Here is a 140,499-nt window from a genome sequence, read left to right as displayed (position 1 = left end):
GAGACCGTTTCTGGGATAAGCACCGATCTTATGGGGACCGGCGGCCCTGAGGACTTTCTTTTTTTTTTTTTTTCTTTGGTGTTAGGCCCATGGTACATGTGCGCGTCCCCGTGCACGTGATGCACGGGAAAACGAAAAGACGAGCCAAGGTCGCTCCGCCCGGCGACCTTGAGCTCTCCGCTTTGCAATTGGCCACGTCGAAGTGCGGCGATGAAATATAGTGACCCGTCGTGTCTTCGCCGCGATCGCTTCTTCTTTGCACCGCGACTGAAGTCACTTTCTGTATCTCAAAAAAAAAAAAAAAAACATCACGTGACGAAGACGGCTCGGTGATTACCCCGAGCCGACTCTCCCCTCAGATTATAATATTCCCTGTGACATAAAGCCGACTGCTTCCCGTAGCATCGACCCCCCCAGTCCAGCCCGAGCGGCTGCTGGAGGATGTTCTCTCCCCGTTCCCGATTGCGACGGACCGACGGCTCTGCCTCCGGGGCGTTCTTCGCGTTCGACCTCTCCAGCGCAGAGCCCCCGGTGGTTGTCGCGTCCTCGGAAGGCTAACGGCCTCCCGCATCGATTTGTCCACGTTCCCGTGCGCGCATTGGCCAGGAGGAAGTGTGGCGGCGCATGGATTGGTTGCCAGCAGCATGCTTCTCTTGCTCGAAAGACCCAACTATGACAAGTATTGTTGATGGAGGAATGCATGCGTAGCTGGCAGTGAGAATGACGCCCACAGATCCTGCAGACCCCAGATGAAATCCTGCCCCCACCCCGTCCTGTTGACCCTTGTGCATGCGCCTTAGCCCTCTACTGTACCAACTCAGACTGTTACTTTATGTGAGATTTATTCTTTTAAACAACTATACATTATATTATAAAAGGAATTGAGATATCTCTAATGTTAGTTTGTTGTTAGCAATAACGTAAATACATCCTGAGAGGAATATATTTGATATCCGACTGCAGTGGGAAAAATATGATGTGCTAAAACGACAGCGATGATGGATAGAGGTTGTGTTTTTAAAGCAATATTATTCCAAGTATAAACTAAAAATGAGTGCCATAAATCTGTTTTCCTCGTTTGTTTTTTTGTTTTGTTTTGTTTTACTTCTAGCCTTTGTTTGACATATGCCTCATTGCTGTTCTGGTCACTTGTCTGTCTGTGTTGAAGCTTCTGTAGCTCCAAGTTATCTCTGTATATCTGGAATGCTGACTTGGTTAAACTCAAACAACAAAAATAAAGACACCCAGCTGCTTCAATCTCATTGCGTGTCAAGGTCTTACTTAGTCTATGATTCAGCGCTATGCAAATTTAGAATTTATAAAAGGTCTGGTCAGCAATCCTGCCTCAGAGCAGGAGGGTTGGAGCCCCAAATTTCTCCAAACATGCGAATGAGAAGGTGAATGTCGGTACGTCTTTATAACAAAGAGAGTGAATGGCTGTTTGTCTCTATATATGTACATGAGAGAGCGAATGGTAATCTATAATCGGTGAATGAGTGACTGAATGAGATAGCAAGTGGTTGTATGTCTCCAAATGTGGTACTATTATCAGCTGGCAACCTGTCCAGGGTAAATCCCACCTCTCACCCAGTGACCCGATGAGCTGGGAAAGGCTCCAACCACTCCAGCGTGCGATCCTGACTGCAGGATAAGCTGTATTGATAATGAATGCATGAATGAAAATCAGTGGCAGCTCCAGACAAAATGATCAGAATGCCCCATTTAACACATAAATTATCAGGTGATTAAACAATTTTCACAATTTACTTTTGTCTTGTCCGTATGAGGCCCCAGGTTCATTCCCTGGTTAGAGCAGGGGTGTCAAACTCGCCTCAAAGGGCCACATGTAACGGTAACAGTGTAAATGTAACCAAATGTAATGTAAAATAAATAACTACTCCTTAATGTTAAATAACTGAATTTATTACTCATTCAAATCCAAAATGATACAAATGCATTCCCATCTTTCTTGAAACAGCCTTCCATCTGCATCAACTTTTCTCTTCCTGGACATTTAGGGATCGTTTGTATTTTCCATTTCCACTTGAAAATTGCGTCGATGTGGATTCACTGCAATCTAATGGCGGGATGCCGTCACTTCGCGGGTAACATGAATTGTGGGAAATATAGTTTATGGTTATCCACATGTTTGACTTATTTATTCTAACACAATCAGACCTTTTAAGGCGTTCTCGCGGGCCACATAAAATGATATGGCGGGCCACATTTGGCCCGCGGGCCTTGAGTTTGGCACAAGTGTGTTAGAGGGATCGTCATTGGAACCGAACTTTCCCGGCTCCTCCTAGTGAGTCTAACATGGAACCCCTAACTGCTCCCCAGGCGCTGCTATATTGCTGCCAACTGCTCATGGTTCATCCATGATTGGTTAAACAGGGAGAAATTTTCTGCAAGAGATGAATAAAGTACAATAAATTACAATAACACATAGCAATACAACTTGTAACCAATAGGTGGTGAGCAAAACACAAAGATGTTCCCACTTGCTTCATGAGCTACAAGGAAGGTGAATCTAAGATTGTTTGCGAGTGAAATTATCTACATCGACCATTTATTCATAGAAGTAATCTTACCTTCAAATATCTCTGAATATGAAGAGAGATGCCTGTTTGACCTGTCTGAGCAGGTTACGTTATAATGAAAGCATGAATGTAAAGCCCCTCCAGAACCCAAAGGGAATGCAGTGTTGTGCCTTTTAATTGAAAAGGAAAAAAAGGATTTTACATGAGAGTCTATGAGAAATCCCACCAAAAAGGGGCTGATTGGATGTAACATTCAGGATCAACTACATAGATTAGGATTTTAAATATTTTCTCCTATGATGAGTTGAAATGTACTTTAATGATCCCATGCTTGGGAAATTGTTTAGGAGGAGCAGCAAGACATAAAAGGACAAGACAGCGACAAGCTAAAAATACAAGTAAAAAATAAACAAAATAAATAAACTCTGAAATGTAAAAGTTTAAGATATAACCTAAAATAAATCCATCCATGTTTAGGTTTAATATAGGGTTATGGAATGAGGTAGGAAAGATTTAATGTTTTAATGTGATTTGTCTCTTTTTAATAATATCTTTGACTTTCTTGCTGTGTTTCCAATCAGCTTCTTGCAAACCTTCAGGTAATGTGATACCCTGCTCAGTAATTACAAATATTTGGAAAATTACTTGTCTAATTTTTCTCCTGGTATTTCTGGCAGATACAAATGACTGTTATAATTTTCCAATTCATGCACGGAATAGGATCAAGTGTTAAAAACATCGAGGCAGATTCTCTGCAAAATTCGGCATGTTGATTTTAGCAATTATGAATTTAGAGATTGGCAAAGGCATTACAGACAAATACATGTTGTAATTATTCAACGTGCAAAGCTCAGATATTATTATATTCCAAGAAATAATATCTTATTTCTCGAGAGAAGAGAGAGAGAATACATGTGTGTGAATGAGAGGGAACAACGCTGGGAGCAGTGGAAAAGAATAGTAGACCATCTCCAACCTCTACATTCATGCATGTTTCATTACACATCACTCAAGAACAAATCTTGAGTTTACATGAAATGTAAATGTAAATAAACTCAGTGTGATTTTATTTCTTATTATAATGACTAATTGACCAGTGAATGCTTGAATAGGAAAAACCTCATAATTAGATTAATTGATCATCCTGCCACTTCATTGCAGGTAGAGCTTAACAATTGTTTTACGTTCTCAAATAACAATTATCTGGATCAATTAAGTGACATCACACAATTGTGTGCTGTGGAAAATCACCAATCTAAAAGACAGGGTAGGAATGGATGGGGGGGAGAAGCCAGTTAAATCTTGGTTTTTGGATCCATATCGCCATCAAGTGATGAATACAACACACTACAATTGCAGATACAAATCCAGTTTAAATCACACAATAGTGATGTCAGCTGGTGATGTCCTCTTCTTTTCCTCCCTTCAAAGATCACCATGACCGATCATCTACCTCCATCTAGCCTTCTCCACCAACTAACCAACTCACCAACTAACTTCCTGACTTGACACTCAGTACTTGAAGTCCTCCAATTTTTTGATTTCCACTTCCTGTAGCCTCACCGTTCCACCCGGGTTCCTCTCATTCTCAAACATATATTCTGTCTTGCTGCGACTAACCTTCATTCCTCTCCTTTTCATGGCATATTTAATTCATGACGAATTAAATACGGTGGTCACATTTCATTGACGCTTCGCTCCATGCATAACTGAATGGGACAGCAAAGATATTCTTCTTCTTCTTCTTCTTCTTCTTCTTCTTCTTCTTCTCTTTGGAAGCTTTAGACAGGCCAGGCAGATGTTACATATTGAGAGTTATAGGCTTTTAGGTGGAGTGTTTGCTGAGCTAAACGCATTCTGTTTCTTAGTTTTTGCATTTGTGCAGGGGAATAACTCATAGGTTCAAGTTTGGCATCAAGCAGCGTCAGATGTTTGGGCGGAGCCCTGAGTGCAAAGTCATGATGTGTGGCATGAGAGGCCGCAGCTCTTACAAAAGTCAATGAACTTTTCCTCGACAACTGTCCAGAAACAGAAACGCAATCGAGATCTGCTTTATTGGTTAATTCTGTTCACACAATTGTTCACACATATAAGGGAGCTGGCTCAAGTTCAGAGTTTCACCTCGTACTGACATGAGGGTAAACAAGGACTGGACAAAAGACATGAGATGGTAAAATCTCTACATTTTGATAAAAATGTAATCTGTGTTTGAGGAAGTGGTGATCAGGTACAGATGCTGTTTTTGGTGTATGACATGCTGTGAAGGTCTTGTGGGATTTATGTGCTCAGCAGAGTGATGACTTGTGGGAAAAGGGTTTTCTCGTGTCTGGTAGCGCCGCCGCACATTGACCCGTACCTCATACCACAGAGGGGAGAAGGGATGGTTGCGTCAAGGATGTTATGGGTCTGCAGTGATATTTGGAACGACTCTGGAAGTTTACAGGCTCTGGATTTTCGTTTCCAATCTGACCCTGTTCTGTTTGGTGGATGAAACAAAGCGAGACAATCGCAGATTATCAGAGAACAGACTGAATGACCGAAAAGTCGATCTGGATCGGCAGCTACCTGGGCAGGTTGAACTTCCTGTGCTGCTACAGAAAGTATATCCTCTTATGTGCGTTTCTTGAACACACTATGAATCTTAGACAACCACTTTAACAACAACACATTTACTAAAGATCCTAATTGTCCAAATGTTGAATGTAAACTTTGCCGTTCCTCTGTCTTGGGTCTTCCTTCAGGCCTCCTGCCAGGTAGTTCCAATCTCAACATTCACTATCCCTCCTCTGTCCATGTCCAAATCATTTCAGTTTGACTTTATCTCCAGAGCATCTAACATGTGCTGTTCTACTGATGGACTCATTTCTGATCCTGTCCATCTTGATTACACCCAATCCGAACCTCGACATCTTCATCTTGGCTACTTCCACCTCTGCTTCCTGTCTTTTCCTCAATGCCACTGTCCCTAAACCTTACAGCAGGGGTGGGCAAACTTTTTGGCTCAGGGGCCGCATTGACTTTTAAAATTTGACAGACGGGCCTGGTCAGCACAAGATACGGTATACAGATATAAAAAAAAAGTATTTGTTAATAGTACATATCAGACTCGTCTGACATTTGTCTGAACGTTGTCTGACATTTGCTTTGAAAATAAAACCAGCTTGGTTTTGAAGGCTCTGACGTTTGCTTGCATTTCATGCACGGACAGTTTTTTCCCCTTGTAGCTTCACATCTAGCTCATTCATGTATGTTAGAATGTCCACAGTAAAGGGTAAATCAAAAAGTCAATCTGTGTCATTCAGCTCAGGAAAATTCTCAAATTTTCTCAAGTAGCTCCAAAAATGAAATAATCTGTTTGGGCTCCCACATTCATTGATCCAATCATTCAATCATTCACATGAAGTATGAATTCTGTACCAATCTATGGCGGGCCGGATTAAAAGGACCAACGGGCCAGATGTGGCCCCCGGGCCGTAGTTTGCCCACCTCTGCCTTACAGCAACACTGGTCTCACCACTGACTTCTACATCTTACTTCTCATTCTAGCTGATACGCTTGTCTCACATCCCCCCAACACTTTTCTCCGCTCATTCAAACCTGCTTGTACATCTTTCTCCATACTCTCCATTGTTCTGGACTGTTGACCCTGAGTACATAAAATCCTGCACTTTCTTCATCCCCATTCCCCTGTAGCCTCACCGTTCCACACGGGTTCCTCTCATTAACACACAAATTCTGTCTTGATGCGGCAAAGTCTCCTTCTACTTCCTTCAGGGGCGTAACTCTACCTGCTCCCTTATAACTCTACAGATCATAGTGTCATCTGCAAACATCATAATCCAATAAGCAAACTATAACAGCCTCACAATCTCTCACATACATGTCGTGCACCCATCTGACCTACTTCTCTGCCACTCCAGACAGACTTCCTCATACAGTACCTTAGTTCCTCATCCTGTCTCGTGCTTTTTTTAAGATCAACAAAGGTACAAAGCAGCTCCCTCTGACCTTTTCTATCAACATTCTTAAAGCAAATATTGTGTCTGTTTTATTCTTTCTTGGCATGAAACCATACAGATGCTTATTTCTGCACCATCTAGTTTGTATTACTCTTCCCGTAACTTCATTATACGGCTCATCAACTTTACTCCTCTGTCTACCAAAATTATGAAAATCTCCCTTGATCTTAAAAATCAGCACCAGCACACTTCCTGTCCATTCTTCAGGAATCCTTTCAGTTTCTAAGATCCTGTTGACTGACTTAGTAGCACACGCTGAGGCTTCCTCTCCTAGACACTTCCATACTCTCACAGAAACATCATCAGTTTTTGAGTCCCAGAGAAATATTGTCTGATTTTGCCTGCACTACTTGGTAAGTATAGCAAAGTCACAATAAATCTGTTGATTCTTGATTTTTGATTTGATTCTTGATCAGGACCAACTGTCTTTCTACTCTCCCGTACCCTCCTCACATCTTTAACTACCTCGTACAACCCTGTCATAACTCGCTGTTGTCTGTGATATTATTTATAATTCCTTGGACTTTTACAACGTGAGTATGAGAGAAACACTATTTCACTTATGACTTTGACTTATCTCTGCTACTTTTAAGTTTGCATTCATTCTGTACATTCTTCTCTCTCTCATTTTCCTCATTCATCAGCTCTTGAAATACTGTCCATCTTCTGGGACCTGTCGAGACATTTTCATCAATTCTTTCTCTTTATACACTCCTGCACTTCCTCAGTCCACCAGCCTGTCTCCTTATCTACTTTCCTTCAAGATGACACACAAAATACTCTCCAACCTGTCTCCCTGATCACATTAGCTTCTGTTGTCCAGTCATCTGAAAGCTCTTTCTGACCGCCCAGTCTGTCTAAACTCCTTGAAAACCATACAACACAGTTTCCACCACCTTGTTTCTTTTTATTGTCCTTGTCACCAGAGTTAACCTGCAAACCACCATCCTATACTGTCTGTCTACATCATACCTCGGCAGGGGCGCCACAAAGGGCCGGATGAGATTTAGTCATTTATAACTTATTCATTTAAATATTCATTTATTCATTCGAACATTTATAAAAACATGTATACAACTGGGTTGCTAAAAACAGTGCTGTTTTGTTTTTTTCACATTGGGACAGACACCTGTACATCAACAAGACATGCACTGCTAAATATTTATTTATAGAAGCCATGTGCAAGGATTACAATTTGAATCTTCACCACATGATCAAACATGGAGAAGGATACAAAGACCGTATGATGAAGGTAGTCAAATTTTATACTCGCAAAACCAACACGGATATTTTGATAAAGCTTTGCACAAGAAATAATGCAGCTTTAAAAAGCAACTTACTCCTTATCCCACAAAATCGTCAGAAAAATTATGCTGTTTTAAGATGGACAGTTCACTAATGACTGTTTGTTGAACTCTGCAGCAGTAATTTGCTATCATATAACACTAATAAAAAGCACTTTTTGCTTTTTGCATGAAGTTGATCAATGTCTTCTCTTTAGCATACAGCTAAACAGCTTGTTATCGTTTGTGAAGGTCAATAGGTTAGACCTCCTGAGAACACTAACGTAAGAATTGATTTTGTATGTATTGTTTTATTATTCTGATAACCATAAGCAGCTAATCATGATATATAATGTACTGCCTTTTACATTGGGCCATAGTTAGTCTCGTGCAGAAATAAGTTGTCATCGGTTTGCCCCTGGTCTACACTCACTCTCTCTACCAATACTTTTCAGTCACTGATCTCCTTTGGATTACATCATCTATAAAAGATGTAGTCTACCCGTGTTCTCCCACTGCCACTCTTTTAAGTTACCCTATGTTCCTGTCTCTTCTGGAAACAAGAATTCACTACAACCATTTTCATCCTTTATTCCAGTCTGCAACCAACTGTCCCTTGCCATTCCTCTCCTGGACACCATCATCACCCCATTCCATCTGGGGAGGTTCTGTATCTTTTCACCTGGTCTCCTAGACACACGGTAGGTCCTCCTTCCCTCTCTGCATCACGTCAAACAATTCTCCTTCTCAACTCTTTGTCTCACATAATTACCAGTCTTCTTCTCACTCTTTCTACGAACAAGCCTACCTCCTCTGTGTTGAACCACAGAAGCCCAATTTCCGCTGGTGCCTTGTAGGTTATCAGCACCGATGGCGGCCGTTATTAACCTGGGCCCCAACCCTAATTTGGTATGATTGTCAGGTTTTGTTGAGTTCACCTATTAAGTTTTGGCAAAGTCCTTCCTGATGCAACTCTGCATTTATCTTGGCCTGGGAAAAGCTCAAGACAAACACTGGCTTGTGCCCTCTTGAGGCCACATTATTTTTCCCAGTCTGTTGATCCTGTGAAACTCTACTGATCTCACATCCTTGTCCAAATGAAATTGTTTTCTAGCAGCTCTACATCAGAGCATCCCTGTAATTTCCTTATCTGGGGCTATTTGGGACTCAATTTCCAAAGCACAGGTGGAAATGATGGTGACAGTGGTCTCATCCACTATGCATAAGAAAGAACTGTGGTTTGTAAAATCCACCACATAATAACTCAGACCAAATTCTTATCTGTAAACAAAATATCAACTTCTATAGGGAGGTCTGCTAATTCCTCTAATTCTTCTCCCTTCAGCAGCAGGGAATCTCAAAATCTTAAACCATAAAAAAAAAAAACCTCACCCACTTACTGTAAATTGTAATAATTTATCGGTATGTATTCATAACTGTGCAATATTTAATTTCATAAAAGCTGCATGTGCTATATTTTTTCATACTCTTGTGCACTCCTTATCTTTCACCTGGTACTTAAGACCTTAAGACACTTTATAGCCTTGACTTGTTACTTAGACACTTTATAGTTTTATTTGTATTTCCTATTCTCCCCCCTTATTTATACTGTTTATACAATTTCCTACTATTATTTATTATTGTTATGTTTTACTTGAAACTCTGGCACAACATTTCCCTCAGGATAAATAAAGTTGTTCTTATTCTTATTTTTATTTTTATTCTTATTCTTATTCTTATTCTTATTCTTATTCTTATTCTTATTCTTATTCTTATTCTTATTCTTATTCTTATTCTTATTCTTATTCTTATTCTTATTCTTATTCTTATTCTTATTCTTATTCTTATTCTTATTCTTATTCTTATTCTTATTCTTATTCTTATTCTTATTCTTATTCTTAATCCCTTCATCTTGTCCATACATACATAACATAGGGCCAACCAGTATGGTACTTTAGTCACTTGAAAGCAATTTGTCAAGTATACACCAAATTGTCTGCATCATCAAATTGTGTCCGATATAAATTCAGTTCTGGCTTCATTGCCAGGAAATTTGTATTTTACACAGTTGAGTATTATGTGCTTTCAGCTCCATTTATTGCTCAGAGGGTCAATTTTTATTTTTGCAGACACAACTCAGAGTTTTTGCAAGTCATCCTTTGTTTACGTGTAGCATGTGAGTCATCAACGGCCTGTGGAATCTTAACCTGGAATTTTATTATGAATAAAGCTTGTTTATTTTTACTTTTCCCTTAAAATACTTGTGGTTTGCAAAGGATACAGTATCAGCCGGCAGCAGCTGTGCATCCAGGTAGACCAAAACAACTGACAAGGTGGAACCACCGGAAAAAGCACCAATGCAACCGAGGCACGTTTTATGCTGGGATCAAAATTAGCGATTAGCCATGTTTCCAAACCTCTGGAAGATGGCAAAAATAAGATGACATTCAACCAGACATTCAGCATCATGAAAACCAACAAAACCTGTCACAGATCAGGTCAAGTTCACTGACAAGCATCTCAAATCCATCTCTGAGAATCACTGCAACAAAACTAACTCAACACTTTGCTGCACTGGCAAGAAAGGAAGATCATCGACTCTGTTCCCACTGAAAGTGAACCTGAGTTTCACAATGCATTCGGAAAACAACTTGTACAATGAGCAATGAGCCTAGCATGTTCATGCTTTGCAGAAAGTGCAAATCCTTTCATGTAAATGCTTTTAGATGTACTTCTATTTTATTCTGTCATTTATAATAGTCGACACAAACACTCCATCCACTTGATCCTTGGAACCCATTGTGGCACGTTAGTCAAAAGGTTTGCCCTCCCCTTGGTTTATGCACTGGCACGAAAGTAGGGTTGCGGGGCTCCCTGGTGGTAGCACACTCCCCCAGTGCACGGATGATGAGCTGCCAGTCTCAATCTCGAAGAAGTTTGCAAGAGACTTTCATCCTTCCGCAGAGTTTGGTTGATCAATGTCGCTTTTCTAAGATGTACTTCAATCGGTTTACAAGATTTATTGGTGTGAAATCTTGGAAAATGGATGATATCTGGTCTCCAAAAAGTTTTTAAAGTGGTTCTCAAAGCACTGAGGTTTAAACTGCATTCACTTGGGATGACTACTTACAGCAGGCCCTGGATTATGACCATACAACTGGAATAAGTTGTGAGCCCTTCTTTTGAACCATGCAAAATGACAAATGCATTCGGTTGCGAAAGCTTCTGGTGCAGATTGCCAGCTTCACTTTGGTCTTTTGGTTCGCATGAAGACTCTTAATACATCCACCACACGAAACCCGGCAGCAGCGCAGAGATCAATTTCATCTTGTTCAAACGTATCTGTTTCAAGAGCTCAGCCCTTGAACCAACACACACTGGTTCTTTTGGTTGATCGGGATGATGAACGGACCACACACCATTATCATGTTGAGAAACGCAACAAGTTTTTTTTTTTTTTCAGATTAGGAGCGCTATCTGTCAAAATATTGTTTCCACAGCATTGAGCTTTTACCTAATGAACAGGATTTCGTTGTACGCAACTCCTTATTTCTTAACCCTTTCAAAATAAATGTTTGAGAGCCAGATCTCTCCTCTCCATTTGCTGGTGAATCGCTGCAAATTCATGGGTGTTTCCACGGCTAAATACATACCTGCATCAAATCTGTAAGAGTTTTCATCGTTCCAGCTATTCACCTCATGAACTTACTTAATATCATCCCAAAAGATACTCTGTAACTCATTTTTTAATTTTGTTTTTTGTTTTGAATTTTATTCTCGAGGAGGCCAGCAAACTCTGGCGTACTGGACTCGTTGCACCAACATTGTCAACGTTTTCATTCATGTTCTTTCAATAGGCTTGTAATTTATGTCGTCTCTCTTTCACTTGTATTTGTGGATATCAAATCAAAGAGTTTTCCTGGTTAGTTCTTTGATTATTTACTGGAAACTATATTTTGCATGGTTTTTGCTTGCTGCCTTTTGTCCAACAAATTTATATTCTAGTCTCCTAGAAATACTTTGACAGTTGCAATTTGGAGACACAATGTTAATGTAAATTACCCGATATGGCAATCATGTGGTGGGAAATTACTATTTAGCCATGATTCACCTCCCACAAGGGGACCTGACTTCATTTCATTGGTAGATCAGATTCTCCTGGGCGAAGTGTCGAGTCAAAGGGGAGTTGAGAATCAGGCAGCAATTTCAAATGGAGCCCGTCTGTTGGTTCCCGCCAAGCAAGCAACGATTCCACTTGGAACTTGTCCACCGACACAGTCCCTCCTGTGCAGCCTTGCCAAACTGGCACTGTTTCTGCTGTGCAACCTGACCGAGGGGGGGGGGGGTTCCCTCCGCCAGTGGACCAGGGGGTTCAGTTGTGCTTCTCCACTAAATAGCAGCAAAAACAGTTCTGTAAACATATGTTTCCTGCTCTTGGTTATTCGTTTACTGTCTTTCATTGTGGTAATCTTTCTGCCAGAGGACTGAATAAGTAACTAAATATCCATGTCCGGTGTGAGTTGGTCTCGGTGTGTTATTCAGAAGAGTAAAGAGTCCAAAAGTAGATGATTGATCACTTGCCAGACAAAGACCTTGAACGAGGGACACAATCAGAAGCCACGGGCAACTTGACGGAGTCCAAAAGCATCCATTTTCCTTGTACCTGTTGGAGACTTGACTTGGATTCAGGCGTTTCTCTTCAGTTTTTTTAATTAAAAACACTATCTGAAACTGAAAACTAACAGAGAAAAAAAATATTATAATTAAGGGAAGGTGGGGTGGTGTAAACTGTATCAGTCCAGCTCAGGACCCCCCCACTGAGATCTCTTTTTCAAGGGTGTCCTTGCCAAGAGAGGCAGCAACACACTAAAGCAAAATAAAATGAATGGTATAATTTTACAAGACGGTATAAGACAGTGGTCCCCCAACCCCCGGTCTCCGGACCAGTACCGGTCCACGGATCATTTGCTACCGGTCTGCAAAGAAAATCTTTCTTGGTACAAATTATAGTTTTTTCATTAAACTTTCCGGAACTTTCCGCCTTACTGCCACACTTGATATCATAATCACCTAATACAAAGTGTAATCATTGCATTCAGATTAAGTACTGTGATCTGACAAAAGTGTTTATTATTTGAACCCCCACATCTCCAACCGGTCCACAGAAACATAAAAATCGTCTCCGCTTGGTGACCGCTGGTATAAAATATAGGGGACTTTTGTGGAACTTGCTTTCCAGTCTCCATATAGCCAGCAGGGAGTGCAGAATGAACTGCAACTCTTATCCAGGTCAGGACCAGAAAGAAAAACACCGTGCATACACTTTACAATTATTGATGGGGAAGCAGGTAACCGGTGCCAACGGTTAGGAGACACCCAGCAGGGCGTTCAGACCGTGGGACCGTGGATGCCCTCTTGCATGTGCTTGGCCGAAGGTAAAGCTATGCAAATGAGGCAAGGAGGAGGTAGACCAGGGGTCCCCAAACTTTTTCCTGCTAGGGCAAATAACTTTTCTCTTCTCTGACGGAGGGCCAGGCTGGTTTGCAACAAAAAGTGTGACGATCGCAGAGGTGTCTAAACGTAAAAAATTACTGTTTTCCAGAAAGCCACACGGGACCAAAAATTAACCCTTTTCGAGATCTTGACTGAAAAAAAAAACCAGAAAATAAATAATAACATTAATAATGGACTGCAGAAAGGTGGAGATGAATGTTACGTTCTATGCATGTAAAAGTCTCGATTACGTGGCCAGAATGAAAAAAAACAAACATAATGCATCTCTGGCATTGTTCAGGGGCCGGGCAAAATGTGGAGGCGGGCCATATTCGGCCCCCGGGCCGTAGTTTTGGGACTGTCACAAATGTTGAAAGAGGGTTTGTTCAGTTGTGTTGTATTAATGTTGGTCAGTTAAAACAGTGTGCCAAGTAAATTGCCGGTTGAACGGGGAACTAGCATTTTTCTTTGTGTGATTCCAAAATAAAAGACTGACCGAGCGCCGCTCCTGCTTCGCCATTTCCCAAACACAAAACACAAATTTCGCTGGAATATAAATTAGATATCCGCAGTCCGACACAAACATACAGATCGTTAAAAGTTAAAAGTGAAAAAAATTGACATTTTCGATTGCAAGCCTTTAATTTTGAAATCTAAAACCGGAAGTCGCTCGTTGCTTCACAATCGCAACTTGATGTGAAATTCCTCAGATGATCGTCCCCGTGTGTGCGCGTTTGGAGGTTCTGCCCGTAGAAACTGAAGTGAAACTAAGAAGAAGGTTTGTTCCAGCTTCCAGAGGTCCGTTTTCTTTGTTTTTTGGGGTTTCTTCTGTTTTTTTTCTCCCGAGTTTGGTCCAACCTCACGGAGGAGTTTGGAGGCCGAGATCCAGGGAGGGAATGTGGAAGAGGAGGGAAGGAGAGGAAGGAAACTAGGAGGAGCACAACTATGTGGCAAAGTGGCCTCACGGACAGTTCCGACATGGACTCGGTGGTAAGTTCCTGCCCGAAACTTGAGTTTCAAACAAATCAGTGGCCTTTCTGTTTTTATTTTTATTTTTCCCCATCTTTACCTTCATATTGAGGGGGAAATAAAGGAGCGGATTCTTGACTCTGTGTATCCGGATACCAGCCTGAAGAAGAAGTCTTCTCTGTCGTGCATTAAACTTTCCCAAAACAATCGAACGGGAAATAATATTTGGTTGCTCTTTTTCGATAAATTATACCTGTTGACCGTTGCAGTCATAACAAGCATCCCTGTGATTATTATTATTATGATTATTGGGGGGTCGGGAAATATATGCCTTTTTTTTTGTGATTTTTTGCAGGATGTTTTTCAAAAATCACCTCATTTGCTGGGAGAACAAAGAATATCTCCCTTCCAAGCTGATACTTATTTTCACTTGAACATTGTGCATGTTTGTGAGGAAGCCAGTGAATGCGAAGCCTTACCTGGACCAGATCGTCACACACACATTCAGTCATTCATTCATTCATTTATTATCAGCACTTCCCATCCCAGCTGTATTTTGGCTAGAGGTGGGGGTCCCACCTGGATCGATCCCAGGACATACAACCATTGAACCTCTTAACTCACACGTCTGGGCGATTTAGGGTCTCCAATTAACCTGTATGTTTTTGTACTGTGGGAGGAACCCCACGCAGACACGGGGAACATGGAGACTCCATGTGGGAATCCACATGGGACTTATATACATGTAGGGCCACATATAGAGCGCAGAGCTCATTCATACATCTGGATATCCTCTCCCGTGACAAAGGAATTTCCCTTATGGGGATCAATAAAGTTCATCTTATCTTGTCCTCACCTCCCCTCCATCCTCTCCGCTCTTCCTCTGGACCTCCTGCCTGGCAGCTCCAACGTCAACATCCTTCCATCCAGATCTTCACTATCTTCTCTCTGTCCGTGTTCAAGCCATCTGGGTTTATCTCCAGAACATCTAAGATGTCGTCCCTCTGATGGACTTCTTCTTCTCATTCTCCTCACTCCCAAAGAGGAACCTGCACGTCTTCACCTCTGCTCCAGATCGGACAGCACGACCGCTCTCACCCCGACTTTTCTACCTTTCCCTTCAGTCTGGCTTATTCTCGTTTATCACATCTGACACTTTACTTCACCCACATTTGCCAGGATTTTATGAGTAGTAACTCTTTATGAATATCGAACAACAGATCAATTATCACTGGTAAAATCCCATCCCTTCTCTGTCCATGTCCAAACCATTTCAGTCTGTTTTTTATCTCCAAAACATGCACCGATTCTCTCCATCCTCCAAAGAGGAACCTCCAACATCCACAAAGTTATTGACAGAATTGAAATTGTGTTCCTCGAGCCCGGGGTCGGCAACCTTTACCACTTTACCACCATTTGGACCCATTTCCCCACAGTAAAGGAAATACCAGCAGCCACACAATCATTTTGAAATTTAAAATGAATTAACACTGCATATAACGTTTTTTTTTTGTTTTTGTTTTTTTTTGCCTTTATGCTGTGTGTAAACAAAATATGTGTTGCATTATTTGAAATCAATGAACAACTGCGGAGAAAACGAAATTACATTTTTGCATGCAACAAAATATTTTAACTCCAAATAAGAGATGTTGGGTTGAAGGTTACTTTTAAGCAAAATACTCAATGTCTATTTGAGTCCTTGTTGTATTTATGAAAAAAAGGCCGAACTTAAATTATCCACCGGAAGCAAACCAAAATGTTTTTACTGGCGCGTGCAGTCGCTTATTGACAGGGACAAAAATATTTAAACACATTTTATTTAGATGTTACAAGATCGCCATAATCTTCAAATTGAAAATTACATTTTAAAAATGACCAAACTTAAATGAAAGTCATTTTAATTAAATACTCGTTAATTATTTTCAAAAAACTCAGGGAGCTGCATTAGAGGTTGCCAACCACCAGGAATGAAGTGGAACCAAGAAAACATACTGTGTTTTTATTTCTTTGAATGAATGGCAGCTGCTCGGTGCAGCGACATTATTGATATATTGATCGGTACTCAACCTAGGGTTATTTGCTATTTGCCGTCCACTTAACCGGTCAGGTCGAGCTGGAGAACGAAGGTGAGAAGGAGCATCAGCAGGAGGAGAAGGAGAGCAACGAGGCGGAGGATGACCTGAGGGACAGCGGAGGCGACGCCGACGACGAGGAGGAGGAAAAAGACGACGCAGCACTGGACTGGCAGCAGGGCTACACCAGCGACGGCCTGGGGCTGCCCATCATGCAGTGGGAGGCACTGAGCCTTCGCATCGCAGAGCTGGAGAAGCAAGAAGAAGAGAAGAAGGAAAAGAGAGCCCATGTAATGGTCTAATTTTTCAGAAAAAAAGGAAACTGCGAAATCAAACTGAACAATAATAAGCAGATTAATTAAATATGCACGGACCTAGTTAGTTGCAGAATGGAGGCTGTAGGTTTCAGCTATGTTTTCATGCTTAAGAAATTAGTTGATTAGCTCTTCGAGTGAGAAATTTAGCTGCTCAAGATGCTTTACACTGACCAGAGAGTTGAATTTGAAGAGATTAACCCTTCTGTCTTGATCAGATTGAACCTTTTTGGATCAGGTCTTTACAATTTAACAGACAGTCTTTCTGTTGTTTGTCCCAAAATCTTTGTTTACCCTGAAGTCAGAGACCAGTTTTGATGCCAAGTCCGTGTCGCCCTTCCAGGCCAGACCCTCCCTGGAGCGGGGCAGAGCCCCGGTGAGCCGGGCGGAGGTGCGAGGGCGGAGGGCGGAGAGCTGGGACGACGGAGAGGACGCTTACATCAGCCACGTGTCTGCACTCACCTCACGGTACAAACAAACACCATCAGAAATGTCTTTATCGTTCACTATATATACAATACTTTCTTCTCTGGTCAGAAAAATCGGTTTGCTGTTTTTGTTCTAACTACATTGCATCAGTGACGTGCAGTCAGGGGAGGCAGGAGAGGCCGTGCCTCACTTGCAAATCATGGAAAGAAAAATAAGAATGAAATGCTTATATTTATCAGTAATTTGCACTATAAAGGTATTTTCCATTTAATTTCACCAGTTTTAGATTGTTTTTTATTCAGAATAGCAAGATTTTCACATTTACTATTCAGATATTGAGAAGAGGTTGCGGACTGTTGAGCCGCAACGTAGATTGGGCAAATACGGCTGACTTCTGGCATGCTCTGCATATACAGACAGACCATATTGCTGGCTCTCTATATGTAGCTATTAAAATGTCAAAAAACTTTTGCTATATGAACCACATTTCCAATGTACAGTGTTTTTTGTAAACAACTGTATGTGTGTTTCTAGTTCCTTGTCCTGAGCAATCATTAAACAGCTGCAAAGAGCCACTAAGTGAGGCACGCAGTTCTCCTGCCTCATGGTAGTCATGAACCTCACCGCACGTCACTGAAGTGCATCAACTTCCAAGTTTTCCAAGCTACAAGCCGTGGCTTATTGGATTTTTTTTGACTCCTGTTATGAGCCAAGATCTGAGTTTGTAGTGTGGCCGGCGCTGTCTGTCAAGTGGTGTTTAAAAACAGTGTGACTTGCCGCCCACAAGTGAGGTATGTGTGTTGTGGACTCGTCCATGAAGAGATGGAGAAGTTGTTGTTGGTGAGGTACCTTGACTGAGAGAGTCTATGAAAAGACTGGATTTATGGGCAGGAAAATTAATGGATGAGGCATTGGAAGAGTCATTCAAAGCCTGTCAGGATGATTTGATCATTTAAAAAGATGAGCAGCATTCATTCTGTCATCAAATGAATTTTAGTTTTAAAGCATAGAAAGTCTGCAAGTTACATTTAGCGACACATTGTAGCCTCAAGTGTGTAGCCAGTAAAAGAAGTTAAGCGATAGTGCAACCAAAATGAAAAAACTCCCCCATCCTCCTCCTCTGTTCAAGGTAAATACACTTAATATTTATATTATTTTTTATTATTTCTTATTATTTACTATTTGTTATTATTTCTTATAAATGATTAATTTAGAAAGTACATCTTTCTTATTTTAAAACACTTGACAAAACTGAGGGTCTGGATTGGATTAATTGCGTTTAAATTAAAATTAATGGGGAAATTAGTAAATAGAGTTACAAGCTCAGTCACGGGATGAATTTAACTTGTCGGTCAAGGTTCCGCTGTATGGGAATTATGTTCATTAGCAAAAGAATCTGAAGAAACCTGCAAGCCTCCAACTGAAAGGGTTTTTTCGGAAAGCTGTTACTTACATTGGAGTTCTCGGCCGTGCGTTTGTATCGACTCGTCAGTCATTTGACTTGGATGGATCTTCCTTGAAGGATTTATTTTGTTGAATAAAGGTTGTTATTATCAGTAGCAGTGGAAACACAAAGTACTCTTTTTCTTGACTTTTTTCTTTCGGAAATTTTCAAAAAATGCTGTTTTCACTTTTGATATATTTTGATGGAAAACCTTTGAAAGTAACACTCGAAAAATTATTTGGATCTGTTTCCGGCAGCAAAGAAAACAACGGTAGCCATAAAATCTAAAATGGAGATTATAATGCATAGATTGTTTTTTAGCTTTATGCTATACATAGAAATTAAAGTATATTGTGTTACATTCATTAAATCAATGAGCTGCTGCAAAGAACTTAAATATCCGCCTGCAGCAAAGACAAAATGCCATCTGCCTCCATGTACTAGAGCATGCGGTCAGCTGCCAACCTCAATAAAAAAAACAACTATTTCACTAAACAATCAAATACAAAATAACAGCCAGTTAAGTCCTTATTTTACTTGGTCACTGTGATTTTTCTGCACGTCACGGCTGTAAAAGCTCAGTAAATGGCGTGCCGGTGGTTGTGACGGCGACAAAAAGAATGAAACATTTTTTATTATAATGTGACACGATCGCCATAATTTCAAATTTATAAATTCATTTTAAAAAAACAACCAAACCAAATTTAAATGAAAGGGGCTTTTTTTTATTTTCCAAAGCCACGGTAAGTTCATTTGCCAATTGCCACAGTAAGAATCAATTGCCAGATGTTTGGAAAAGACCTGTGTGTGTGTGTGTGTGTGTGTGTGTGTGTGTGTGTGTGTGTGTGTGTGTGTGTGTGTGTGTGTGTGTGTGTGTGTGTGTGTGTGTGTGTGTGCGTGCATGCACGTGCACGCGATTAGAGCAGGAATTGCAGTCAGGACGAGGTGTCTCTTAATACAAGTGTCCCCCTTCCAGCCTGCAGACCCAGATGAATCTCCAGCTCTGCTTCATCAACAACAGCGAGAGTGAAGAGGAGAAGGAAGAGACTGAAGAAGGACCAAAGGTCCACAGCGGTACACAGGTAAATATTCTCCTGTTTGCTGTAATTCCATTTATAGTAGAGGCCCCGAAACACAGGGCCAAGTTGTTTAAAATGAAATGTATTTGTTTTCATTGCCATCATTTCCAGACTAAAAGCCGTTCCTCTTTTTCACACTCTCTGAACACTGCGGCTTAAACAATGATGCAGCTGACTTATGGATTTTTTTAGAGCTAACAAGCTTCATGCCATTTCTGTAATAAAATTATTAATTTTTTATTATCCGTGTTACAGTCACTGTTCAGATTTTTTTTTTATTTAATTAACATTTTTAAAAAATCTTTCAGTGTAAATATCCCATATCACAACCTGGACACCTGCAGCTTATGCAGTGTGGCCTACACATATGTTTTTTTTGTTATTTTTAGTTGGTGTGGCTTATATTCAGGTGTGCTCAATAGTCCAGAAATTACAATCTTCCAGGTATTGTATTTTGAAAAATTCCCACTTCTGCCAGCACCTGACTCCTGCACTTGACACAGTCAAAGGTTTTTTTTGGAAAGTAAGTCGGCAAGCTAACCCTCGCTAAAATTTCAAAAAAAAAAATGTCGCCAGAGCTTAGTTGAAAAGAGCATCCTCTCCCCACCCCGTTCTCTCCAAAAGCTGATAATTCATATCAATTTCTGGATATCGAGGGTTCAACATGTTCACATTCTGAGTTTATTGAAATTCTTCATTGTCCCTGTTCTCCTCTGTGTTCACATTTTGCAATATTATTCCCACACACTGGTTTTCGCCAGGGAATTGGGCGGTAGGGATAACCTTACTGTGTCATTTTTCTTTTTTTTTTTTTTTTTTTTTTTATACTCGTCTTTGCCAAAGTGCGACCGTGTTAAGTCGTCCACACTGTCTTTTTTTTTTTCTTCTGCATCTTTGTCCGTCAACTGGTCCTCCCGCTTAAAGAAAGGATCCCCTCAGCCTCCATCCAAACAAGACAAGCCAAAGTCCCGGGGCTTCAGGAACACCCTGAGGAATCTGCGAGACCGACTCTGGACGGATCATAAAACCCTTGTGAGTCGAGTCTGTTTCCGTACAACGTGTGTGTGTTTTTCCACCCTGAACGCTTGTGTGTACGTGTCGTCTTCTTCCCCAGAGTCCGGCCGCCCCGGCCATCAAGAGGAAACATCTCAACTCCAGTGATCTTGAGAGCTTCAGTGTCAAAGAACTGAAATCTCTCCGCAAAGCCCTCAGTCAGGCTATACAAGGTATATTTAAATTTATTTTTAACCTCCTCACCTCCCTTTTCAGGCAGTTCTTACTGCGGGTCGAAATCTGATATCACTAGTTAGCAACATCATAAAATAACACATCGGAATCTCAAGAAATGCAGATAAAGAATGACCTCGATTTAGGAGTTTAATTGAACTGGTTCCGTGATCGAGCTCATAACTCAATTTGCCCGTATATCACATCAAATTTCCCCATTGAAATGAACTGAAACTGTATTAATCAGTTTTGTTATGGGTTTTAAATAAGTAAAACATGAATAACAAATAATGTTATTTATTAAGTGTATTTATCATGTAGACCAGACAGAGATGCTGGTGGTGGCGAAGAAGGTTGGGGCAGTTTTTCATGTGGTGTGTTATTGCTTAACTGGCTACACGTGCATTGCTACGATGAGATGAGATATACTTTAATAATACCATGCTTTGGAAATTGTTCAGCTTAAGCAAGACATACAAGGACAAGACAGTGACAAGCTTGCTAAATATACAAGTAAAAAAGTAAATAAAATCAATAAACTCTGAAGTGTAGAAGTATAAATTATAATCTATAAAAAAAAGTCTCCATATTTACCAATACACAAAAATAAATGTGTTGCTAAATGTAACTTGCACATTTTGCTACGCTTTATCACTAAACTTCAGTAAACCGCTCCTCTTTATAAAACGATCAAACCATCCCCGTCGGGCTTTTAATGACTCTTCCGATGCCTTGCCCGTCGACGTTCCCGCCATCTGCTACACCAAATTCCCGTAAATGTCAGCAGCCTTCTCACAGATGAGTATCTCAGTGTATCACCAACAACTTCTGCATCGCGTCCAAAGCATGCACACCTCACTCATTTTTTTCCACTCTTACCGCCGGGCTATGTAGCCGCAGGCGACACGTCCGACTTTTTAAACGTCAAATTGTAAGACGGCGCAGTCAGAAGTCAAGGTCCCAATGCAGTTTGTTTTTATCTTTTAGCAATTGGTAAATTGGTCATTAAGTGAATGACAGACAGGGGGACACCCGTATCTTCTCTGCTCTTCCTCAGACCTCAGTTCGGATCTGGTGGGCCGGCTGCAGATCCGGGACCAGCTGAGGACGGAGCAGGATGCCATGCTGCTGGAGGTCCAGGACCTGACCTCGCTGTGACCTCTGCCGGCGACTCCAGGTCAATGTTTAGACTGCGAACGTTTTGACAGACACCTCCGCCAAACCCGCTGGGCCGAACCCCCTCCGTGAAGGTTAACTTGGTTTCTAGCGGTAGCGTGGTGCGTCAGGGAGCGTTTTGTCAAGTAGGAGGTGCTTTTACCGCGTCTGGATGGTTCTCAAGAAAACGAACTGGACTGAATAGCAAAGATGCGCAAGTGACTGGAAATATTCGATCAGTCGGATCTCAGCGTAGACACATCGAACAAAAAAAAAAAAAAAACAACAGCTAAGGTTTGCAAGAATGTCTGAGGATCCTTAGTTTTGCTTTTAGTTAGTACAAAAAGTGCGCGTACAGTAAATGTACCCTTCTATACAAACCCTCTCCGGGGGATTCTGCCTCATTTTAAGTGCAATTGGATTTTCTTTATTTTTTATTTTTTTGAAACAAAAATGGCTCTCACTAGGAATTGGCTCGCGCGACAGCAGTTACTGTCGCCACGGGAATCGGGATTGCGGGGTCATGGAGCTGCGCCTACACCTCAGTGCATCGCCCAGTGCTTTGCGATTTAAAAAAAAAAAAGGAAAAAGATGAACATGTTTGTGTGCTTTTTAAGGTTAAAATAAACTTTTCAAGCAGGTACTTCAGATACAGATTTTTTTAAGAAAGATACCAATTCGAGTGAATTACTTTGGGGCCGACGCTGGAAACATTCCTTTTACGGCAGGAAATGTGATTTCTGTTGATGTCTTGAGGAAGCTCATTCATATCCTTCGCCAAAATGCTTTTTTCTGGGTGATGCTTTTGAAATAATGAGGGAATGATTGATTCTTAGTTCATGTCAGCTTCCTGTTCAGCGGTGCTTCTGCATCCACTCACAGTGCATTTATTGATTTCCTATTAACTATAACTAGCAGTCAGAAAATGACACGCTACGTTATTATTTCATGTAGCCTTTCACACACCATGTCATAATGCCGGCGCTTCGTTTCCTGCACGTTGAACAAAAATTGCTCCTCAACTGCTTTTTTATTGTTATATTAATATTTTCCATTTTTATAGCAGATCCTGATTTAAACCTCAGCCCTCGCGGTTGTTTATTTTTTTACAATCAATTTGAAACGTTTTTAAATTCATGTCAAGTTGCTGCAGGACACCCCACAGTAACACAGCGAGATGTAGCTGAATCCCAGAAACCCCTGATCGGTTCATTTCAGGGTTTCTGAACGTCATCTTCGGAGGAATGCCGGTGAATTCCTCACATTTATAAAAACTCTGATGTAGTGACTTCATCGGCTTTGTTATTTTTGGTAAGTTTGTAATCTCAAAACACACAACACTCAAAATAAGTAAAATCATCTCATTAATCTGGAATCAGATTCTGATCCAAATAGAGGAAGTGAAATTTTCCTTATTTCCGGTGAATGATTTATAAAATTTTACAAAAAAAAACTAATAGATCCCAAACACTCCGACCTCATGTTTGTGTTTTGTCTTTGTTTTCTCGAATTTGAATATCGGCCCGTGACTAACCGTTAGCCGGTTTGCGAATGTCGTGAACTTTCACCTTCAAGGCCTCAGATGGACCAAATACACATATCTGAAACACAAGTCACTTAAACTTTGACACTGGTCACTGTTACTAAACAACCTCCCGCAGCCAACTTTGGAAGTCCCTTACATAGAAAGAGTAGCTTTTAATTTGGATAAACTCATATTATTATGTTGTTTTTTAAGGGACTTCTTTCTAACTCTTTGTTTACATGGAACTGAAATATTATTCCTTTCAAGGCAGAAACCTGATTGTTGGATTGACCCATCGATTGTTAATCTATATTTTAAGTGAATTTGTTCCAGAATGCTCATGTGTTTTACATCCTATATTCTTGATATCTTTTCTTTGTTAAGAATGTGCCTTCAAAGTTAAGAATGTTTTTTTTTTCCTCAGATTAAAGGAATAAACTGTTACCTGTCTGTCATTTCATTCACTCTCGTTTCATCTTACTCGTATAAGATTAAGATGTCTTACATCGTGAAGACTTGTTAATTGTCCAGGCTGTGGTACTTCAATCGGTGTCAAGTCAGATTTTTATTATGCAGCACCAAATTACAACAACAGTTGGTGCAGACACTTAATATCTCAAGCCGGTTTGCAGCGCACTCTTTAACCCTCATATTATGTTAAGGGTCAATTTGACCCATTGGGTCAATGGGTGAAACGGGTCAAATTGACCCTTAACATAATATGAGGGTTAAAAGCAAAAACTCAACATTCCCCCACTTCCTTTTACCAGTGCAGAAACCTTGGGATGGATCCTGGCTCAATGTGGGCGGCCTTCTGCCTCTACCAATATACTCATAACCAAAATAACAATTGTGGACACCTGGGATGACGCTGTAGTAGAAAAAGTCATATCCCTTAGGAACCGGCAAAATACCAGAACCAAGAGTTTCCAGAAGTCCTTACGAGGGGACTTTCGGAATTTGGTCCGGCTAATTTCCACAAACAGTTTGGTTTCATCAATGTTTGACAGCTTGAGTGTGCCATACAGCTTTTGGGTTACCAAAAGTTCAAGACTAAACTTCTGCCTGCGGGCTTTCCTGCATTAATAGCTGCTGCAATGTTGCCTGCAAGAAATATATAAAGATGTAACTTAAACATAGCATATAGTTCTCCTTCACAACTGCAAATTAAATGCCTGGACTCCACACTCACCATATACTCATGTTTTCATAAACAGGGTTACCTGACGCCCCATGCCATGCCAAATTCACTGATTGGGTCAGATTTAACACAGCGGGCTGAATTTGGTCCGAGGCAAATGGCGCTAAACATCTAGTGTTTTCCTCTAGAGGCGGGAGAGCAAGCCAGTGGTTCTGAGAGTGGCGGTGAACCGTTCCCAGACACGGAGTTCGGTGGACCATCACACCAAGCTGCGTTTTGCCAACTTTTCTGATATTGTACTGGAAATTTCACATGATTCATAAGATTGTGCACACTTGAGCATGTTGCTCCATCCATTTCTGTGCAGGTAAGGGTACTGTAGAGGTTGCCATATCTGAAAGCTGTATGTGATCTGATTTTTCCAAATCCGTGTATGTGTGTTTGTGTGTGTGTAAACATTAGCCAAGGTTCTGATCATTCCGATCAGCCATATTTATATCTCATTTTCTTTGCAGATCATCTGTACAGAAGTGGTGCCTGAATTAGGCGCCATCCAGAATCTCTACATCAGAGCATCTTAACGTACAAATGACTCCTGGACACTCAAAGACACACACACACACACACACATGAACGCACAGGTACTCAGGTGAAGTGGGGAGGAAGGAATGGATGACACACACACAGAGGGAGGGACTGCATTGCCATAGAAACCGCTGGTGCTGTTCGGAAGAGAAGGAATAAGGGTTGAAGTTGAAGTTAAACTGTCAAGGTCACTGGTTAAATCTTGTATCTCTGAGCTTTTCTAAGCCAGTTGTCGGATTACTGGAGTTGCTGACATGCATTTTTGCTGTGGTTGCAGTACTGTGGACGATGGTCTTTTTCCTGGTGATTATTCAAATGGGGGAAGACAGAAGAGAAGCCATATGGAGCTGAAGTCAGTGAGTCCTCCAGCAGCAGATTGCAGAGAGGCAGGTATTTATGACTTCTATTCTTGGTCTATTTAGACTTGATATTGTTTTGTTGTTTGCTAACTTGTGACTTCTCTGTGGCGATTTTCGGCACAGAAAAAAAATGTTACTTTGTTGGTTTATTAGCGACTTGAATTCAATTAAAAATGTCTTCTTGTGGATCATCTGAATATGGAAATGGCTCATCTTTGAGAAAGATGGGTTTTCTAAGAACTGCAAAGAAAACAATGACTTATAATTGATCCCTCAGTCCAGCTTTGTCATATTTATGGGGATTTGAAATGAAAGTTTGTGTAAATAAATCAAAGTGCTTTAATGACGCAGAAATACAAACAAACTCTCCCCAAGAATATTTCATAAATAAACGTAAAAATACATATTGGGTTTTCCAGTTTTGTGGAAATGAATGGAAGCCAGTTGGAAATAAAGATGCTCAAGTGAGTTTCGAGTCCTCTCTTTACATGCAGATGCATAAAATGTATGCAATCAGACATCCCATCCAGCAAAGCAACAGAAACATGTGAGTTTACGCTCTTTTTCTTTTTTTTGTCTGTACAAGGACACGCCAAAAACTTGAGTGTGCCATTTAGCGATTGAACATGAATGCTGACATTTGTCTATGATGAATGGACAGAATATTAGACAATGCTTTCAGGAGTTGTTATGCACTTAATGTGTGTCCATGTCATGTTTGCCAAGCGGCTAGTGCAGTGGATGCAGAGGTTACTCCAGTGGTTCACTTTCATTTACCATCAACAATTAACACCAGATGTCGGCTCCTAAATGTCAGGGTTATTTTTAGCTTGAGGCAGAAAAACAAGCATATTGATGAAAGTGCTGCAGTTTGACACATCATGTTTAGGCTGAAGGCCTCAGTGCCTTGATACATGTTATACACGTATTGTGCTGAACGATTTAATACGTTTTTGTTACAGGTCGACATTTTACCATTGTTTGAGTGAGACACATTGGTTGCCAAAGCTCCGCCATGGTGATGAGGAGCCATTTATCCTGTCACTTGAACAAACAGGCTGCTTTAGATTTAGATCTAGATTCACTTTCATTGATTCTATGTGCAAAATTCTGAGATTTGTTATTACCTGATGATTGTTTTACAGATTCCAGTTTTTCTGCTGCGCTTCCCTGAATTTTTTTGTTAATCTTCTAATAGTTTTCTTTAATATTTTCACCAAATATTTATATCAATAAGTTGTATTCCAACTACTGCCTCTAGGGTTGCAGTGAGCACAGAGCCGATGTAGACACCGCCTGCTCTACTACGTAGACTTGAAATGTGAAAGAAGTCAGTCATGACGCAAAACATGTGTACATCACGAGTAATATATCTTTAACAACACTTGGACCAGCTAATTTGATGAATATCTATCGATTTCATTAGAGCTGTTTTTTCACTAAATGAGTGAGACCTGTAGTATAAATTTTTAAAGTTTTTGTTTTGTTTTTTGACATAGCTATTTCACCAGGCAGCCACGGCTAGCAGAATTCAATGTGAATACTTTGACATGCTAATTCTTGAAACAGCGTTGTTTTTAAATTGTCGTTGTTTTATTCATGACAGCATTTCGATAATGCAGTCTTTTAATGTGTTCAGTTGGTGTTGACCGGTAATACTAGGGCAATTATGAGACGCATGTATTTTTCCAAAATGTATTACTAGGAAAAATGTGTGTACTTTTATCTCCGATCTGAACACACAAAGTAACCATGATTCTACAATATGGCGTTTTGGTGGTGGTAGCCTGTCCTCTTAAAAGCGAGGAATAAAGGGATACCTGGAGGAAGTCTGGTTACTTATTGCTAAGTTAATGGGGTGCGAAGAGACTGAATCAGCAGGATGCCCTCATACACAGGAAGGCAAACACAAATAAGCAGCATCCAACAGGAGGTCAAACACATTGAGCAAAGTCCTACTCGGTGATGACGGTGAGGGAGAGTAGTGCTACAAGCAGTACATCCCAGACCCATATGACCCACAAACACAAACGCAGATGATTTTCCTTTGAGATTTGAAAATGCGAGGACTTTTGTCTTGCGGCAGGAGTGTGTATGATGTACAAATGTGTTTTATGCTAGTAAAATGTACATTTCTTGCGGCGATGAAGTGGCTTTGACTGATGTGTCCCATTTTCTCTAGGTGAACAAGCACTTCTGGAGCTGAACATCTGAAGTCACCTGAGAGGTTCCTATCCCATAGTGCGATGAAGATAGAGGAGAAGTTGTCCAGACCCACAGAATTGCTATCAGTCTCCTTGTTCATCTCAAATGATGGTCGCTAAATCCCCAATGATGACATCCAGGGTTGGAGTTCCTCTTAACATCAGTGAACTCCTTAAAACCTCCCCTCCATCCACCACATTGGCTCCTGCCTGCAGCATTGATGAGTCCTACAAATATATCTTTCTCCCAATCTGTTATTCCTTTACCTTCATCTTCAGCCTTTCCCTCAACTCTGTTGTCCTCTACCGCTCCTTTCAACGAACCAAACGCTGGAATGCGTCACTGATATACATGGTCAACTTGGCCTCCACGGACTTTATGTATGGCTTGTCACTGCCTTTCCTCGTGGCCAGTTACATCATGCGGGACCGTTGGGTGTTTGGGGACTTCATGTGCCGCCTCGTCCGCTTCCTCTTCTATTTCAACCTCTACTGCTCGATCTTCTTCCTCACATGCATCTCCGTCCACAGGTACTTAGGTATCTGCCACCCTATGAAAGTCATCACGCTGGAGACTAAGAAGGCTGTGAAGTGCACATGTGTCCTAGTTTGGATTGTTGTGTTTGCTTTAACCTGCCCTATTTTCCGGTTCGCCCAGACTGGACACGTGACAAGACTTGCAGGCCTTGGAGGCAATGCGAGCTCAGATGACAGTCCGAGTAATGAACTCTTATCCACAAATGGTAACAGCAGCCATACTCAGGGGGGACTGGTTGTGGAGGAGTACCAGAACTGTTGGGATGATGCCATTGACAAGGAGTTTTCTGATTACGTGCCTTATGGCATTATACTACATCTGCTGGGCTTTTTTGTTCCATTCTCCATCATTGCCTGGTGTTACTCTCATGTTGTTCTGACCATTTTTCGGACTCTTCATTCTCAGCCCTCTTCCCACGAAGGTCTGAGAGACGCAGGGTACACTGGTGTAAAAAGTCAGGACAGGGGCAGCCCTGGTGTCCCTGGACCAGGAAGACGAGGAAACAGGATACCAAGAACACTGGGAAGGGAGGAGGGGATCTCAATCTTGCTTGGTGCCCACTCCCCGTATGCCAATCGGAGACGGAAGTCAATCAGGACTATCATTACCATTACCCTCCTCTTTGCACTGTGTTTCTTCCCCTTCCATGTAACCAGAACCATTTTCCTCCTTCTGAAAGTCACTAAGGGGGTCCCATGTCACACAATGACCATGGTTTCCATGTGCTACAAGATAACCAGGCCTTTGGCCTCGTTCAACGCATGGCTGAATGCACTGCTATACTTCCTGACCAAAGACAAGGGGGGGGCTAACTGTTGTCCAGTTGTAAACACTCAGCAACCAACAGGGATTCTGATGCCGCTGAGGATGACAGGAAAAGCAGAGAATCTAGAAAAAGGGGTGCTAGAAGATGGGATGGATGGTAATGACAATAAATCATGTCACAACAGTCCATCATGCATGAACAGAGCAAAAGTTACTTATTTAGTTGAGTGAGTTTTTTCATGATGATTTAAAAATAACTTAGATGCACAGTAGATTGTCTTCTCCTAAAAATATTGTCTAATCTACCTTGACAATGTGAGCACTGCATTGCGGGTGACTTAATTATGACTGTTAATTTACATTTAGTTCAAAATTTTGGAAAAACATGAGTGAAAAAAGACACTGCCCTATGGCAGCAGTCTACTAGACTTTTGTGCAGGATGTAAAGCAGATGGTAACCACCTGTGTTTTCCATGTCCACAAATGTCACATGTTGATCATTTTCAAAAACATTACCTCCGAATGGAAAGCTTCAAATTGGGAGACCTGGCAAAGATGATTATTGACTAGGGAGAGAAGAGTGAGTTTCATCCCTTGGAGGGATTGCTCAGATTATCATGAAATGAATATCTGTGATGAATACCTGGTATGGAGCAGCTGGATTTAGACCAACCTGAGGAGTATTAATCCCCCAAGATGTAGGAAACCTAGAGAAAAGCCAAACCTCACACAGAGGATCAGAGGTTAAAACCCCAAACCATGTTGTGATTGCCTTCTTGACAATCTGTTAATAAATCTATGAATGTATCTCAACTTAGTATGATTGTGGTCTGTTTTTACCCAGCCTACCTGTCTCAAGTGTAATATATCCAAAACCAATATGGTCCTGATCTCAAGAGTCGGGGCAGTGTAGCACATTGCAGTAGGTACCGCAATTGTCTCTGGAACCAAATATTCACAGTTTGATTCCTGGCTCCTCCTTGTGTATCAAAGAGATCTTGAGCAAATCACTGAACCACCAACTGCTCCCCTGGTGGGTGGCAGGCAACTGCCCATGGTTCATCTGTGATGATAAGTTCTTCATTCTTTGTCTGCAAAACATGTAAGAGCATTATATTACCAGAAGTTTCAACCCATCCCAAAAGGGGCATCCAAACATAATTTTCAGAATCACTCTTTTCAAAGGCATCAGTCAGATTATCCAAAAATTGATTTGGTATCAGTGGATGGAAGGTTGATTTTAGACCCTGATGATGGGCAATAACAAAAGGCAGCTTGACTGGACTAGGGAGTCCAGAGCATCACTCTGGAGTGAAGTATGAGAAGAAGAAAACACTTTATTGTCACATTCAGTTCACATACAGCACACTATCAGCAAAATTTGACGACTGAATTTAACCTATCATGGATGAACCATGAGTAGAAGGCAGCCACATGAGCAGTCCAAAGGGAGGAGATAGGGGTTCAGAGGCTTGCTCAACAACACTTCAAAATGCTAGGAGGAGTGCGGGAATCACGGCAATCAAACCAGGAATAGTCAGTTCTAAGATGACCGTTTCAACACCCTGAGCGACACAGCCTCAGGTATGGGAGGGGAACTCACCATCAGGCACCTGGTGGCTATGGATCTCAGTTCAGACACAACCCAAGTACAAAAAAACATGGAGATGTGGCCCTGTGGGCTCACCAACCACAAGAAGACACACAGGGGTCAGCTGCTATGTTCTTCAGGCGGCAAAAGTGAAAACCTGCAAATGCAAATGCAAATCAGTATTGTAAACTGCCTTTCAGAACATGGCATGTCACCTTTCTGGCAGGTAAGGAGTCATAGCTAGTTTGAGAGGTGGAGCTGCACCAGCTAGAAATACTTGGACTCTACTGTGCACAATGTATTGGCTCTAGAACCAAACTTCTAGAAATGAGTTGAACTCCCTTCTTTTCTGAAGTTGCACAGAGTGAAAGGTATAAGTGTGGGAATACACAAAAACCCAATGCTAAGCACCAATGTGTTGGATATTTCCCTAAAGAGACAAGAAGGCTGCCACTTTGTGATCATGAGATTTCAAAGAGTTAACAATGACCAACTTCATTGTCCTATCTTGGGACTTGCTGCATTATGTCTTGGACACTGGCGTGAGGAGAGGAGCAGAGTTCACCTCAATGTTCAAGAATTCCACTGTGGTAGTGGTGGTTGGAAAATCATTAATGCTTGTCTTGGTAAGAACACATTGGTGGACGCCAGCAGTGAAGCAGACCATTGATCACAAGAAGGAGGTCTTTTCAACATGATTGGCCCAGGGACTGCCAGATGCTGCAGAATGGTACTGTAGTTTCAGGAAAACGGAAACCTCTGTGGTCAAAGTAGCAGAAACCTCACCATGGGAGCAATTTGTAAAATCATGGAGGACCTTTAGTTAACCTTTATGAGCTTCAGGAAAATGGTAAGGCGACCAGGAAAGGGAGACAGGGCTTGGACCAAGTTGGTTAAAGCATGGGAAGAGACATATTGACCTCCACCAGGGATATTATTGAGTGATTGAAAGAGCACTTTGAGGAATTCCTGAACCCTTTTGACTTACACTCTGTGGAGGAGGCATAGATGAGGGATTCTGACAAGCCTTCATCCATATCCATAGCTGAGGAAGTCAAGAAGCTCCTCAGTGGCAAGGCACCAGATACTGATTAGATTCGCCCAGGGATGCAGAAGTAACTGGACATGTTGGGGCTGTCTGGGATGTATAATGTCTTCAATGTGCATGGAAGTCGGAGACCGCTCCCAGAGAGTGGCAGACCAAGTTGGGGTCCATGTTTGTTTATTTGTTTTTTTTTTTAAATGGGACCAGAAGGCATGTTTCAACTTAAGGGAGCTCATACTGCTCAGCCTGTTGGGAAACATTTAAACAAGGGTTTGAAAAAGAAGTATCTAATGGATTGTTGAATGTTTGATTTGAGGCGAAGAATGCAGATTCCATCCAGGTCATGGAAGAGTAGACCAGCGATCCACTTCACCATCAAGTATGCAGCTGTCGGGCTTAGAGTCAGTACCTCCAAATCAGTGGTCATTGTTCCAGAAACTACAGGGGAGAAGAGGGGGTTCAATGCTACATACTCTTGGAGCAACCCCCACAGGACTCCCTAACAGACACAGTGGAATACTTTCTCCATGTCCACAAAGCACATGTAGACTGGTATGGTGAACTCACATGCAACGTCCAGGACCCTGCTGAGATAGAGAGCTAGTCCCCTGTTCCACAACCAGGACAGCACACTGCTCCTTCTGCATCCAGGCTATTATTATCCAATGAGTCTTCCTCTTCAGGACTCCTGAATAAACCTTTCCAGTTAGAGTGAGCCCCCTGTAGTTGGAAACCCCCCGCCGTCGCCCTTAAAGACCACCGGAGACCACCACTCTAGTTTGCCAATCCAGAAGCACTGTCATCACCAGCCTAATGGAACTCATCCACTCCTGGGGCCTTGCCAACACGGAGCTTTTTACCACCTTGGCAATTTCAACCCCGGAGATAGGAGAACTTTGCTTTGTCATTGGAAGGCGTGTTAGTAGGATTAAGGAGGTTTTTGAGGTACTCCCTTCTCCAACCCACAACATGCCAAACTGAGGTAAGGAATGCCCCATCTCTACCATACACAGTGTTGCCAGTGCAGTGTTGCCTCCCTCTCCTGAGCTGCCGGAGGGTGGACCAGAATCTCCTCAAAGCAATCGGGAAGTTATTTTCCATGGCCTCACCAAACTCCTTCCAAACCCACGTTTTTTTTCCTGGGGACTGCCAAAGCAGAATTCTATTTGCCTTGCCTATACCTATTAGCGGCCTCTGGATTACCGCAGGTTGAAAGCATCATTAAGACTCCTTCTTCAGCTTGGCAGCATCCCTCATGGGCTGATATCCACCAACAGATTCAGGGGTTACGGCTGCAACACCAATCACCTTCTGACCATAGCAATGGTCAGCTGCCTCAACAATTTGGGCATGGAACATGGGGCGTGTGCCAGACACCCCATGCAGACCCTCATAATAGTTACTCTTACATACCTTATACTGCAGCAACTATAGAGGGATAGAGCCACACAATGAAGTTATGGGAAAGAGTAGTGGAAACTAGACTGAGAGCAGAAGTCAGCATTTGTGAACAGCAGTATGGCTTCATGCCTACAAAGAGTACTACAGATGCAATATTTGCTTTGAGAATGCTGATAGAGAAGTACAGAGAAGGCCAGAGGGAGCTGCATTGTGTTTTTGTAGACCAGAAAGAGCATATGACAGGGTGCCAAGAGAGGAGCTCTAGTATTGTGTGAGGAAATCTGGAGTGGAAGAGAAGTATGTTAGACTGGTGCAGGACATGTATGCTAGCTGTGAGACAGTGGTGCGGTGTGCTGTAGGGGTAACAGAGAAGTTCAAAGTGGAGGTGGGACTCCATCGGGGATCAGCTCTGAGCCCCTCTTGTTTGCAGAGGTGATGGACAGGCTGACCGATGAGGTTAGATAGGAATCTCCTTGGACCATGATGTTTGCAGATGACATTGTGATCTGTAGTGACAGCAGAGAACAGGTTGATGAAAATGTAGAGAGGTGGAGGAATGAGCTGGAAAGGAGAGGAATGAAAGTTAGTCGCAGCAAGACAGAGTATATGTGTGTAAATGAGAGGAACTCAGGTGGAACTCTGAGGCTCCAGGGAGTGGAGATCAGGAAGTTGGAGGATTCCAGGTACTCGCGGTCAACAGTCCAGAGCAACGGAGAGTGTGGAAAAAAGAGATAAAGAGATGGGTTCAAGCAGGTTGGAATGAATGGAGAAAAGTGTCAGGGGTACTATGTGATCGACGACTATCAGCTATCAGGAGGTCTCGAGGAAGACCAAATGAAGATTTATGGAGGTAGTGAGAGGAGATATGAAGGCAGTTGGTGGGAGAGAGGAGGATACAGAGAATAGGGCTAGGTGGAGAAAGTTGATTTGCTGTGACAACCCCTGAAGGGAAAGCTGAAAGGAGAAGAAGAAGATATCTCAACATGGTGTTCAGGTATAAGGTGTTCACCTCAAAGCAGAGGAAGGATACCCTCTTGTCCACTGGGTTAAACCCCTGTACCCAGACATATGTCATTAAGTAAACTGGGGCACCAGGGGCAACTACCCCCCCCTCCTTTCAGGGAGACTGATCCCCAACCCCAAGCTGTGCATCAAAGAGTCCTTGATTATATTTAACTGGAACCTTTCAGCCTCACACACCAACTCGGGTACCTTACCCACAGGAGAGGTTACATCCCGGGTCCCTGGAGCCAGGTTCTGCCGCTGAGGACCAGATCACCAAAGTGCCATCTTTCGGCCACCACCCAACTCACATAGTACCCCTCCACCCCCTCAGCCCCTCTTATGGGTGATGAGCTGTTGGGAAAGTAGACCCATGTTGTCCATCCACCATGCACTTGCCATCAAATCTTACCCCCAGCCCATCCAGTGATTCAGCGTTCAGGCAAGGGAAAACGCATGGCGTCCTTCATAACTGATCATTAGTAGCAGTTTGAGGAGGGGTATTTAGTTTATACTAATATTAAAACATTTTTTCAAAAATACTCGGACACCAGCCTATGTCATTGTATCTGTCCTGAACTTCAAGTCAAAATTTGGCGAGGAGGATGAACCCAATTGCATGACAGGGGGGCTGGTGTGGAACTTAACAGGTTTTCATGGAGAACAAAGGGAAATCCTCCACAGGGAGGAAAAAGTTAAAGCGTTAGGAAAAATCTGAGGAACATGACTTGACAAGACCACTACATGACGGAACATTACATAACAATCGATACAAGGCACATGTCATGACAGGAACATGGCAATCAGTACAATGGCCATTACATTATGACCATTGGCAAGACAATCAATACTTGCGACATCACTTGACAGGAATGTGACATGAAATTAGGATCAAACATGGCATTAGGGATACAAAACAGACCTGGAGTCAGGGACGGATCAATACGAAGTGGGTCCACTCCACCACATGTATACCCCTGATGGGGGGAACAGGTGGACACAATCAAGGGACAGAGGAGAGGGAAAAGGCACTGACATTCAACAGAACTATCATCATGATACTATCGGCGTAATGGGTAAACACTTCAATGACTCTCCACCGGCTCAGAAGTACATGCTGTACTGCTGTTGACAAATCATGGTTGATAAAGAGTGAGTGCATCATGAAATACAAACATCATAGAAAGTACAGGCCAAGGTTTTTGGCGTATCCAGTTCCTCCTCAGAATACTGGATAGTCACAATAGTTATTTAAATGTTTCTTTTGAGGCTGGTACAGTGGCAAGGTGGTTTGCGCTTCAGAGCAAGAAGGTCTTGGGTTCAGTTCTGAGAGGGGGCTTTTGTTTGCATGTTCTCCTTCATGTCAGCGTGGGCTCCCCAGCTCTTCCCACCATCCAGAAACATGCATTAGGTTCACTGGACATATGAATGAGAGGGTGAATGGTTGAATGTCTCTATATGTGGCCTTCTGATCGACAGGTCAACAGTGAACCCCGCCTCTGCCTCAATGACAGGTAGGTTAGTGACTCAATTAGTCTTATTTTCACACAGGGTCACCCATCTGTGACCTTGAATGCAGGATATGTGGTATTGAGAACGAATAATGTTTCTTTTAATTTTTCGCAACCAGCTCAAATGGGAAAAACATTTTGTTATCGAAGTTAGACATATTCAAGGTCAACCACACTTATTCAGATCGACACACGTCAGAACATTTCGCAGGGAAATCTTGATTAGGTGTAAAGATAGACTAATTGAGTGACTAAATTGACTAATACAGTGTATGGCTATATTGGGGTGTGCAAAACTTTCAGGCTGCTGGTTGGTAAAGTATTGATAAAATATTGATATTAGCTGGAATAAGAGTGGTGTCTACAAACGGATCAATATGCATTCTAACCGTGACCTATAGGGGGAGACACTGACCGCGCCGCTGCCGGTTAAAATTTCAAACCACAACGGCCGGGCACAAGCTCCCGTCATGCACCGCGGCACGACCAGCCTGGACGGTTACATTATATTCCACATAGAAAATAAAAAGAAATTGCAGGAACATTTTTATTTTGTATTCGGACCGGGAATCGGTCACGACTCTCAGTGGGAACATTTGAAAGAAAGAAAAATCGTCGGATTACGTTTTCTTTATTTTTTACAATTTTTTTCCTTTCTTTTTTTTTCTCTCGACGAACGCGTGACGGCGGAGGAGCATCGAGCACCGGGGATGTTGGCGCCACTTTCAAATCCTCCGCGGACGCAGCCCCAGCCCGACTGCTAACCCTTTTTTTTTAATATATCCGCTTCTCCCCCCCCCCTCCGACAAAAACGGATTATTTTAAATTCCTTCTGCTTTTAATGACACATTTCCCCCCCCGCAAGGTAAGATATTTTTTCACCACATCATTTACATACATTTTACATGTAGAATATTTTACGCAATTCCGTATACTCTGTATTAATATATGTAATGTAGCATACGCGCTATGTGTATATCATCCAATTTAGCATTTAGTTAATATGTGATATTATTAGTTAAACTGGGAAACTAGTTAGTGACTGGCCGTAAACTAATCCATCGTCAGCGGCTGTCAACAAACTCGTTTGAAACGAAGAAGGATGCCACTATTTTTTTTTTTTTTTTTTTTATCTTTACCAGTAAAACGCCGGTTGAACCACCGAGTCAAGTCGCCGTTCCACCACCGTTCCGCCGTAAGCTAAAGGCGCGGCAGACGTTTTATATTTCGTTTCCAAAAAAGATTTGTACGCTAGAGCTGAGGAGGCGGACACTCCCTCATCCCAGAGCCCCCTCCTCTGTGACCCAAGCCCACAAGCCGGTCCCACCGACTCAATACGCCTGTGAGTCTGTGGGTAACCGCTTTTGAACGAGCCGGGCGACGACCGGGTACAGGCTGGAACTTGTTTAATCCGGTTTACATGATCAAGATGCAGGTTTTAGCCAACGCTAACTAAGCATCCGTCATTTCGGACACGATAAATATAGAGTGTTTACTCGGTAAAATTGAGCAACGCGTCATAAAAAAGTAAAATAAATAGTTAAGAATTAAACGCACCAGTTACAACCAATATAAAAACAATAAAGTAATTAAGGGAGCCCAGGTTAAACCATTGACAGTGATCAACATCCTACAACACTGTGTGTGTGTGTGTGTGTGTGTGTGTGTGTGTGTGTGTGTGTGTGTGTGTGTGTGTGTGTGTGTGTGTGTGTGTGTGTGTGTGTGTGTGTGTGTGTGTGTGTGTCGTCAACCACACAGGTAAAGGTAAAACCATCCTGTGGACAGGGAGAAAGAGAGAGGGGTTTTTCATACGTTCTTTATTATATGGGAGGTTGTATCTCGGTGGACTACTCCTGTTAAAAGAAGTTTGAATATTAAAAAATATATGAAGAAAATTGCATCTAAGTTATAATCGTTTTTCAGTTGTGCTATCTTATCATGAGTGAATAGTGATATGTCAAATTTATTTACATCAGGGATTAATAAAAGCCAGTATATAAGACGTTAGTAGTTAATTCGTAATGGTGTTAGTAATTAATTTCTGAAAAATTATAACAAATTATGACTGTTTTTCCAAAATATAATGATTTTTTTTTAATTCTATCTTTAGATATTAGCAATAACTAATCACACCAAAGTCAATGTTAAAATATAAAGCCTTTTCTGCACCAACAAAACCCAAATCTTAGAGAAGTGTGGATTTTAAGTAAATAGAAGTCTTCTGATTAATTTCTGTTGATCATTTGTTTTTTTTCATTGATTATTTCTGAGCATTATATTTAGAGATGGGTAGAATAATGTAAAAAAAGAAAAAAAGACAGACCATTAAGTGACATTCATCTACCAAACAGTGTTAATTTAGCTTTCTCACCATAAAAAGTCAATACACATAATTGTCTTATTAATACTGGGCGATCGTGATTGGGTCTTAGTTTTAACACACGTGTCATCTCTAATTTGAAAATGTGCTTCAAATTTTTTATCTTTTACATTAAAAAAATTAACATAGTTTTTGAATATGTTCAGTTATAATGACTTAGAAGAATAACAAGACTTATTTCAGCATGACCTATTTAACATGATAAATTACAACATATTGCTAAATGACTGTTATTACTGTGGTCTTGATCAGTCCATTTCGTTTGGAGTCAGCTACCACAACTTAGAGCTAATGTCCTCGTTAATAAAGTAAAGCTGATGAGGCCAAAGAAACTAAATCAAACTAAATTAAACCATAATGAATTTTTAAACCCTGAAAGATGAAGCCAAAACACGGTGGCATTTTGATGATTTAGTCATAATGATATTAATAATAGTTTCATCATAGCCCTTGCAGTATTTCCTTCCAAATTACTTGGTTTAATTTTAACATCTTTATAGTGATTTTCTGCATAAGAGCTTCAGTCAGCACGTGCTTGATGAACAAACGCATCACAGAAGTCTCACACATATCGAAAGGGGGCTGAAATGAGGGAAGTAACCTCTCTGATGGAAATCTCACTTTGGTATTGTTTTGAATGCGGTTATCATGGGTCACCATGCAATGATATTAAATCTGTAGTGTGAAAGAGTGAGATGGGGGCTTTACCATAGGGATGAGGGTCACACTTGATACAGCTGTGTTTTTGAGCATGTGCATGTGCGCGTACATTCTTGGTAAAGCCATGTTGTTTGAGAGCAGCACTTTCTCTAGTCTGAAGCTCCTCCTTGTCTCAGGCTGAGATTGGGCCAAAACGAACAGTGATTTCGATGCTTGTGATATTAATTAACACCATTTTGATGGTTTGTAACAACCCGATACGTTGCTGTGACTGTTTGATGCAGATCATGCTTTTTGTTTGAAAGCAGCTTCATTCAGCTGACAGGAGAGTTTACCCTCAGCCACACTTTCTTTACTCTCCACCTCCCGCCTTTCCTTGGCCCTCCCCTCTCCCCCCTCGGCCTGAAAGCAGCAGCTTTGGCAGGCTTTCAGCCCGGTGCTCGGCTCACTGCTATAGCCCCTGTACCTCCAACAAATTAATTTTTTACTCCGAGCCCATACCTCCTACAGACCTTTCCCTTCACACCTGTCATCCACACACATGAAGGGCCTTCCTGAATTTTTTCAGGATTTTTACGGAGCCTTGAAAATATCGATTTGTCTTGTAGAAAGTGAAAGCTGGGGAAAAAGGCTGCAGCAGGCAGGTTTTTGTGCTTGCAGAGCCTCCTCGCCCTGTCAGTGTGCGAAGCCCAGGCTACAGCGAGGACTCTTAGCTAGGAGGGAGGGAGGGAGGGAGGAAGGAAGGAAGGAGGAAGGAAGGAAGGAAGGAAGGATGGGAGGGAGACACTCAGGTTTTGGGGTTCAATTTTTGGGAATAGGACCAGATACCCCTTAAACCCCACCAACTGATCCCCCTTCGTATGGGACAGAAACTGGACCAGAACTCCCCAACGGGCCTTTTCTGTTTCCCGTCACTATTTATTACCCATATGTCTCGGATGCAGCTTGTATTTTCACTTGTTTATCTGTGTGTGTGTGTGTGTGTGTGTGTGTGTGTGTGCGCGCGTGTATGTGTATGTGTGTGCGTGTGTGTGTGTTAATGTCCAGGACTAGTTTGTATCACTTCAGTCAGCTTTTGGTTATTAGGTCCAGTTGTAGTTAGTCAGTTGTTCTTCTTTATAATCTCAGCAGACGGTAAGTGGATTTTTTTTCCCCCAGATAAAAATGTCCTCGGCCTCAACCCTCAACCCCCTCCTCAGCCGACCCCCTCCACAGTCGATTCTCCCTCTGCTTCTGCTTTTCCCTTTTTTCCTCTCAACCAGACCGAGGTTTGTGTCGCTGCTCAATTTGACCTGCTTTAAATCCTTCTGCCTCTGTCACTAAATGGCTGCAAGTTTCTCATTCTAATGTAATTTCTGATTATATATCTGTAGTCCATGTATGTTAAACTAATACCTAATTTTTCTCAGAGTATTTGGCGTATCATAGCATTTTATTGTATGAATCCAGTTTGTCTTAAAAAGTGAAATGCTGAAGCCCACCAGGGCGGGTGGGGCTCTGACAGACATCACCCCTCTCTCTGACCTCAGCTTTCCGTCAACCAGTTTCCTTTGTGTAGTATTTACAGCAAGTGCTAAAACAAATAAGTGCTTTATTTATTTAGTCATTTTTAGAGTGAAAATGCCAGTTGACCCTTAAATCCAGTGAGTTAATGATGGAACTGATTTTCTTGAAAGCCAGTCCGTTCAACCATTCCTGTAATTAGACAAAAATGGTTAATTATGTTGCACATTTGTAAAATGTTGAAGATCGTGTTGCAACGTGATTTTCTTTTTTCTTGTCGGTTAATCTTGGTGCAGCAATTTCACATCTGTTTGTGGCATCTCAATATGAAACCTGTGACGTCAGTGAACTTGTAATCAGATTAATAAAGAAGGAGCAAAATTATTTCTTCCTGGGTAGGAGGTGGTGTCACATGACCATTTCGATTATGAGTCAGTTGTACAGTAAAACTGGTTCCCTGTGAATTTGTCCAACATTATTGTGAATTCAAACTTGTTCAACTAATGCAGCTGTTTGAAGATTAAGGTCAGTTTTTAACACTTTTCCAGTTCGATGTTCTTAAAATACCTTGAATTAAATTTTATTGGAAAAATAAAACTCAGCTAAAGCAGAGGTGGAAAAATAACCACGTTTATTAATAGAGCTTCTGCAAACTCGGTCAAAGTGTAAGAGTGCCTTGATGCACACACCAGTTTCAATGTTTCTCTTTTCCCATTTTTAGTAAAAAAAAAAAATTAATCATTTCATTGTTGTCCTCCTTTTGACTGTATTTCAGTCATGTAAATGTCAGGCCTTGGAAGTGATCAAAAGGCCTCAAGCAAGAGTTTGTGAATGTTGATTTTCCTTGAATCCTGTTGGATTCACTTTATTACTTTATTTTTGTTGTTGAAAATGAGTGAACCCTTCTTAATTTGTCATGTTTCAGATGTTTTAACCTGATTCAGCACATGCACAGCATTTATTTATTAATTAATTCCGTTTCAGACCTGTTGGGATAAAGTCACTAATGGCCTGAATCCTCCATAAAACCACTGACATATTAAACTTTACTCTCGTCTGCAATGACTGAAGAAGAAAGTCATTAGCTGAATGTTATTTGTAGTCTTGACACAAAAAATAAAGGGACTCATAGATGGATTATCCATTTGATATTAACACACTTGATGAATTGTTCAGATAAGGACACTCTTATTGAGCTGAATTAGAATAAAAAAATTAAAGCGATTTACAGCCAAAATCAAGTCATATAGCAGTGGATTAACTGTAGTCATAATTTAGTTATTTTTTGCCTGAAAATTATAATACACAGTTTCATGGTTTAGTCAAAGTTTTTCACTTTTATAATTCTTAACTAATTTTGTTAATTGAGTAAATTTAAAAGTTTCCTTTAGAACAGCAAGAAATTGCTCCCAAGAGTCTCCTCCAAAGGATTGAATTAATTAGTAAGCATAGTAAGAAATAAGTAGAAAATCAACAGTCGACAGTAATAAAATAGATACATCTTAATTAGTATGTTTATGTTATACTCATAGCTCAGTAATGTTTTGTAACCTTTAAATAATTAGAGCTTATGAAAACAGCTGCAGACTTTGTCCTGGCAGTCTGACTGAGTTTCCAAACTGATACATCATACAGGTGTAATAGCACATTGTAGTTGTTTCCTCTTCTGGTTGATACATCCTATCAGCAAAAACATGTGAGATACAGAGAATTATCCCGCATATTTAAGGGAAATATCCACCTGCGTTTATATACAATGATGATGGCAAGAATGATACTGTGATCATGATTATGATTGTAGTTTTTCAATGGAATAAATGGCCAACTTTTTAATTATTTTTGAAATCGAACTTCAAGGTTTGAACATTTTACTCTTAGATATTGTTCATAAAGAATTGCAGTTATTGTAATAGTCTGATCAACAACTGTGGATAATCATGAACTTTATACTTTGGTTAGCTAGTACATTTGCCTCCAAACATTTTTCAGCAATTTTAAGAAGAGATTAACTAAAATGAAAGAAATTTAAATGTACCTGTTTTCTCACTGCTTCTTGATGTTATGTTGACATTCTTCCCCTCTTATGTAATTTGTCGATGTTTTATCACACATCGTATATGATTTCTGTAGCTGATTGCACATCTGAAAGGGATAACATGGGTACATTGTTAACTTTTGTTCCAACACAGAGTGGCAGAAGTAAAGTTTTCCTTTCCTTCCTTCATCTGTAAGAAACAATTCACTAAAGTTATAAAGATAATTTCTCTGTTAGTTCTCACAGCAGAATTTTTTTTTCCTTTGTCGAATTTCGTTGCTGTTTTTAATACATCTGAACAAACTGTTCATATCTCACGTCTGTTATGTTTCTGATGATAATCAGAACCATCTATTCTACTTAAACATTTCAATGTTAGCTGGAAGCTTGAAAGAATGTGCACTTCATATTAATGTGAAGATGTAATTACTTTACCTTTCTTCAACAGTAATGATGTGAAATAATGTGCTAACACTGTTTCTCTACAGACTTGTACCAAGAGGCCTCCAGGGAGCGCTATAGCAGCACATCATGTTTTGCAGATTCTTGCTTATTCACTCCAAACCATGATGTGCTGCTACTGTGAATTCTGGCTCTCCTCCAACTGCTGAGACTTCATGAGCTGCTTCTCTCCTCCCTGTGAAAACTGTTCGATGTACTATAATGTCTTGGGGGGGGGTCTCTTTATCTCATTTCAATGTTAAGAATATTGCTGGTTGTTCTAGAAATGTTAACTGGAAAGATTCTAAACCAAAACTCATCTGTGCTGAGCCCCACTGCTTTGCAAACTTGGAGATCTAAATTTACTGATACGTTGTTGATATGTCCCTGGACTAACAAACCAGAAAAGTGAGAAGGTCTTTCGAAAACCTGGTTGTTTGTACATCACCATGTTAAAACGCAAGGAACAAGAATCAAAAACATAAAACTTAATTGAAAAGAAATTTAACAGATCTTTTTTTTTAAGTTGACAATTTTCCCTGATTTTGTTGTATGTATAGAAAAAGTCAGTTGAACTAATGACTCTTAGATTGTTAAAAATTTTAATTGTAAATAGTACCGCATTACTCCTCAATTGGATTAAAACATGAATATATATCAATGAGTGTAAAGTGTTTTCTAAATCTTGGCAGTCACAATATTAACTACTATATAACCGAACTAAATCAGAGAATCACCAACAGAGAATTTAATAATTGCCAAGTTTATTCTTATTTCCTTTAAATTATTATTTTGAACATTCATATAATTTATTATAGGTTTGTTTTGCAGTTTGGTTGACGTCTGTTTATCTTATCTGTTTCTGCTTGTTTCAACCACGAGATCTTCAGCCCCACCCAATGGACTGAAAAGGCAATTGTTTTTAGTCCTCAACTGCTGGTTAACGTAACGATAATAAAAACCAATATGTTTATTACCATACAAAGTCCAGTGACCTGCTAACCTACCGTTTTGATAAGACCTTTAATTTTAATGAGTAAATACATCAACATTGTAGGCGGTTAAATTCCGCTAGCTCTTACACTGTTGATTCTGTAGTGGTGCATGTCAGTTTTGGTTTTACAAACCAAATATTTTATACATAAACATCTTTTTGTATTCGTAGCAGGATACCTGTGTTTTTTTTCAGCATTGCTGGAAATAAGTTGGAAGTTGAAAATAAATTGTGAGGTTTCTGCCAGGATGTCCTACACAACTACTTAATTTAGACATGAGCAGATTAGATGGCAGCCTTCAAAAATTGCTGTCATATTCATCCATGTCAGATATAATATCAAAATATTTGTATCAGCCAAAACAAAACAAAAAAAACAACAAAAGAACTACAATTATATTTTTCAGTGTAATAATGGAGAGCTAACAACTGGATGTTCTAGAACTCTAAACTCGGCTCACATAAGGATCACACAAAAGACACCATGCAAAAAAAAAAAAATCCAATGAATGATTTGGCACTGTTAAAATTTCTCATTTGCAGGTTAATAAATGCAATTAAAAAAAAAAACGTTTTTGACATATAAAATAACACACACTACTTTGGGTAGGAACTGTGAAAAGCAGACATGCAAACTGCAGTCTTTTCCACATACTTTCAGTTGAGGGTGTTTCTAGTTACTTTGGGCTAAATTAATCTGTTCCCTAGAAATTCACCCTTTAGGCAGTGTGTTTTGTTTTTTTAATTTAATTTTAACCGTGATTTTAGTTGCCAAATGTGGCAACAGTAACATGCGCTGACTCCAGTGTTGGAGATAAAAATTTCTGCAATACATATTTATATGATCACATAATGATCAGCTTTTTTCCAACACCCAAAAACGAATGCTCATACCTGCAAATTATTTCAAGCAATTGAATCAGGGGTTAGGGAAAAAATGGTACAATATAATTTTTTTTCATTTGGCAAGAGATGGAAAGTAATTTATAAATATTCAAAGCGGGAGCAGCACAGGAATAATTCAGCAAGATCAGGCCTTTTCACTCTAAAGGTCAGATCTCATCATAAGTGATAATTATAAATTGGACAAGAAACCAATAATTTTATTAGTATGACTTTGGTTTAGGCAATGTGAGCTGATCATTGTCCATATTACAGTAATAGTTTTATTTATATCAATTACTCATCTTTTCAGGCTTCTGGGAAAAAATATTTTGTTTGTTTTTTACTGACATGGTATTGCAAGGGGTTTCAAAAATAAAAGCCTGTATTTATTCGCACTTTTGATTAGTCGATTAGTGACATTGACACAATTGATCATCATCAGCGCTCCACTGAATATTAGCCTGTGTGTTTGACGGTAGCAGCACATCATTACTGGTATTAATCCTTTTGCACTACCAGTGTGACCGGTGCTGCTTCTGTCTTACACACACTGTTTCCCTGTTTGAACACAGACGTAATAAAGAGAAGGTAGTAAAACAGCTTCTCCTTATTTCATGCTTTTAACATTTTTTCTTGTCTGTCTGACTTTTTAACATTTTGCCTTTTTATGAGATAAATATTAAAGTTTATTTACAAAATCAAAGCATTTTGATTTCAGTGAGTATCAGCTTAAGTCTCATTTACTTAAGCTGGGTTTATTCTGGATAAAGACAGTAATATTCACTAAATGAATAGATAAAAATTCACACTGCCCTGAAAACAACACATGACTTTATCTAAAATATTTTTCAAGATTTGTCTTAGGATAATTCACATTGTATTACTAGTTCTGTTGCGTGAAACTGCTATCAGACTTTTTAATTCCTCCTCCCTCAGCCGCAGGGAATCTTCAAATTTTTGTAGTTAAGACCTTTAAACAGTTAAGACAATTTATATTTCATTGTATTTCTTATTCTCCCTCCTTCCTACTATTATCTATTACTGTTATGTTTTTGCTTGAAACTCTGCCACAACAATTTCTTCAGGATAAATAAAGTTGTTCTCATCTCATCTCTCATCTATATTGTCTTGAAGTGAAAAAATTATAATAATCAGTTGCAGAAGTTCAAGATAAACATTTCTGATGGAATTTCAATATTCAAAAAAAAAAAAAAAAAAAGTCAAGTGTCTATATGACTGATTATTTCCAACATTCAGTCCATTCATCCAATTTACTGCTAAAGGATCCTTCTGGATAAAGACACAGCAGAAAGGAAGGACAAGTGCATATCCCAGTTCTCACTAATTAGAAATATGCTAAATCGATTTAAAGCAGTCAATATTATTAATACACAAGGACAATTTGGGGAATGCACATAAGATGCCAATTCCATATCTACACATTCATGATATGAGTTATAATAAATTTCAAGACTGACTGATTTGTCATAAAATTTTCAAACACGGAGAGCTGACGCAAGAGACTCCACTTGTAACGTGCTGTGCTTGAATTCCTGAGAAAATGATGTACAAGCAAAACACACTGCTTACTTTGCCGGACTTTGTACCTGCCGCCCATTGCCTGCCATAGGTATTGAGGCTTTATGCTCAGCTACCCTGATCAATGACACTAATAAAAAGCAACTTTGCAGCTGATGACCCAACCAAATCACTTATGAGGAAAATTATTTAAAAAAAAGCATATATGTACTCAAACATGTAGAAAAAACACACAAAATTAGTTGTGACATGTCCGGAAGGATTCTTCTATCAAACAACTAATGTTGACACCAAAGATTAAACATGTGGGCCCGCGTGGATGCAAGGACGACAGGCCAGCTGGGTGTCCAGGAAAAAGATTTTGAGTTGTAGTCCAACAAAAGCAGGCAGAGCACTGGTCAGCATTAGCTGAGGACAGATCATGGAAACATCTCGAGAGATTTTAATCAAACTTACTGGTCAGCTTCAGAGTAAAAGCAGATACATAATAGCAAATGCGTAATTATCAGCTGTCCCTCACACTGTTTGGTGTTAACCCAAGTGACAGAAACGTGCACCAGAGAAATCCTGAAGGGTGACTTCCACACAGTTTAAATATAATTGTCTGAAAACAGAGGTGTGAGCGTTTTTGTCTTGAACACTCCATGCGCTACAGGCAGCGGGTGGGGGGGGTCCATGGCTGCACAGATTTGGCTAGGCTCCATCGAGGCAATGAGTGCCACTGTTCTTGTAAGAATACAATACATTTTACACAGGGTTTATTTCTTGTGGGAGATAAGCAAATGTACATGTTTATGAAGCTAACTTTAGTTTAACAGTACTCATGATGTAAACATCCCCATGGATATCTCGGCAACTCCTGCCTTTTCACCAGGCGAGAGACTCCTGTTTTTCCTGTTGAAAAACATTTAACTTTACTGACAGACACGAGGCAACGAGACGGCCGTTTGTCAAGATTACAAATCGTACAAAGTGATGTAAAAGTTGCACCGGACTGAAACCAACCCATGATTTCACATTGTACAACACAGTGACTTGAAAGAAAAAAATTGTGCTGCCCTCAAACACCAATTTTTATACGAAAAAATATCTTCCTATAATTAAGTAAAGGTTAAAAGGATTATTTTTTAATTTTTTTTAAATGAGCTGGCTTGCAAGTCAAGCTTTACCCGAGTACACCGACCCTCTCATTCTGTGATTTGTGTCTGTTTCTAAAAGAAGACTACTCTCACAGATTAAAACAAATAAATAAGCCATTGTCCCAAGTTGTAACGTCTCTCCAAAGCTTTGACCTTGGTCTAATCGCGCAGACAGAAGCTGCCTTTTCATCACACACCCATTCACTCTGCGATGCGACAGCGGCTGTTTAGTCGGTGGTCTCTGACTCCTGCTCCGCCTCCATGGAGGTCTGAAAGAGATGGTTGACCTTTCACCTTCTGATGCAGTTTGTGCTTGCTCACCAACTCCCCCATGGCCACAGCTAGAGATTCATTTTTACAGGGGCAAAAAGAAAATCTCAACACAAAGACATGACTATAAAACTAGTAGTATTTATTTAAATAAAACATTTTCTAAAGTGAACAAGCTTTTGCTTGTTTTGTAAAGGAAAAGGTAGTTGCCGTTTCCACTCCAGCTGTCTTAAAACCTGCCTGCCTGAAGGATCTCATCAATCACGTGTGCCGCACAAGCATTGAGTCGGACAAATGCGCGATGGCCTGGTACAATAACTTACTGGCGCAACTAAATAAATATTACAAAACAAATCTCAATTCTTGTTTGCTTATATGTCTAAAAAAATAACCAAAGCATCCTTTTAATTCTAAGGTGCTGGACATTCCATTCTTTTGCAGAAAGGCCTCTTCTCTGAGAAGCGCGGCGGTTAGAAGAGCTTCTTTTCTGGATGAAGTCTCATTTGATCTTCAGAGAGAAGGGAAAATACAAAGAGGAAGAGAGATTGTGTAGAAAAACGGAAAAAGAAAATCATCCGAAAACATATTTGCGTTACAGTGTCACTATTCTCCATCATGTCAACACACCAAAGTGGTGAAAAGTCAGCGGGACAGCAGCGACAAGTCTCCGGTGTTCATGATGAGGCTGGAGTCCAGGTTCAGGTTATCTGGAAGAATACAACACTTCTGTTAGTGCAATCCTTTCCTTTAACAAGGATCACATCAGACAGCATAAACTGCTTAAACAGTCGGGAAAGCTATAATTTCAATACATCATTTATTTATCTATTTTATGGCAATTCACTCCATTCTCCACAGGATCACCAGCTCTTCTTGCTTGCTAGCCCTGAGTGCCCTCAGGCAAGAAACTGCAGCCCCAAGTTGCTATCCATGGTCAAGTGAATGTCATCTAGTGTAAGTGCTTTGAAACGGCAAGGTTTGAAAGCGCTATATAAGTTGCATATGTTTTAACATTTTATAAATATACAACCAAGTATAAGGATGATCACATGTATGTGATTTAAAGCAATACATTTATGCAGGAATTATCACAAATAAGTAGAGAAAGGCATTCGTTTCCATTGGGAGTAAGTCAGTACGCTGGTTTTATAAATGATCACGACAACAACCGTGTTGTGGAACAATGTGAAGATGAATTTACCTTCAGCGTGAACACATTCTGATACATCCAAAAATTGAATCCAGTTGCTGTCGCTGTGTGTGTGTGTGTGTGTCTGACATCGGCCAGGGGTATTACCTTGGTCAAAGTTATTTAGTTTCTTGGGGGTGGAGCCTTCACCCAGTCCCTCCATGTCCACGAGGTCACTGATGACATCGGAGTCATTCAGAGCACTGAGGGTCACATCTGAACACACACAATTATATGAAAGTAGATCAATAGCAAAACAAAGGTCATGTATAAGGTCATATTTAAAAGGTTTCCTCTCTTTCAGGCTCACATTAAAGGGGCAATTTGCCAGAACACGTCTCAAATAATTGCGCGTTTCGAGTGAGAGGGAGGTCACCTGCTGTCTTCTGCTTCTTAATGGTGCCCTGACCCCCGGAATGGCCTCCAAGTCCCGCAGACACCGAGACAGCAGGGGCAGCGCCCTGCGAGGCCACTGGGCCGACGGGCGCTTTTCTGTGAAGCTTCTTGGGCGTCTCAGAAGCCAGAGGCGCGTCCTCGTACAGCTTCCTCTTCATAGCGCTTTTAGTCTGAGAGCTGCATGGAAGAAAAACAAGAACTTCTATCCTTCAAGAATTAGATGCATATTTACACAATCTGATTTCTTTTCAAATCCCCCTGTTTGTATGGATGAATTAAACTGACACGTGTGCATTTCGCATCCCCAGACACTGCAGTGACCTCAGGCTGCTATGTACATTTAGCAACCGTCAACCTGTTCTTGCACGGTTTGTCTCAGAGATTTTGAAGAAGTTCATTTTTAAAGAGGAAGATGAACCACAGGAACATTCCACGGGTTTCAGGAACAGGACTTTGACTGCGTGATGAAGAAGCAGGCCGTGACCACCTGTTACTCATGACCTCAAATTCCAGGAATAAACACAGTGGATTTACTGGAATTGAGTAAGGAGCTCTGCTCCCGTCCCGGTTCCGTCCACACACACACACACAATCCCCTGAAACTATTACTATGTGTGTGTTACAGAGAAGAGAGTGTGTTACAGAGACGTGTCGTGTTACCCGGCCGGGCTGGTCTCAGCAACTGGATGCAGCTGCATGGTCAGCTCTCCCAGCTTTGTGAAGGCAGCTCCAGCTGCAGAGAAGATCTCTCCCACCTGAGGAATAACCAGATCCAGTGAGACACAACATCCCCATTCTATTGCAATGTTCACATTCATATCTCTACTCATATTTATAACAATGTTTACACTCTTCTACCAGCACAGATCCCAATGCACTGTGGACAGCAAAGTAGGAATTTCACTGTACGGGGACAATAGACGCTTTGACTCTTGAACCACCAAAAGAAAGGGCTAAAGACGTCAAAAAAACGTCCTTTATAGTTAGAAAAACTTTAATTACCACCTCAGTTACCATAAATATATAGATATCATTTTCTTTTATAACCCGTTTATATATCAACACGACTTTCAATATGAAGTCAGAATTAATGTTGGCGTAAAGAAGGCGAGAGGCTTCTAAATGTGCGGAAAAAAGCATGTAGACTTGTTTCCAGAGTAGAATAAAAAATAAATACAGCCCCGCATTCTCCGACCGTCCCTGAATTAACCACGCTGCACGGATTGCCGTAATTACGCCAATATACACGCGTCTAACCGCGTTCAGGCGGCTCGAAGCGGAAACTTCACGGTGTGTATGCGCGGCTGCACGCCGCAGATCATGTTCCCTCCATTGTCCCTGCAAACATGTGGTGCTTTTGCGATCGAAGAACTTACTTTTGTGGAGGCCGAGGTCATTTTTTCGAGCGGGCGCGATGACGCGCTAGTTAGCTGCTAAGATGCTAACGTGCTAACAATGCGTCATCTGGTTATCCTCCTCCGGCGCGGCGCTGTGAGGTCGTCCCCCTCTTCCGACGCGCGGGTCTGCGGAATCCCGGTCGCAGCTGATAAAACCGCCGAGAGAAGCATTAAATTATTCATTCAATTACATGGTAAAATAGCAGAGATGCGCACAATACTTTCGGAGGCAGACCGCAGACAGCGAGAACTGGCGCTGCCTTCAGGGCGACCCGGATACTACAGGTTCAAACTTGCAACTCGGGATTTTAATACATTTTACAGAAGTCTTTCATGAAAACAATATAGTCATATAATGCATTGACTTTTAATTTACATTTTCTCTTCCAATTTTGACACCTCTATCAATAAAACAAGAGTGTATGTACTGATTGCCACGTTGTTGTTTTTTTCTGGAAGCGGTCGAAGGACGACTTCCGTTGAGCGTTGTTTTAAAAAATAGCCTGGAAAAAGAGGGCTCATTACTAGGGGACAGTTATCAAACATGTAATGCAACAAAAACAAGGAAGGAACTATGATGTACTTTACTCTTTGATAGGAGTGAACAGGCTAATGGCCTTTTTTTCGTTTTTTTTTTTTTTTTGTTCTTTTTTTAAGAATATGATTGCCATACCTAATGAACGCAATACGCAAGGGAGCAGGATTTAATCCAGTTATGACATTGTATTTCGCAATGACGACCGAATACAAGCAACGCATATTTCCGATGGCAAGGAACGCCTGAGCGTCACGTGATGATCACATGACTCGTATTTTGCGGAAGTGAATTCTCCAGGCTCCAGTGGGTTGCTGGTGGTCAACAGTTCTCCCGGGTCTCTCAAGGAACCGTCCCATTCGCGTCGATATTCGAATACTTTTTGGACCGTCACGCCGGAAAGGAGGGAGCAGCGGTTTAAGCCAACCGGAAGAACCGTATTTCCGGTCTGCGGAGTCGCTGTCCGGTCACTATGCGCGGCTTGATCTGTGGGCCGAAGCTGTCGGCCTGCGGGGTGGTTCTCAGTCTCTGGGGCATCATCATGCTGGTGAGTATCCACCTCTTTTAGAGGTGATTTATGACTGACATTAATACAAATAAGATGGACTCCTCAAGACGACCCCTGTGTTCAAAATGCTGGTACAGCCAGTCGGTCTCTTGCAGACCAGAGGAGGTGATTGAAGGCATGTCACCAAACACAACAGCACCAGGTGGACCAAAGCACTGATTGTGAAGGCCATCAGAGAAGACACCCTCTCTGAAAATGTTAACCGCCATAGAAATTCCACTCTCTAGCGTGACCCGCTTGGTATGTCAGTGCTTCTGGGTTTGACCCCGAGGAGAACCAGGGCCTCAAGCATGGACCGAGATCCAGGAGAAGGGAACAGAATCCAGCACAAACTCGATCTAACTAGTTGATCTTTTTTTTTATAACACAAGAACATTTTTTGTGTGGAGTTTCCATGCTCCTCCCATGTCCGAGTGGGTTGCTACAGGTTCAATCGACTCCAAAAACACCCAATTGTTCAGACATTTGAATGGAGGGTGAATTGTTGTATACAGGTCTCTATATGGGGCCCTGTGATTGGTCCAGGGTGAACCTGCCACTCGTCCAATCACAGCAGAGAACACAGACACTGAGTGCAGGACAAGCAGGGCCGAGAATGAATGAATGAACGGATGGATATTTATTTGAATTTTTATGAGATGTGGTCACCAGTTTACATGAGCAACCTCTGTGCACAAAAACTGAATTTTCACCAGGGAAGTCTCCTCAAATCTCTCCAGCTCTATTCAACCTGTAATGAGCGGTCGTGTTTCATCGCAGCTGCCGAAGCAGGGGCTGCGCTCGGTGACCTTCTGGTGCTTTGTCTTTCAGGCCACGTTGGGGATCTTCTTCTCCACCCACGCCGCCGTTTTGATCGAGGACATTCCCTTACAAGATGTCGATATTCACCAGGAGTAAGTGGCGCAGACAGACATATCCAAACGTCTCACTTTGCATCGGCATTGACCTGCCGCCGTCTCTCCTCAGTCCCAACCCCCCACAGAGGGTGTACGAAATCTACAACCAGGTGGGTGTTAACTGCTTCGTGGCGGCCGGGATCTATGTGGCTGTTGGCTTATTCTCCTGCTGCCAGATGAGACTCAACCAGAAGAGGGTGAGTGTCCGACCTCCCCAGATGTCTCTGCGAACCCATTAACAAAGCAAGAAGCAACATAAAATTATAGTTTATAGCTGTTAATTTGATATAGTTTGGACAGGATGCTGAACGTTTTGTCTCATTCCCTAGTTTTTTTCCTGATAATAGCTAAAAAGAAACAAGATTTTCAGTTGTTCATTGGTTAGTTGTGGGTCTGAAACCAGAATCACACCGTTAACTCCCTCCCCAGGCGAGGCCTCAAAGGGGGGGGAGACCTGCAATGAAATAATACAAGTGCTACAAGATAAAGATGTGTGAAATATGGACAGCATACGGGAAAGATGCAAGCAAAATCTAAAAAGAAATGGAGAAAATAAGCATTTGCTTGACAAATAAGCAAATATGATAATTATCACGGAAGTTCAGCTTTAAGTAAGAATAACGTTTATTTTACTGACATCGTTTAATGGTTCTTGTCAGTGCAACAAGGCCAGAGCTGGTGCAGTTTATGCAGTCGTGCGCTGTAGTCTAAAGATGGCCGCTTGAAGTGTTGGGTGTGGGCAGGGACGGATCCGTGCACACGCCAGCTGACATTTGCAACTTCTTCTCCTTTCTGCTTCTCCCTCTTCAGGGGCCACAGCCAATCAGCTGCCTCCATCTAACCCTCTCCTCTCACACCAACTTCCTGTCGTCATTCCCTCCATCCCTAAACCTCCTCTCTGCTCTTCCCTCTCATCTCCGGCTTCCAAACTCACCCTCGCTCTCGTCTTTACACATCCAATCCGTCTCAGCCTGGACTCCGTGCTGTCCCTCTGATGCCCCTCCTTAACCCTCTAAAGAAGATCACCACACCTCCAGCTCTGACTTCAATTTTCCTGCGCCTCCGAGCCACACAGAAGGGCCGGTCTCGCCAACGTCTTGTAAAACCTCTCCCTTCGCTTTTGCCACAACTCTTCTGTCACCGATAGCCCCCCCCCCTGGAATTTCCACCTGCCAGCTGAAATTTGGAACAGTAGCTTAAAAACATGAACAAGTGAGCCAATTAAAAAAAGATAATGTACGTTTTTCAGTAAACGGGTGAAAAGGTGCCCAAGATTCATGCTTTAATCACATTGTATTTTCTCCAGAATTACCAGAGTCCAGTTCAGGTCAAGGATGTTCTTATAGGTTATATTATCCCGAATTTGGGGGGTAATAACCCCACCAGCCCCGTTTAATCTTTTTTTTTTTTTTGGGTTCCGGGTGCTGGATTGAGTTGTTTATCTCATGATGACGCAATTTTGAAATTTGAAGATAATGATGGCTGCATACAAAGATGACTGTTTAAAACCTTTTAACCTGCCGTCCCCATCCGTCCCCAGGCCTACTTGGTGCAGTGACACCCCCTGCTGGACGAAGACCCTCGCAGACGCGGCTGGAATTGAAACGACGCATATTTCTACCTCTACTTTCAACAATCCCCAGGCAGACAGTCATTTATTTCTGGTCCCGCTGGGGAAACTTCAGCCATTACTTGTGTGTGAACGCAAACCCACTGACACACACACATGTATGAAGCCTTCTCTTAAAGAAAATAAACAAGTGCCATGAAAAGATATGTTTTAATACATTTATCATATGTTTGGCCCTTTTCTATGCAAACAGGATTTTTTTTTTTTGACGCCACAAGGGGCAAGTTAACATCCAGATGGAAAATGTTGAGTGATACATCAACTCCGCTCAGGTGGAGGAACGTTGACGCATTTAGGATGACCCCTAAGGATTTTGAGATTTGTTTCTGAGGGACTTTTGGCCGACTTAGGATACAAGAGAACGGAAGAATCATGGATAAAATACCAGAGAAGAGAACAGGAAGTTAGTTGGTGTGAGAGGAGAGGGTTCGATGGAGGCAGGTGATTGGCTTTGGCGCAGCTCTGCAACCATCTGTGTGTGTGTGTGTGTGTGTGAGAGACAGAAAAAACGCGTGTGTAAAGCTCCAACGTAGGAACCTGGTCCTTCCTGTCAGGTAAATACTCTTAAGTGTTTGGCTCTGAATGTTACTGGCCTTTGGGCCAAAAAAGAGGCAAGATGTTTCCATTCTTCAAGGCTCAAACTGAATTTAGGGGAGGGGATATAAATACTGTTTTTGGAATTTGCAATGCAAACGATGATTGATAGAATGATAGACACTGTATCGATTATGTTGGTTATGTGACCATGTAACACGGGGGCTTAATGGGAGCTATTTAATCGAATTAAAAAGTCTGGATGCAATCAGATTTCTTCTTGATCTATTTTAAACCCGCTATTTCCACAGAACGAGTCAGCTGCCGTCTCGCGCGTTCTATTTCATCTTAATTGATTTCTGTCCATCTTGTTTTACATATTTCTATTTCTTCCAGTATATCTGATTCCGATCTCAGGGGGATGCCAAGACAGCTTTCCTGGCCGTCACTTGGTCAAACCCTCCCAGAACTGAGTCGGAGCGTTGCCTCTTCATCCACGTGACCCTGCAAAGCTTTGCAGGAGGGAGGCTTTGCAGCGAAGTGTAGAGGTTTGATGGTAATATTGGGATTTTACCCTGCGAGACAGCAGAAAAGTCTGACCATTCGTATGAAGCAAAACGCAAAGGACAGGGTTCTTTAATTTTTTTTTAATAATAACATGACAGTGATGACAAACAAAAAAAAAAAAAGTGTAAAGGAAAAACGCATGGGCTTAAAGACACCGCCCACAGGTCGGCCCCCCCATGTGCCTGATGTTTGAAATTACGTTTCGAACCGTGCCGGACATCCTCATCGGCCAATCAAATGCAGCACTGTGATACAGTATCCCAGGAGTTGTGGGCTGTTTCTGCAGCAACTTAGAATCGAGAGCGTTCATTTGGATCCAGAGGCGGCGCTCTCATCGTCGGGGGGGCAGGCGACGAAGTCAGCCAACATGGAGGCCATGGCTTCGTCGTCCAGCTGGAAGACAGGAAAGCGTTAGTGGGTTAATTCCTTCGAATCAAGAACCGATACCATCATACGTCCAGTGTGTCTTAATAGAAAAATATGAAAACCTGCATATGGAAGCTAAAATGATTGTTTCACAGAGGATAGATGGAGGCAGATGACTGGCTAATTGGAGCAGCCCAAACGAAAATGTCAAAAACCCACTATACACGAATGTAACTCCAAAATCAATGAAGGAATGGTTTGTCAAAAAGCTTTCAGTCCCCACCTCGTCCATGTTAGACTTTTAACCTTTTTACAAAAAGATCCATGTCTAGACTGTCAGGATCAACATCATTGAGGAAAAATTCAGCCGTAGAGGAGAGACCTTTAAGAGATCCTCACAAAGCCTACACTTTCTGGTTTTGGATTCAGGTTGTCGTTCATGGGTTTTCCATTAGTTTCCAAACTGCCTTGGTGTTACTGTTAATCAAAACCCGGTATTCTGAATGTTGTTACATGAACCCGGAGTCACTACAACAACTGAGTGTTAAGATAACCAAAACTGCCACAGCATCATCATCTTTGACATCCTTCTGGTTTCGTTATGAGCACATTCGCCTTGTCGGGGCATCAACAAAACGTGCACCCGAACCTGCGCGTTTGCGTGAGGATTACGTGCACGCAGGTACGTCCGAAATGTATCGACGGGTTCCGGAGCTAAGTTACCTGCTTCTTGTCTGAAGTCAGCTGCTCCTCCTCTTCCCTGGTCGCCTCTTCTCTCTTCCTCTTCATCCCTTTGACGTCGTCTCGCTCGTTCTCTCCGCCGCCTCCTCCCTCGCTCTCCGCCAGCCCTTCCGCCTCTTTGTCCTTACTCGTACAGTCTTTCTCCTCAGTGTCCTGAGCACCGAGGTCTGAGGAGGACTCCGGGTCCGGAGCCGACGGGTCGCCCTCCTCTGCAACTGCCAGTGGCTCCTCCTGAAGGCTCTGCATTTGGCCCTCGCTCTCCGGCAACTCCTGGACTTCATCTGCCACTTCCTGCGATGGTGAGGATACGTCATCATCCCTGAAACACTGGAATTCTAAAATCCGACAGTCACACCTAACTTATTATGTCAAGTGAGATATCCTTGCGTCACTGATGGAGACCCCCACCTGCTGCCCCTAGTGGATGGGACAGAGGTCTTTTTTCTGGCTTCCAGTGGTACGAGTACAAGGACAAACTTCTTTGTAGCTGTGACTTTTCATACTTCATTAACTCAGAGGACCTCATAGGCCCCGCCCGCATATCACGCTTGCTAATCATTGGAAGAATTTGACAGGAACAACAACAGCGACAGTCGTATCCTTGGTCGTTTCAGTGTCTAATGTGAGCGTGGAGCTGTTGCAGTTAGATGGACATTGTTCGGATCCACTTCCTCATCGGTACCCTCCGTTTGTCAATTTGTCACAGAGGTATGGCCGTCTTTTGCAACAGACGCTCTCCTTAATGTGCAAAATTGGGACACCTCTTTCCAAGAATCACTGGCCAATTGATGAAAGAGCAGGAATAACAACCTTCTGCTTTCCTGCATTAGCTGCGCCCACTACAAATTTCTGACCAACCCCACACTAGTTATTAAACAGCTGGTTGAGAAATACATTCTGGCCAGATGACGTTTAGAAGAGAAGAATAGAGAATAGAAGGACTTCATATTTGTTCTCACAGCACGGGGAACCAGAAGAAACTTTTCTCTTTTCATTGATGATGTGGAGACCTTCACTGGTCTAAACTTTCAAACTTTGCATTTCAACCAAACCGAAAGAATACACTTGAAACCTTCCGACATCAAGTGGTGGACACAGACAAAGCAGGGTAACAACTCAGAAGGTCTGACGAAACAAATGAATCATGGTTTTTGTCATTTCAGGTGAGATGCATGCAGGACCAGTGACTTCCAGTCACGGGAGGCAGGAGAGGCCGTGCCTCACTTGCAAATCTTGGAAAGGTAAAATGAATTATTATTATAATTATTTACATTTTATTTTTCATTTAACTTCAGTTTTTTCAATTCAAAATCGCCTGATTTTCACATTTACTGTTCAAATACTAAGGATTGACGTGCAGCGAGGGCACAGATTGTTGAGCTTAAAACGTAGAATGCGCAATAACGGCTGGCTGCCAGCATGCTCTGCACTACGATCGTATTGCTATCTCTCCTTATGTGGCTATTAAAACGTTTAAACTTTTGCTATATGAACTCCATTTCAAATGTTTTTTGTCAACAACTGTATGTGTAGTAGGAGTTTCTTGTGCTTATCGATCATAAAACAGCTGCGAAGAGCCACTTTGTAGGGCATGCGGTTCCTCTCCAGTCCACCAACGTTCTCCAGCCAATGGAAATCTAAGGAACCGGCTGAGGCCGATCAACGGATGCAACCATTGGATGCTATCGGAGCATCTATAGCTACACCAGTTTTGCAGGCCAGTAGGTGACCGGTGTTAGCTTTGTCTGACATGCTTAACAAAGACACCATTGCTGATCAGATCAACAGTTGTGTGAATACACTGTTGAACTTATTGTCCAACACAACAACGCACTCTGCAAAGGAACTGGACACACCACATAAGGTACGCGTCATTCTGCCTTTCTGTCTGAGTCCGAATCAGTCTTCTCCTTGATTCGTGCAAAAAAAAACATCAGTGTTAGGAATGTGCCAGTATGTGGGCTAGCGAGAACCACATCATTTATCGGTCCTGATGACGATCGGGAATATCGTCGGAGAAAACCAATCTCCCTCGCTGCTCAAATAACCTTATTTGTAAAATGCTCCAAGAGCCCGGTGAGGTCTGGATTCGAATGAAGTTGCTGGACGTCCAGAAACAAGTGATGTAACCCAAGCCATCTTTTGTGACATCGTGCAATTGAACCATCACATACCTGTTGCTCTTGGGCTTCTTGCTCCTCTAAAGCAGCGGGTGTTTCCGCACCGCCAGCTCGTTGCTCAGTCCACAAGCTGGCCTCCTCCTGTAGTACTCCATCTTCTGCTCCTTGTACTTCTTGCTCCGCGTCTTCCCTCTCGTCCAGCGCGCCCCCAGTCACACACAGGATCTGGGGCATGGTGGGGTCATCCATCCTCTCGCTTTCATCGTCTTCCATACCCACTCCCGCAGCCTCCTCCAGGACGCCGATGCTTTCGACCTCCTGCACCTTCATCCTGTCGTCCTCGAACGAGCCTCTTTTGGGCTGGATCTCCTCGATGCCCCCCTCTGCCTCGGCCTCCTCGCAGAAGGGGGCGATCCCTGCTTCGGCGGCGGCGGCTTGAAGCAACTTTCCTTCCTCGATGCCAGGCTGGTCCAGCTTGTCGTCCGATCCCTCCAGCGGAGGGATGGGACCTTGCTGCTCCTCCTCCTCTTCCTCCTCCTCCTCTTCCTCCTCCAGCTCCTCCCCTTCTTCCTCATCGTACTCGTCGTACTCCTCGCCGTACAACTCTTCATCCGCGAAGTCACTCACTTCCTCCTCTTCATCCATGCCCTCCTCGTCTTCCTCCAGCTCCTCATCATCCTCCATGTCCTCCTCCTCTTCCTCCTCCTCGTCCGTGCTGTTGATATTGATGACGGCCGAGTCCTCGTTGCTGGCGGGCGGGGGCGGGTGCGGGTGGAGGTGGCGTCCCTGCTGGCTCAGCTGGTTCTGCAGCTGGTGCATTTGAAGAGGAAGGCCCATGGGGTTCGGGGCCGGGGGCTGCAGCAGCATCTGCTGAAGTTGGGGCCGCCCCGGCAGAGAGTCACCCATCCCGGCGCTCGGAGTGGACAGCGAGCTCGAGTTCATGGGGGGGATAACAGAGACCACGGAGGAGCTCGCCGGGGGGAAGGAGTTGATCGGCGTTGTGGACGTGTTGAGGAGGGGAGAGGAGGTGGCGAGGTCGTTCGGAAGAGAGACTCCATCCATGGCGGTGGTGGCCGGTGTCGACGATCCCATGGCGACGGAGTCCCCTCCCGCTAGCGTGACGGCGGCACCCCCCGGAGCCGCGATGGAGGCCAGGTTGTGGGAGTTCGCAGACGTTTCATCCTGCTGGCCATCCATGTTGAGCATCCCGGGGGGTACGATGACCACGCTGTCGTCGGAATCGCTAGCGAGGGAGATCTCCACATCCTCCACCTCCTCTTTGTCATAGCGCACAAACACAGGTCTCTGACCCTCAGGGGGGCAAAGTCCAGCGAGCTCAGGCTGCTGGGGCGCATGCGGGGACAGAATCATGTCTCCTGGGCCGTGGCCCTGACCTGGTAGATTGGGGACAAGGGAGAGATGGTTCTCCAGTGACCCCAGCAGGGAGGGTGGACCTAGGGTAAGGGAGTGGCGGCTTGGGAATTGAGGGGCAGTGGTAGGGCCTCCCAGCAAGGTGGGCAAGGTAAGTCCTGGTGTGGATCCCTGGGAGGAGGGGAGGACCGGAGCTGAGGGTGTGGATTTAAGGGTCAGGGGTGGTAAAGGGACAGCAATGGAGGGAGTGCGAGGGTGGAGGAGGGAGTTACAGATGGTCAAGGCCTCAATGCAGAAAGATGACACCTGAAGGAGGGGAGCAAAGGTCACGTAAGGTGCTGACTATGCTAAACACCCCACATGGATTTTCTCTATCATAATAATTGTACATTTCTTTTTTTTAAATTCATACAGCAAAAGATGAAATGTCCACACTTTAAAAACAATGGCCCGTAGCCCTCGGAAATAGTTAAAGATCTATACATTGCATCGAAAATGTCACTGACTTTACTTAGTGATCCCCAAACTCGTCGACAAGAAGGTGATGGTGTCAAATTGTGAACATTTTCGTTCAGTTTATAAGTTATAAGCTGCGACTAATGGTTCACGAGAACACGTGGCAGCCGGCATCAGTACGACTCCTCCAACCTGCTCACCTTGAGGTTCCTATCAGACCGTCCGCTGCTGAAGATGGACACAGCACACGTCAAGGGAGGAGGCCAACATGGAGAAGGAACCAGGACCAGAGCCAGCAACAACCTGCGCGCACACATGCACACATGGGACCATTACTGGAATTGCCTGGACCCACACAAGTAGCTTTTACATCGGAGTCTTCATGGAATCCTTAACTGGTTAGTCAGCGATTAGATACACCAGAAGTTGGTTCATGACTTAAGATCCAACCTCCCTGCCTGTCTGTGGTAGGGGGCAGGTGACTCATGGTGGTCTCACAAATGAGTAGTTTCTGGTATCTTGAATGGTATCTTTCTTCCCCACAGCTTTTTGTCGCTCTGAAGAATTGCCTTAGTTCTCCTTGTGTTGTCTCGATATTGGCTTCCCACTTTCTCCATGGGGGGTCTGGGTGGAGGGGGGTGCATCTTGTAGCAAGGAATTTCGAGGATCGCTGTTGGGTAGACTAGCTGATCTAAGTTATGATCTTGGCGGCACTGAACTATCTTTTAGCAGACTTTCAGAAGGTACCATGTCACTTGGACTTTTTAAGTGGCGACAAACTTGTCCAGCTTGGTGATGAGCTTCAATTTCCATTTTTTGTTCTTCTAATAAAGTAGTGCTTTGAGGGCTTGTTGGGACGTAGCACCCAACCTCGAGGTCTAGGGATGAGGACATCCCAGTGGATGGTTCCTCCATGTTTTCATGTCTTAAACCTATAGTTATGATGGTAGCTGCAATTTTAGGATGTTGAAACACAGGTAACTCATGAATTCCATCGCTTGCCCGTCTCCTTGTATAGTAGCATTCCAGCAGATGCTACATGCAGGATCTAGATTTTCTCTGGTCAAGCTCAGTTATATCAGAAAAAAACAATTAATGTCAATGCCGCTTATCCTATACTCGTGGTCGCAGTGGGGCTGATGCCTATCCCAGCTGTCACTGGATGAGAAGTGGAGTTCAACCCGAACCTGTCATAGGACTTATCTTTTTTTTTTTTTTTTTTTCTAAAATTGCCAAACCAAATGTCCTTTTTACCATATTCATCAGTTAAGACTCATTGAGCATTTGATTTGGCAATTCTTACCATCTTGTATCGCAAGCTACCATCACTATTACATGACAATTCAAATCAGAAGTATTTGAAGTAAACAAGGTCAAGAGTTTCAAAGTCAGACGTCAATACCTGTATAATTCCCGTCTGGAAAGAGCACTGCTATACTGCCCGCTGATGCATGCAGCTTCGCAGGCGGGGCTGCTGCTGGACTGCTGCTGCTGTAGGCGCACACATAGGGGCAGCACTACATCGTGGAGACGCTGCATGACAATTACAGGGAGAATAAGCTGGTGTCTTTTCAGAGTAAATGTTGTAAACATTGTCACTCTCACGCCACCTTGTGTGTGTCATCTTTCAGTAGGCTGCCGCTGGTCAGAATGATCTGTCTCAGAGCTGGAAACAACACTTCTGTTATGATACACTAATGCACCTTTTATATTTATTTCAGAAGGTGGAGGTCGGCGGGAGACAGTTCTCACCACGCAAGGCGGACAAGCAAGTGTCCTGGTTGGCCAAAACATCTCCTTTCCTCTGATGCAAAGGCCCATCGGAATCTGCAATGACCAGGGACTTGGTCCGCCGAGGTCCGGGTTTTCCTCCCTGGACCACCTCTGCTGACAAACCGGCCCGGAGCTGCAGTAAGAACAACCCACAGGACTCAACCTCACCCTCAATCAGTTTGTTGTACTTTACACATGATAGGTTCTGAACTATTAGCTGGAGATGTTAACTGAATATAAGAAGGCAGTAACACACACACCTCCACTTGCATCTTCTACTGTGATGTTTCATCATCCAGGCTTTCTTGAATATCTACTATCACTGTTTTGTTTTTTTTTTCATAAGAGCCACATTGGCAGAGCCAAGTCAAGGGAGGGGGGGCATTTTTACAATATACAAACTCCTTCTAAAGGTGGTGGTGCAGAAGGTTGTGCTTCCTTCCTACGGCAAGAAGCTTCCTAGTTCGATTGAGAGAGGGGGTCTTTCTGCGTGGCGTGTTCATGTTCCCTGCATGAGTTTCCTCTGGGTTCTGTCATTGGAGAACCTAAATTACCCCCCAGGGAATGAGGGAGTGAATGATTGTAGGTCTCTATATGTAGCCCAGTGATTAACTGGCGACCAATGACAGCTAGGATAGGCTGAAGCCCCTCGGGACACAGAGTCCACAATGACCAGTATAGAATCATTCGAAAGGACTGTGGTGTTTCGGCTTCCATGGCTGTTACTCCACAAATCTGAAGCACTTACAGAGGCTTGGTCGTCTAAAGATTATCACAGATAATCAACGGCGAACTTCCACCAGTAATCCGTTCAAAAGCACGTCTTCCTGATTCAAAGCATGTACATTTTAAACATATCACATGCTGTGCAGTAAAGTGGACTTCACCTTAACGGACTCCGATCCTGGAGTAATGTCGCCGAGCAGGTGGTTGAACAGGAGCTCTGAGTGGCTGGGGCTTCCCTGGAGGACGGTAGCCGAGGCCCCTGCCACTTGAGCCCAGAGCTCCAGGGTCCTGTACACTGACACCCGAACAGAGCTGCGGAGCAACAAATTATGGAGATAAACCCTCGTTCACCAGCACTTGCCTTCAAACACACATTCTTATCATTCTGCTTAGCGTCTTTGCTAAAATACCTGTCTTATTATGGTAGTTCACACCAAATTTAAAAAGTTCTGAAAGAATGAAACAGCTGAACATAACTATCCTCAGAACCCAATGGGCAGCGTTCTTGAACTGAGGGGCCCTGACTACAAGTGCTTGCTCAGTCTTTATCATACAGTGACATTCTGGAAAAGCCAGCAGAGCACTGTTGGGAGGATCTGAGGCTGGGCAGGCAAAGAGGCTAGAAGCAGTATGCTGCTATGGGCCTCAGGGCCGAAGGAGCTGTCCCAATGGAGTACTTTCTGGGGAACCCAAAGAGTTTCTAAGCCAGGTAGTATATGTATATAATCCCTCCGCCATGCTGTGGGCCAACTGCAGGACATCTTCAAGACTTTTAATGTGTCCTTACCAGAGGCCTGAAACATATCAGTTGACTTCTTGTCAAGGTCAAGTGGCTTTTCTCTGAACTCTCCCTACGATGTCTGCTCCTCACGCAATCTCCAAGTCTAAGCCAAGCCACCTTGTCGAGGAAGCTCGTGTTGAGGATTTGGAAAAAAAAAAAAAATGAACTGCCAAATTGAAAGCTTTACTTACTGGCTTACCTGCTGTTATTGCACAATATACCTATCTCATTCATGTTCCATCCTACCCGCAGTTGTTGAGAACCAAAGTTACTTGACTCCTTCATTTGATTCACTTATAACCCTCCAACCTTAAAAAGGGCCAAACTCCTCAAGTACAGTGGACTTCAGATCACACCGAGGGATGGTCGGTTCCCTAACAGAGGATCTAGAACACTCAAGACCTTCCCAAGACAGCTAAAGAAATCCACTCGAAGGTGTAAAATGAAGACCTTGCGGAGAGCATCCTCAGCTCATTGCTTTTGTGAGATACACGGCACAGGTCCAAATTCACTCATATGATTATAAAGTTGAGCAATAAGCCTTGGCATGAGGTGTTTTAGTATCCTGTGCACTCATGACAATGATTATGTATTAACATGGTGTTGGTGCCCAATGGCTTTTCACCCTTTCAATGGAAGAGTGTAAACTCCATGTCCCACAAACCAGACTGCCACACCAGAGGTCGGCACACTGGGGTATCCACCTCCTTTTACAACAATCCCTGATGCCTCTCCATGCAGGAGGTGAATCCACAGGATGGTAGCTCCATGTTGCTTCCTTGGATCATGTCTGACCATGCCCTATAGACCAAAGCCCCAGCCCCCTCTGGAGAGCTGGCTTCAGGAGGGTACCCTCATCTCCTTATTCTTAGGAGTTTGACTCCATACATTGTGGATGTAGATTGGGGTACTTGTGCATTGCTCTTAGTCTGGAGACATACCAATGATAAATTGCCTTAGGTGACTCTGCGAGGGGCTGAGGGTCACCCAAATCTTCATCTTAGAATGGCAGGAAATATGATTCGGTTTGTTTGACTTTTACTTTACTATATCTTAGAACAGGAAATGTGCATCCACATGTTATAGACCGCTTCCAACCGAGGAATAGTATTGACCAAGTATAAACATTACCAGAAGTATAACTGGGTATGATTTCAGTACCTGAAGGACCTCTGCTGTCCGGGACTTGCTTCATATGGAGGCGTCCAAGCCGAAAGGGTCTGGGAAAAGAGCCTCTGCAGGACTGCGGCATACTGAACCATGCTACTTCGCACACTGGTAAAAAATATGCAAAATCATCAAAAAAAAAACTTAACTACTCAGTCATTCAGCTCTGTGTGTCTGTAAGTACTTACACTGTGATAAGAGCTGACAGCACCTCCAGCGTGACTATGTGTATAATAGGCAGGACCAGCAATCTAAAGTTACCATCTCCTGTTAGATTCTGACACACACACACACACACAAAAAAAATCAATCAATACATGCATTTTCACAATCTCCATAAACACCTGCGCTGTGAAATTGTGATTATGAGTGCATGGGGGCTCACAATGCTTTTGGAGGTAATGGCCAGAGCTCGACACACAAGATTTAGGATGTGCCTGACAGGCAGACGCACTGCAGAAGCTGGATCCACCCTATTAGTGGACACACAAGGGTCAGCACAGAGAAAAGCTGCTTGTTTTCTGAATATTGAACCATGCGTAATTACAAGTATATCTAACACTATTATTTAAGATACTATTGCTCTATTACTTCTTTGTTTAGTACTTGGGTGTGTTATACCTGAGAGTGTGTCTGAGTGCCAGACACACAGCAGTATATCGCTGCTGAAGCTGGAGCAGGAGCAAAGGATCTGATTGGTTGAGCAGAGGGAAGGCCAGCTCCACCCCTGGACCTTCGTATTGCACTGTCCCATCTGGGAAAAACAAATCACAGCAAACGCTTGAAACAAATTCCCACATAGGTATGGTGGGATGTTAGAGAAAAACCACCATTCTCACACAGTAACACCTCATCTGCTTTAAAGGTAGGCATAGCCATATTTATACAAGGAAACAATGCCATCTGTACCTGTTTCTGAACCTTGATAGATCTGAGCCAGCAGGCTATTCGCTGAGGCCAGAAGGCAGTGAATTTGACTGGTCCAGCCCTCAGCCCTTCCAGTTCCCAAGCCCGTGTCCAACACCCCGCCCAGACAAGGTAGGCGGCCATAACACTGACACGCCATCTGAGAAGATCAAATAAGTTTGTGGAGTGAAGAACATCTGGGAATCATACAGTGAAAACAAGGATCTGGATTGAGGATTACACCACATGCACCACATTAGCACCAAAAGGCATTTTTTAAGATGATCAAATCTGTTAATTCCATGGTGTTTATTGCACGTAATCATAAAAAATGTCATCACATTAACTTCTTATATACTATGTTTTTTGTGGGTAGAACACTTACTGATGCAAGCTAATCCACATTTTCACAATGTGCTATAACTACCACATGATGCATTAACCATTAGATCACATGCTTATTGCATTCAAGCCAGATAAACAGGATCAATTTTAAAACATACACTGCTGTTAACATGAACTGTTGATCCCACAAAATTATGGCAAAACATAAATTATTACAAATTGTATTATCACACAGTGTGTTCTGATAAAAGATAGATTAATCAAATAAAACCTCTTGTGTTTTCTTGTTTGTGCTGTCCATCTTGGTTAGAAAATAAGCTCCCAGTTTATCCTGAAATGAAAAAAACAAAAAAAAGCATTTTTTCCATCCATCAATGCCCTGAATTCGTAAAGATGCACAGCTTCAATAATTCCCAACAGTTTCTTTTAACAGTCTGCAGTTTGTGAGTGCATCTCACCTTGAGTGAGCCGCAGGCTCGAGGATAGAAGGTCATGCAGGCCATCATCCCCTCCATGGCCGCCAGCTCACACTGGCATTACAAGAGGAGACATTTAAATGTGAAGGCTCAATAGCTCACTTCACAGACATCAAAACAAACAAATAAGGTGAGATCCAAACAACATAGACAGAATCACCTCCAACATAGTCTGCAAGGAAGGCTGGGTTGAGGATGCTAGTACAACATGAAACTGATCTGAATCTTACGTTCAGACGAGAGCTCTCTTTTTGTCAATAGCTAATTGCACATAGAGCAGACAAAAATTGCCATTTGGAGTTCAGCAAGGTTTAATTCTAATACAGTTACATGCTTCCACCGGCTCGAATTAGAGAAAAACCAACGACTGTCTATCTGACTTTATCTCCACAACCCTGACAGACTCATTTCTGATCCTCTCCATTCTCCTCACTCCCAAAGAGAACCTCCACACCTTCATCCCTGCTGCCTCCAGCTCTGCCTCCTGTCTTCTAAACCAGACAACACTGCTGCCCTCAGCTCCACCTTCTATACTTTTCCTTTCATACTCTTATCACCCAGGCACCCTTCTCCATCTGTTCTAGCTTGCTTGCACACATTTCACCACCTGTTCTCAACACACTCTATTGCTCTTAAAGTCCTCCACCTTCTTCATTTCCACTTCCTACATCCTCACTGCTCTACCTGGTTTCCTCTAATTCACACACATGCATTCTGCAGCCAACCTTCATTCCCCTCCTTTCCAGAGCATACCAAAGAGGTGGAGGTATGCTCAATGCTAGTTCCTCCACCTGCCCCGTGCTCTCACCTTTGAGCACTCTGCAAATATCAAAGTCCACCCCATTACTGTCTTTTTTCTTAATATATATAGTATATATAATACCCCTGAATGATTGAGTGAGTGAATGGCTGGTTGCCTATGTATGTGGCCCTGCGATTGACTGGCGACTAGTCAAGAGTGTATCCTGCCTCTCGCCCGGCGACATTTGGAATAGGCTACAGCATCCACTGCAACCCTGAGTGCAGGATAAGCGGCAGAAGATGGATGGATGGATGGATATCATATAAACATTTTAGTCCTTATGGTGTGCTATTGGCTGATACATAAGTAAGTAAATCAGCAATTCTCTACTAATATGGGAATTCATTGGCTAATCCTCTCTATCACATTCTCACTATATATACACACACTGACTGAAGCTAGTGAATTTTCATGGGTAAATTCCAGAATTACAAAACATAAAAAAAGAGATAGCTTTCATCTTGTTGAATCTAATGTTGGTTAGTGATCCTCCTTTTTTTTTTAAATGACAGTGGAGACTAATCAGTCAGGGCACACCTGTTTGTGTTACTCTGTGGCCCGACACTATTACCGGTGATGTTAATGAAGCTCTGTGTTTCTGCATTCGGTCCTACCTCTGTCTTGAGGCCCAACAGGGATGTGAGGATCCCCAGGATACAGTTGAGGCCCACCTCGCGGGCCAACTCTGCCAGCTGTGAGGAAAACTGCACCAAGTCCTTCAGGATATTCACCGCCAGCTGGATGGTCTGAGTTGGAGCCTGAGACTACAAAGCAGGCGCCTTTTAATCTTCTTCTTCTGTTTCTGAATGTGTGTGTGTGTGTGTGTGTGTGTGTGTGTGTGTGTGTGTGTGTGTGTTACCTGGATGACTTGCTGCAGTAAGCGGAGCCAAGACAGACAGTGTTGTTGGAACAGCTCACTTGAACTGTCCTTCACCAACATGGAGAGCAGGCAGAGACCCTCAAACCTACGGAGCGGCACAGCATTAAGCTACATAACTCTTCTTAGCAAATTTTATTTGTTTCACTGTGAGGAAAAATAGTGCATGAATGTCACATCTGTTATTCATCACATTGGGTAAATAATTCCATTCTATCTGCTACTTGACTGAAATGTTACCTGGCTTGAAGTGTTACTGTCCCTCACTTTCTTTTTAACCGGCTGGTCGAGGCAGAAGCCCATACTGATATGTCTGAGACTTCTGACCCGGTAAAAAGGGAAGTGCTTGCTCATGAGGTAATGTTGGGTTTCTGTAACACCTCTGTAGTGAACTGACGCAATATATATGGAATCTGATTTTATTTTGATGCCCATATTACACATCGCTCCTCCTGACTCTGACCTTTACCCCCCGGGGTTATAGAGCCAGCCTAATTTTCTGTCCTTTCTGTTCACCATGGTACTAGTGGGTACTTATAATTGGAAACAGACTGCTGACGGTATTTAAAACAATCCTAAGTGACCATTATTTACATTTTTTGCATAAACAGCTATTTCCACCGGCGGCTGTGACTACATATGCAAAAAAAAAAAACTCTGTCAACAACGATGCTAACAATGATAGCGATCCATTATGCTAGCGATACTGCAGGTGATGAAGCTAGTGATAATGCTACTAAACATGCAAGTGATGATACTTATGATGAAGCTAGTGGCAATGTCAATGGGTGATGATGCTTGTGACGATGCTGCAGTTTGTGCCAATGATGAAGCTAATAATAATGCTAATGATGACACTTGTGATGATGCTAGTGATAATGCTAATGATGATGCTAGTGATGATACTTATGATGAAGCTAATGACAATGTCAATGATAATGCCGATGATGATACCAGTCATAACGCTACTGACGACACTAGTTATTACACTAACGGCGATGCTAATGATGAAGCTAGTGATGATGCTAATCGTGATGCCCGTGGTCTCACCGGGTTTTGCTGGAGCCCAGCTTGGCGTTGCTGAAACCCACAAGCCCGCCGACGGAGTTGGTGCCCTGCGGAGACACACAGCGCACCGGTGCGCGGAGGGTGAGACAGACGCTAGCGGGCAACATCGGTACAAAGACCCGCAAACACGGCGGCTGCTTCGGGTCCGTGATACGGTAGGGGGGGAGGGAAGAGAACCGAGCCGCGTTTGACTAGTCAAACAGCGGCCCGCGGCTCTACCTGCGTCGGGAACACGCCGTGCTCCCGGTAGTTGGCCAGCAGTGCCGGCAGGAGCTCCGGACGCGGCTCCTTCAGGGCCGACAGCAAACCCTCCGTGAGCCGCATTGCGGACGGGCCATGCACCCAAGCCGACGCCGCCATCTCGCCTCGCTGCCTTTTTTTTCAGCTAAAGCGGACGTCAACACTGCGCGACCGAGTGACGTCGATTTCAGGAGGCCTTTTGTTTGGGCGTTGAAGCTCCGAGCGGCAGATCCGACATTTTCAGCTGATCCGAACCAGGGAGAGAGCAGGGAGAACGGCTACTGCCGCGCCGGATCACCGCCGTGGGAACAGCCGCTCACTATGGCCAACGAGCGGCTCCGAGCCCTGGAGGATGTGGAGAAGGAAATAGCGATGATTTTGCAGTGTGCTGGTGAGGACAGACACAAACACACGTATACACACACTAGACCGTGCCACTGGTTTTCCTGTCTCAGTTGATACATGCAGACTTGAGTGCTTGTATGAATGGATGGCTTTAATTACCTAAGAAATACACACAACTGGACTTAAACATGCAGACGTCCATGCACAGATCAGTGGGTTTCGTGATATTTTCCATCCTTAGTTAAGGTTTATGGACCATGAAGCAATAAGTGACCATGCGTCTGAAGTGCATTCAAGTTAATACGTCAAGGGGAATCTCGATTTTGGAGATAAGGCAGGGCTCAGGCTGAGATGGTTTGTACATGCACAGAGGAGGAGTGTTTAAGATCTGGATGGAAGGATGCTGAGGTTGGAGCTGCGGAGGTTTATGGATTGAGGGAAAGAAGTTCGGAATGAATTGGTGTGAGAGAAGTTTTTGAAATCACAGCCTCTTTTACCGCCTCGCAGGAAACATCGTGCAGGAACTCTCCAAAGACAAACACAATGCCAGCCTGCTGGATCGACAACTTGTCCAGTTCCAGAGCTCCGTCAACAGGGTGGAAAGTGAACTGGGAGGACAGATCCGATACCTCACACAGGTCTCGCTCCCTCCTCTGAACGAAATTCATCCTTTTCCAAACTTCCAAGATGGTGACATCCACACATGACATTTTCTATACTGGTTCTCAGTTCAATTACATGATTTAGCTACAGCCCTCTTCACATTTAGAGCTTCAATTACATTTCCAAATGTCATTCAAGAAGTTCAAGCACGGTGGATTCGTGATTCTCTGACCAGACTGATTCAGAATTTTAAATTCTCCTTTAAATCACAGGTTGCCACCGGTCAGCCGCATGAAGGCTCCACCTACTCCGCCAGGAAGGACTGCCAGATGGCGCTGAACAGAGCAGAATATGCGAAGGTCAAACTAGGAGAGCTGGGGCGGATCTGTGAGGTGATGCTCGAGCAGCAGCAGCAGCAGCAGCAGCAGCAGCAGCAACAGCAGCAGCAGTAGACCAGTCATATCTGGACTGTGAGTTTACAGTTTACCTGCTAAAGACTTCTCTTTCCTGTACGCAATAAAGCCTTTTTTTTTTATTTCAGCACTTGGTCGTTATGTACTTTTAGCGGGACGGTAGCATAACGGTTTGCCCTTAATCCTGACAGGAAGAAGGTTCAGAGTTCTCTGTTTTCCTCCCAAGATGTAAAAGCATACATCAGATTATTTGAACACTCTCCATTTCCTCCTGTGAATAAGACTGAATGGTTCTACGTCTTTTATGATGTGCAAATGAGTGAGTAAAGTCATTTGTGTGGTATGACACACAAATGAATGAGAGAATGAATTGTATGTGTACATGACGTGTTAATAAGTAGATATGATGTTTAAGTGAAAGCGTAAATGGTACTATATGTCTATATGACATGAAAGAGTGAATAGTTGTATGTTTATATATATAACACATGAATGAGAGACTGAATGGATGTATGTCTATATGATGTGTGAATGAGTGAATTGATGAATATAATGTGTGAATGAGGGAGGGAAAGGTTGTTAAAATCTGAATTGGTATCTATATTTTGTCTGAATGAATAGTTGATTGTCCATTGCAAATAAACAAGAAAGTTGAAGTCGGAATGAGGGAGTGCATGATAGTATGTCCATATGCTATGTGAATAAGAGAATAGTTAAATGTGATTTGTGAATGACTAAGTAAACATTTTTCTATTTATATATGACATGAATGAGAGAATGATTAGTTTCATGTTAATATAGGAATGAGCTTAAGTTTGAATATCTATGTAATGTGAATGAGTGAGTGAACTTGCCTGTCTCAACACCTCCCTGCAGTTCTGAATGAGTGTTACTTATCCCCATAAGTTTTCAGTGGTATAAATGTTCTTTAATACAATGTTCAGTCAAGCCGTAGATACACTTCTGAATAGTGTGATTAGAAAAGCCAGGCAGATGAGCGTATCTTTTGCTACTTTCAACATCAGTCTGCTTTCATGTCATGGCAAAATCAACAGGAGGTCCACACAGGTAGATTCGCTGTGCTGTCTCGGTTCACTGAGATTACACAAAGACTTAGATTAAATGTAATAAGACTTAATTTTGTTCAGTATATATAAATGTTCTAACCAACATTCATGACGATCCACTTATGAGTTTTTAGTGAGCATACTGACTGCTCCCTGGGATGGAACCCATGTAGTCATGCTCCCTCAAACTGTCATTGCAGGCTGTTTTCATTTGCACAGCATGCTATGCAGTGCTGTTAAGTGCTTGCACTGACAATGGAATACTTATACATTGTTTTGTTTTGCTTTTTAAATCTGTATAAAAATATTGTTTACATTTTGAGCTTTTACACTTTCCCCAACCATGAGGGCTAAAGCAGTGAGTCGGTTGTCGGTCCTTTTAAACGCAGCCGAGCAAAGTCCTCAAACACCACATCCTCAGACTGAGAGGAAGATCTGAAAGTAGAAAAAAAAACATCAGATCTTTGAATGTATCTGATGTTTTCGGACCTGATGTTTCTGCACGCACCTGTATAGACACATCGTTCAACCTTCTAAACATCCTTGTGCATGCAAACCCAAATACATATTATAAAGTGTGACATTTGCAGTACTTTGCAAAGTTAACTACTGGTAGTTTTATAAAAAAAAAAGCTATCATTTTATACCTTGTTTCCCCGTATGGATTGCAACTTTCACCCTTTCATTCACACATCAAACAGACAACCATTCATTCATTCATATGTTCTAATGTAAAACAAACATTCACTCTCTCAATCAGGCATCCACTATTGCTGTTTCTCTTCTTCTCAATGTCAAAGTTATTATTGTATCATTTCAGTGGTTAGTAAGTAGCTGTCAGTGCTACATCAGCACCTTTAAGAGTTAAATTCTGAACAGGTTGGGAAGTTGTTGAGAGAAAAATAGTCTGAACACACACACACCATACTACACACATGCACACAGGACTTACTTGGTCTCGAATTCAATTAGGTCAGTACATGTAGCACCGTCAGGCTCCTTGGCAGCTGCAAACAATGACCCAAATACCCAGTTACACACTGACACCATTCCATGGCAGGCGTTTATCTGAGGTGTGTGTTACCTGACTGCGGTGGAGGACAGCTTTGGTCCGCGGGTTTTGGGTGCATCAGAACAAACGGGAGCTCCACCGATACGTCCCTACACACACACACACACACACACGCATAAGTGTGCAAAAGATAAAGTCTGATTATTCCAAGTGAAGTGCCAACATAAATCATACTTGGCCCTTTTGGTGACAAGCAGATCCAAGAAGTTCAAGTCCAGTCCAGCCCTGATGGACTTGAACACACCTTGTTTATCTCCTGACTCCCTAAACAGGAAGATCCTGACTGCCTCCACCCACCATTTGCTTGAATACCTATGCAACGCCGTTGCCACTTGACCTGTTCCTGACAGAACGTCCTTCCACTTCCTGACACCCCCATCCTTGCCGCTCCCATCTCCTTGCTAATCTCAGCTGATGTGCACTGTGCTTAAAGCTTACATGGGAAATTGCTTAGGAAATAACTCAAAGTGGCCACGTACCCTCCACGGGACACGACCAGCTTGACCTTGACTCTGTAAGAAACCAAGATCCCCAGCATCTCCTTGTTGCTGCCATCCTTTACTCTGTCAGACACACACACAGGAAAGGAATACTCAGCGTGCGGCATGAAGCCGGATGTCCATCATGTGCATCTATGGTTTGGTCCAGTGTACATGGTGCTGGAGGCCAGGTTGGTGTCCTCGTGCTTCAGCTTCCCATCCAGGGCCAGTCCCCTTTTCTCCCGGTTGGCGCCCAGAATGGGTGTCAGGGTGTGGACTTGGCAGGAGGTGGAGCTGGGACCAATTTGGTTACTTGAACAAAGACAACGCATGACAAGTGTTTATCAAAGAGGTTGAGACACACAAAACATTTTGATTGTCTTTAATGACATTATCATACGCTATTAGAAGATTAACTTTTGGCCAGAGAGCCTTTCAGTCATCTGCGAGGTGTATGAAAGTATAGCTCAAAAATGGAGGTCAGTTGGTGGCCCCTGATCTCACTATAAATCATTATCATGAAAGTGTCTTCCTTTGGGTTGCTCCCCTCAGGGGTCTCCACAGCCTAACCTTCTCCTCTTCATCCTCTTCTCTCACACCAACTAACTGCAGTTCCTTTGTCTAAATCCAAACACTCCTCTCTGGTTTTCCTCTAGATCTCATGCATGGCAGCTCCAACTTCAACATCCTTCTACTCAGGTCTTCTCTTCTGTCCATGTCCAAATAATCTGGGTGACTGTTTCTTCAGAATGTATACCGTATTTTCCGTACTATTGAGCGCATCTATATATAAACTTTGCTGGCTAAAAATAAACAAATATATAAGCATATATATAGGCTGCACTCGTCTTTAAGTGGCAGGTGTCAGTGGCATTGTAACATCCACATGTATGTTCTGGAAATGCTTTTTTACCGAACAGTGCTTGTAACATGGCTGATGAAAAAGATTAATAATAAATAACACAGGGAAAAATCCATCCACTTTTTATCCTCTACTCCAGCTGATCGCTATCTTCGTTTTCCTTCTGTGAACTAAAACCATTAAAGTCGTCTTCTTCAGTGTCACAATTGAACGGCCTCAGAATTTCACGGTACTTTCATTGGTCCGATGTGACGAGGCTAAATGTATCGGTGGCATGAAGCTCGCATCATTGTTGAAACCGCAGTGTTCAAAGCGTGTGAAAAAAGTAGTAGCTTATAGTCCGGAAATTCCGGTAACATAAGTTTTCCCTCTGATGGACTCATTCCCGATCCTCTCCATACTCCTCACTCCCAAAGAGAACCATCACATCTCCATCTCTGTTGCCTCCAGCTTTGCCTCCTGTCTTCTTCAGTGTCCTTATACCATACATCATCTCTGCGCTCTTATCTGTCTTCTACACCTTTCCTCTTATACTTGCTGATACTCTTTTTATCATCCCTGACACATTTCTTCCCCTGTCTTCCACACTCTTTTTCTCTGGGTTGTCGACCTTTAATGCTTTAAAGCCTCCACCTTCTCAATCTCCAATCTCTACTCCCTATAGCCTTCCCGTTCCACTCGGGTCCCTCTCGTTCCCACTCATCTATTCTGTCTTGCTGCAGCTAACTTTCATTCCTGTCCTCTCCAAGTCATTCCTCAAACTCTTGAGATTTTCCCCCAGCTGCCCCCAGCTCTTATTATAGATAAAGGTGTCATCTGTAAAACATCATAATCCATAATGTTTCCTGTCTGACGTCATCTGTCAGTCTGTCTGTCACCATAGCAAACAAGAAGGGTCTTCGAGCTGATCAATGACGCACTCCCACCTCAGCCTTGAACTTCTCTATCCCACTTACAGCAACACCTCATCACTGTTTCGCCCTGAGGGTACTTACTCCGCCTCCACTTGGGCTACGGGACACTTGAACTGGGCCGTGGAGAACAAACAGATGTCAGCAAACTGGCAGACTGAGAGAACAAGACAAGGAGTTAGCTGGGAGATACCCTTGATATTGCTGAGATGAATTTTGACATAATTTACAATAGTGTTTTACAGCTATAAAAATCAAGTAATCATCTTTCTTGGTCAGCGGTCGGGAACCTTTGGCTCACAAGCCATATATGGCTCTTCCAGTGACGGCATATGGCTCTCAGACAATTTTTGGTTGGAAAAAAAAAAAAGTTTGGAGCTGATTTTAAAATATTTGTGATATTTCTTCATAATGCTGTTTAATTTCAAGGTAAACAGGAATTACTTCTGACGATAAATTTCACGGGTCACCCGTAGGTCGGGTAGGGAACCAATGGCTCACAAGCATGTCCGGGTCATTGTAAAGGTGAAGAAATTAATTTTATCAGATCGCCAACTTCTTTATCCACTTCAACCGTTGTAATAGAAACGATGGTGAAAAGAAAAAAAGACAATGATTACCGCGCATTCCAGGCTGCATAGACAGAGGAATTTGCATTTGGATCTGTGCCATGTCTAATATGCAATGATAAAATTGCATCGAACAAACCCATGCAGCACCAGAGGTCGCATTAAAAGTAAGACATTTAATTTATTGTACGTTAAAAACAATATATGGCTCTCAATGAAATATATTTTGAAATATTTGGCTTTTATGGCTCTCCCAGTCAAAAAGGTTCCTCACCCCTGTCCTAGGTGATGATATTGAATGACCTACCAGATATCTTCACCCTCTTGACACTCTTGGTTGAATTGTTGGTCACATGGACGTTCACGTTGATGGGCTCGCCGTGGTAGTAGAGCTGAGGAGGGATAGAGGTCCGAGCGTCATGCGGGTCTTACGAGCTGAACGGGAGGACAGCGTTAGGGCACGTTTACCTCCTTATCCAATGACGCCTCCAGGTGGAGAGCCCTGTCGGACATCAAGAAGCTGTGGCTGATCTCCGCAGTGGGCTGCGGTCCGGGCTTCTCTGGTGCATACTGAATTTTCCGTATCACCAAGTGCACAGAGTTCCTGCATACACACAAACACACAGTTCAGTTTACAAACACACGAGGTTTTTATTAAAAGACATTGATTTTGACCGAATGTAACACCTAACACTGAAATTATCACTGCAAATAATGGAATTCATTGGAAATAAGAGGCTACTTTCCATTGTTACGCACACAAAGCCTATATCCATAGTTTCCAGGCTTCCCACCCTATTCAACTGCTGCAGTCTGACCCCGCCACGCCTTGCGGAAGTCTTTTTTTTTCCACAATTGCGGATTTACCCAGAATGTCTTTGTGTTTATCTCTCTTCTGCCCTGAGAGCTGATTTAAAGACATGCAGCCTTTGGCTACGGCTTAAAATAATCTTGCATTCTCAGAAATGATGACAAATTCATCACTCACAGGCCAAAACTAGCAACACTCTTCATCTGAAAGCCGCTAGTTTGGATAATAGAAGTCATGACTGGGGTCTGAAAAGTCATTAAATCTATCGACAGAGGAAACACTGGGAAGCAGGACGGCTCTGAGGGGACGTGCAAATCTGATTGGCCGGTAAGTGTCCCACAAAGTGCTGCGCCAGCTAACGCCGTATCTCTTTGTCGGGCATTATAGCAACAGGACAACAGAAACGTGTGCAGATTACTTTTAGCTCGAAGCAGAGGGAGGAGAAATACTCTTTCAGGCTGACCTCCAGAGCATTTGACATCTTTATATAATTTTCCTTGTCTGGAAAATGGGTCTGTCATTTTCCAGGAGGCATGGGAACCCTGCTTTCATGGGATCATTCAAATCTCTGTGGCTGTTATCTAAGATTATTTGGGTCGAATGCAAATAAAACAACGTCGGTTTCATGCTACTACATTTGGCCATGTGTATCGATTAGTGACATAAATCCAGTCAGGTGACACGGTGGTTTGCGCTTCTGCTTCACGGCAAGGACGTCCCTGTTTGGATTCCCACAGGAGCTCCTTACTGGGTGGAGTCTCCATGTTCTTCCCTTGTCTGCTTGGGGACCCTCCAGGTTCCTCCCACAATCCAAAAACATGCAAAATGTTCTTTGGAGAACCTCAATTGTCAAGATATGTGTATGCTAGTGGTGTGTAGAAGCGTTATTGAAAATCCACCAAAAGGTCAAACTGGTTGTGCGTCTCAAGGAGTGTTAGCAGTGCTGTTGTCTCTATTATGTAGTGATGTGCAACCTTGAGTGTACTTTTTCCTCCGGGCTCTTCACACAGAACGCCTGAAGCTCGTAATCAACACCGCAGTCCTTCCCAGAGTCCTCCGGGCCAGGCTGCAGGGTCACGGAGCAGGGCAGGTTCAGGGGGATCTGACAGGCCCAACCACATAAACCTGGTTAAATTCAACTGTTCAGGAAATGTAAAAATTCTCTTCTCTTTTTTTTTGCAATCTCACCTGGAAGGTGAAGGGGTAGGCATGTTGGCCCAGTTTTCTCAAGAGCCTCTCCTGGAGTGCCGTTAAAGGTGACTTGTTGTCCTCCAGTGGCGGGAAGGCCTGAAATGTGCTGCTGAACAGGTCCTTCCGGAAGGACAACCCCAAGGTGTCCAAGTCCTCGCGGCCGTAACGGAACACACAGGTCAGAGTCACCAACACTGGAGGCAGAGTTAGCATCGCGTGACTCCGGGGCTACTCAAATTACCATTGATCTTCAAGTTTTCTTACCGTTACGACCTTTCAGGTACTCTGGATCCAAGAGGACAACCCCATCTATGGAACAGGGTTCAGAATAAGCACACAAGCAGGTCTGCTGCTCCTATAGTGGACCACAACACCTGCACGGTACCTTCTACATGTCTATCTTCGGATAAAGACAGAGAACAACATCCTGTATCCAAGTCCACTTGAACACATCATTAATGTGGAGGTAAAAAAGGGGCATTTCTTTCACCATAATCTATTCCTATCTGGATTGATGTTCAAGAATCATTTACTCATTTATTCATTATCTCTACCACCTATCCTGCAGTCAAGGTCACATGGGGGCGGAGCCTATCATAGCTGTTATAGGGAAAGAGGCGGGGTTAGCCAGTTGATCACAAGGCCACATACAAAGATATACAACCATTCACCCCTTCATTCATGTCTTACAGAGACGTGCAACCACTCAGTAACATGGCAAATTGAAATATACAACCATTTACAGACATTTACAGCCAATCAAACAATCACTCTTTCATTCCCCTATCAGTGTGTGCGTGTGTGTATGTGTGTGTGTATAACACCCACGGCTGTGCATCTGTTGGTCTCACCTACTGGCTCAACATGGTCCGAATGATCGACAAAGTCTCTTTTTCCGAGATAAACGGTGAGCTGAAACAAAAGGGAAGGACTGAGTCAGGGCTGAAAAAAAAACAGGTTTGTCCAGTTAAATATGAAAATTTGCTCTAAAAGGAGAGCAGGAGCTTCAGTCAAAGAGCTCCTCTTCTGTGAAACCATCTTTAAATCTCAACCTTGGAAACAGACATTCTCTCTTTGTTTAGGAGTAGGCTTAGAGCCTGTATGGATTATAGTAGCCTCATATCTTCTCCCAGGTCCCTGGGCTCTCTTATTCCACCAGTTCCCAGGGGGCATGGATTGATCTACTGCGCATTGTTAATTTTTATGGAATATTAAAGCTATTATTGGATCATTTCAGCTATTAGCATGTAACTACCAGTGCTACTGGCAGTGGTAGTAATACCGCTATCTGCATTCTATCTGTCTGTGTCAACCTGTTGCTTTCTATCTCTTTCTCTCTTTTTCAACATGACCGATTGAGGCAGAAGGCCGCCCAGACTGAGCTGCCATCTGTCTGAGGTTACTGCCCAATAAAAGGCTGTGTTTCCTCGCCGCTGTCGCCAAGTAGTTACTCATAGGGGAATGTTGGGTACTGCCATATAAACAAAATTTAGATTTGAGTTGGACAATATGGTTCATTCTTTCAATTCCTATACAGTATATATACTGTGTATATATATACTTCCTCATGTCAAGCCATCACACACTTGTGTTGCATTTGTTCATTGTGAGACCAGCAATTCTGAATTAGTATGAATTATAATTACTGAAAGCCACAGTGGTTTCGACCTTCCATTTGTGAAATGTTAGAATGCCAATAGCTTATCCTTCAATTGCAACAAAGGATTGTGCCAATTTTTTGTTGGCACACTTGTACCTACCTTGCAGTTGGGGCTTGACTTCTTAAAGACTCTGTAAAAGAATGCAGAGCAGGTGTTTTAGCAAAACTGGATTTTTTAATCTTAAGATGTAAAAAAAACACCTCTTCGTTAAATGTATCTAAAATAGAGAAAAGGGCCGTGATTTCTTGTGCAAAATAGTTTTATATAAATGTGCGCTCCAAAGTCTGTCACATTCATTTATTGAAACGATGAATTCAATTTAAATTTTTTCTTATTAACAATTATTTTTGTATTTGTTTTTCAACTGTTAGGAACATGACACAAAATGAAGGTAACGCTTTATAAATGCTTGTTTGAACCATAGCTCTAATTTTGTTTTCATTTAGACACCACAAGAGTCTTTGTTTTGTATTTCAGGCCTCGGTTACTATTTTGCTTAAAAAAAGTCCAATAGTCTCTAAAGCTGATTTATCGTCTCCACAAATTGTGGTAATGTATGAGGATATCTGGAGTAGCAGAGAGGTATGATATATTGGTGCAGGACATGTATGCACAAGGTGTTGCTGTGGGTGTGACAGAGGATTAAAGGGTTGAGATGGGACTACATCGGAAATTAGCACTAAGCCTTTTCTTGTTTGGTATGGTGATGGACAGACTGACAGATGCGGAATCTCAATGGATTGTGATGTTTGCAGACGACATTGTGATCTTGAGTGAGAGCAGGGAGCAGGTGAAGGAAAAGAGAGCTGGAGATGTCTTTGGAGGTTCTCAGTCATCCAGGTCATGCTGAATTCTTGTGGAAATCTTCTTGTCGTGGTAACTGGAGTTGAATTTCCTCTCTGAACTGAAGAAGCCTCTCAGATGAGGGGTGAATCATGCTCAAGTTAAGAAATTCAAGTCCGGTTGCAATGACAAGAACATTTCAACAAGTACAGAGGTGGAGGTATGCTCTGGAAAGGAGAGGGATGAAGGTTAGTTGACGCAGGACAGAATACACAATGAGAGTGACCCAAGGGGAAAGGTGAGGCTACAGGGAGTGGAGATAAAGAAGGTGGAGGAGTTTAAGTAATTGAGGTCAACAGTCCTGAGCAATGGAGAATGTGGAGAAGAGGTTGGGAAACGTGCACAAGCAGGTTGGAACGGAGTGTGCCAGGGGTGATAAAAGAGTATAAGCCAGAATGAAATGAAAGGTGAGGAAGGCGGCGGCGAGAGTAGCCATGTTGTCTCTATGGGAGGTTCTCTATGGAAGTGAGGGGGATGAAGCGGATCAGGAATGAGTCCATCAGAGTTAAAGCACATGTTAGATGTTCTTTGCTGAGATGTTTTGGACATGCTTTGGACAGAGGAGGGGTGGTGAAGATTGGGGTAGAGCTTGGAACTATAGGGCAGGAGGTCTAAAGGAAGACCAGAGAAGAGGTTTATGGATGGAGGGAAAGAGGACAGGAAGTGAGGTGTTGTGAAAGAAGAAGATGCAGAAAAGAGGGCTGGATGGAGGAAGACGACTGGCTGTGGGGACACCTGAAGGGAGTCGCCAAAATGATATGGACTATGTTAGAAAAGTAAGAAATTCAACATAAACAAATTCTTTTTGGGATCTTATCACAATGTCCCAAGCCCCCTGAACTTCAACATACAGATGCCACTGTTTCTTGATATAAATGTTTGAATAGAAAGCAATTGCAACTGCAAGTATGTAGTTTCCATGTTAAACCCATGAACTCAACTGGGGAAAACAAAAACAGCAATCACGACAGTGGGAGTTTTCTTCTCATTACAGCTGTTTCATGGCGTCATATTTCCTGTTTCTCAACATAAACAGCCTCCCCCAGCTCCAGCCCTTCAGTTTCCCATCCTCTACAAGACAGTCAATGCAGAAAATGCAGAACACAGAGGACGTGATCGGCTCTGGAATAAAACATAAGAGAAACATTTATTGTGGTGAATGATTGACCCTTGGAGACACAAACATGAAAGTCTTTACCAAACACCCCAAATAACAGCGGAAATCTATATTTATGTCCTTTGTGACAAGTATTTAGACCTATTCATTTGGGATTGATGATCTGAGCGGAGGGTCTCGGGGGTGTCCTGCAGTGACTGAGGGAACAGTAGCGGTAGGCAGAATGGGCCCCCAAGGTCAAAAGCAGCATTGTTTGTCAGGAAGAAGATGGTTTCCCATGAGTACCTAACTCTTGACAAAGCACTCTGTTGTTGGGTTGCATCATCATCATCATTGTCCTACCGCACATCCAGGCTCTTCCTGGAGGACCCTAAGACCTTCCCAGGCCATACAAGATGCAGTGTATCGTGGCTACGGCATGCTCTGGGTCATCCACAAGGCCCACTGCCAGACGCACGGGCTGGGAACAACTTAAGCGAAATTGCACAGGAGGTATCCTTATCGCGTATACAAAGTACCTCAATTGTACCTTACCAAATGATAAGCTCCACCACCCTGAAGAGAAAACTGCTTTTTCAGCACCTGCATCACCCCTGATCTCACACTCACAAAGTTCTCTCATTTATGCTCCATACCTACTTTATTAACAGGACATTTGAAGTCCTTTACTCCAGATCATACGTCTTGAAGGAGGCAATCCATCAGTTTCTGGTTAAATACGGCATTAAATATGTACTTGTGTCACCTATAATTTCTAGATAATTATGTTGCCCTATTGGTCAAAACATTTGGATGATTAATAATCCAGCACCGTTACAGTTATGGGACGTTTAAGGACTGCGGAAAGAGTGGGCTAAATATTTTATCAACAATCGCAAGACACAAGAATTACCTTCTGCCAGTTGGTCAAAGTCAGCTTTATTTTAAATTTCTCTGTATGTACCGGACATCCAGAGGAATGGAGATGGCATTTCCCACAATCCCACGGTAACATGAAATTAACAAAATAATTATAATAATAGAGTGCACATTAACAGTTAAGTGCACTGTTACATTCAACAGTAAACATTAAACTATGAAGTATGAAGTATAAAGTGCATACAGATACAAACTGCTGTTGAGGTGAAAAGACGACAAACATAAAATTAGTGCAAAGGTCAGTAAGCAGTACCATGATGGTATATGGTGCAATCGCAGCATGATGGTTTTCTCTTTGACAGTGCAAAGTTGCAGTAGTGCAAAACAAAGTGGTAATATATAATCAGAGTCCAACAGAGAGTGGGGGGACAGTTTGGGGGGTGAAGAATGAAGAGAGAGAAGGCTGTCAGTATGGCGAAGGAAAGAGTTCGGTAGGAGCAGACCTCTTCTTTTACTGGTGGCAAAAGCTTGGTGCTGCATTCACCTCGCTGTTGGATAAAGGTGACGCCTGTCAGTGTGTGTGTAAGCCCACCCACTGTTTAAATAACAAAAAAGACCTTGTCCTGACATGTAACTGTCAGCACTTCTGGTATTAGTAGTGGTAGATCATTTGTGCCTGTCCCTCCCAACCCCCATACCCCCTTCCGTATCTGTCAACCGCTGTCTTCCTCTCTCTCTCTTTTATACCCAGACCAGTCGAGGCAGAAGGCTGCTCACATTGAGCTGGGATCCGTCTGAGGTTTCTGCCTGGTAAACATGAGGTTTTGCTCCTGGGGGAAAGTTGGTTTTCTGTAGATCACGTGTCAAACTCAAGGCCCACGGGCCAAATGTGACCACACGTCATGTGGTCCGCAAGAAAGTCTTGAAAGGTGTATTTGTCTTAAAATAAAGAAGTCAAACGCGTGCATCGACCATAAACTACATTTCCCACAATTCATACCGATCATGTTACCTGCGAAGTGACGGCATCCCGACATTCGGACATTCGATTGTAGTATATTCACATCAATGCTATTTTCAACAAGTGGAACTGAGAAATACAAATTATCCCTGAATGCCCAGGAAGAGAAAAGCTGATGCAGATGGAAGGCTGTTTCAAGAAAGTTGGGAATGCATACGCAACATTTTGGATTTGAACAAATAAGAAATTCATTGTTAATTAACATTAAGGAGTAGTTACATTTATATTACATTACATTTAGTTTCCATTATACTGTTACCGTTACACGTGGCCCTTTGAGAGCAACCATTATGCTGATGTGGTCCTCGGTGTAATTGAGTTTGACACCCCGATGTAGATCATTTCAAAGAGTGTGGTCTGGAAACTTGATTACTCTCCTTGCCAGATTATCTGATTAAATGTTGCCAATAACATTCCTCAAATGTACAGCTCCCTCACCTGTGTTTGAAAGCAGAGTGTTTCTTTATTAATTAAAGTCAAAATACGCACATGTACACACAAACGTAATTCTCGCATACAGTCGCTCACATATTCCACAGGCAGTTGATTAAATGCAGGACAACCGCAAAGCAACTGGATGAGGGAAAAGTGCAAGCTCTGCATTTGCACAGGAAGTGGGTGCGCTGCACTGCAGGAAGTGTGACTGGCGAGTGCCATCGGCGGGGTATTTCAGAAACCAAATTTTCACCAAGCGTCCTATTTGTGAACGGGTCCCGGTCACTTCGGGTTTCACGCAGCCCAATAGCTACCAGCGCGCATGGACAATTTTGCTGTTTTTAGTCGTTTTGGCTTACAGGGGAAAGAAAACAACATGCCCATCCTTATCAGCTGATGTTTCTCTCACTTCCTCCACAGGGAACAGACCTCATCACTGATTGTGCACGCTCACAGGCTTGAGCAGGCATTAAGAAAGTCAAAATATGGAAGCAATCTTTTCTGAAATCCACAGCCGCTTTCTCCAGAGAACCTCTTAAAATAAATATACAAAATTAAAATCAATTTTTACAGCGGATTTTTATTACTGCTGTTAAGTTATCCATAGCAAGCATGATTTTGTGTTATGAATAACTGCTCAATTTGTCCCTCATATACATATATATATATATATATATATATATATATATATATATATATATATATATATATATATACACGTGTATATATATATATAGTCTGCATATACATATTTATATTTTTGTACCATCTCACACTGTAAACATGCATTCAATTCCGATTCTGTATGTATAACTTACACCAATTCACTCTATATATATGTAATTTATATTCCGTTCTTTCTGTTGATATATATTTCGTTAAGATTCTCTAAATATATCTTATATCCATTCCATACGAATATTTCATATAAATCTCATTCTGTAAATATAATTTTTGTATTCATACTTAATATAAATAATTTTATACATACTTTATATGTATATATTCCATCTCATGTCTGTGTGTAATATATGCTTAAATTCCTATGTTGACACCATTCTGTTAAGTTGCTATATCTACCTGTATACTGTAACAATATACCTGACTGCCATCAATCAATCAATCAATCGATCCGTCAATCAGTCTATCACTCTATCTTATCTATCTACTTTAGTGAATAAGGTTTAGGATGTTGATTATATAACAGAATCTGCAGTCAGTAAGTTATTCTACAACTAAAGATGTATTTTCATTATTCGTTGCATATATAGTTTGCATGGAAGTTAGTTACAAAATCTCCACGGCAACAATAGCAGCTACAGACACACACACACACACACACACACTATGATACCACACTGTCTTCTTGTATTTACACGTGTATTTACATTATATCTGATTTTGGACCAATCACCTGAGTTTTGTGCTTGCTTGTTTTCAACCAGGATTAGATGACCAACTGACTAACAAAAACAACTTAGAAATAAAGTTAAAAAAGAATGAGAACATGGAGATCCAACCAGAGAAGAAGAACCTTGGAGGCCACAACGGTTAACATCACTCACCAATGTCAGATGGACTATGGAGTTGGATGTCAGATTTTTTATTTTTACATAAACCTGACGTCAAACACGTTGTTTGCCGTTAAAGAGGGTCTGCGACGTTTTTTAAGCCCACAACACCGGGGGCCCAGGGTTGGGGGACTTCCACTGAAAATGAAAACGTCGTCCCAAATAAAAGGTGACCGGAAACGCCGTGCCATAACCGTAATCCCACCTGGAGCTCCTGTGACCGCCGTGTGACGTCACTTCCGGTCCCGGTGCAAAAAAAAAAAAAAAAAAAAAAAAAAGAACTTTAACTTCTGCTTACATTTCCCTCTCTGAACCCGACAGACGCGGAAGATCTGCGGGTGTTTAAAAAACAACAACAAGGATCTCACCTGGTCCCGGCTCGGTCCCCCATGTCGTCCCGGATTGGATCGGAATCGAAAGCTGGCGTCCCCGGTGATCACTGTGCGTGTGCGTGTGCGTGTGCGTGTATGTGTGTGTCCTGTCAGTCGCTTTCCGACGACAGGCCACTCCTACAAAAACAAAAAAAGGGGGTGGGGGCGTACACACACGCGCACATACACGTACACACACGCACGACAGTGTTATTTCACATTATCAGCCTTGCTCATGGATTGAGTGTGGCAGATATTTTTGAAATGGCGCCAAATCTTTTCCACGTGGATCAGGTTTGGACTCTCACACTGTGTGAGATGATCTGCAGAAACACTGGCAGCCTCATGTCTCGACAGGTCGGGGGAGAAAGACAGCCGGAGAACCAAAAAATGAGATGATCAGTGTCGTGCAGTCGGGGGAGGCAGAAGAGGCCATGCCTCGCTTGCAAATCATGAAAAAAAGATTTATCAGTGATTTGCACTGTGAAGGTATTGATCATTTTGATTGTTTTTGATTCAAAATTGCTTGATTTTCACATTTAATGTTCAAAAACTGAGAAGAAGCCGCAAACTGTGAAGCCTCAACATAGATTGCGTACTGACAGCTGACTGCTAGCATGCTCTGCACTAAGACCGTAGTGCCATCTCTCTGTATGCGGCTATTAAAATGTTTAAACATATATGAACTACCTATATGAGCTATATTTCCAATGAACAGTATTTTTTTTTGTCAAAAACTGTATACGCGTTACTAGTTTCTTGAACTGAGCGATCATAAAACGCCTTCAAAGAGCCACTAGGTGAGGCACGCAGTTCTCCTGCCTCATGGTAGGCGTGCCTCACCAGCCATGAACCTCACCGCACGTCAGATACGGTGGTGGGTATGAGGGTTGGAATAGACACACACAAATTATCTGTTGTTATTGATAGCAGTGGTGCTAACGGTAAATAGAATAATAGCTTTAATATTTATAAAAGAAGTAACTAGTGCAGAAGATCAGGCTCGGGCCTTCTGGGAGCCTGTGAAACAAGAGAGCCCAGGGATTCAGGAGATCTAAAGTTACCATCATGCATTCATGAAGGGACATGAGTGCAGACAGAAAAGGAAGAGTGGGAGCGAGGAGAGACTACGATGATAACAATAAAAATTCAAATCAACTTCCTCTATCTAACTTTAGTTTCTGTATACTATTCTCTCACACTGACTAACTTCATGTCCTTTTTTAATAATAATAATAATAATAATAATAATAATAATAATAATAGTAATAACAGTAGTAACAATGAACACAGCAATAAAGCGTTTTAGTAAGGGAGAACACCTGGTTGACAGTAAAATGTCAGTTTAATAAGCAATAGCTGTTGTTCCACTCCACACAAGCCTGCAATACAAAGAACTCTTCCCGCTCAATTCTAGGTAAAAAAAAAAAACAGAATTCCTTGCATCCCCAGCCACACCCACAAAATTCCCAGCAACCCCAAAATCATTAAGCATAAGCATTAACGTAAACCCCAACATTCGTAACTCACTGCAGTGTATAACAATAATAATGATTATGTACTTATAATAACGCTAATAAATAATTATAACTAATGTATAAATCAAAATCAATTCAATCTAGAGCAGCGGAGAGCATGGAAAAGAGGTGAAGAGACGTGTTCAAGCAGATTGGAATGGGTGGAGAAAAATGTCAGGGGTATGAAGAGATAAGAAGACTCAGCCAGAATGAAAGGAAGGGGGAACAAGACAGTGGTGAGACCAGTGATGCTGTATGGACTAGAAAGTTACAATGACCAAAAAACAGGAGGCAGAGCTAGAGGTTGCAGAGATGAAGATGCTAAGGTTCTCTTTGGGAGAGACGAGGATGGATAGGATCGGGAATGTGTCTATCAGAGGAACATGTTAGATGTTTTGGAGAGAAGGCCAGAGAAGCCAGACTGAGATGGTTGGGTCATGTACAGAGGGTGGATAGTGAATATATTGGTAGATGGATGCTGGAATTGGAGCTGCCAGGCAAGAGGTCTAGAGGAAGACCAAAGAGAAGATTTATGGACGTAGTGAGAGAGGATATGAAGGTAGTTGGTGTGAGAGAGGAGGATACAGAGAATAGGGTAAGATGGAGAAAGGTTGATTTGCTGTGGCGACCCCTGAAGGAAATAGCTGAAAGGAGAACACGAATATAAATCAAAATAAATATATAATTTCTTAACTTAATTTAATTTAGCAGCTGTGGTCTGTATGTGTGTTTCCACTTGGTCCAAAGTAACAGCATTGAGTCGGAAGAAATAATTTTTAACAGGAAAATTATTAGAGGGTTTTGGTGCTTCAGGGACACCTCACCCCCTTCACACACAGAACCACTGCCTCATATTTCGAACGCTAATAATTACAGTCTGTTCACGTCTCACATTATCCACAAACATTCTTGCAACAAATATTTTTCAATTATTTTTTTTTTTGGATAAGACACATATTTTATGTAACTATTTGCTTTCACCGCAACAGTACACACCTTGTTTATTGTATTGAACTATTGTACTCGGCTACTTAAAATAAACTACATTTCCCATCATGCTTTGCGAGGGCCCCGCTCTGACAATCAGCCAATCAGTAGCATGACAGCCCGGCACATGACGTAGGGTGAGTTCCTGCTGTGGCTCGGGGGGGAAACAGATCGACGCTCGGCCACGGGAGAATCGCACTTTGCGGGTACGTCCACGCATTTGGCCGCGACTCGACCCCCGCGGTGGGTGTCGAGCGTCGGTTCGGAGGCGTTCCGCGGCCGTTCGGGGGTGCCGGACACGCGAAAAGCGGCCGGATCGACGCCGTAAAAGCGGCGATCGGCGCGCCGAGGCCTCCTCGGCTTCCTGGCGGCGGCTCGGCGGCGACGCCGCGGAGGAGTTGCAGAAAGTTTGGGTTCCGGAGGCGCCCGCAGGAGGGGAGCCGTCTCCGGTGCCTAGCGTTCGGACCGCGGGGTTCACGGTCGCCGCCAGCTCCTCGGACCCTTCTGGAGCGGAAGGAGCCGGATGTCCCTGTCAGTGAGCCTCCCAAACACGCCTTCCTCCGGGTGGTACTCTACCACCGCCCCCCCTCCCCCGCCGCACCCTCGCGTCCCCCCCCCCGGGTGTCGCGCCTGTCCTCCGGCCAGGTGTCACTCCGACCCCCCGGTGTTCTCGTCGTCGGTCGTCCGCTCGCATCCATCTCATAATAAACCGTCAACGATCGTGTTTATTTTTTCCCTTTTTTTATGAAAGTTAACAATGAAATGTTGCAGGAGGATGGATGTAGGTAAAGTGCAAGTCATCTGTTTATCTTCTGGGCGAGGTAACATCTACCCTATCTTCTCCCCAGCCTGTGGAAGCCCCTCTCTTGAGTGATGGCCTCGCCAGTATCCGTGTTCTCCAACGCCCTGGACCCCCACGTCTCCAGTGTGAGTGGCTTGCAGAAGATTATTGAGAAGATGCGTGGATCTTGATGATTCAGCTCTGTTTTACATGGTGGACACACCGATGCATTCTTGAGCATCTTCTTCTTGAGATCATCCAATCATCTGTCTCCATCTCCTCTTCTCTCACACCAAGTTCCTGTCTTCTTTCCCTCCACCCATAAACCTCCTCTCTGGTTGTCTACTAGACCTCCTCCAACCTCAGCTTCCTTCTTCCCGGATCTTCACCATCTTTCCTCTATCCATCTCCAAACCATCTCAGTGTGTCTTTATCTCCAGAACATCTAACATGTGCTTACCCTCTGACGGGCTCATCCCTGATCCTCTCCATCCTCCTCACTCCCAAAGAGGAACCTCCACATCTTCATCTCTGCTGCCTCACGCTCTACCTTCTGTCTTTTCCTCATTATTTCCAAACCAGAAACCATGGCTGCTTCACCTCCCTCTCCTCCACCTTTCCTTTCATACTCTTCTATCTCCCCTGACACTTTTCTCCATGTCCTCCACTTCTTCTCCACCTTCTCCCTTACTCTGCACCCTAAGTACTTAAAGTCCTCCACCTTCTTCATCTCCGCTCCCTGTAGCCTCTCGTTCCTCTTGTGTTCCTCTCACTCACACGCATGTATTCTGTCTTGCTGCCGCAGATCACAGTGTCACTTCCTCTCCTCAGCATGCGGACGCTCAAGTGTGTTTCCCTCCCTTACCTTTACGGAAACGTAGCACTGGTTTGCACGAGGACAATGGGGAAAACCAGGGATCCCGGTAGCAATTATTAATTTGTGCATGTGTGTTTGTGTGTGCATGTAGAGCTCCAGGGAGTCCTTAAAGATGGAGTTACTGACCGATGTGACCCTGCTGCCTGGAGAGGAGAGGATCATCGGTGAGTGAATCACTTTAGCCAACGTGAACACACACACACACACACAGAGGCTCAACCATACAGTCATTCATTCATTCATTCATTCATTCATTCAATCTCTGATATTGTCTCTTGTGTTTCAGATAAAGACATCATCTACATCTGTCCCTTCAACGCAGCCGTCAAAGGCAAGGTGCTGATCACCAACTACAGACTCTACTTCAAGAGCTTCGACACTGTGAGTGTGTTTAAATGGCTTCAAAAGCTTGCTTTTTTTTTTTTTAAAAAAATTATTATTGATTTAATTCATTCATATTATTTACACATAACATGCATATCTCTCATACTCACAAAGGAGCAGCAAACGCATATTTGTTAAAACACATGATTATCATTTTTGCATCAAACTTATCTTGACGTCAGATTTTTTTTCTCCCCTCAAAGAATTAATTAAAGAACTCATTTATATATATATGATGCTCAGATAATTGATTCGTCTCGCTTTTACTGTTCGGCCTCCGCTCTCTGCTTGCGACCGACTGCCTCTGCGCACGTTCGTCTTGTAATGTTGCCCGTCACAGCCCCACGGCACGTGATGGTGCGGGTATGATCGTTGGAAAAGTGAGACTTTCAAAACCATTGTCACACACACGTAATTATCACATCAGACATTCTGCACAGCAAAATTCAGGAGATTTGAATCACCGCCCGTCCTCCGTCAGTTAATACAGTCTCAATTTGAAATAAACGAAAATTTCACAAAATTAAAAAAAAAGCACACATTATAAGACGGATAAGTAAAGTTTGTTTTTTCCAGGACGTGGCAGTCGTTCTGGATGTTCCTCTGGGCGCCATCAGTCGGATAGAGAAGATGGGTGGGGCTTCAAGCAGAGGGGAGAACTCCTATGGCCTGGATATCACTTGCAAGGTGTGTGCGTGCATGTGTGTGTGAGCGTGAGAAAACAGGAGCATTTTTTTCCCCTTTGTTGTCACTGCAAACAAACAATCTTGTGTCCATGTCTGAAACTACAGTGCTGTGAAAGCAACCTCTTATGACGAGCATCCAGAACCAGAAAATGGATTGAAAAATTATGAATAAATTACATTTATTTTTACAGTTTTTCCCTGAAAGACAAACAGCAAAAGACTGACTTTTTGAGGATTCGGCTAAATATGTCTTTATTATGACCTGAATATTTAAACATTGTGAGATTCCATTCTAAATGTGAGCATGTGTGTGTGTGTGTGTAGGACATGAGGAACTTGAGATTTGCCTTGAAACAGGAGGGCCACAGCAGAAGGGACATCTTCGAACTGCTCTTTAAACACGCCTTCCCTCTCTCCCACAGCCTGGTAAGGAAAGCGCCTTCTTTGTCTCTGTTTTGGAATAAAAGATGTCACGATTGCAATAAATGCTGACCCCTTTCTTTGGGGAAATATGCAAGTGGAGGTAAATCAACATTTTCTTCGACTTCATGTTGAATATAAAGCACAAAAAAAGAGAAAATGTCACAATAGACATCTACTGACAAACTCTTATGTTGCTGTTTTCGTGTTTCATCTCCATTGTATACAGTGTATCAAAGCTTAGCAGAGAGCTATGCTAGATTAAGATTGACGGGGTCTTGTTGAGACCAAAACAAGTTTCAGGAGTCCACTCCAAAGATCTGTTTTTGACTACGAAGTAGCTGCAATTCTAGCTCCCTGGTTCTCCACCTTCTGTATGTTGATGCTCCCAACAGGATGTAAGGGTGCTGCCATGTCAGGCACAGATAACTTGCTGACCTCTTTTGGAAGCCACCACTAAAATGGAGACTTTGGTTGTTTTGATTCTGCAGTTGAACCCCCCCTGGAGGTGTGAGTAAAAAACCTGGTTGACAGGGGTCATCAACCAGACATCCCCTCTAGCAGCCCCCCCTCCCCCCACTCGGTATCTCCATGTAGATCCAGCAGACTTTTGTACAAGTCACTTGTATTTATTTTTCCTTTGGTTGCACAAGTAATTAGACTTCTGAGATTAAAATATCCGTTTTGAAAGAAGTAACCAAGTATGGATTATGTTTGCAGATGACATTGTGATCTTATTGAGAGTAGGGTGTAGGCGGAGGAAAATCTACAGAGGGGGAGGCATGCTCTGGAAATGACAGTAATGAAGGTTAGCCGCAGCAAAACAGAATGCATGAGTTTGAATGGGAGGGACCCAAGTAGAACAGTGAGACTACAGGGAGTGGAGATAAAGAAGATGGAGGAGTTTAAGTACTTGGGGTCAACAGTCCAGAGGGTGGACGAGAAGAGAAGACATTTGTACAACCAGGTTGGAACAGGTGGGGTAAAGTGTCAGGGGTAACAGAAGAGCATCATCCAGAATTCAAGGAGAGGTATAGGAGACAGAAGAGAGCATAGCCACGTTGTCTGGAGGCAGTAGAGATGAAGATGTGGAGGTTCTCTTTGGGTGTGAGGAGAATGGAGAAGATCAGGAATGAGTCCGTCAGAGAGAGACGGCACATGCTAGATGTTCTGAAGATAAAGACACACTGGGATGTTTTGAACATGGGCAGAGGTAGGTAGAAGGTCTAGAGGAGGTATATGGACAGAGGGAATGGGACAAGAAGTGAGTTGGTGTGAGAGGTCCTGGGTCCAGCAACAAAGCAGGACTTGGATCAGACAGACTGTTTGCCTTCTCACATACCCAAATTGGAAGTCTCCTGGAAGAAGTATGGTGTCCCCAGGTGGTACTCAGCCCAGGACATCACCCAAGGATTCATAGAAGGCAAGATTCTCCAAAAGGCAATCTGACACTCAGTGTTGTTAGATCTTCTCTATACATAACGTTGTCACAATAAGAAAACTCCCACCGAGAAAGAAAAATTCCAACAGGCCGAAACTGAGCCAGGCACTCATGGGTATCCTCAAAACCACTGATGCCTTCAACACTGACAACACTAGTTCCAAAGCAAATGCTTTGTGTGGAGGTGGGACCAGGAGTAGAAGGCAATGTTTCATGCCCAAAAGATCCTCGAGATTGCACCTGGGATAATATGACCAGCTTCTTACAGCTGACTTCTATTCCTCTACGCTGCAGATGGATTGTCCACAGGGTTGTGGCTCCTCTTTGTTTGGTTACAGCTTTACAAGGCGTTTATTATTAGTCCACAGCTTCACACCCTTTTCTTGGGAGTACCCAGCAGATGCTGACAGGTCATGAACCCGTCTTTTATTTTCAGCTGATGTCTTTTGTAATGTACCATATTTTTTGCATAATAAGGCACACTTAAAATCTTTTAAATTTTCTCAAAAATCGTGCGCCTTATAATCCAGTGTGCCTTATGTATGAATTGTTGTTGTCCTTACTGACCTTAAACCAATTTTTTTGTGGTGCACCATGCTCAAAAATCTGTCAAAGCCGCACCACTTGATTGATTGACGGACCATTCCCACCTGACACAGGGACATTGTATTGAAGCCGTATCTCCATATGCGCCCATCTCACCAATACTGTTGAAAACCAAGTGAAGAAAACTAATTCCGAGCTTGCCGTCATTCCGGGAGGATTAACCAAAGAACTCCAACCGATGCCCATGCTAAAGTATCTGTCCCAACTGTGGCTCGAGCTTTCAGAAAGCTGGCATCGTCGCTGAACAGCCAAGTAACAGCAACACGACTGACTTGGAGAATGACGAGGGGGAACCCGGCATGCTTGATGCTGAAATCACCCAACTATTGAACTATTGTTTTATATACCGTATTTTTTATCATGCGCCTTATATAGGGGCGCGCCTTATGGTCAACAAAATACGGTAATACTAGCATATCACAAGAAACACCCTCCATCAAAGTAATTCAAGCACTCTCCCTCCATCTAGTCTCTGTTTGCATACGTGACGCAGGAGAAGTACGAGGACAACGGATGGAACATCTACAAACCGATGGAGGAGTTCAGACGGCAGGTAATGAAGAGATTAGCCCATGAAAAACAATCCAAAAAGTGGTGATATGAAGCAAGCCTCGTTTGATAGAAAGCATACATATGGAGAACTACGTCTAATGATGTGATACAAAGCAACCAGATGTTCACCTCTTTACCGCTTACTAATACTCTCTCAGCTTAAAGCGTCAGCAGACCAGGACCCCACTTCACCCTTTTTGTGTTCTAAATATGCTAAGCTAAGCTAAATGTGATCACATTTCTAAGTAAGTTGTTGCGTAATTGGAGTTATAAACAAAGGCATTTGGATGTACATTTCCATGATTTACCGACTATAAGCCGCTACTTTTTTCACACGCTTTGAACGCTGTAGCTTAAACAATGATGCAGCTAATGTATGGATTTTTGGGGAGCAAATGAGCTTCATGCCACCAAAACATTTAGCCTCATCACATTGGACCAATGACATTACCGTGAAGGCTGTTCAGTTCCGACACTGAAGAAGACAACTTTAATGGTTTTAGTGCAAAGGTGGAAGACGAAGATAGGGATCAGCTGGAGTAGGACAAAGCGGAGAAACAAAACAGATGGATGACTGAACTTTCCCTCGTGTTATTTATTATTAATCTTTTTCATCAGCCATGTTACTGGAACTGTTTCAGGCACTGTTCAGAAAAAAAGCATTTCCAGTACATTACCAGTATGTATTTTAATTTAAAGTAAAATAACAAGTTTCTGTGTAAATATCTCATGTTACAACGTGGACACCTGCGGCCTATAGACAAGTTTGGGCTATGTATTTATGCATATATTTATTTTGTTATTTTTAGCAGGTGTGGCTTACATTCAGATGCACTCAGATGCACTCTAGTCCAGAAATTACAGCATATCCTTGAAATTTGTTAGACTTCTAATGACTTATAAGGTCATCAGTAGATGGTCTTTAAACACTTGCTAATGCAAGGATTACAGGAAGTAACAAATCATCAATGAAAGTATTTTTGATCTCACTCTGAACTGAAGAAATGAAATGACCTCAGAAATGATCTTTTAAGGCTTGGCCTCAACTTAGAAATATATAGACAGCATTTATGAAAGATATAACACATTGTAAAGTAAAATTTAATTGATTTGAGCAATCAGTCTCCTAGATGCACCATACCAATGTTTCTTTATGAGTTATTCATCGCGCTCCTAAATTAAATGTTCAAAAACCTGATGTTCTGATGTTTGTTATTTCCGTGTTTATCTCTCTGGTTTGGAAATTGTAGCTATTTTCTTGAGACTCTGAGAGCGTGTGTCACCTTCCAGTAAGAAAAATAAAAATATAAGCATTGCAATAAATACTTATACAGCATGTTCTTCTCATATCTGCTTTCCCAGGGTTTACCGAATAACAAGTGGAGAATCACATTCATCAATAAGATTTACGAGCTGTGCGACACCTACCCCACTGTGCTGGTTGTACCCTTTAAATGCAAAGAGGAAGACCTAAGGAGAGTGGCTGCCTTCAGGTCACGAGGACGAATCCCTGTAAGTACAACTTCATGACATGTGTGTACCACAGTGCTGACTGAACACAACCCTCATAAAGAAGGATAGGGGGAGAATTTACTGCATAAAGACTGTCAGTAAGGGACGAGAGTGAATTCAAGGATTTTTATTGTCATTCCAATCTGAGAGAGTGGAATGAAATTAGATTCCTGAGGCCTGGGAGACAACCAGAAGCAGCGATACTGATATAATGCAATGAGATGTGTGTGAGATACAGTGGGGAGAACAAGTATTTGATACACTGCTAATTTTTCAGCTTTTCCCTCTTGCAAAGCATGTAAAGGTCTGTAATTTTTATCATAGGTACTCTTTAACCGCGACTGACAGAATCTTAAACAAAAATCCAGAAAAACACATTGTATGATTCTTAAGTAATTAATTTGCTTTTTATTGCATGACATAAGTATTTGATCACCTACCAACCAGTAAGAATTGCAGCTCTCACAGACCTATTAGTTTTTCTTTTACAAGCCCTCCTGTTACCCACTCATTACCTGGATTAACCGCGTCAGTTGGAACTGGTTACCTGTGTAAAAGACATCTGTCCACACACTCAATCAAACACCAACCTCTCCAACCTTGCCAAGACCAGAGAGCTGTGTAAGGACATCAGGGATAAAATTGTAGATCTGCGCAAGGCTGGGCTGGGCTGTAGCAGTGGTCCCCAACCTTTTTACCACCGCGCTTGACAATTTCATTTGTCAATTTCGCTTGACTGTCCTTCCTGTTTCTTTTTTTTTTTTTCTTTCAAAGTACTCTAGGGGCTTGTCTTTTTTTTGATCCCGGGTGCTTGGTCTCTAAGTGGCGAAGCAGTTTTGACGGCTTCATTGCCTTGTTAGAGAGCCGTTTTCCGCATATTATGCAGCGTGGGCTTGGTATGTGGGAAACACCTACCGGGATAAAACCATATTTCAAGCAGGATTCCTGGTATTGTCTGTTAAAAGCTGTCTTTTTCTTGGAAGTAGGCTCTTCTCCTGTCTCTTCAGTGGGTCTTTTCCCCTTTGCAAAGAAACTCTCCAAAGACGTCTGTTTCTTACTCATTTTTCTAGCTTTCGGGTTCAATTTTGGCACCCAAGTGACCCAGACGTCACCGGGAGAATAATTTTTCAAAATAAAATCAAAATAAAAGATCATCCAGATTCAGATGATACATAATCCGGAAATAATTAATTATTTCTTGTGCGCCCTGGTACCAATTGATCCACGGACCGGTTCGGACTACTGGGCAGGACAATAGGCAAGCAGCTTGGTGAGAAGGCAACAACTGTTGGCACAATTATTAGAAAATAGAAGACGTTCAAGATGATGGTCAATCTCCCTCGGTATTGGACTCCGTGCAAGATCTCACCTGGCAGGGGATCAGTGATCATAAGGAAGGTGAGGGATCAGCCCAGAACTACATGGCTGGACCTGGTCAGTGACCTGAAGAGAGCTGGGACCACAGTCTCAAAGAAAACCATTAAAAACACACTACGCTGTCATGGATTAAAATCCTGCAGTGCATGCAAGGTCCCCCTGCTCAAGCCAGCACATGTCCAGGCCCATCTGAAGTTTACCAATGACCATCGGGATGATCCAGAGAAGGAATGGAAGGTCATGTGGTTTGATGAGACTAAAATAGAGCTTTTTGGTCTAAACTCCACTTGTGTTTGGAGGAAGAAGGAGGATGAGTACAACCCCAAGAACACCATCCCAACCATGAAGCATGGAGGTGGACATATCCATCCCATCTTTGGGGATGGTTTTCTGCAAAGATTTTCTGCATCTCAAGGTAGAAAATATTATAATAGAAAATTTTTGTATGGAGCTGAAAATCCATATTGCCTAGCGACTGCCACGAAACCTGAAGGATCTAGAGAAGATCTGTACGGAGGAGTGGGACAAAATCCCTGCTGCAGTGTGGGCAAACCTGGTCAAGTACTACAGGAAACATCTGATCTCTGTAATTGCCAACAAAGGATTTCTGTACCAAATGTTATTAAATTCTGTTTTTCTGATGTATCAAATCCTTATGTTTTGTAATACAAAGCAAAGTAATTCCTGTAATTTCAATAATTTCTAATTTCGACTATTTTCACGTAAACTAAGACGCGGCTAATATATGGACTTTTTTGGGTGGGGGACGCTAACGAGCTTCACGCCGCTAAAACGTTTATCCTCGTCACATGGGACCGATGAAATGACTGGGAAATTTTGAGTCCGTTCAACTCCGACACCGAAGAAGACGACTTTGACGGTTTTAGTGCGCAGATAGCGATTGGCTAGCCGGCGCGGCTTATATTGATGTGTGCTCAATAGTCTGGAAATTACGGTACTTAAAAATCATACAATGTGTTTTTCTGGATTTTTGTTTTAGATTCTTTCACTCATGGTTAAAGAGTACCTATGATAAAAATCAGCAGTGTATCAAATACTTGTTCTCCCCACTGTATGCACAGGGGGACAGATATCCATCCATTGTCATGCTGGATCAGGTTGCCGGGGCAGCAGCCAAAGCAGAGAGGCCCAGACCTCTCTCTCCGGCCACTTGGTCCAGCTCTTCTGAAGGGATCGCGAGGCATTCCCAAGCCAGCCTAGACACTGTCCCTCCAGTTTGTCTTCCCCGGGGTCTCCTCCCGGTTCAGCAGTCTCACCGCTGTGGGGATGAAGCTGTTCTTTTGACTGGTGGTCCTTCTCTAGATACTCCACAGCCTCTTCTATGAATTAAGGGTGCCAAAAGGTGTGTGTGCAGGGTGAGATTTCCCCTGAGATTTCCTTCCTGACCAGGGAACCACGGCTGTTGCAGGAGAGGGGGTCGGTGACTCCTTCTCCTGAAGTCAACAGTCATCTCTGTGGTTTCCTCACGATGATGCAGAGGTTCTTTTCTCTGCACCAGCGCTCTTGGTCTTCCACTTCTCCTCTGTATTTTGACTTGTTGTTGGTGATGCGTCCTACCACTTTTGTGTCGTCAGCAAACTTCTGCCTCTCACAGCTAGAAGGTCCCTGGTTGGAATCCATCAGGGGGCCTCTGTGTGTGGTGTCTCTGTGTTCTCCCCGTGGTTCCTCCGGGTTTCATCATATAGTCCTTAAACATGCAGTGGTTTCAATAGAGACGCTAAATTGTCCAGACATTTGAATGAGAGTGAATGTTAGTCACCACATGACATGTGAATCAGACGGTGAATGGTCAATTGTAGTCAGAGAGTACATGTTGTACGTGTTGAATGTTGTATATTTATGTGATGTGTGAATGAGTGAGTGAATGGTCATGTTTACATTATGTTAGGTTGAGTGTGAATGGTTCTATTTATCAATGGTTAATGTGTGAGTGTCTGTCTACATTATGTGTGAATGAGCGAGTGAATGGTTGCATGTCTATGACGTGGGAATGAATGAGTGAGTGAATGGTTATGTCTAAATGATGTGTGAATGATTTTATTTATAAGACATGTCGATGAGAGGGTGAATGGTTGTCTATATGATTTTTGAATGAAACGTTGAATTGTTTTGTCTACATGACGTGTGAATGAGTGTGTGAATAGACATGTCTGTATGACACGGTTAGAGGTAGATTGGTTATATGTCTTGATAGTGAGTGAGTTAATGGTTGTATTTTTATGGTATGTGGATGAGTGAGTGAATGGTTATACGTTTCTATGGTGAGTGGATTAGTGAGTGGATGGTTGCAAATCTCTACATGTGGTCCTCCGATTGAATGATCCAGGTTGAACCCCACCTCACACACTCTGTGACAGCTGAGATAGCCTAACCCTAACCCCCTTAGTACAGTCAAATGAATGAATGAACAAATTCAGTCTGGTGAATAGAAAGAACACCTGGTCCTCAGAAAGCCCCTTTTGTGATGTGAATATAATCAGAAATTCCCAACTTTAAACATCTGCTCGACCTGTCAACATAAAAAAAGTGTCTATAAAAGATGCCTTTTTTTGTTTTTTTTAACTGTCATGGCTGCAGAGTACGACAATTGTCCGGTAAACCCCTGCCGATCTAACCGACGCCTCCGACATCTTCACAGGTTCTGTCGTGGATCCACAGGGAGAACCAGGCCGTGATCGTGCGCTGCAGTCAGCCTCTGGTCGGGATGTCCGGGAAAAGGAACAAGGACGACGAACGCTACCTGGACCTCATCAGGGAAGCCAACGACACCACCAAGCTCACCATCTATGACGCCCGGCCCAACGTCAATGCTGTGGCCAACAAGGTGAGGCCTCATACAGATTTCAACCTCCAGTCACAACTGACTTTTGTCGTAATGGGCAGTTGATTTTTTTTTTTTTTTTTTAATTCTGATACATATATAAAAGTACCTGACTTCATGCTAACCACAGCAGCACAGTAGGGTTAGTGCTTCTTCCTCACAGCTAGAAGGTCCCTGGAGACTTTTCTGTGTGGCGTCTCCATGTTGTCCTGCATGGGGTTCCCCTCCAGGTTCCTCCCGCAGCCCAAACACATGCAGGAGGTTCACTGGAGACCCTGAAGTTTCCAGGTGTATGAATGCTAACTGTATAAATGGCAGAAAAAGTTTGATCAAGCCGGCTTGTTGTTGTACAGCTCCTTTTCTCTTAGGAGAAGAGAGAAACAGAATTGATTTGCAACACTAGTGATTGGATGTTTGCACACAAAAACATTAAGTTTTTTTCTGTATGGAGACGCAGACTTTCAAATGTTCCTCTGAACCCTCAGGCTACTGGAGGAGGTTATGAGGGCGACGAATACCAAAACGCGGAGCTAGTTTTTCTGGACATCCAGAACATCCACGTCATGAGGGAGTCCCTAAAGAAGCTCAAAGATATCGTCTACCCCAACGTGGAAGAATCCCACTGGCTGTCCAGTCTGGAGTCCACGCACTGGCTGGAGCACATTAAGGTAAATATGGAGTGTGTTCGAGATGCAGAACCTCAACGGGTCTGACTCGCGTCTGTGCGCACAGCTGGTTCTGTCCGGCGCCATCCAGGTGGCCGACAAAGTGTCGAGCGGGAACTCTGTGGTGGTCCACTGCAGCGACGGCTGGGATCGGACCGCTCAGCTCACCTCACTGGCCATGCTGATGCTGGACAGCCACTACCGCACCCTGAGGGGGCTGCAGGTCAGTCACATGACGCAGGCCTCGACGCGACCTCTTATAAGGGAATATTAGATTATTAAATATATTTTCACTTTCGCTGTCCACCAAGGTGCTCATTGAGAAGGAATGGATCAGTTTCGGTCACAAGTTCGCCTCTGTAAGTACAACTCTAGACTCTCAACGAATGAATATATGATGTACCTTTCTCTCATTCCCCGCACAAGGCATTTCTTGCATTTCTTTTTATATTTTTATATTTAGTATTCTAGTGTATATATTGGACATAGTTGTTTTTATTTTGTATCCATATCCTGATTTGCATATTCTTATTCTATTATTAATATTTTCACTCTTTTATGCCTTCTAATACTGCTATGACAATTGAATTTCCCCATCTTGGGATCAATAAAGTATTTTATCTTATTTTTAAGGGATCACCGGTTACCAACACATTATTAGACATCCTATTTGATCAATATTTGGACCAACTACATATAAAACAATGCAATCTCTTAACCTACCTTTGTTGGTATAAAATTGGAAAAATAACTTTTCACTCTTAGCCCACCATTGCTGTTTAAATTATAATGCTGACATCATGAGATTGGTCTGGGCTCGGTCCCGTTTATTTCACTGTACGGTGCAGAAACATATTATCTGTGCAATCCTTCCCGTTTGAACCCGAGAGACGTGAGCGAGGATAACGGCGAAGACAGAAGTCAAAATGAGCTTCAAAATGAAGACGAACAAGAATGCGAAGAGGCAAGAATCGGCCAAAGTCCCTGAGAGAGACTGTACGTTGCAAGGAGCTCCACTTTTTGTCATCGGCTGCTCACTGTTGAATGACGTCAGTCGTCAGCTTTCTTCGTCATTGTACCTTTGCCCGGCTCTTTTTTCATCAAATGGTTCTTGTGCAGTAGCGTGTCGTCGACGTCCTAGTAGGAGAACATCCAGCGTCTCTTGCCTGTGGTGTTTCTTCGAGCAGACTTTGTTCATTTCCCAAGGACCTTTTGATATGCTTGTGAAAGATAACCGTAGGTACGGCGTCTGGCTTTAGTCCCCATTTAAAACTTGCAGCACCTGTGAGCTCTTTCAGCAGTTTAGCTCGGCTAAATGCATCCAGAGAGAAGCGGAGAGAACACGGCTGTGGATCCTTAGGAAGATGCGTACATCCACAAGCAATTCCCCACTCTTTTCTTCTCTTCTTATCCCTTTGGAAAGCTGTGTAGACCAGCATCAGTCCCTTTGTTTCGCTTGGACTGGAAATTGCACCCAAAAGTAGCACAATAGGGCATTATTAATGTGTTCTGTAGAGCGAAATGAAATACTAGCGGAAAGCCAAAGTTAAAACAATGCGACCAATTTACGTCATCAACACAACATGCATTGCGCTAGTAAAACAATGGCTGTACCCATAGGCTAAAATACATTATAAATTGCAATTTGTAAAGAAATAACAATTCTTCATGCTTTTTCAACAACACATTCTAGTATGAAACAGTAAAGTATATTTATGCCAATTAGTCCTCCCAGTTTGGGTTCCCTTTAAAACCCGAGGTGTGTGTGTGTGTGTGTGTTTGAACAGAGGATAGGCCACGGTGACAAGAACCACGCGGACCAGGACCGATCCCCGATCTTCGTTCAGTTCATCGACTGTGTGTGGCAGATGACGAAACAAGTAGGTTGCCATTTGGCGTACGAGATTTGCGTGAAAGGCCGCGTCGGCGTCGTTGACTCGCATTGTCCTCTCAGTTCCCCACAGCCTTCGAGTTCAACGAGCGCCTCCTGCTGACCATCCTGGACCACCTCTACAGTTGCCGCTTCGGCACGTTCCTCTACAACTGCGAGAGCGCGCGAGACCACAACGTAAGACGTTCGTGAATCACAGCTGTAACCGATGTAAAGTGATGGGAAATGTAAACCCCGGCTTTCTACTGTTGCCACTCTCTCCAGGAACTCAGGTTGAAAACGGTGTCTCTGTGGTCGCTGGTGAACAGCAAGACTGATATTTACCTGAACCCTTTCTACACCCCGGAGTCGGGCAGGGTCCTCTACCCGGTGGCCAGCATGCGCCATCTAGAGCTCTGGGTGTCGTACTACATCCGCTGGAACCCTCGCATCAGACAGCAGGTAGAGCCCTCGCAACTCATCTTAGAATGGAAATACAGTGGAAAATTTACTTACAACTGTGTCAACTTACGAGTTTCTCAAGATGGGAGCTGTCGTTTTGGATTTTCTTGCTTATGATACAAGCCGAGATCTGAGTAAGGAGCACGCGGTATGAGCGTTTGACATCGACGTAGCCGCTACCGTCAGTGAAAACAGCAGGTAGAACCCACACAACTTGTCTGTGATTGGAAACACAGAGGAACCTTGACTTAAAAATGCATCAACAAGAAGCGAGCCGCCGCTAGGTTGCTTTCAGATGAGCCAGATATGAGTCTTGTAGGTAGCCCAACAAGAATAGGTATCTACTGGCTCCAGAAGGTAGCCCAATAAAAATCATAGGAAAACGTAATTGAGGTGTGCATGGTATGGACTCATTCATGAAGAGATAGAGAAGTTGTTGGTAAGATACCGTGACTGAGGGCATCATCTGTGAGAGGACAGAAGATATTTATCCGGATTCGGTGCAGCAGACTGTGGAAATGTTGATGAGCAAGACATCGGAAGAGGCATTCAAAGCTGGTCAGGGACAGTTTGATCATTATAAAAAGAGGACCAGCATTGACTTCATCGCTAAATGAGGTTTAGCCACAGAGTGTAGCAAAGTGTGCAAGTTACATTTAGCAACACATTGTAGCATTAAGTGTGTTAAGGTCATATGAGTTATGAGAATATAACTCATATTAACTCATATTGAACATGTAGCTCAGTGGTAGAGCGCATGCTTTGCATGTATGAGGTCCCGGGTTATTCTATATAAGTTAAGGGATAGACTGCTAAATGAAAAACTCCTCCAACCTCCTCCGCATTGTTGTCAGATATTCATAGTAATTAGACGTGATGAAAATTTTAATACAGTATTTGTTATCAGTGAAGTACCGTAATTTCTGGACTATAAGCCGCTACTTTTTTCACACGCTTTGAATACTGCAACTTAAACAATGCAGCTAATTTATGGATTTTTTTTTTTCTGGCCTAACAAGCTTCATGCCGCCAAAATATTTAGCTTTGTCACATCAGGCCAGTGAAATTACCCTGAAATTCCGAGGCTGTTTAATACCAACTCTGAAGACGACGTCTTTCATGGTTTTAGTGCACAGGAGGAAGACGAAGATAGCGATCAGCTTAAGTAGGACAAAGTAGATAGAAAATGAATGGATAGATGGACTTCGTCTTTTGTTACTCATTGTTAATCATTTTTATCAGCCATATTTCAGGCACTGTTTGACAAAAAAGGATTTCCAGTATGTTTGTGGATATAACCAGTATGTATTTAATTAAGAAAATTAAGAAAAATGTTTCTGTGTAAATATCTCATGTTACAACATGGACACCTGCGGCTTATAGACAGGTGCAGTCTATATATGTACACATACATTTATTTATATATATTTAGGTGTGCTCAATAGTCCAGAAATTACAGTATATTTTTAATATTTAAAACAAAACCGGGGTCGGGGTGTAAATTAATATTGATTGGGAAATGTAATTGTTATACTCGCGCAAACCGAGTTATGAGCTCGGTCACGGAAAAAAACGAAATTCCCAAGTTAAGGTACCACTTTAAGATTTTTTTTCTCTCGAATATATCCTCATATAACAAATTAATGTGTGTGTGTATGCGTGTGTGATTTGCAGCAGCAGAGTCCCGTGGAGCAGCGCTACAAGGAGCTGCTGGCGCTGCGGGACGAGTACTTGAAGAAGCTGGAGGAGCTGCAGCTTTCTGACTCCTCGCCGCCCCAGCGCCTCACCAACAGCTCCGCCCCCAACGCCTCCACCTCTGGGCCCCCAACGCCGTCACAGCAATACACGCATCTACAGACGCCCTTCTGAGAACCGCAAAAACACACACACACACACACACACACTTGTCGACTTGCACTTGCTTAGGCTCACATTCTGTCAGTCTGTCACTCGCAGGGAGTTCATTAGCATTAACAGAGAAGCTGCTCGGGGAGGGGGTGGGGGTGGGGGGGCGTGCTGACCACACCTATTATGCAATATACGTCACAGTAACAGCCTTGTCACATGACTTTTTTTATACACACACACAGACACTCATCATCGAACAGTGAAGCCTTAAAGATTCCCGTGGCTGTTAAACCAAGGGCTTTGAACGCACCCTCCATGTCGCCCCCTTCCCGCACCCCCAATGGGGCCCAGATCAGCAACGCGCGCCTGAACATTGGGTCTTCTCCACAGTGTGGAGGCCGGCCGTCAACCCCCCCTCCCCCGATAGTGACCCTTCATCCCCTTTTCGATTTGGCTCCCTTGAAACAACGCGGTGTATCATCGCACCGGACAACGATGTCAAAATACCTTTTGTAGAGTAGCTTTTTTTTTTTTTTTTTTGCTTTCTTAATAAAACAATATATTTAACACTCCAAGACAAGTCGGCAGAATGAGGTCGTATTTTATTTTATTTTTTTTATCCCCGCCCCACTGACCCAAAAAGCACACGTCCCCCAAAAAGGCTCAACATTTCACTATAATGATGTTGGCTTGTGTTGAAGCTCCGCCCCCTCCCCCACCCCAAAACTGACTAACTCGCTTTTTGACACTTTGCTGCTACGGAGGAGGCGTCTGTAAATATCTTCCGTGTCTTGTGACTTTGTCTGCTACCCCGCCTTTTCAGGGCGGAGTCGTGTTTTCTCCAGCCAATAAGCGGATGCGTTGGGCGTTAGCGCGATTTTTGTTTAGCGTGGGAATGAGCAGTCAAGCTTGGACTATAGAATTCCCCAAGAGGAGACCAGGATGGAGACCTGGTCTGCATCTGGACCCGGACATGGTCCTCAAATCGGAAAACGTGGATCCTTTTTTTGCTAAGACAACTGTCGTATCCTTTCCTCTGTCATTGGTCCTTCACTTCATTCAGAAGTGCCAACCATGGAAGTCCATTGTTTGCTTGAAGGAGAAAAGAGTGACTGGATGAGCCTTTTATATTATATTGTTTATCTAAAAATTCATTCATTCATTCTCTATACTGCTCAGCCTGTTGTTGAGTGAATGTTTTGCTTTTTTTTTTGACTGTAGCAGGAAATCCTAACCTGCCTAACCTGCCAGGAGCAACAGGCAATTTGACCCTAAAAGATGAGGAAAATGGTAAAAGTCACATTTTAGAGTCCTAAAATAAGAAGGATCCTTCATGTTCAGGCAAAAGCTCACCAAATCCTCTAGAGAATTGAAGATTGGCTTATGTAAATAAAGCCTGGAGTTGCAGAGGAACGATTTTTGGTTGTGAAAAAAGAAGAATGTGGGGGGGAGAGTTAGAAATTTGAGTTTTTCATCACAAAGCTCCTGGAAATGTCCATATTTTACAATTGTAAAATGTTGCGGCAGGAGCGGTTACCTTTAATGGATTTATTTCAGTTTCATACCTTGATTGGTGACAGTAACCTCATTGCCACCAGCAGGACGTCTCTTCTTGATCTCTTCGCATGGCTCGAATGGACTTCCACGAAAAATCATCCGAGCCAAAAAGCAAATACCAGTTTGATCTGTGTTTGTGAGGCGTTTCATTTCTACCTGCTGCAGCTGCTGCAGGGTGGGCAAAGGACGAGAGGATTTCCACGATCCATTTACCCCATTCACATTTGGCGCGGTGGTAGATCTTTTACCTTTGGGTAACCTTTTACCTCCTCTAGTCAGGGTCATTTCTGGTTGTTCAAAAATTCTTCTCACTTCAAATAGCAAGAAAGCAATGGTGCTTTAAGGTCTCTGCACTGTTTGTGAGAGGCAACAACTTTATTTGCACTCCCAGGGCTGCAAGATCAAGAACAAGGTTCTTTCTGGCCATTCTTACTTTGCAAAAAACTCAGGTGCAGAACTCTGGGGGAGTCCTTGTAGGTGCAATCCACCTCTCATACCCTAAGCATTGTGGGCATCTGACAAAAACAAGTTTGCAATGACAGCATGTTGACAGAGAGAGAGAGTGAGTCATTTCACGGTGTTCAATGCCAGCGTGGAGCTGCTGCAGTGAAGTGGACAGTGCTGGGATGGACTTCCTCCCACCGCTCTTCTTCTTCTTTGTACACACAATTTGGCATTTGCCAGTTTGTCTTTCGGAACATGCTCTCCGCCAGGCACCTTTTTCCAAGAGTTACTGTCTTCATTTTCCTTACTAGATATGTTACATAGGTTTTCCTCATTTTATCATTTTGACCTCAAAACAATCACTGTACAACCTCCTGGGAGGAAGAAGTCTTGCTCAGATGATGTACATAGAACAAGTAATTTTGTTCTGGCAGCCCTGAGAACCAGAGCGAAGTTTTCACATCTTATGGAGGACGTAAAATCCTTCGCTGGCCGATCACATTCGTCTTTGGCCTCTTTAGATTCATCATCTAGCTTCAACACCTCACACCTGAGGCAGACACCAGGGAGATGGCATCCACTCCTCTTCTGTTGCTGTCGTTCCGACCAATGCAATCGTGCTTCACATCAAGTGGATGTCGGTCTTATCACAGTTTGGAACGGAGGAACTCTTGTTGTTGAGAAGATCATCTGCTCCGGATATAACATGCCGCCACCTGTGGCGTCCCCTCGGCTGCATCAGCCATAGATCCGCCATCGCCATCAACGGCAATACAACAGACCTTCGACTTGTTTGTGGTAGACCACCTCACAGTTCAGCTTGTTTGATTTTTTTTTTTTTTTTCGTTTTTCCCCGTGAGGCGGTGAGCCTGACCCATCGGGATCGGGGACTCCACCATGAATCTTGTGCCTTCTAGAAACCCTTCTTAGACATTTATTTGCCCGGGGTCCACTGCTCTGTGGTTCTGATGGGAGTTTTGTTGTGCAAGTTAGAGCGATTCATTGAAAGGGGTGTGTGTGTGTGTGGGTGGGGTGGTGGTGGTGGTGGTGGTGGGGGGGGGGGGGGGGGTTGAAATCGAGAAGTAACGTGAAAATTAGCAAGAAATTTCCCGAGATTGCTGAAAAAAACTACAAAAGGCCCAGTCCAATATGTGCCAGAAGTAAAAGTAATGGCAGATCCCAAAGAAAGCAGGCACTTTCTGATTTTAAATTCAAGAAAAAAATCATTTTCTTTTAGATTCAAGAGGTGATTTTTTTTTTTTTTTTTTTTTTTTTTGATTTTATTTTTTTGGCCAATTTAATTCTCAAAGTTTGAAGAAATAAAAGCAGAATTTTTGGGGGGAGGGGCATGTTTACCATGTTGGCAACGGTAATTACTAATATGTTTAAAAATTAATTTCTTACTAATTTTTAGGTACTTTCTGGATTATCTCGAACAAAAGTAGCCACGAGGGCTCTGCTGCTGGGACCCCTGATGCAAACCTCTGCAAGGGGTTACGTTAGTATGGCCCTCTTGCACAAAGGTGGTCAAACATCGATCGGTTACATCTGCACTTTTTATGGCCTCGAATGAGGGCTTAAAAGTGGGGGATCCACTTAAAACTTGGCGCAGCTCACCAACCAAGCCCCGTTAGTCTCCCAGTGCCCACCCGACATCGCTGGTCGTTACAGGGTGAACCCTGGGCGCTCACATGAAGTTCACCTGTTCTTCCAAAACACCCCCTCCCCCCCGGTGTGCTTTTCAAGGTTTTGCGGGTAAGAGACGGACGATGGCAACTTGACTGCAGGCTTTTAGGGAAGAAAAACAAATAAACAAAAAAAGATCTATTTTTGTTATTTTTTTGACTTTGTAAAAGCACCATGATGTAATTACCTCAATCAAAACCTATTTTACTGTCTAAAAAAAAAAAGCTCTATTGTTGTAAGATACAAGTATTTTATGTATTGTAAAAGCTTACGGTTTTATAAAAAGGAAAGTAATGTTGGTCCAGGCCGATCGGTATAAATAGTGCGTTTCTGCTCCGTCAAGTTCAGTTTTGTTTGGTTTGAAGGGCATTTGTTGGGGTTTCTCACTCAGATGTAAGCTTCTGGATTCTGTTCTCTTTGCGAACCTTAACCATTTCACCTTCCCCCTCTTAGGTGGGAGTTGGTCCTGAATAATGTTGTTTTCTTTCATTGTACATTTCAGAATGACTCATTAACGAAGGGAACTATAGTTCTTGGGGCTTTGTGTCATAGTATAACCTACTTCTTCTAAGAGTCCACAAGAAATGTGTCCGGGTCATTGGCACGCAAAGGGAAGTTTGCCAAAAGTCAGATGACATTTCAGATTTATTTCTTTAATCATGATATATATCCTTTCTACAGTTTTCTTGGGTGACTTTTGTTATGTAAATATTACTGATTAAATTAATTTAAGGATTTCTGACTCTGTCTCTGTGGTCTTTGTTTTCGAATTATTCACAAACTATAACAAATGAAAACAGTGCTGTTCCAAAGCAATTTATACTGGATTGCATTTACCCGTTCACACCAATGGCTGCAGCGCAGCGATGCAAGGCACTAACTTGTCCAAGTAGCATGCTTGACTTCCTAATGTGTATCTTAGGATATACAGAATATGATGGCAGGTCAAACTTCTATAGTTTTTTTTTTTTCTCCGTGAACAGCTTAAGATGTGGAGTGAATTAAATCTATATTGGTCACCATTGATTTATTCCAATGTGCAATGTCTGTCAATCGGTTCACCACACACGTTATGTATATGTTATTGCTGAACATCGTAGCACTATTAGAAATAAAGTGGCCTCTAGCCCTGTAGTGGTACATATTTCAGAGGCTAGACATAATGTCTCAAACTTGAAATACCTTGGCATTGAGGTTGTTAAAAGAAACTATATATCTAACAAGAGTTGCAAAAAAAAGAGGAATCACGTGATCATTTCTTATCCCATATCACATAATCAATTCCCATGATTATAAGCATCTGAAGAAGAGCAGATTTTTGCTCAAAGCGTCATGCTATAATACATATTCTTTATGTAATATGAGTTATCTGTAGTTTTGGAAAACCCTCGGTGTGTGGATTTTTATCAACTCTTTCTATAGTCAATGCTTTTGATCCAGCACTACTTTTTGTCCATCAGTCCCGACCATGCTTTCCAGCCTAATGAATGCGCAACACAAACATTGAAACCTTCTGGTCTCACTTTGCCAATATGGGGCTTCTGACTAAACAAACTAAATCTGTTAACACCCCAATGCAAACTCAACAACAACAAACAGCTCTTGTCAAACAAGTAGACCAAAAAGGATGCACTGGCATTACTATGGACAGTGTGCAATGCTAGAATGACAAGTGGCAAATATCAGTGGCAAACTTGGCAATGGCTTTGAAAAGATATAGGGTAGGATAAGGTGCTTCAGATGAATAGAGATGATTTGAGTAGCACCACGCAGTTGCAGCTATTTTTCAGAGTCAGTGAAGCTAGTGTGTGGGTTGAAACTTCTGAAGCAGGATTCAAACTTCCTGCCCTTGATAGTGAGTCCTTATATCCCTCCGAACTGCTGACCATACAGTAACTTCTACCTGGACATCAACAATAGGTCGAGCAGGACATCTGCTGGATGTTGAATTGTTCCGCCAACCTCAGGATGACTGGGGCTCCATGGACTTCTGGAGTGCTTTCTCCTGCAGGCCACTCAGTGACTCCACTTGCTGCTGTGTCTCCTACAGCCAATTCCTGATGTCCGGTCATTACATTTCAAGTTTAATTTCTAGAACCCCTTGCAAAGATGTCTGTTTGGGATCATGGAACAAGGAAACATGAGTGCATGAATATCATTTTCACACAAATGTATGACTAACACTATATGTATGAATAGATGCCAAGCTAGCCATATATACATATATATATATATATGTGTGTGTGTGTGTATATATATGTGTATATATATATATATATATCTTCTTCTTCTTCTTCTTTCGGCTTTTCCCGTCAGGGGTTTATATATATATATATATATATATATATATATATATATATAAATTCACTTCCATAAATCTTCTCTTTGGTCTTCTTCTAGACTTTCTGTTTGGCAGCTCCAATTACAGCATCCATCTACCAATATATTCACTATCCTTTCTCTCTACATGACCCAACCATCTTAGCCTGGCTTTCCTGACCTTGTCTCCAAAACATCCAACAACTGCTGTCTTACTGATGGACTCATTCCTATCCATCCTGGTCCCTCCAAAAGACAACCTCAACATCTTCATCACTGCAGACTCCAGCTCTGCCTCCTGTCTTTTCCTTAATGCCACTGTCTCCAAACCATACAGCATCACTGGTCTGACCACTGCTTTGAACACCTTTAATTTTGTTCTGGCTCTTTTATCATAGATTACCCCTGACACTTTTCTCCACTCCATCAAACCTGCTTGAACCCATTTCCTCACCTTTTCTTCATATTCTCCATTGATCTGGACTGCTGTACTTAAAATCCTCCAGCTTCCTTACCTCCACTCCCTGTAGTTCCTCTCACTCGCACACATATATTCTTTCTTGCTGCAGCTAATCTTCATTCCTCTCCTTTCCAGAGCATGTCACAACCTCTAAAGAGTTCCCTCCAACTGTCTGGAAAAAAGTATTCATTACTCTATCTATCTATCTATCTATCTATCTATCTATCTATCTATCTATCTATCTATCTATCTATCTATCTATCTATCTATCTATCTATCTATCTATCTATCTATCTATCTATCTATCTATCTATCTATCTATCTATCTATCTATCTATCTATCTATCTATCTATCCACATGCATGTCTTCATTTCCTGTCCTCCTTCCATCACTTTCCCCGCCAGTACAATTAATTCTAGAGGCATAAGTTTAATATCGTTGTTGTTGTTGTTGTTCCTAATATTATGACAACGGGGGGCCTAACCGGATGCATGCATGGATGCACACGCGCGCGCGTGCAGCATCTGTGAAGGGGGCGGGGCCCGGCGGGAGGAGGGTCGGCGGACTGATAGGCAGGAAGAAGAAGGTCAGTCATCCCCAGATCGTCGTAAACAGCTTCTTTATGCACCCGAACGCACCCATTCTTTACTTTTAAACTCCCCCGGCCGCCGAGGCCGTCTTCTTCACCTTCTTACCGGCCCCCAGAGTGAATCCCTTAACAGTCACCGATGGAGAAAGCGGGCGGTTCCGGCGGCGGGTCGGCGGATGCGGCGGCGCCGAGTAGGAAGACCAGGAGCCCGCCGACCTGTGGACTAGTCGTCGCCGAAACATCGGACAGGTGAGCCGCACCGACAGTCAAGTTATAGCTTCCTCGTTTTCCTTTTTTCGGGATATTTATCCTCAGAACAAAGTGATCCGACTCTGGTAATAGTTCGTGAAATATTAATTTTAAAGGGGGTTCAGTCTTAGGCTACCCAGAGGGGGAGGGGGGGGGGTCCCACTGGGTCACATCTGCAGAGGATACAGGGCTAGCTTAGCGCCTTAGCATCCGCCGGGGCGGAGGACCACTAGCTAGCATGCTAGCACATAGCTTAGCGTTAGCATAGACTCGTGCGACGCTAGAAGTGACGTATTAGCGCCATCCAGCGAAAGGCTCACACCCCATCGTGTGAGCCGTTATTTTGAGCGGAAATGATAAAAATAAAGTAAATATAGAATAGTGAAAAAGTGTAATCGGGAATATCTTCTGTTTACTTCCAGTACTTCGAGTTCTCATGTGGAGTGGTGCAAACAGCTGATCGCTGCCACCATATCCAGTCAGGTGTCAGGCTCTGTGACGTCTGATATTGGCAGAGACAAGGTACACACACACACACACACACACACACACACACACACACACACACACACACACACACCACATGACAGTTTCTTACTTGCTTGTGTTCTCACCTGGCAGGCAGGGAGGAGAGCAAATTTCAGGGTAAGCTCCTGTGTGTTTTTGTGTTTGCTTTTTAGATAGCTTTCAAGCATAAACAGACTCTTTCTTCTCATGTCATGTTGGTCTTCGCTGTTTGTTTCGATGCCAGGCTCCCACTTTGGGAATCTCTGATTTAAACTCCTTTTTTATTAGCCAATGCAGTTTGTGCCTCTGCCTGTCAGTGTTACTGCAGCTGCTGCAAGCAGGATGTCCTGAAAACGCTGACTGCATTAACTTGGTTTCTCTATTTAAAAGAAAAAGAACTGTGGGCAACCTGGTGGGGCAGAGGTTAGCGCCTCTGCATTATAGCAAGAGGGTCCCTGGTTGGATTCTGGAACGGGGACCTTTCTGTGCGGAGTCTCCCAATTCTCCCTGTGTCTGCGTGGGGTTGCTATGGGTTCTCCGTGTTCTTCCCACAGTCCAGAAATATGCAGGAGGACCACTGGAGACCCTATTTTGTCCAGATGTTTGAATGGGAGAGCGTGAATAGTTGTTTGTCTCTATATGTGGCCCTGTGATTGACAGGTGACCCCGCCTATCGCCCATGCCAACCTTAGTGCAGGATAAGCTGTATTGCAGATGATTGAATGATTTTCTTAACTTCATAATTACTTTTTACTAAATGAAAAGTGTCAAATTTTGGAAGATCATGTTGTTGTTTCAAATCAAAACTAAACTCAACATTAAATCCAGTGAATTCAGAAAACAGCTATCTTTTACAATTGAAAGTCAGATTGAGTTTGCCCTCGCAGTATTGACTCTGCCCCCCTTTGAATCACAAATAGAAGAAACCTCTGTCAGAACCCGTCAGGTCGCTGCTTTTTCTCCACAGTGACTCAACGCTTGACTGTCCCACCCTGCTGATGCGTGCTTGACGGGTGCGCCTGCTTTGCACCTGTTTCACTTTTTGGCCCTGTTTTTTGTTCTTATTTCAGCTTTCCCTGTCACTGAAGCGGTTTGAGGCAGTTCCTGTAACCACCGTTTTGATTTAGTGACTGAATGTTGTGACTTCAGTGTAAAGCTTATGTGTGCATGTGTACACATTTGCTTCTGTGCTTGCACCCAGTTAAAGCACCTTCCTATCTGAGCGTTTTAGCAAATGTTTGCAGTCATGGTTTTTTGTGAATCCTTGGTTGAAAGAGTGTGGTGTTGCTCTGCTTGAGAACCAATTTTTGGTCAGTAGATGTACCTGTTGAACTCTGTTAGTGATCCAGTTCAGAGAAAAAAGATTGGTAACACCAGGAGAGGCCTTGGAAGCTGTGTGGCTTCTTGCTGCAGCAAGAAGTTCAATGGCGTCTGGTTCTTGCAGGCACAGGCTCTTGCAGGATCTGTGCCGCTAGGGGGTTGCTTCAGACTGGAATTCTGAAGAAGAATTCATCCTTTCTTTGAATCTGGCTTTGACATCTGGACTTTCAATGCCCAGCATTCATTCAACGGGACATGAATTATTGGCATTCTCTCTCTCTCTTTTTCTCTTTATTTTTCTCTTCTTGCTAGCTCGCCCTCCAGCAGGACTCGCAGGATGAAGACCCTGATAGCGGGCATCCTTCCAATTCTTTGGCAAGTCTCTTCTCTTCTGCGCTTTGACCTTTGCTTCCCCTTCCCAATCCCCTCAGCCTCATTTGATTTGCTCCATCCTCACACTGTCTCGCCTAATCCCGGCTCTCCTCTTAATCTTCATCTGTATTTATATCCGCCTCCTCATCTACTTCATGATACTCTCAACCTCCTCATCCATTTTCTCCTGATTTCGTCTTACGTCGCCTCCTGCTTTACCCCACCTCGTCCTCCAGCCATGTCCTGCTTCGTCCTTGTGGTGCCTCCATCTGCTGGGTCTCCCTACTTCCTCATTCATTCAAAAGCCACCTCCCTCTTAACCTTTTGCTTCATTCTTCATCCAGCTCTCCTTCCCCTTCATTCTACTTCTACCTATCTCTCCTCTTCCTCCTTTGTTCTACTTCATCCTCTCCTATCTTTATGCTTTATCATGGTTCAGCCTCCACCTCCAGCATCTGCTTCACTTTGGTTTTACTATGTTAATTGGTCCCGTGATCGTGCTCTTAGCTTTATTTTCTTGTATATCAAATTCAATTTCCCAATTAAAATGAAGTAAAACACTATTAACCCTTTCCAGCCTACTGGTTTTGTTACGTGTTTTTCAATAAGAAAAATGTACTTCATGAATAACAAATAATGTATAGAAAATAACAACTCATAATAAAACAGACTGCAAAGAAATAAACTTGTTCTATTAAGTGAATTTACCATGAAGATAGGAAAAAGATACTGACTCTTCCCATCCCTCGTCTGTTGATGTTACCACCATCTTCTGTTCCAAATCCCCATAAATGTGTTGTACCTTGATGTTGTACATAGATGATGATCACACTAACTCACCAACAACTTCTCCATTTCTTCATGGACAAGTCAACACCATGCACACCTTGCTCATTTTTTTTTCCTTGACTTCTACTGGGCTACCTAGTGGACGGCAGCACGTCCAACTGTTTTTTCAATGCCACTTCACGGACAGTGGCGGCCGAGTCAGTATAAAATGCGCACCCACCTTGCTCCTAACTTAGATCTCTTGTATCACAAGCAATAAATCCATTGAGTGACGGCTCGTATATCGGAAAACTCGTAAGATGCGCTCATAAGTCAGGGTTCCACTATACTTGCTTCATCCAACTCCATCCTTGCTTTCCTTCTGTTTGTTTTTTTTCCTTCCTTTCTTCCCCCTTCACCACCCTGCTTCCTCCCCTTTGTATCCACATGTTCTTTCAGGCTCTGCCCCCCAGTTTCTTTTCCCTTTTGAAGGAACAATAATTCACATGCCTTCTAAGTCCAACTCCAAACCGAAATTCTATTCAATAAAACAAGTGTCTTTGGTGTTTTGTAACATCTGTTTCACTCCTTTTTTTATGCACCTTACAATTCATTTCTGTGCTTTCCCGGGACTAAATGTGAAGAAACTGCAGAATCAGCCTTCTAACTCCTGGGCTAATTTTGTGCACATTTAGTGTGTTCTATTTAAAAATTAAACACACACAGGTATCTGAAGTGCAGTCCATACAAATAACATGTGTTCTAAGATGCTCAACATGGTCACTGCATGCAGAAAAGAAATAAAATATTAAAAAAAAAAAAATTCTCATCCAGAAAATACACTAGTCATCCATATATTTATGTAATCATCACACCTGTGGTGATGCACACATAATAAAACCATTAATTCATCCTAATACAAACTGTGTACATCTCAGCGACACAACTCTGGACCAGCCACTGCTCATCACTGCCATCCATCATATTCATCCAATCATACTCAAGGTCAGGATAGTCACTACATTCATAAATCCACAGGACAAGATGTTACTGTCCCTTGTGTCAAAATTCCATGGCAGATCACATGTAGAAGCCCAACTCAGGTTGTAAAGAAACTAACCAGCACTACACCAAATAACCAGCAAGCTAACAACCCAACAAACAATATACCATCACTAACTACCTACTCTAGCATACAGCAGTCTGCAGTATGTCATTGGGTTTTTTTTAAGTGGGCACCTTCTGTCACAGATTTTCTATTAAGTTAGGCCATTAATACAATGCCTTACTTCTTTTTGTTGCTTTTACATCATATATTGCTTTTATGTTATCATTTGTTAACATTATTTTCTAAAATCAGAATTTGTGCTGTCACATCATGCAGGTATGATCTTTCATTATGTACTATTAATATACTCTATTGTTATTAATCAGTCAATTGTTAGATAATCATAAGTTATCATATAGCGTTTTATGTTGTACTAAGTCTATAATATTGATGACACGATACATATAAAGCAATGCGTTGTTCATATAGAATGTCATTTATTGAATGGTCCTATCACAAAATGTGGCTTCTTTACAACATGCATTGTTACAGTGGACTGTTCTTGCATAAATTCAAGCCAATTTGCTTTGACAGACCCGAGTACTTCCTGTCAGTCTAAAGCCAGACAGGTTTTTGGATGTCCAGTCTGGACCCTGGTTGTCTGACTGCCTTGTGTGTCTGCAGAGCCTCCCATCACTGAGGTATGGAGCCCAGATGAAGATGAGCCAGAGCCAGGTTCCTCTACTGCCTGGAGAGAACATCCAGATAGCAGGTAAATTACATCTCCCCTTTTTTTTTTAATTCAGTTATATTACGCGCCTTAACTTGTGTGTGCATGTTTGTGTGTGTTCAGTCAAGGATGTCATGTACATCTGTCCATTCAGCGGTCTGGTCAGTGGAACGCTGACTATCACAGACTACAAGATCTATTTCGCCGACATGGAACGGGTACTACACAACACCATACCACACTCACAGTGCACGTGTGTCAATATCTGTGTTTCCATTGGTATATGTGGGTTTTTGTTCACACCACCTCATGCTTGCAGGAGTCTCCATTCATCCTTGACGTGAACCTCGGGGCCATTAGCCGTCTGGAGACTATCACTGTCCCCAACCAAGGAGAAAGCACCAAGGGCCTGGAGCTTGTCTGCAAGGTATGACACTGTGGCATCACCTGATCATATATCCATGGTATTTTGATTATTTGTAAAAGATTTCCAGGCAATGTATTGATTAGAGGTTTTCTGCACCAGGACTTGAGGAGCCCCAGGTTTGCCTACAAAATGGAGAAGAACCAGCCAGATGTGGTGGAGTTGTTGGCAAGACATGCTTTCCCCCTGTCTCACAGCCTGGTCTGACTCATTTTTATTTACATTTTTCATCATTAGGCTTATTAGCCACTAAACATTTGCTTAGAATTTTTCATGTAGGTAACAGTTTGCGACAGAATTGTTTTATCCGGTTAGTATTTACAGAACATACAATTTCCTTCTTGCAGATCTGCCTGTCTGCTCTATTTCTAAATTGTATATCTGAATCAATAATCTTTCTCTAAGATAATCCTTTGTCAGTTATAAGCAATGTCCTCCAGATGAAATCCAATATTCCCCTTTATTTAACCTACCAGACATGGATCAATTCTGTAAAAACAAATGTTTGTGTCTTATGTTATTGATTTACATCAATGATGTAATGTATGATTCATCCAGAATCAGTGAGGTTGGCTTAAAGTAGACACGTTGTTGTCATCTCCCAGTGACTGGCGTATAAACCTTCCCCCCCAGAACCTGTTTGCCTTTTCGTACAAGGATGTGTTTCCTGTGGATGGATGGAAGGTGTATGATCCGGCAGCGGAGTACAGACGGCTGGTAAACACACTTGTTCATCAAGAGACTCCAATTAAATCAGTCCTTTCAGACCATTTGTTTTCTATTCACACACACACATGCTCACTTAGGTGCTCAATGGAAATTAGTCTGATAACAGCCCTACGGATGCAGATTGAATAGAGCTTACACCCTTGGCTAAGCCTGGCTAAGCTCAGCACGGCACTCTCCCTTCCCGTCATTGAAATCTCTGCAGAAATAATTGTTTAACTTCTGGAAAAACAACAGAGACTTCAGACTGAAGGTTTACAGGTTTACAGGGATGTCCAAACTTTTTCTCTGAGGACCACACGGAGAAAATATAGTAAATATATAGATATATCAAAATATATAGAAAAATATACAAGGGACTGGGTCACTTGCTATAGGTGAGTTATATAATCTCACATTTAGGCTATTAAAGCTAGAAAAAGCAATCAAAAGTTTGTCAAATATGCTTTATTGTTGAATATGTTTACAGAAAAAAACAGCCTTTATCACAGCTTTCCATAAATGTTTTTTTATCGATTTAACCAGAAAAATGGTTTGAGCTCATTCTCACAAGAGCAGCTTCAGTTTTTTTCCAAGTCAGGATGGTGATCCTGCATTCATTTTCTCGCTAGATTCTTTGCTTCTGCCAGTTTTCTGCCACATGTTTTTTCAATTTTTCTCTATGATTGTCCTTTTCTGACTAAGCACAGTGACAGTACAGTACAGTACAGTACAGCGTCAGTGCAGAGAAAGAACAATAAAGGGGAAATGGGATGGGTACATTTAAAGCTTGTTATTTAAGTTATTTGGAACGGTTTAAGTTATTTGACACGATTGCACATAGTCTTAGCAAGTCATTCTGGTGAGTATCAGCTGCGCTGGTTATTTAGATCAATCGTGGCGCTAACCATCCAGCTGTGGTGGCTGATCTGCCTGACGCTAAGGAAAGTTGAGATCAGCTGATTTTGCACATTGTGTGTGCTGTGCACAGTGATGTGAACTCGTGTGTGTGTATGTGTGTGTGTGGATGCACAAGAAACATGCATATAAGAAAGTGGTGCACAAAAGCGTAACAGTGACAAAAGTGGTGTTACGCATTATTGATATTTGTCGGTGCGTTGCGCAATTGTGTTTCCAGGCATGCTGACATTGCTTAGGTCCTGCATTTTTCCAGGCACAATATTTCGGTGACTTTAATAGCTGGCTGTTGTAACGTTTTTCTCAAATTTGTTTTTTTTTTTTAGCTCAGAAAAAATAGTGTTGCTGATCCTGCAGGATTGCTTTACTTTCTGCTCTTGTTCAGCATCAGTGTATTATTCATGGGTCAGATGTTTTGGTTTCGAAGTATGTTATACTCTTTCATCACTGCCACAATTGCATTGCATATCAAACAGACACACTTCCTGTTGAATTCATTCTCCATATATGTATGAAATTTTCTGCACTCACTTTCTTGCTTACGTTACTTTGCTTCTGCCCTGTTAGGTAACCTGTGGTAATTTTTTTTGTGATTGTCCTGATTTGCCTGGAGCAGCTGCCTTGTTCAACAGTAGCTCCCTCTGGTGTTAAAACTAAGAAGTGTGATACAATCAAGCAAAAATTTCAAGTATTCTATTGTAGTCATAAAATTTCCTAAAATCTAACATAAAAAAAAACATAATCCAAAGTTGTTTATCAAGACCCTGGCCATGGTAGCTTAGCTGGTTAGCTTGCTACCGTGACTCATGGCTGCTGATGCTAGCAGACATCGAACCAAGCGATAGTCTGGGCTAGGCAGCATCACATTACTTTAGGTTAACAAAATCCTAACTTTACTTGGAACAAACAAAGCCATGCGTGTGGATCTTGGAAAGGATTAGCAGATTTGAAGATTTGAAGATGTCCACATAGCTTCATCCAGCTTGCATCCAGGATTTGTTTGTGGTTTCTTCACATAGTGGGTGTCACTATTGCAACTGCCCCAGTCTGACCACATCTATGCTAAAAAGTCTACTACTAAATCTGAGAAATTAAGTAAATCTTCACAGAACAGAAAAATTGGTATAGATTCAGATCAAGTCTGTACATGAAAACTAAAATACAAGTGAAGCATTTAGGATGATGAAAATCAAAACAGGATGCATTTTCATAAAGAGTACCTTTGGAAAAATACCCAGCCAGTCACAGCTCTACACCTGGCTTGGATTAGATTGAAACCAAAACCTTAGATGACAAACCAGGGGTCAATTCTAGCACATCTGCAGAAGTATTTATCCACAGGCATTATCTCTGACAATGAGACAAGTGTAACAGTAACTTGAAACTCAACAGTAGACAAGTTTTGCTTAGTTTTAGAGGTGAAACAATACCCCGCGTAACAGCCCAGAGTGGTAATATGCTCAGTTCTTAGTTTTATCTTGCCCAAATGAGAGAAAAGTTTCATGACAGTAGGCTTAAAGTAGAGTTTAATAAAAAAAGGGGAAACTAAAACAGTGGTTGTAGGTGGGCACCTACTTTCAGGTTGTTTGGAAGGCTATATATTGCTTATTTTGCTCAAATTACTCCATCACAGAGCTGCATATTGAGACATACAACCATTCATTCTCTGTTTCACACCTATGGACAATATAGTGTAATTGACAACACTGGAACACAGATGTATGTTTATTTATTTTTTTAGGGTCTTCCAAATGAGAGCTGGACCATCAGCAAGATGAACAGCAGCTACGAGCTCTGTGACACCTACCCGTCTATGCTGGTCATCCCCACCAACATCAATGATGACGACATCAAACGGGTGGCCGTGTTCCGAGCCAAGCACCGCATCCCAGTGAGTCCTGACCAGAAAGCTTTTTGGCTCTCATTTAGAGATGCATTGCTTTGATTAGCCTATTCAAGCTATTTAAGATCTCTTTTTCATTGGGGGCCTTGACAACAGCAACACCACTGTCCTTGTGTCTTTCCATTTTTAGAAGACAATGAAATCAAGTAAGGGTTTTGACCCTTTGCAGTTTCGTAACAACGGCAATCAGTTAATTAAAATCAATTAAAAAACAAAGATGGCATGCAGTAGTACCTGTGTGATGAAGACAGCACGTAAAACAAATAGGTGACTTTGCACACGGCGATGCCTTTGAGGAAACTGTGGTGTTGTTTCACAGGTCTTGTCCTGGATTCACCCCGAGACTCAAGCCACCATCGTGCGCTGCAGCCAGCCCTTAGTAGGACCCTCAGACCGCCGTTGCAAGGAGGATGAGCGTTTCCTGCAGATCATAATGGACGCCAACGCTCAGTCGCATAAGCTCACTATCTTCGATGCGCGGCAGAGCGCTGTGGCCCTCACCAACAAGGTAGTTGGACCTCTCCTTCACCTCCTACAGCTTCACCTCCTCTGTTTGCACACACACCTTCTCCTCTGCCTTTGCCCCACCAGACAAAGGAAGGAGGCTATGAAAGTGAGACCTTCTACTCCAATGTCGAGCTAAACTTTCTGGAAATCCCGAATATCCACGTGATGAGGGAGTCTCTGAGGAAGATGAAGGATGTGGTTTATCCTACCATTGACGAAGCTCACTGGCTCTCCAACATCGACCAGACTCACTGGCTGGAGTACATTACGGTAATGAGGAGCACACGGTGACTGCATGATGAAACCTCTACTAATCTAGTATTTCATCATATATTTATGATTCTATTACCTTATTACTATGGAGAGTTGTTATTCAGAATTGGTATATCTTCAGCCATGGACAGTTTTGTCAATAAAGTTGTGATTTTGTCTTTCTGAATTTTTGCTGAATGGTAAGTCTACAACAAAAGGTTTAATTTTGGTAAAAAACTTGATAAAGTTGAATTATTCAATTTGACCATTTGTCGTCATATTCTGATCCGGTGTTGGGTCACTGTGGGGGCAGGATAATTAGGTCGACCCAGACGCCGCTGTCTCCCTGTAATGCACACCATCTTCCAGAGCCCCCTGAGACATTCTCATGATTAAGATATACTGTATAATCCCTACGGTGTGTTCTGGATGAACCCCCAGTCCCTCCTTCCGCTGGGACCTGTCCAGAAGGTGGTAGGTGTCAAGGTGATGTCAAAACCCGAAGAAACCTCCCCCAAGGTTTAAGAATGGATGTAGTCGACCCACTGTGAGACCTCAGATGTATGATTCTTTTGGCTACATGTTGATAAATGCTGTGAGGATCCCTCATAAAACAAGATCCCATTCAGGACGACGTCTACAAGCCCAGAAAAGCTACATTGCAGACATTTGCTTGCACCAGCAGGCTGTTCCAAAGAGCGAAGGGCCTTTTAAACAAGCCTGAGAGGAGAACAATCATTCTTCCTTTTCTGCTGATGGAAAAGCAGCCAATGCAGGGTTTTTGGGAGGGTTTAATTAGTTGGCCTCAGAGATGTCTGTGTGTGTGTGTTTGTTTGTGTGTGTGTGTATGCGCACACCACATTTAAACCTGGTCGTTTTAACTCCTCAGTTGTTGAAGCTTGGAGAGCTTTATCAGCCCAAGGCTTTGTGTCATTGATTCAACTCACCACTGATATTTATTCATCTGAAAAACATTCAGAAGTTGTGATATGTGTTCCTGCAGCTGTTACTCTCGGGAGCAGCCAAGATTGCTGACAAGCTGGAATCTGGGAAGACATCGGCGGTGGTTCATTGCAGCGACGGCTGGGATCGGACAGCGCAGCTCACCTCACTTGCAATGCTGATGCTGGACAGCTACTACCGCACCCTGCTTGGCTTCCAGGTCTCCACATCTCCAACCATCTGCCTACACGTCTCTGCTTATGCTGTATTGAGATGTAACTCATTAAAGATACAAACTGTGTCTACAGGTCCTGTTGGAAAAGGAATGGATCAGTTTCGGACACAAGTTTGCTGCCGTAAGGAAGAGACAGACTCAATGTCATCGTTGTCAGTCAAATCAAATCTAAGTGATCTTTGGAGTTAGGATTAAGAAGAATTCAAACAATTCCTTTGTGGCACCAGGGCAAGGCAATTGCAATCCAGTTGTATCTAAGATCCATCGATGTTTACAGAATTCAAAAAAGAACAAAAAAAAACCGATTACCAGACTCTTGTCTGAACCCTAAAAGCCATGTGCACTTTTTCAACGTGAAAGGGTGGTTCTAAAAGATTGAGAAAAAACTTGATTTGGGGCTACGTCACTTAAATGTGTTCAGGAAATTGTACCACTGCTTCTCATGTGTCTGTAGATGTAGAGGGCAACAAGTGAACCCCGTTTTATCTGTTTTGTTTCACGCACTTCAGCTGCAGTGTCACTCTGGTCCGTGTTGAGCTCAGGTCAACAAACGGTTTGATCAGTGCCGCTCAGCAGCCGTCTTTGCTGCAGGTGGTGTATGTATTGTGAAAGTCCCAATGTGGTTATAATGCAGCTGTTTGGAAAAGTACCAATGTCGTCATTGTTTCAAATCTTTCCCGGGAATCTACCTTTAAATATATTCCTGCAGCCTCATCAGTGCAGAGGTTTGGTTAAAAAGGAAGGAGGGGGTGCTCTTTGTTATCTATCACTTTATCCAGCAATATCTTACATTATTTTTTGGAGCCAGATTTAGAGTGGTCTTGTAGATGTTTTTGTATTTGGGTGTTTTACAGCGTGTGGGTCACGGCGACGAGAACCACGCCAACTCGGAGCGCTCGCCCCTCTTCGTCCAGTTCATAGACTGTGTTTGGCAGATGACCCGACAGGTGAGGCGTGCTCTCAATATTTAGAGAATACACATTGGTGAGATTTGGAACATGCACTGATTTGATTAAGGGTTAAAAAGGTCATCGTCTTTGATCCGAATACGACATTTGACTGTATTTCACATCACCCTCTATAACGGATTAGCATCTCACTATTGGCCACACTCCACTCACCAAGTGTGTGAAAAAAAGTAGCGACTTACAGTCTGGAAATAATATTCTCTCGGTGTTGTGACTTCAGTTCCCATCGGCGTTTGAATTCAACGAGCTGTTCCTGATCACGGTGCTAGACCACCTCTACAGCTGCCTGTTTGGGACCTTCCTGTATAACAGTGAACAAGAGCGAGTCACCAAGGTCTGTTGTGTGTTAATGTGTGTGTGTGAGTTGTAACTTTCCTACTCTAACTCCAACTCCTCTCCTCTCTCTGCAGGATGTCCAGACCAAGACGGTGTCCCTGTGGTCCTACATCAACAGGTAAGAACAGATGAACAGGGTAGGAGTGGTGACCCATAACAGCTGCCACAAAAAAAAAAACAAGAATCAGTGACTTAGCTCCTGTTGCTAACTGTGACGCTAACTTTCGGTTGCCCTCTCAGCCAACCAGAAGACTTCACAAATCCTTTCTATGTGGACTATGAGCACCACGTCCTGTACCCGCTGGTGTCTGCCAGATACCTGGAGCTGTGGAGCAACTACTATGCCCGCTGGAACCCCCGCATGAGACCACAGGTGCCCTCCGCCGTTCCAGAGGTCGCACACTTTAGTGTGCTAGAACTGAATGGATATTGGCATTTTGGTTGGAATAAGGGGTTCAATTCCTAGGAGCCTCCAGTGATCAGCCCCTCTGCTCAGACATATGAAGGAGGGTGGATCCTCCCATAATTAACTTTGGACAACATTCGCAATCTACATTTAGATTTTTGTTCATTAAAACCTATTTAACATGTTTTTTGCCTATCAAATGGAAAAGCAGAGATGTTTACGACATCCTCAACCTACGGCGTTTTGTGGTTACGATTAAGAAAGTCTCGTTTCATCATTCCGACACACAGCACTTGCAATGTTAAAATAAATTTCATGCTGCTTTGTTGAAAAAGTTTTGCCCTTCATCTAAGCTCCCAAGAGTAGATCAGACTCTTCTGATGGTAGTGCTTTTAAGAAAAGGAAAGCCATCTCCATGGAAGTGGAATTAGATATAATACAACACTAGGAATAGGGAACGTCGGCCCAAGTCACACTACTGCCTCGATGATAATTGACGGTACAATACATATATTTAAACATATATAAAAGAACTGCTCCTGTGAAATAAACTGTGTTAACATAGGTGAATGACATAGGTACTTGAAAATCGTGAATTGGAGTAAAAGTAGCTGTTGGATTTCTGGAAGACATTCATCCATAAAGAGAACTGAAGAAGCCTCTTGATCGAGGGGTGAAACATATTAAAGTGATGAAATTCAAGTCCAGTTGCCACGACACGAAGATTTTAACAAGAATGTCTGACACAATTTTTGTCTGTGTGTGTTTATCTTCCAGGTTCCGGTGCATCAGACGTTGAAGGACATGCTGGTCTTGAGGGCGGAGCTCCAGAGGAGGTTGCAGGAGCTGCAGAGGGAAGCAGCTTCCCACTCACTGTCCTCCTCTCCTGAACATTCTCCCTCTCAATCACACACCTCAGGAACCCCTTTACATACTGCGGTGTGATGCACACACCCGTTCACACGCATCTATTCCACTGAACGTAATGTTTACACAGAGACCCTTTTAACATTCCCAAGTGTGAAGAAATTTAAATGATCTCAAGAGCTCTGTTGTCTAAAAAGACTCCCAGGGACCGAAATGCTCGTGATTTGACGTTATTGGTATAAAGCAGTTTCCTGCCCGCAAACACTGCCTTCACGGTTGAGAATCCCTGACGCAAACGATCCCCTTTCCAGTCCAGCATTCCGCACTGAGATGTTTGTTTGGATTTTATTGCCTGTATTTATTGAAATAACCAGTTGTCTTTCGTATGTGTAAAAGCCAAGCCCCTTAAAATCACAGAGCAGCTGCTTTTTAGAACCGTTCTCTTTGCAACATGACAATTTTTGACGAGAAATTACTTTTAAAAGAAACCCAAAATGGAACGGGAGATTGCTTTCTTTTAACTATTTCTGTTTTCTACTAGTAAGTCATTTCACTGTTTATGTGTCTGCGAGTGTGAGAGAGAATTGTCAATTTTGTTGCTCTGTGATTTCTGATCTTAAAGGGTCAAACTTTCTTTAGAACTATAAATAAGGAATGCAGTGTTTTGTGTTCATCGGCCAAAATATGTTTTATTCTTTTGTTAATAACACCAACGCCCTGATACAAGCATGATTTGCAGCTCTTGGGTTTATTTATTGCCATTTACAGCAGACAACAGGCATTTAGATGGACCTTTTCGTGTCCCTCAGCGGGGAGATTTCAAAAAATAGAATTTAGAGTAGTGTGCAATCAGTATACAGTTAAAATATGCAGAGGCTTCCTATTTAGCTTACATTTGCCATAGAAAGTTTTCAATGTGTTGTCTTACCATGAAAAACAAATGGCTTATATATATATATATATATGGAGAGAGAGAGCTTAGAAACCAGGGAGTTTGAGGGAATTTCCTGTCAGAAGCGTTTTCAAATTCTGCAAAGAGTAGCCGTGTCATTGGAAAAATGTCCGCTGCTGGTTCATACGACAGCGAAGATAAACCCTCTCTGCTGTGTTCCCTGCAGCTGTAAAGTGTGATCAGGATTATCAGCGATGGGTTTGCCAGCGTCCGACTCCATAGCAACTACGAGTAAATCTAAATTGCTGCCATTCAGAGGGAACAAGGTCCCCGAATCAATTTATTGAGCTTTTAATTGTGATGCCCCCAGCAGACAGCAGCAAAGAGTTTTGTGCTGGCTACCACTGGTAGATTTCAGTCACCAGTGATCACAGCTTTTATGGGATATGGATGCTCTTACCCTTATTTAGGGTACTTTTCCACCAGCATGGGTTGTTTCTTTGCACGCACTTACTTTTTCTCCACTATGTCACCAGCCTCTCCCTGAAAAACCATACAGGTTGTAAACCATGTCCTAGATCAGGGGTCGGCAACCTGCGGCTCCAGAGCTCCCTTGGGTTTTTGAAAAGAAGTATTTAATTAAATGTTTTTTCATTTTACTTCATTCCTTTTTAAATGTGATTTTGAAGATTGACGATTATAGCGATCTTGTAACATCGAAATAAAATCGGTTAAAATATTTTCATTGCTCTTAATAAGCGACTGCACGCGGCAGTAAAAGGATGGCAGGACAGGATTTTTGGTTTGCTGCTGGGGGATAATTTAAGTTTGGCTTTGTCATGAATACAAGGACTCAAATAGACATTGAGTATTTTGCTTAATTTAAAAGTAACCTGCAACCAAATGTCTATTTTTTTTTTTTAAGACTTCAAAATGTTTCGTTGCATGCAAAAATGTAATTTTGTTTTCTCTGCAATTGTTCATTGATTTAAAAAAAAATGCAACACATATTTTGTTTATACATAGCATAAATGCAAAAAAAATGACGTAACATGCCGTGCTAATTCATTTTAAATTTCAAAGGGTCGTGTGGCTCCTGGTGTTTTCTTTACTGTGGGGAAATGGGCTCAGAGTGGTAAAGGTTGTCGACCCCTGGCCTGGCTCATAGAGCAGGAGAGGACCTTAGCCAGAAGCATGACCTGTGGCTGTTTGTATAGATTTGGAGTGTGTGAGTAGAAAACACACTCCCATGTGACTCTCCTTGTGATGGCAGCTAGACAAACTGAAGTCCGTCTGTCGAACGGTCATCATGGAGGTGTCTACCTCTATTAGGCGTCACTTCCTTCTTGTAGGAGGTCAAATGCTGTAAACTGCTATTTCCTCCGCAGTTGCGGTGGAAGTGGAATGATGTCCAGCCCTTCAAGTGCCTCCATCACATCAGACTGAAGAGCAACGGCGTGATATTCTTTGTGGGCAGAAGGTATTGCTCTTCTATGGATCAGGAAGGATGTGGTCTCATTCAGCAGGATAAAGGTGGAGGTGGGATCAGCTCTGAGCCCCTTCTTGTTTGCAGTGGTGATGGACAGGCTGACAGATGAGGTTAGACAGGAATCTCCATGGACCATGATGTTTGCAGATGACATTGTGATCTGAAGTGAGAGCTGCAATCAGGTGGAGGAAAATGTAGAGAGGTAGCAGTATGCTCTGGAAAGGAGGGGAATGAAGATTAGTTGCAGCAAGACAGAATAAATGTGTGTGAATGAGAGGCACCCAAGTGGAGCAGTGAGATTACAAAGAGTGGAGATGAAGGTTGAAGATTATAAACACACAGTCCAGAACAATGGAGAGTGGATAAGAGGTAAAGAAATGGGTCCAAGAAGGTTGGAATAGGTGGATAAAAGTGTCAGGGGTACAATGCGATAGAAGACTCAGCCAGAATGAAAGGAAAGATGGACAAGACAGTGGTGAGACCAGCGATGCTGTATGGACTAGAAACAGTTACAATGATGAAAAGACAGGAGGCAGAGCTGCAGGTTGTAGAGATGAAGATGCCAAGGTTCTCTTTGGGAGTGACAAGGATGGATAGGATCGGGAATGAGTCTATCAGAGGGACGGCACATGTCCGATGTTTTGGAGAGAAGGTCAGAGAAGCCAGACTGAGATGGTTCGGTCATGTACAGAGGAGGGATAGAGAATATATTGGTAGATGGATGCTGGAATTGGAGCTGCCAGGCAAGAGGTCTAGAGGAAGACCAAAGAGAAGATTTATGGACGTAGTGAGAGAAGATATGTTGGTAGTTGGTGTGAGAGAGGAGGATACAGAGAATAGGGTTAGATGGAGAAAGCTGATTCGCTGTGGCGACCCCTGAAGGGAAAAGCCGAAAGAAGAAAAGACTTGTCCTTCCGTATTCCGAAGATTTCATTCAGATTTACATTGGAGATCCTAATACATTTATCCACAGAGGCCCCGCTTCGATTCACTGCCCTGGTGCAAGATCCTGCAGAACACCTTCAGACTCTTACTGGACTTCGACTCGACAGGTCAGGCCTTTTTCTAGCAAATGAAAGGAAACCTACATCTTAGCTGGTTGGAGTAAAACACTGATCTTGCGCAGAGAAGCTGCAGTCACCTCTGACATTAGACCAGAGCCAGTGTGTAACCTGGCTAGGCTTCCAGCGGATAGACGGAAAACGTCCTTCTGTATTCACAACAATGGGAAATTTTAGAGCCTCATTTATTTAATGAAATTATACATTTTGAAATAAAGAAAGCGGGATGATGAGCTGAAAGATCAGGTCATTGCTACTCCTGCATAACGTTGGCATGCAATGTGGAGGTCCTATCTTGTATAGAATAGGTGTCTGTTGACCTACTTAGATCTTCAACCCCGAAAGAACCAGTCTCCCTCTTGTCTTTTCTCGTACTTTTATTGATTAACAATAGTAACATGTCACTGTAACATACTGCAGCAGTTTATCATAGTGGATTTAGAGAGAAAGTAGAGTTTAGATTCACAAACACAAACAGAGCAATTGAGGACCGTCCATCATTTGTTTTTTGGACCGACTCTTCAATACTCAGAAACTACACGTTTACAATATGCGGAAAAAAGCATGCATTTAGAGTGAAGAGTACCTTCAGTGTTCTGCAGAGCCAGCTGGTTTGACTTGACACAAAAAGCTTGGTTTACACTTCTGCATCCGCTCAACATGGGCAGTGATGCCATGGCTGTCCCGAAGTGAGTGGAGGGGACAAATATACTTCAGTGGCACCACCAAAACTGGGTGATGAAAATTTAATAATGCTGTGTCGAGGTTCTTCGTGTGTACTGCTGAAAATGGGCTGGAGTGGAGTCGGTGCAAATAAATGTCATACTGAGGGCTGACAACAGTGGAGGGGCTGTTGGAAATGTGTAGGAGGAAATTTGATATTATGGGGTGAACAAGGCACCACTGTTTGAGGTCAAAAAAGTGTAGTGGGTGTACACTTCTGCAACATGTATTTACATCTTTGAGATGGCGCGTGTCAAACCTCGCTGTAGGCTATGCCCTGTGCTGTATGGTATAACATTGACTTAACACAGAAGTATAAATAAGCCTTATCTGGGATTTGCTTCTTGGTGGAGAAAGGGGAAACAAGACAGTTTCATTCTGAACACAAACACGAGTGTCTTTGCGGTTGCTGGTATTGTGGGATTCTGTGACAGATAGGCACTAGAGTGGGGTAGGATTTCCTGGAGGACCACAGTGGGAGATGATGCCCAGTGGAACTAGAGGGAGGCTGGATTTCCTGCAGGACAGTGGAGTCAACCTTTTCCAAATATGTTGGCTGATATGCTCTATTTAGCTGGAATCGAAAGATCAACGTGCGTGTGATTGTACATGCCCTCTTTCAAAACTGTAATAATTCACTCAGAACAAGGAACCAAAGAGTCCTGAATCTGGTTCAGCAGCACGTCAACTGCTGGCAGAAAAAAGGCAAACAGAGGCATTGTATTGGACAGACAGGGGCAGTGCATCTATATGAATGGAAAAGGACCATACACACAATTTAGCACACGGGTACGTATTTTACAGATTTGGCTGAATGCTGCCTCCTCCAGAATAATTAAAGTGTCACAATCATCAGTACGACCAGTTGGATTGCCTGGTCACGAGTCTAGAGACTCGGTCTTCAATGAATTATCCCCAAGAAGGTCGGTGGAAGTTTTTGACACCATGGGTCTAGTTTTCACAGCAAGAGCCTTGGGACTTCAGGGCAACTTTTAATTTCGAATCAGCTTCTCGTGCAGGAAACAACTCCCCCCTAAGAGATTTTTCAAAACCAACACCGTTATCCTCCTTTTATGCACTTGTGTCAAAGTGTCGATGTACGAGCCCTACAACAGAAGGCACTGATACTTCCCCTTTAGCTTTGTCAGCTCTGACTTTGGGTGCATTTTATCACAAGGGAAAGACTGGTGTCAGGGCATCAGCAGAAGTTCAACTCCGAAGAATCTCCTCTACGGTCGCTTGTTACCGTTTTTGCAGTAGCCTCGACAGTAAGGGAGCCAACCCTTCGATAAAAACAAACTTGGGCATACATGTGACAGTCCACAGTTGTTGGGTCCCACTGTACAGTTCTGACCCAGCTATGTTGTTTTCATACGCTTCTGACTTTTGAACGTTTACAGCAGCATTGAACCAATACTTTTGCAAAGTCAGAAGGTTTCAGGTGTCAGAAGAGGGAGGTTAGAAGCGCAGAGGTGCACGATTCTGACGGCTCACAAGTCGGATCAGTAAACTTCTTTGGATATGACATTGCTGTGGTGCCCCAAAACCAGGAGTCCAACCCCTCCAATGTACAAAACCACATCCCGACACTTTTACACATTACCCTCGATACTTTTTTTCTTTTTACACCGATGGCAACGACAACCTGTCGGCATGACAACAGTCACTCACCTATTGGTGTAATTTGGATGAGACTTAAGTTCAATTATTGCAAAGCAATAGAGCAGTGGGACTCAATGCCCCCGTGTTCTCACATCCTGTTTTCAGTCAATTCCATCTTCAACCGATACTCGTGTTACATTCAAATAAAAGCCCTCATTTACGCCTTTTCCCTTTTTTTCAGCATCATTATCAAATAATTCCAAAGTTCGATCAGTGTTACATCTTTGGTGGATTTAAACAATTGCTACAGTAAACATCTTAGTTATTTTATACATTCATTTCAGAAAAGGTCTTGTCGTTTTGGGTGGTAGAGCGCGCACACATACACACTCTGACACACACCAAACATCAGGCCGCCATCTGCTTTTCCGTAACAAGGTGGTAAAGTCAAAATGCGGCAAGGGAACGTTTTCTCGCAGACATCTTTTTCATTTTCTGTAGTTTTACTTGGGTCTTAGATGCTGCCCTACACAAACAACCCTGATGGCCTGTAAATGTGTGATGGCTTGTTGACAGGATACGGCCCCTTGTGATGACCGACACCCAACCACAAAGACTTCGGGGTTTATAGAATATACAGTTTGACCTTAAACAGGTCTCCACCAAAGCCGAGAATTTGGAAACCTGCAACTAAAATGTGTGCCAAAGTTAAAAAAAACAACCTCATCAAGTGCCATTTGAACACGCACCCTTTTGGGTCCGTTTTTTGAAGATATTTACCAGCACGCAGCCGATCTCGACCCACCATTTTCCACATTTCGGACTCTAATCTGGACTCCCAGACTCTGCCGTGACACGGCCGCGCAGTAAACCGCCCACTTCAGTCATTCAACGAAGGCTTCAACTCTGATTCTGATTCTGAGTAGAGCTAGTGGCTAAGAAAACAAGACTAAAAGACGTCTCCGAACGGCAATGAACCACAAGTTCAATCTTTTGCCCCAGAAGCAAACGAGTCAACTTGTCTTTAGAAAACAATTGGGCATCAGTTGGCAACACAGAACGAGCTCCAGGAAGCAGCAGCTAGCTATAAAACGTTACGCTGTTATTAAAAGTCAAGAGTACAAAGTGTAAAAAGAGCAAGCCAGAGTGTAAACACACACACACACACACACGCGAGCGCTCATACACACACACACACGTACACACACACACACACACACATACTATTATATAGTAACACATTACTAAGAGTACAAATACAGTAAAATGTACAATCATCACAACCTTCCAAAAGCACAACACTTTTCCGTATCCCTAATGCTAACTATTGCTGCTAATGTTGCTACAAGGCTAAAAAAAAAAAAAAAAAAAAGTTAAAATCCTTTTCTTCATCACTTCAAACAAACCACATCGTCACATTCACAGCGGCCATTTTGAATTTTACCAGGGTCACTGCAAAGCGTCCTTAGCGCGACAATATCAATTTTAATCTTCGTGTGGGTTTAGAGGTTCCTAAGAAATCCTCCACTGGAATTTTTCGCCGGGGACCTGGTTCATTTGACTTCCCGGTTAGCGCACCACAAAAGCAATGCAATTATAACAAAAAAAAATCGACGTCCCAGCATTAAATTGCAATAATTACTATCTAGCTTGAAGCGGATTACGATTTACGATTTCTCATATAACACGATGTAAATTCAGAATGGCTGTGCGTGGAAAGCGGTCCTTTCCTTTGCGCGTTTCTATTTCGATAATAAATGAAAACACACGGTACAAAGTAATATATAAATATAAGCTACTATTTACAAGCAACGTAAGCTAGCTTTTTGTACAGTCACAGAGCCACGTCACAGCTGACGTTTCTGCTATTTCAAGTAGTTCGTCTCTGGAATCAATTATGGAATAAACACCTTTTTTTTTTTTTTTAGAGGACTCTACATTTCCTGCGCCAAGCAAGAACTTTCTTCTCACTTCTCCTGGAGAACGTAGAGTCCTCAATCATTTTTCAGCTAATCTCACATGTTCTGCTACACAATGAGCGCTTAATCTTTGTCTGATGTTTTCAAATTTGGCGTCGTGTTATTGTCCCTTCCCCAGATGGGCCGCAGTGTAAGGTCTTATCGCTGAACAAGTCCACCAAGACGTTCGGCACGCTGGACCGTGTGAAGGTTCTAAGTAGACGAGACATTTTAACACCTTATTTCTGTAAAAAGACAAATCTGAATAAGGCAAATTTCTCAATGATGATGGATGTCCTGTATTGACAATACGGGTGAAACCCTTTCATAGCAGGGTTACCACAGTTAGTCCAGGGTTTTGTTGAGCAGCATCCATTCTCCATGGATTTGCTTCGGGATTCATTTCACACCTTACATCGCTTATGTAACAACGTGCAGTTTGAGTGGTGATTATTATGTCGTCGTAAGTGTTACAATTAACGGCTAGGTTTTAACAGTGGTGCACCTTTTTTTTTCAAGTTTCAGAAGTGATCATCCCTCTAAAGGGGTGATGGTTTGGACGCATAGGCAAAGTGTTTGATATCATCCACATGAAAAGAAAACTTTCTGTAGATTGGTGCTGCATAAGCAACCATTCAGCCTCTCACTTGCATGTCATATACAGACATACAACTATTCACTGACATGTCCGGGGAAATTTAGGGTCTCCAATGAACCTTGTACATGTTTTTGGATCGTGGGAGGAACCCAGAGGAAATCCTTGCAGACACGGGGAGAACATGGAGACTCAACACCGAAAGGCCCCCTGCTGGGAATCCAACCAGGGACCTTCTTGCTGCGAGGTGCGAACCGCTGCGCCACCGGTCAGGAGTCGAAACGATGTGATTTAAGGTAGGAAAGATAGATCTTGTCTTTCATTCTTTGGGGATGTTCTGGAATTATTGGGTAAAAACATCTTTGGCCAAATATACTATTTGATGCACAGAGACCTCCTTGAGACCACATGATTTTAAGCCAATCCCCCCCCCGTGTTTATTTATTAACTAAAGGCGCAAGGGGTTGCTCTCTGTTTTCGGGTGATTTGGGAGACAAATCGTTGCAACAGATGATTTTTGCTGTTTGTGCCGACAAACAATTGCCTGTTGTTACAGACATGTAAGAATGCAAAGGGAATCTAGGTGTCCAGTTTTTTGCTGCTCCACCTTTGGGGTTGCAGCTCCCCCCGTGGAGAAGGTGAGTGTGGGGTGATGGTGATATTACCGGATGATTGAAAACAAATCACATTCAGAAGCGAAGGACTTCCAGGGTTCCACAGCATGACGCTGCGGTGGTGGACATGCTACGCAGTAGATGGTCTACCAGCAGCACGAAGTGTGAATGTTCGTGCATGTGTGTGTGTGTGTGTGTGTGTATGTGTGTGTGTGTGTATATGTTGGTGCGTGTGTGTGTTACACAGCATTCTCATCAGTGGGGGGCTCAGCATTTGGCGGCTCCAGCAGAGTCTGTTGGGCTGAAATATAGAAGAGATGGTCACACTTTTTATGAACATTCATGCTATTATTGTACCATTTCAGGTATTAGCAGTATCATATAAGAATAATCCTTCTGCATTACCCCTCTGTCTCTATCAACCTCTTGTCTTCGCTCTCTCTGTGTATTAATTTATAAATTAAATACAAACTTCCTACACTTGAGAATTAGTTGCACACAAAATGAATGGCCAAGACTCAAAACAGCTGCCCTTCAAAATAAAAATGCTCGGTCTTACATCTCACGAGCATCATCCCTTAGGATGATCGTGCAAAGTGTTTAAAATCCATCTTTCCTACCTTACTATTAACTTTACTTTTTCATAGCATGTGGACTATTTGGACAGTATGACCGATGCCTTCATTATTTAAGCTGGAATCAACTAAAATTAGTTCAAAGTAAAAATCTGTTAAATGTTTCCACAAGTTCCCCATTCATGCACTGCACAATAGAACCTCTGCTTGCAAATGTGATTCGTTCTTTGATTCTGTTCGCCAACCAAAATAGTTGTGAACTAAATCGAATTTTCGTATTGAAACCAATGTAAATCCATTGATCTGTTATCCAGACCCAAACTGCAAACTTTTTATGGGTTTATTTGTGGCAAAAATACAGGGTAGAATTAAAGAAAACCTTAATTATTGCTGTGATTCTGGTGTTCTTTGTCTTCTGGCCAAAACTTGTACTCCGGATTTTCAAAATCAGCATGCAAAAGTAAAGCCTTCTTGCATGCGAGACCCTCGCTAACGCTAATGCTAACACTCCAGCAAGCTCTCTTTAATTAATCTAATCTAACAATCACCTATCTACTTCTTCTAAGACTAGAGACCTCTGTTTCGTTCACGTATCCGCATTTAGCACATCTTTGTTCTTCAGGATTGAACAGATGATTGACTTAGTCACGTCATAGTGCTTCCATGTTTCCCTATTATTTCCTTCTTCAGATAGACTATAATTCTTAACTTCTTCTAAACAACACTATCAATCATATTTTTGGGAAACATATTGAAGGCTAGCTTACTGAAAAAGTTCAAAAAAGCATTATAACAAGAGAACACGATGATGAACAATGTAAATAACATGGAAAACTACCTGCGCTATGCTACAACGGCACGACGTCGAAAGCCTGTGAGTTTGTTTGTGTTTTCATGCATTTAAAATTTGATTGAAAACCTTGTGTGTAGGCTGATTTATTTCTGGATTAGGAATGCCAAAGTTTTACTGCAGGGGTGTCATTTTCAGACAGGATCACACCCTTGTGACAAGGGTGTAAGTTTCCTGTGGCAAGAGTGTGGCCACAGGTCTACTGCCATCTTCTGGTGAAATATAAATTAGCTTTTAGCACACTGTTTTATTCTGTGGTCAACAGTAATGGCGCCTGCATTTTATTGATTTTATGACAGAGGCTGCGTGCTGGTGTAAATTTGAACACGGGCTGCATTTAGCCCGTGGCCCGGACTTTGGGCATACCTATTTTACTGTATGTATGTGGTGTTGAGCCCCTGTAGGTGCCACTGTATCCTCTTTGTATCCTGATTGTATTCCTGGGCCATACTCCTGATTGCATTATTTAAATGAGTTGCACTTTGAATTGCATGAATAAATTGCACTTTTTGAAAGTCGCTTTGGATAAAAGCGTCTGCCAAATGACTGTAATGTAATGCATTCAGAATTGTATGTCTGGTCAGTTATTCTGGTTTGCGCCATAGGTAGCCCCAAGCCCTGGGAGGCCATGTTCCCTTCAAAGTCGGGTCAATATGGTTTTGATTGCTGTACGTTGTGACTTTTTCTCCTTTGAGACTTTCATTTGTTCCTGTTATGCGTTTGGGTTTTATCCTCCCTGTCAAGTGTCCTATTTTCCCAAACCGTTGACATCAACAATGGATTGATTTACATCCACATACAAGTACACCCCTGAGGTACTTCATTCACTTTCACTTTCACTTCATTCAAATTTCTGTCTTAAACATGTGTAGTGCGTTGAATACCTTGGGGTTCAGTCGCCACCACGGCCTCTGGGTTCTCAGCCTTCACCATGTCTGTGTTCAGGCTCTCTGTGGGGACAAAGACAGGCTGAACTAGCTAAGATAGTTTATCTTCATTTTTTTAAACAACTTAACATCCTGCTCCCTGCCCGCCACCAAAAGCCCCATCTTACGTTGAATACTAAAGCAGAGCTTCTTTTTCTGGTAGGAGATGTAGCTGCTGATGGCTCCCACCAGCGCCATGGCAACGGCACTCACGATCCCAGCAATAGTTCCGATCTCTGCTGTTGTTTCTGGAGGTACACACACACACACACACACACACACACACACAGACAGTAAGTTTATAAAAACACACTGGACTCCTCAGATGCACAAGGACTGAACTCACCGTTGTTATTGTCGTACTGTTCGGTGTGATCGGAGTCACTGTGGCGTCCACCTACAGTTGTACACAAAACCCAAATCAGTGCTTAAATTCAATCAGAGATGATAGAAAAGCAAACAAAAAACGAATTATTTGGGCCAACTTTGTTTAACCGTCTCGTCTGCTGCCTCTTCTTTCACACCAGCTAACTTCATGTCCTCTTTTACTCCACCAAAAATCTCTCTAGTCTTCCTCGGCAACCCCCTCCTACAGCTCTTTCATCCTTACACTGCAGTCCGAGTGGCTTGGGAAAATAAATTATAAGTATTTAATTGAAGTGTCTATTATTCGTGTTAGTTCCATATTTTAATTTTAGTTCTAAGTTGGAAGGTCATTGTGATCTTGAAATATTAAAATAAAATCATATTTATTATTTTTTGATACTCAAAATAAACGTCACACTTGCCGAAGCTGGTATACCCGCCAAATCGCCGTCAATTTTTTGAGACTTTCCAAGACCGGACAAACTCGTGTTTGAAACATGGAATGCCATCCCCGACACCTATATAAACATGATGAAATATACCTTTGGAGTCCTGTCGATCTTCAGATTCACATTTATGTGAGCAGCTATTTTCCACCATGAACTACATTAAGAACAAACACCGCTCACGCCTCACAGACTGCAGCTTAGAGTCCTGTGTAAAGATGAAAGTGACTTCTAATAGCCACAATTTGCAGATGCTGTGCACAGAAGTCCTATTAACCAGGTAAAATAAATATTTATGAAGATAATTTGCAAATATTTATTTTTTATTGTTTACTGACGCACTGCTTTTTTCCCCAAGTTATTATTAAAATTCAGGTCAAGGCTCCACTACACGCACAAAGCTCAAAATGTTCAAAATGTGTTCATTACATAAATAAAATTTAATTTTCTCTATAGCACTTCATGGATTTCATAAGCGACACACTTAAGTTGTTTATACAAAGTGTAAAGGTAAGAAAAAGCAATATGTACCACTGTCAAAAGTAATCGCGGCTCCCAGTGTTTTCTTTTCCGTGGAAACCGGGTCCAAATGGCTCTTTTGGGTGTTAAAGGTTGCCGACCCTGCTCTAGACCTTCTGCCTGGCAGTTCCAACATCAGCATCCTTCTACCAAGATCTTTCCGATCCTTTCTCTGTCCATTTCCAAACCTTCTCCATCTGAATTTATTTCCAGTACATCTAACATGTGCCGTCCCACTGATGGACTTTTTCCAGATCCTCTGCATCCTCTTCACTGCCAATGAGAATCTCAACATCTTCTTCTCTGCTGCCACCACCTTCTACATACAGTATTTCCTTTCATTCTGGCTGATTCTCTTTTGATACTTAAAATCCTCTACTTTTAATTTCTGCTCTCTAAAGCCTAACCGCTCTACTTGGGTCCTTCTCATTTACACACATGTATCCTGTCTCGCTGCCGCGAACCTTTATTCCTCACCTTACCAGAGCATACCTCCACCTCTCGAGATTTTCCTGTGTAACCTCATCAGTCAGCCTGTCCATCACCACTCCAAACAAGAAAGGGCTCAGAGCTGATCCCTGATGTAATCCCACCTCCACCTTGAACTCTGTCACACTTACAGCACAGCACACTTCACCATTATCTCACAGCTTGCATACAAGTCCTGCACCACTCTAACATCTCTGCCACTCCAGACTTCCATGTACAGCGTGGTACCCTGTTGTATACATTTTCTAGAACTACAGAAGCGAAATACAGCTTCCTGAGGCCTACTCCGTACTTCTCTACAAACATTCTCAAAGCAAATACTGCATCTGTTGTATTCTTTCTAGGCATTGGATATAAAAACACAAGAATGAGCGTCAGCCATGCATATTACCTTTGCCTTTGTCGGGTTTGTAGGTGTCATCTTTGCTGACGTCGAACAGGTCACTATCGGAAAATCCACCGGTACCTGGGCACAAAACAGATTGGAGTGAGGAATGTGAACTTTCCGTGAAGTAAAAACAGAACACGTCCAGGTTAGTCTTTCAGAGGGACCTGCCTTTAACTTCTATTGCATGTCACAGCGTGGTCAGTTGGAAGCCCCGCCCACTTTTTTTTTCTGATTGGTCAACAAAAGAGAATTTGAAAACGTTTTACTAGCGAGAGATGTAGGCTCCTGCTAGTTGTAAAACAAGCAAGCAAAATGCACAAGAAGAATTGTGCAGTTTCTTCATCACTGGTCTTGAGTTCCCCCCCGATGAGGTTTCCATTCTGAGACGCTTTTACATCTTAAACATTTAAGCTGTTTTTCAACATGTTTTTCAACAATCAATAAGCCCTCGTCCCGGTGGAACATGCCCAGAACACTTCCCCAGGGAGGCGTCCATGAGGCATATTGGCCAGATGCCCGGACCACCTAATCTGGCTCTTCTGGGAGCAGAGGAGCAGCATCCCTCCTCTGAACACCCCCTGTCTGATCAAGCTTCTCACTTCGTCTGCATAATCTTTATCTTGTAGCGGCAAGTGTCAGTTCTAGAAGAGACACTCTACTCACCTCCCTGTTGACCCTTGTTTTTGTCTTTGCCGCCGAGGTTATCATCCAAGGCATCAGACAGTTCGAAGTCAGCGTTATCTGAGGGGATGAAACGTTCACATGGACAAGAAATCCGGAAAGAGACAAGAGGTAAAATGATACTGACTATTCAAAGGGATGTTCAAAATGTTGTGTTTACAGACTCAAAGAGAACCCGCACATGTAGTCACATAAAATCTAAGCCTGCAGGTTTGCCTCTCGCTTCAGTAAACATCTAAATTGGAAAGCTCACTTCTTTCCCCTGTCTCTCATCCACCTAAATTTGCTCTTAACGTCAGGAATAAAAGTAGCAGGTGGGCCAATTCACAAATGCTGATCTTAGCATAGTAGTTGCTAAGAGTTGCTGGACATTGGAGAGCTAAATGGTGGAACCAAATTTCCATACATCCACATGAAAAAGGAGTCAACTGACATGTTACACCACTAAATAATGTACTGGTCTATTATGTTTAACTGATAACTGATTGAATCCGGTCAAAACAAGGAGTTTAAAGCAAAGTTAATGAGAATTAATTATAATTAATAGAAATTGGGGCCTGCTTTTTGACAAACAAAAAAGGGGTCCATTACCTGGTTTGGGCTTGGGCTTGAATGGTGCTTTGGTACCTGCAGGGAGCAGGTTCAGGAAGTGTTGGTTAAAAAAAAAAATCAGGGCTTAGCTACTCACGCCCTCCCCTCCATCTTTTGACTTTGCTTTGGAAAAAGAACATTTCCCACCTGCTGCTGCTCCGCCTGCTGGCAGCGCTGGCTTCGGTGCAGGGGTTCCTGCTGCAAGAGTTTAAACATGAATTACACCCCTGAGAGCATCGCAACAACACGCATAAATATTAATATTGATGATGACGCCATAACCAATTCCGGCTCATTTGTCTGATTCATTGTTCATCACGGATACATTTCTGGATAAAACACTAGTCCTGATCTGGTTTTCCACATCAACAAACCAGTAGTGGTGGCCTAATCACCTTTTGCCAAGAGTGTACAATTTATTTTGACACTCCGACTCTATTTTCTGTCACTTCCTTGTTGTGAATAATAGGGTACAGTCACCCCCCCTCCCCATTCTGTCCTGTGGTTTCCCCCCTAAACCCTGTATCCTAAGAGGGAAAGATAACCCGATGACTTAGCCACTTGTGGAAACACCTTTGTTGGAAAAATGTTGCACTCTTTGACTCCAAATCGCCATCATCTCGCAAGAGTACCACATTACATGTCCTCTCTAATGAATCCAATGACGGCCAAGAAACCTCAGATAAAGCTAAACCGTAAATGAGCATCTGCATTGAAGATGTTTCCCTGG

At 42.7% G+C, this 140,499-nt stretch overlaps 10 protein-coding genes across 18 annotated transcripts in view; 6 read left to right on the top strand and 4 right to left on the bottom strand.

Moving 5' to 3' along the window:
- Positions 1–14,014: 14,014 nt before the first annotated feature.
- On the top strand, positions 14,015–23,988 carry LOC147223821 (schwannomin-interacting protein 1). Of its 2 annotated transcripts, none has more exons than XM_086166194.1 (7): positions 14,015–14,325; positions 16,412–16,666; positions 16,992–17,158; positions 19,540–19,645; positions 20,567–20,674; positions 20,757–20,868; positions 21,927–23,988. In XM_086166194.1, the coding sequence occupies exons 1-7, from the start codon at positions 14,281–14,283 to the stop codon at positions 22,025–22,027; spliced, it is 894 nt and encodes a 297-aa protein (XP_086022320.1). In that variant the 5' UTR covers positions 14,015–14,280; the 3' UTR covers positions 22,028–23,988. The 2 variants fall into 2 exon arrangements, with proteins under 2 accessions (XP_086022320.1, XP_086022321.1); XM_086166195.1 differs by having other exon boundaries at positions 14,016–14,325; positions 17,034–17,158.
- Positions 23,989–27,968: 3,980 nt separating this feature from the next.
- Positions 27,969–29,948, top strand: LOC147223820 (P2Y purinoceptor 3). Its single transcript, XM_086166222.1, has one exon. It carries the CDS (start codon positions 27,969–27,971, stop codon positions 29,370–29,372), a length of 1,404 nt encoding a protein of 467 aa, XP_086022348.1. The 3' UTR covers positions 29,373–29,948.
- Positions 29,949–47,658: 17,710 nt separating this feature from the next.
- On the bottom strand, positions 47,659–50,780 carry LOC147223819 (BPTF-associated chromatin complex component 1). Of its 2 annotated transcripts, XM_086165156.1 has the most exons (6): positions 50,499–50,654; positions 49,783–49,877; positions 49,103–49,299; positions 48,835–48,942; positions 48,165–48,244; positions 47,906–48,045 (listed from the first exon to the last, which is right to left on the bottom strand). In XM_086165156.1, the coding sequence occupies exons 1-5, from the start codon at positions 50,517–50,519 to the stop codon at positions 48,180–48,182; spliced, it is 486 nt and encodes a 161-aa protein (XP_086021282.1). In that variant the 5' UTR covers positions 50,520–50,654; the 3' UTR covers positions 47,906–48,045; positions 48,165–48,179. The 2 variants fall into 2 exon arrangements, with proteins under 2 accessions (XP_086021281.1, XP_086021282.1); XM_086165155.1 differs by having other exon boundaries at positions 47,659–48,244; positions 50,499–50,780.
- A 355-nt stretch (positions 50,781–51,135) lies between these two features.
- On the top strand, positions 51,136–54,952 carry LOC147223818 (ribonuclease kappa-A-like). Of its 2 annotated transcripts, none has more exons than XM_086165159.1 (4): positions 51,136–51,601; positions 52,433–52,515; positions 52,589–52,715; positions 54,059–54,952. In XM_086165159.1, exons 1-4 carry the CDS (start codon positions 51,527–51,529, stop codon positions 54,074–54,076), a joined length of 303 nt encoding a protein of 100 aa, XP_086021285.1. In that variant the 5' UTR covers positions 51,136–51,526; the 3' UTR covers positions 54,077–54,952. The 2 variants fall into 2 exon arrangements, with proteins under 2 accessions (XP_086021285.1, XP_086021283.1); XM_086165157.1 differs by lacking the exon at positions 54,059–54,952 and adding an exon at positions 53,329–53,684 and having other exon boundaries at positions 51,352–51,601.
- A 362-nt stretch (positions 54,953–55,314) lies between these two features.
- On the bottom strand, positions 55,315–69,724 carry pelp1 (proline, glutamate and leucine rich protein 1). The gene is made up of 19 exons (XM_086165152.1): positions 69,444–69,724; positions 69,207–69,271; positions 68,139–68,244; positions 67,894–68,043; positions 66,460–66,531; positions 66,273–66,332; positions 65,660–65,816; positions 65,372–65,504; positions 65,136–65,223; positions 64,939–65,027; positions 64,745–64,858; positions 62,964–63,114; positions 62,056–62,209; positions 61,914–61,969; positions 61,706–61,836; positions 60,504–60,606; positions 58,531–60,153; positions 56,339–56,647; positions 55,315–55,642 (listed from the first exon to the last, which is right to left on the bottom strand). The coding sequence occupies exons 1-19, from the start codon at positions 69,582–69,584 to the stop codon at positions 55,556–55,558; spliced, it is 3,789 nt and encodes a 1,262-aa protein (XP_086021278.1). The 5' UTR covers positions 69,585–69,724; the 3' UTR covers positions 55,315–55,555.
- On the top strand, positions 69,649–71,995 carry med11 (mediator complex subunit 11). The gene is made up of 3 exons (XM_086165154.1): positions 69,649–69,855; positions 70,317–70,447; positions 70,685–71,995. Exons 1-3 carry the CDS (start codon positions 69,786–69,788, stop codon positions 70,862–70,864), a joined length of 381 nt encoding a protein of 126 aa, XP_086021280.1. The 5' UTR covers positions 69,649–69,785; the 3' UTR covers positions 70,865–71,995.
- On the bottom strand, positions 71,732–85,787 carry arrb2b (arrestin, beta 2b). The gene is made up of 14 exons (XM_086165153.1): positions 85,662–85,787; positions 79,548–79,578; positions 78,639–78,699; positions 78,052–78,096; positions 77,785–77,981; positions 77,571–77,698; positions 76,254–76,389; positions 76,093–76,177; positions 75,301–75,373; positions 73,618–73,755; positions 73,444–73,527; positions 72,977–73,053; positions 72,845–72,899; positions 71,732–72,327 (listed from the first exon to the last, which is right to left on the bottom strand). The coding sequence occupies exons 1-14, from the start codon at positions 85,682–85,684 to the stop codon at positions 72,243–72,245; spliced, it is 1,218 nt and encodes a 405-aa protein (XP_086021279.1). The 5' UTR covers positions 85,685–85,787; the 3' UTR covers positions 71,732–72,242.
- A 2,522-nt stretch (positions 85,788–88,309) lies between these two features.
- mtm1 (myotubularin 1) lies at positions 88,310–104,830 on the top strand. The gene is made up of 16 exons (XM_086166007.1): positions 88,310–88,374; positions 89,017–89,095; positions 89,918–89,990; positions 90,113–90,207; positions 90,787–90,897; positions 91,221–91,322; positions 93,833–93,916; positions 95,278–95,427; positions 99,464–99,649; positions 100,132–100,314; positions 100,379–100,534; positions 100,623–100,670; positions 102,099–102,191; positions 102,266–102,379; positions 102,467–102,643; positions 104,318–104,830. Exons 2-16 carry the CDS (start codon positions 89,042–89,044, stop codon positions 104,510–104,512), a joined length of 1,821 nt encoding a protein of 606 aa, XP_086022133.1. The 5' UTR covers positions 88,310–88,374; positions 89,017–89,041; the 3' UTR covers positions 104,513–104,830.
- A 6,672-nt stretch (positions 104,831–111,502) lies between these two features.
- On the top strand, positions 111,503–125,733 carry mtmr1a (myotubularin related protein 1a). 5 transcript variants are annotated; one of them, XM_086166046.1, is made up of 20 exons: positions 111,526–111,544; positions 111,664–111,796; positions 112,219–112,318; positions 112,418–112,441; positions 113,936–113,998; positions 116,496–116,583; positions 116,665–116,759; positions 116,861–116,968; positions 117,068–117,166; positions 117,599–117,682; positions 120,330–120,479; positions 120,811–120,999; positions 121,083–121,268; positions 122,254–122,412; positions 122,501–122,548; positions 123,282–123,374; positions 123,616–123,729; positions 123,806–123,849; positions 123,972–124,104; positions 124,915–125,733. In XM_086166046.1, the coding sequence occupies exons 2-20, from the start codon at positions 111,687–111,689 to the stop codon at positions 125,080–125,082; spliced, it is 2,055 nt and encodes a 684-aa protein (XP_086022172.1). In that variant the 5' UTR covers positions 111,526–111,544; positions 111,664–111,686; the 3' UTR covers positions 125,083–125,733. The 5 variants fall into 5 exon arrangements, with proteins under 5 accessions (XP_086022173.1, XP_086022176.1, XP_086022175.1 ...); XM_086166047.1 differs by lacking the exon at positions 112,418–112,441 and having other exon boundaries at positions 111,503–111,796; XM_086166050.1 differs by lacking the exons at positions 112,418–112,441; positions 113,936–113,998 and having other exon boundaries at positions 111,506–111,544.
- A 7,039-nt stretch (positions 125,734–132,772) lies between these two features.
- The window catches only part of cd99l2 (CD99 molecule-like 2), an 11,692-nt gene continuing 3,965 nt past the window's right edge, over positions 132,773–140,499 (bottom strand). Inside the window, exons 4-11 of one of the 2 annotated variants that reach the window (XM_086166044.1) lie at positions 139,917–139,967; positions 139,770–139,805; positions 139,161–139,238; positions 138,501–138,575; positions 136,636–136,686; positions 136,418–136,537; positions 136,248–136,313; positions 132,773–134,239 (exon numbers count right to left, since the gene is read on the bottom strand). In XM_086166044.1, the coding sequence (XP_086022170.1) occupies positions 134,178–134,239; positions 136,248–136,313; positions 136,418–136,537; positions 136,636–136,686; positions 138,501–138,575; positions 139,161–139,238; positions 139,770–139,805; positions 139,917–139,967 (539 nt within the window). In that variant the 3' untranslated portion in view covers positions 132,773–134,177. The remainder of the gene's footprint in view (positions 134,240–136,247; positions 136,314–136,417; positions 136,538–136,635; positions 136,687–138,500; positions 138,576–139,160; positions 139,239–139,769; positions 139,806–139,916; positions 139,968–140,499) is intronic. The other variant, XM_086166045.1, reaches the window with a different exon arrangement.

The sequence above is a fragment of the Fistularia commersonii genome, chromosome 19 (genome assembly GCF_037954325.1).
Source record: "Fistularia commersonii isolate RoL2024-O1a breed Wild chromosome 19, RoL_Fcom_v1.0, whole genome shotgun sequence".
NCBI classification, from domain to species: domain Eukaryota; kingdom Metazoa; phylum Chordata; class Actinopteri; order Syngnathiformes; family Fistulariidae; genus Fistularia; species Fistularia commersonii.
The sequence above is the reverse complement of the archived record's forward strand: the minus strand, read 5'-3'. Positions and strand labels throughout refer to the sequence as shown.

Excerpts from the sequence above, each read along its gene's own strand:
- LOC147223821 (XM_086166194.1), top strand. The coding sequence starts at position 14,281 with ATGTGGCAAAGTGGCCTCACGGACAGTTCCGACATGGACTCGGTG. Across the intron at positions 17,159-19,539 it reads GTGTCTGCACTCACCTCACG|CCTGCAGACCCAGATGAATC; the intron begins GTACAAACAAAC and ends TCCCCCTTCCAG. Across the intron at positions 20,675-20,756 it reads GGACGGATCATAAAACCCTT|AGTCCGGCCGCCCCGGCCAT; the intron begins GTGAGTCGAGTC and ends CTTCTTCCCCAG.
- LOC147223820 (XM_086166222.1), top strand. The coding sequence starts at position 27,969 with ATGACATCCAGGGTTGGAGTTCCTCTTAACATCAGTGAACTCCTTAAA.
- LOC147223819 (XM_086165155.1), bottom strand. The coding sequence starts at position 50,519 with ATGACCTCGGCCTCCACAAAA. Across the intron at positions 49,300-49,782 it reads GCTGAGACCAGCCCGGCCGG|CTCTCAGACTAAAAGCGCTA; the intron begins GTAACACGACAC and ends TCTTCCATGCAG. Across the intron at positions 48,245-48,834 it reads ACTAAATAACTTTGACCAAG|ATAACCTGAACCTGGACTCC; the intron begins GTAATACCCCTG and ends GTATTCTTCCAG.
- LOC147223818 (XM_086165157.1), top strand. The coding sequence starts at position 51,527 with ATGCGCGGCTTGATCTGTGGGCCGAAGCTGTCGGCCTGCGGGGTGGTT. Across the intron at positions 52,516-52,588 it reads GATGTCGATATTCACCAGGA|TCCCAACCCCCCACAGAGGG; the intron begins GTAAGTGGCGCA and ends GTCTCTCCTCAG. Across the intron at positions 52,716-53,328 it reads TGAGACTCAACCAGAAGAGG|GGGCCACAGCCAATCAGCTG; the intron begins GTGAGTGTCCGA and ends CTCCCTCTTCAG.
- pelp1 (XM_086165152.1), bottom strand. The coding sequence starts at position 69,584 with ATGGCGGCGTCGGCTTGGGTGCATGGCCCGTCCGCAATGCGGCTCACG. Across the intron at positions 65,817-66,272 it reads CAAACAAGAAAACACAAGAG|ATGGCGTGTCAGTGTTATGG; the intron begins GTTTTATTTGAT and ends TGATCTTCTCAG. Across the intron at positions 63,115-64,744 it reads GGACAGCAGAGGTCCTTCAG|CTCTGTTCGGGTGTCAGTGT; the intron begins GTACTGAAATCA and ends GTTGCTCCGCAG.
- med11 (XM_086165154.1), top strand. The coding sequence starts at position 69,786 with ATGGCCAACGAGCGGCTCCGAGCCCTGGAGGATGTGGAGAAGGAAATA. Across the intron at positions 69,856-70,316 it reads GATGATTTTGCAGTGTGCTG|GAAACATCGTGCAGGAACTC; the intron begins GTGAGGACAGAC and ends ACCGCCTCGCAG. Across the intron at positions 70,448-70,684 it reads AGATCCGATACCTCACACAG|GTTGCCACCGGTCAGCCGCA; the intron begins GTCTCGCTCCCT and ends TTTAAATCACAG.
- arrb2b (XM_086165153.1), bottom strand. The coding sequence starts at position 85,684 with ATGGGGGACCGAGCCGGGACCAG. Across the intron at positions 73,528-73,617 it reads AACCTGGCCTCCAGCACCAT|AGTAAAGGATGGCAGCAACA; the intron begins GTACACTGGACC and ends TGTGTCTGACAG. Across the intron at positions 72,328-72,844 it reads CTAATTGAATTCGAGACCAA|ATCTTCCTCTCAGTCTGAGG; the intron begins GTAAGTCCTGTG and ends TTCTACTTTCAG.
- mtm1 (XM_086166007.1), top strand. The coding sequence starts at position 89,042 with ATGGCCTCGCCAGTATCCGTGTTCTCCAACGCCCTGGACCCCCACGTC. Across the intron at positions 95,428-99,463 it reads GGTCACGAGGACGAATCCCT|GTTCTGTCGTGGATCCACAG; the intron begins GTAAGTACAACT and ends ACATCTTCACAG. Across the intron at positions 102,380-102,466 it reads AGAGCGCGCGAGACCACAAC|GAACTCAGGTTGAAAACGGT; the intron begins GTAAGACGTTCG and ends CACTCTCTCCAG.
- mtmr1a (XM_086166046.1), top strand. The coding sequence starts at position 111,687 with ATGGAGAAAGCGGGCGGTTCCGGCGGCGGGTCGGCGGATGCGGCGGCG. Across the intron at positions 112,442-113,935 it reads GGAGGAGAGCAAATTTCAGG|CTCGCCCTCCAGCAGGACTC; the intron begins GTAAGCTCCTGT and ends TCTTCTTGCTAG. Across the intron at positions 121,269-122,253 it reads ACTGGCTGGAGTACATTACG|CTGTTACTCTCGGGAGCAGC; the intron begins GTAATGAGGAGC and ends GTGTTCCTGCAG.